Source organism: Monodelphis domestica, chromosome 2 (genome assembly GCF_027887165.1).
Source record: "Monodelphis domestica isolate mMonDom1 chromosome 2, mMonDom1.pri, whole genome shotgun sequence".
NCBI classification, from domain to species: Eukaryota; Metazoa; Chordata; class Mammalia; order Didelphimorphia; family Didelphidae; genus Monodelphis; species Monodelphis domestica.
Window position 1 is genome coordinate 159,914,218 of NC_077228.1, and position 144,179 is coordinate 160,058,396.

Genomic DNA, 144,179 nt, shown 5'->3' on the forward strand with positions numbered 1-144,179 from the left:
AGGGAGTTCTTTGATGACTTGTTTAATTTCTTTTTCTGATATGGGATTATTTAAATATACTATTTCTTCTTCTGCTAATCTAGGCAATTTATATTTTTGTAAATATTCATCCATGTCACCTAGATTGCCATATTTATTGCCATATAATTGGGCAAAATAGTTTTTAATGATTGCCTTAATTTCCTCTTCATTGGAGGTGAGGTCTCCCTTTACATCTATGATACTGTTAATTTGGTTTCCTTCTTTCCTTTTTTATTAGATTGACCAGTACTTTGTCTATTTTTTTGTTTTTTCAAAATACCAGCTTCTAGCCTTATTTATTAGTTCAATAGTTCTTTCACTTTCAATTTTATTAATTTATCCCTTAGTTTTTAGGATTTCTAATTTAGTTTTCATCTGTTTTTTTTTTAAATTTGTTTGCTTTCAAGTTTTTTGATTTGCATATCCAATTCATTGACCTCTGACCTTCTTAATTTGTTAATATATGAATTCAAGGATATAAATTTCCCCTGAGTACTGCTTTGGCTACATACCATAGATTTTGAAAGGATGTTTCATTATTGTCATTTTTGTCAATGAAATTATTAATTGTTTCTATGATTTGTTCTCTAATTGATTTTGGAGAATCATATTATTTGATTTCCAATTAATTTTTGATTTGCCTCTCCATGTACCATTACTGATTATTATTTTTATTGAATTATGATCTGAAAAGGTTGCATTTATTATTTCTGCTTTTCTGCATTTGTTTGCCATGTTTTTATGCCCTAGTACATGGTCAATCTTTGTGAATGCACCATGTGCTGCTGAAAAGAAGGTGTATTCCTTTTTATCCCTATTTATTTTTCTCCATATGTCTACTAACTCTAATTTTTCTAAGATTGCATTTGCTTCTCTCACCTCTTTCTTATTTATTTTTTGATTTGATTTATCTAGTTCGGATAGGGGAAGGTTCAGATCTCCCACTAGTATAGTTTTTCTATCTATTTCATCCTTGAGCTCCTCTAGTTTCTCCTTTAAAAATTTGGATGCTATGCCATTTGGTGCGTACATTTTGAGTACTGATATTTCCTGGTTGTTTATACTGTCTTTTATCAGGATGTAGTTGCCTTCCCTATCCCTTTTAATCAGATCTATTTTTACTTTGGCTTTGTCAGATATCATGATTGCAACTCCTGCCTTCTTTTTATCAGTTGAGGCCCAACAGGTTTTGCTCCAACCTTATTTCTAACCTTGTGAGTGTCTCCCCACCTCAAGTGTGTTTCTTGCAGACAACATATGGTAGGATTTTGATTTCTAATCCACTCTCCTATTTGTATTCATTTTATGGGTGAATTCATCCCATTCATGTTCAAAAGTTATGATTTCCACTTGTGTATTCCCCAGTATTTTGATATCCTCTCCTAGTTCTTTCCTTTCTTCTTTTGCTATATCCTTTTAAACCAGTGGTTTGCTTTTAATCAACCCCCCTAATCCTTGCCCTTAATATGCTTCCCTTTTTGTTCCCTTCTTATTTTTTTAGGGCCTGTTAAGTTCCCTCCCCCCTCTCATTCCTTCCATTTTTGGACTCCTTGCCCCCCTACCCCCTTAGTTTTCCCTTCTAATTTTCCCTGTAGGGTAAAATAGAATTCAATACTCCAATGGATCTAGATGCTCTTCCCTCTCAGAATTGATTTCACTGAGAGTAAGATTTAAGTATTATCTATTAGCGCTCTCTTCCTCTCCTTCTTATAAGTATTCTTCCCCTCCCCTTCCCTTGTGTATCTTTGTGTGATAAAGATTGTCCTATTTATTTTATTTCTTCAAGTATCTCTTGGTGCCATCTTCAATTTCCCACTCCCTTTTTCATTTTTTGCATATCATCTTATAGCACTTTTTACCTCAGTCCCTTCCTGTGAATGATTCCTCTGATTACTATAATAGTGAATATGAGTTTTGAGAGTTACAGATAGCATTTTCACCATATATTAATATAAATAATTTGATCTTATTGAAGCCCTTAAAGAAGAAAGTTTACATTAAAAAAATTTCCTCCTTCTCCCTCTCTTTCTTATTTACCTTTTCATGTTTCTCTTGATCTTTGTGTTTGGATATCAAACTTTACACTTAGTTCTGATCTTTTCTTTACAAATACTTGGAAATCTTCTATTTTGTGGAATGCCCATACTTCCCCCTGGAAAGATATAGTCAGTTTTGATGGTAGGTGATCCTTGATTGAAGACCCAATTCTCTTGCCTTTCTAAATATCATATTCCAAGCCTTGTTGTCCTTTAGTGTGGAAGCTGCCACATCTTCTGTAATCCTGATTGGTCCTCCTTGATATCGGAATTGTCTCTTTTTGAGTTCTTGAAAATTTTCCCTTAGCTTGGAAGCTTTTGAATTTGGAAATTACATTCCTGGGAGTTGTCTTTTGAGGATTTAAGGTAAAGAGTGTTCTATGAACTCTTTCAATGTCTATTTTGCCCCCTTGTTCTAGAACATCCGGGCAGTTTTCTTGGATAATTTCTTGTAGTATGATGTCAAGATTTCTGTTTATTTCTGGGTTTTCAGGTAGACCAAGGATTCTCAAATTGTCTCTTCATATTCTGTTTTCCTGATCTTTCATCTTTTCAGTGAGATATTCTATGTGTTCTTCTATTTTGTCAGTCTTTTGACTTTGCTTTGTTAATTCTTGCTGTTTTTCCAGATCATTAATTTCCAATTGCCCAATTCTGGTCCTTAAGGCCTGGTTTTCTGTTATAATCTTTTGATTTTTTGCTATAATATTTTGGTTTTCTACTTTAGTCTTTTGATTTTATGCTATAATCTTTTGAATTTCCTTTTTGGTTTGGTCTATCCTGTTTTTTGTGGTTTCCATCTGTTTATCCAATTGGGAGTTCTTGTCCTTTAAACTGTTATTTTCTTTTTGAACTATTTCCCACTTTTCTTGCCAGAAGGCTTCCATCTTTTTTATAAGCTCCAATTTAAATTCTTCAAAAGCTTGTTGACAATTTCCATTTTTTCCCAGAAGGTTTTGGTGAATTTATTTGGATTTCCTCTTCTATTTCCTCTGTAGCCTGGATTTTTCCTCTGTAAAACTTATCCAGGGTCAACCCCTTCTTTTTTTTTCTTGAAGTTGGGAAGTTGTTGTTCCTGGGCACTATTTGCCATCACTGTGGTGGTTTTTCCTTCCCTTTTCAGAAATCTGAGTGAGATTGGCAGGCTCTCTGTGTATTGAGCTTAGGAGCAAGGATTTTGGCTAAGGCCAGCTCTGGAGTCTCTGCAGCTTCTGCTGTTCGCTGCCCCTCTCTGTGCTATCTTCCTGTGCAGGTGCCCACGGTGTGCGCTCCTCAGCCTGCTGGGGCTTCAGGTCCAGCTGCTCTCAGGGGTAGGTCCTTGGTGGTCTCAGTCAGATGTCAAGGACCCAGAGTTGCCCCTCACTCACTCCAGAGGTGCCCCTTGTTCACTCACTGATTCTAGCATGTGCTGGCTCTGGCTCTGGCTCTGGCTCCAGCTCTATAGGTGGGGTGGGAGAGGGTGGATCAGCTCGTGTTTTGGTGAGAGCTTTTTCACCTCCTTATGGTGTGGAAATGCCCAAATCCCATGTACCTTTGGTGCTGCATCCTACTTTAGAGTCCCCTTATTCCTATTAATTTGGGGGTTTTTTTTGTCTTTTTGAGGTAGTCTGTATCAGTAGGTGGTGGGGAGAGGAAGAGTTCTGCATTTAGACTGTCACCATGTTTACCCGGAAGCCCTGTTTATCTCTCTCTTTTTTTACGATGATACAAAAATGATTCATTTACACCCATGCCCTCTATGAAGTCTCCTTCTAACTACCCTAGTTATGATAAAGTTCTTAGGAATTACATACTATCATCTTCCTATAGGAATGTAAACAATTTAACTTTATTAAGTCCCTTATAATTTCTCTTTCATGATTTCCTTTTCATGCTACTTTTGAGTTTTGTGACTGAATGTCAAGTTTTCTATTCAACTCTGATCTTTTCCTTAGGAATACTTGAAAGTCTTATATTTAACTAAGTATATATATATATATATATATATATATATATATATATATATATATATATATATATATATATATATATATATATATATATATATATATATATATATCCATTTCCCCCCTGTAGGATTATACTCAATTTTGCTAGGTAGCAAATTGGTTGTAATGAAGCAACTAAATCTTGTGTGATCTTGGCTGTGCTTTCATGGTATTTGAATGGTTTCTTTCTAGATGTTTGTAGTATTTTCTCCTTGAACTGGAAGCTCTGGAATTTGGGTATAATATTTTTGGGAGTTTTCATTTTGAGATCTTTTTCAGGAGGCAATTGGTGTATTCTTTAAATTTCTATTTTGCCCTCTGGTTCTAAAATATCTAGGCAGTTTTCTATATAATTTTTTGAAATATAGTTTCTTTTGTTGGTAATGCTTTTCAGGAAGTCCAATTATTCTTAAATTATCTGCCTTCAATCTTTTTTTACATCAGTTGTTTTTTCATTGAGATAATTCACATTTTCTTCTATTTTTTTCAGCATTTTCACTTTTTGATTGTTTCTTTTTTTTAAGCCGTATTTTCTGTCTTCGAATTGATACTAGTTCTAAGGCAGAAGAATGGTAAAGACTAGAGAACTGGAGTTACACGACTAGGGTCACACAACTAGGACTATCTGAGGCCAGATTTGAACCTAGATTCTCATGACATCAGACCTGGAACTCTCCTATTATGCTATCTTGTTGCCTGTATTTTAATGCTTCTTCTTCTTTTTTTTATTTTGAAAAATTTATTTAGTCAATTTAGAACATTATTCCTTGGTTACAAAAATCATATCTCTTTCCCTCCCTCCCCTCCCCTCACCCCTTCCCATAGCCAACATGCAATTCCACAGGGTTTTACATGTGTCCTTGATCAGAACCTATTTCCATGATGTTGATATTTGCACTATAATGATCATTTAGATTCTACATCTCCAATCATATACCCCTTGACCCATGTAATCAAGCAGTTCTTCTTCCGTGTTTCTGCTCCCACAGTTTTTCCTGAATGTGAATAGTGTTCTTTCTTGTATACCCCTCTGAGTTGTTTAGGATCATAGCAGTGTAATGGAGAAGTCCATTACATTCAATTGTACCACAGTGTATCAGTCTCTGTGTATAATGTTTTCTGGATTCTGCTCCTTTCACTCTGCATCAATTCCTGGAGGTCATTCCAGTTCACATGGCATTCTTCCAGTTTATTATTCCTTTGAGCACAATAGTATTCCATCACCAACATATGCCACAATTTGTTCAGCAATTCCCCAAATTGAAGGGCATCCCCTCATTTTCCAATTTTTTGCCACCACAAAGAGTGCAGCTATGAATATTCTTGTACAAGTCTTTTCCTTATTATCTCTTTGGGGTATAAACCCAGCAGTGCTATGCCTGGATCAAAGGGCAGACAGTCTTTTAGTGCCCTTTGGGCAAAGTTCCAAATTGCCCTCCAGAATGGTTGGATTAATTCACAACTCCACCAGCAGTGCATTATATTTTAATGCTTCTTGATGTCTCACAGAGTCCTTAGTTTCCATGTGTTCCATTTTAATTTTTAAGGAATTATTTCCTTCAGTTAGATTTGGTAACTCTTTTCTACTTGACCAATCCGAATTTCTAAGAGGTTGTTTTCTTCTGTGAAATTTTCTACCTATTTTTCCATTTGGCCAATCCTGTATTTTAAATAGATTTTGTCCTCAATATTTTTTGTGCTTCTTTTATGAAGCTGTTAATTTTTCCATCATCATTTATTCCTATTCCTTCATTTCTTTTCCCAATCTTTCCTGTACTGCTTTTATTTGATTTATAAAATAATTTTTGTGCTCTTTTAAAAATCTCTTTCTTGGCAGCTCAGTGGATTGAGAGCCAGGCCTAGAGACAGGATGTCCTAGGTTCAAATCTGGCCTCAGACACTTCCTAGCTGTGTGGCCCTGTGCAAGTCACTTGACCCCCATTGCCTAGCCCTTACCACTCAAAGATGGAAGGTATGGGTTTAAAAAAATCTCTTTCTTTAGTTCTTCTGGGGATTGTTCAGCTTGCATACAATCTTCATTTTTCTTTGAAGCTTTGCTTGTAGATGTTTACAGATTATCTTGTTTTGAGTTTTTCTCTTGAACTTCCTTATCAGTATAGTGCCTTTTTGTGCCTTTTCTCATTTTGTTGTTTGTTTATTTTTTCCATCCTATTTTTTGAATTTGAATTAATGTTGGAGTTGGGTACCTGTGGGATGTGGTGTCATTGTCCCAAGTTTCAGGCTTTTTCACCTACTGTTTTTGAAGTTAGTTCTGGAAATCTGTAATTTGGGGAGGCTTCTAAGGTGTTGTGATCCAGGGTGGTTTCTGCTTTACTAGTCTGCATTCTGGTCCTTATCTAGAAAAAATCCCTGATTCCTTGCATCCACAAGCATTAGTTCTCTAGTTCTCTTTTCTCAGCCCTGGACCTGATACAAGGAACTAGGGGCCATGCCTTCTTTCTGTTCTGTTCAGGGCTCCTATTCCCCTATGACTGTAAACACTCCTTTCTGCTCAAGAACTGTGCCTAGAACTGAGTATTGGGCAATGGAGCTACTGAATGGTGACCAGTCTTTCACCCAGTGTCCACACAGTGGATCCCTGTATTGTCTTTTTGAACTGTTCTCCAAACCCCTTTCCAGCTCTCGACAATGAGAGCTTATTGCTGCTGTTACTGCTGCAGTCTCCAATGTCTACAGTTGGTGTTGCTGCTGTGCTGTGCTCCTGACCAGTTTTCAGTCCCGAGTCAGAGATCTCTCCTTCCAACCTCCTAAGTTATCTTGGGTTTGAAAAATGTCTCAATTTAATGAGTTATTTTAAAATTGTTTGGAGGGGCATATTTTAAAAAATACTTTGGAATGCTCTCTCTACTCATCTATTTTGCCTATGCCCCCTCAAGAACAATATGCAGAAAAAACTCCTGGAGATTGAAATCTTTTCTCTTATAATTACTGAAATAACAAGGATCTTTTTCTTGATTTTATAATTAAACTGGCAACTTTGGGAGTATTAAAATTGCCAACATGTCTAGATATTTCTTCATACAACTCCCAAAGAATTACATTATTTAGGAAAAATCACATTCTAAGACAGAGATTCTTAACCTGAGGTCTATGGACTTAGTATATATGTAAATATTATATTAATAGTTGTATACAAATAAATTTGACTTTCTTTTTAGACCTATGTTTTATTTAATACACTTAAAAACTTCTTTTTAGAGAAAGAATCCATAGGTGTTACTGGGCTGCCAAAAGGGCCCATGAGTACAAAATATTAAGAACCTCTTCTCTGAGATGAAGAATTGGTGAGTTAGCTAGACTTTTTGTTGCTAGGATAAGTTGGTCCGTGTCATTCCCCTACTCAAGAAAATTCAGTGTTTCCCTCTTGTCTTCATCTAAGTATTTAAAGCTGTTCATGGTCATGCAATTGACTTATTGTTCATAGCTTCCCTTTACACAATTATACTACTCATTCAAACTGAACTGTTTGTTTTTCCCTCCACCTCCCATTTCCATGCCTTTATATGTGTGATTTTTCTATGACCAGAATATACATTCTTTTCACTTCTGCCTCTTAAAATTCCCAGCTTCCTTTAAGGTTCACTTTATATGCCATCTCTAATTGAAAGCCTTATTTCTCTCTCCCTCATCCTCAAGTAATCATATGTATACTTATACATGTTGGGGAGTATTGTTTTCCCCATTAGAATGTCAGCTTTTCTTTGTATTCATATCCCAACTGCTTGGGATTGGCCCTTAGTAGATGCTTGACAAATTATTTTTCATTCATTCATTCATTCATTCATTCAAGTTGCATCCTACTAGTAGAATATAAACTCTTTCAGGGTAAAAACTCGTTTTAATGCTGCTTTTGTACAATATCCCATAATCTAGTATAGTGCCTTACTTACTATAGGCACTTAATAAAGATTTATTGGATTGTTCTTTCAGTTACAAAAGGTAACTCCCAATTGAGAATGAGAAATGTTGGTTTGTCCTTGTTGTCAATGACCCCTGCCCTATAATTCCCATGTAGCTGAGTCTTTTTCTCTGAACTCCAGAAGGAATCTTTGGAGGCTTGTAGATTCTTGCCAGAGTATCCACTCAAGAGAAAGAGCTCTAATAACTAATTAGAAGCACAGCTGTTGATTCTGTTAAACTTCAGCACTGGACCCCCTGCCAGACCAGTGTAAAACTAGAGGTCAACAAACTGATACCCCAAGCCTGAGGTTTTTCTTTGTATTGATCTTTTTCTCTTTTTTTGTTCAGCCTGCAGTGGGGAGGCAAAGGAAGGAAAAGAAGAGAACTAAAAAGAAGAGACCTGTCATTGTCCCCTAGGGACCTGTTGGATGCCATTTACTTGGTCTTAAAACTAAAAAGAAATGGACAGCTGGATGGATAAAGGTCAAATAGAAACACCTTGTCATCCTCTAAAGAAACTGCTGGGTTTTGTTTATTGTCATTTGTTTGCTGATGGGACCACACTGGGAGTTGGTCAGTAGGAGCAGCGCAACATGTGTTCTTGTCATAAATTATATAGGCAATAGAACCAGTTAGGTGACAAGGATTCATGAGGTACCTATGTGTTGCCTTGTGGATTTACTATGTTTGCAATTAATATTGATCAGAACATAATAAATATGGACAGTCACAGATCTGGGAGAGATATTGATGGATCAGCCAGGTCAGGTTCTTCCAACCTTAAGTAGGACTTTATAGAATCTGCATGGTACATTGAAGTTGTGCTCAAATAATATGCTTTATACACTCAGAAGTATATTCTCACTTAGAAAGGAGATATTCATTTTTATGTTTGTTGTGGTGGAAAGAACACCAGATTTAGGGATCTTGGACATAAATCTAAAATCTTTTTAATCTATTTAATAATCTATTTAATAGATTGATGAACTTGGCTCAGTTTCCTCACCTGCAAAGCAAGGAAATGGAAATGGATGACCCTTGATCATGCTCAGCTCTAAATCTATGATTCAGCTAGATGGTACAGTGGATATAGTGCCAGATCTGAAATCAGGAAGACCTGAGTTCAAATCCAACCATAGGGATTTCAAACACCCAGCTGAGTGACCCTGGGCAAGTGACTTAACCTTTGTTTGCCTTATTTTCCTTGACTGTAAGGTAATAGTAGCACCAGTCTCACAGGTTATTATGAAGATTAAACAAGATTCTGTAAAATGTTTGCCATAATACCTATATATAGTAAGTACTATATAAATGCTTAATCCCCTGCCATGGTCTTTGAACAAGTTACTATTGCCTCCAAGCCTCTGATTGCTAAACTGTTAAATTAAGATTGTTCCCTATTGTTCTCTTCTAATTCTAGATCCTGTGATCCTCCTATAACCTTGGAATCCTATATTATCATATAAATCCTCATTCAATTAATCAGGATTGATAATTAAGCAATTATTAAGTGCCAGACACTGTGCATAGATGCTAAGAATATAAAGACAACAGTGAGTCACTGCCCTCAGGGAGTTTGCAGGTTATTGGGAAGACCTAGTTATATGCATGTGTCTGTGGATGTATATAGACATATATATATCAGCACATCTGTGATTTCAGACCTGCATAGGGAGCTCCTGGGGAGGAACTTCCTCCCCTTTATAGCACTACCTCCTCTGCATCTTAAAGTCTCAGAGGATTCCCAGAAGAGTTATGATTTGGCGAGTGAAGGACAGCTAATCTGTGTCAAAGAGAGAACTCCAACTCAGGTCTTCCCAGCTTTGAAGCCAATTCTTTTCCCATTAAGCCACACTGCATCTATACAAAATATATTCAAAATAAATGAGGTGATTTTGAAGAGGAAGGTATTAGCAGTCAAAGGGACCAAGAACAACTGTGCAGAAATGGAGCTTGATCTCTGTTTAGAAGGAAAATAGGGTGTGGTATAATATAACATATAGTTGTAAAATATATATATATAATATATGTAGTATACATAATATAATATGTATAATATACAGCCATAAAATTATATAATATGTAACAGAGTATAATGTTATTTAACACAATATGATACTATATATGGTATGATATGATACAATAAAATATAACAACATAAGATAAAATATATGAGATAAAATGGGTGAAGTGAGATGTGATGGTGGGAGGAACAGAAGAGAACAATTCCAATGGCCATGAAGGAGGCTAAAGGAGGCTCTATGGAGTGTTTAAAGCTTAGTCAGCCACTGAAGACACCAAGATAATCCACTCTATTCTGAGCCATCACCAGTCATCCTGACTAGGCACTGGACTGGGGTGATTCTGACAGAGAGAGGACAAGGACTTTGTGCAACTCTGCCTCACTTAAAACCAATTCATGCATGAGTCAAAAGGCATCGTCAGTGATGTTATTTTGGTCCTCTTTAAGTACAAAGGACAATAACCAACCAATATCGGGGTGTGTGGGGTGCCCCCTTATCTGAAATGGTTTCCTTCCTCACTTTAGCCCCTTGGGACCATTAGCTCCTTTCAGGGCTCATTTCAAGCCTTTCCTAATTCTTCCACTTGTGAGTGTCTCCACCCAAGTATCTTGAATTGAACTAGTTTATATTTTATATTTATTTTCCTGGGTTCATTTTGTTTGCACCATCACTCCTAGGAGGAGGTGAGCTCCTGGAAGGCAGAGATTATTTCATTTTTGACTTTGTATATCCCCAGTATGTAGACATGTACCTGGCACACAGTGAACATAATAAATGTGTTTTAAATTTAATTGAATTAGGGGCAGGTAGGTGGCTTAGTGATTAGAGAGACAGGCCTAAAGACAAGCGGTACTGGGTTCAAATCTGATATCAGACATTTCTTAGTTGTGTGGCACTAGGCAAGTCATTTAATTCCACTTGCCTAGCCTTTACCACTCTTCTGCCTTGAAACAGGTACTTAATATTGATTCTAAGACAGAAGGTAAGGGTTTAGAGATAAACAAAAAATTAAATTAAATTATTGAATTGGTGTGGCAGTAACATTGAACCTGGGGTCAGAAGGCCTAAGACAAATCCTAATGATTTATGGGTAGCCAAGTGGTGCAGTGGATAGTGCCAAACTCTGGAAGACATGAAGACATCTTTGGCAGTTCCAACTAGTCTCAAATACTAGCTGTAAAAACATGGGTAAGTCACTTAACCCTGTTTGTCTCAGTTTCCTCTTCTGTAAAATGAGCTGGAGGAGGAAATGGCAAATCATTCCAGTATCTTAGCCAAGAAAAGCCTAAATGGAGTCATGAAGAGTTGGACACAAGTGAACAACAATACTGATTTCTACCTCTGTGACCAGGTAATAAGTCATTTAGCTCCTCTGGAACTTGTTTCCTTATCTAGCAGGTGAAGGACTGGATTAGATGATCTTTAAGGTACCTTTTAGCTCTGAATCCTATCTCCTGTCCATACTGTCTCCCACCAATTGCAAAACCTAAAGTTAAAGGGAGACAGACCCAAAGGTAATAAATTTAGGGCAGGAAGAGACCTTAGAGGTCATCTAGTCCAGCCCTCTCATTTTATAGATGAGGAAACTGAGACTCATAGAAATAAAACAACTTGTCCAGAGTATGAACCAGGAACTCTTCCAACTCTATGGCTTATGAGCTTAAACTCTCTGTGGAATTGCATCCAACAACTCAGGTGAGGGAGGATAATCTCATATTTTTGGATCTGAGAAAACCTCAAAACACAACAGAGAGGTAGTCACCTCCTCGTGTGCATAAAACTGACCTTGTTCCTATTGCTGCTACAGTCTTTCTACATTATCTCTGCTTCTAAAAACAGAAAAATGGCACTGGGGTGAGCTAAAGCAAAGTCATCTGCTAATTATATACTATATAGCTTGTTTCCTCTAGGTCCAGGAGGGATAATGAAGGCCTTTGGGAGAAAATTAGCCTTTTCTTTTCCTCACAGCCAATGAGCTAGACTCTTTCCAACAATTAATGTAGTCTCTGAATCAAAAATAGACAACTAAACTCCCTCTGGGTGTCCCAAGCTCTCAGAGTCTCTGACACCAACAGCCTCAGATTTGAAAGATAGAAGCATTTGCCATTAGAGTAAGTGGAAGTGAGCCACTACCTCCACCAGGGTTTAAAGAAATTCATTGGCTAATGATGAGGCTGTCATAGGTCAGGGAGGAGAGTTTGTGGGAGGCAGAAGTGAACAAATTTCTTTCTTCCTCAAAGTGAGCTAGGATTATAAACATGCTGGGCCAATTGCCCCAATTTAGGGACACTCAGACCTCATTTGAAAATCTCTCCTTCCCCTGTCCCTCCTCCCTGTTATTGAAGTGGCAGGAACTGGGCTGTAGTTTGAAGATTCCCACTATGTGCATTGTTCCCTTGGGATTTATGGAGTAGCAGTGGATGCTTTCAATTCAATTTAATAAGCATTTATTAAACACCTACTATTTGCTAAGCACTGGTGGACACAAATAACAACAATAAAATATCCAACATTTACATAGTGCTTTAAGTTTTACAAGCACTATGTATATATATATATGTATATATGTGTGTGTGTGTATATATATATATATATATACACACATATATATATCCATTATACCTCATGGGTGGATTTGTTTTTATATGATCCCTAAATATTTCTAGTACCTAATAACACAAATTTCCTATATCTGGACTGTTCTTTCAGATGGGAAACAACCTTTTCTGCAAGCATTTTGCACATGAGATCTCTGCTATTATAGCAAGCATTCAGATTTCAGGAACTTGGGTAACTTGGGTGAGAAAAAGTAGGTACAGATGTCTTACTTACCAGGCTGAATCCTGAGTACTAGGGCTAACTCGATTTAGCAAATTTAGGCAGGAGCCTTTAGAATTGACTTCCAATGGCTTACTTTGATGACACAGTGAATAGAGTTCTGAACTTGGAATCAGGAAGATCTGAATTCCAATCTTGCCTCAGATACTTACTATGGACCCAGAACAAGTAATTTCTTGTCTCTGGATCTGTTTCTTCATCCATAAATTAAGAAATTTAGACTCCAATGTCCCTTCCAGCCCTATAATCTATGATCTTGAGAGAAGGAGCTTCTTTTCTCTGCTATTTTCTTCATAATTTTAGATGTTTACCAGTTACAATTCTGATTTTGGAAGGGTTTATCACAAGGCAAAAGATGGTGGAGGGCTGCTAGGTTTCACAGTGCGTCAGGCCTGGAATCAGGAAGACTCATCTTCCTGAACTCAAATCTGCCTTCAGATACTTCCTGGCTGTGTGATCCTAGATAAGTCACTTAATCCAGTTTGCCCCAATTTCCACATTTGTAAAATGAACTAGAGAAGGATCTGCCAAGAAAACCCCGAATGGGGTCATGAAGAGTTGGACATAACCAAAATGACTAAACAACAATAAAAATGGTAGATGAGGTGATTTTGAAAAGTCCTTTTTTTTTTAAAGGCCCCCACTGCTTTCCCATTTAACAAGCTGAAAAAACTAATAGCACCGAGTTTTATTGAGAGTTATTGACATTCTGAGCCTAAGTTTCAGCTCTTAGGACAATGGACTATATGACACAAAGAAGAAAAGGAAAGGTGAGATCCTCCTCTTCATAACCATTTCTGTTGTCCTCAGTGTTTGACCCCAGCTTAGAACCTCTGAACAGTTCCTGAATTCTAAAGGTTCTTTATCCCTTGCTCTACCCTAGCCCAAAAGTTTACCCAAATTTTCAGGTTATCTTTGCCAACATCCCAACCCAGTAGAGTGCTCCATCTTTCATAGACCTCATTGTCTCCCTGCCAAATATTAGCTTATCAGCAACACAATTGCACTGTAGTTCTCTGAGACCCCACTCCACAATGATTTGCAAAAAAAGGGAAAATCATGGTATTTTGAAACCTTTGCAAATGGATGAAAAGTCACTCGCCACTTCCAGAAAGCAGTGTAATAGAGCAGATGACCCAGTCAAAAACCCCAGTCAAAAGTAGCTGGTCAGGTAAATGTGTTCTTTTTATCTATATGTCTGAATTACACCAAAACTTTTAGTGGCAAAGGTAATCTGTTGGCATTAATTGGCATGAGGCATCAGGGAGAGGGCAATTCCCCAGGGTCACTGACAATCAAATTTCCAGAATTTTTCATACTGATCTCTTTAGCTATTCCACAGTAGATTGTGTCCTTGCAGCACCTCTAGTGCAGGGACAGAAGGAGGATTCAAGAAGCCAGCTCTCTTTGTCAGAAAGCTTGTTCTTGTATATTTGACAAGGGCTGAACTGTCTGTTCTCATTTCATTTTGCTATGGGTAAGGAAGGCAGAATATGAACTTATGCAGGAATCCCAACCCCTCCAATAGTGAAAAGTTTTGTTTTTTTTCCTTTTTTGATAACCAAAGGAAAAAAGGTTTCTAATGAGCTTCAGAAGAGGTGACAACAGCTGTTACCTTTGCAGTGATGCAAAAACAAGAGCATATGTCCAAATGCTCTGTTTCAGGTGGCCTGGGAGGGCAGGTGATTAGTGAAACTAGCCTTCCTGGAAGCCTGACCCCATGATCCCACTGTCTTTTCTCAGCTGCATCTTTCTTTTGGATCCAGTGCTATGTGAAACAGTTTGTATGGTTCTTGGTTTTTTTCCTGTACATTCCTTCTCTTCTCTTGGTATTTCTACCTCAACTTGCTGCCAGGATTGGCCCTATCTTTGCTTTGTCTTTGGTGTATCCATGGATGAACCCCTTTTTCTACAATACTAATGCAGGCAACTCTGCTCAGCATCAGAATGAGTGCCCAAATTCCCATTACCTGATTGATTTCAAAGAATACAATAAAAACATATTCAGTGTTGATTATGTGCTGACCACGTTATACTAGGTAATGGGTATGGAGAGCACAGTGAAACAAGTTAAGATGCAGTTTATACCTTTAAGAAACTTATAATTTAAGAAGGAGATAAAGTATCCACCTATGTAGCTCTATTAGAATAGAATAGGGAACCCCCCCCATTAATTAAGTGCTTACTTTCTCACCATTCTAAAAAACAGATGCTACCTTGCCAACAAAAGTTCATATAGTCAAAGCTATGTTTTTTTTCCAGTAGAAAGTTATGGCTGCAAGAGTTGGACTATAAGGAAAGCTGAGTGCCATAGAACTGACATGAATTGTGGTACTGGAGATGACTTTTGAGAGTCCCTTGGACAGCAAGGAGATCAAATTAGTCAATACTTAAAGAAATTAACTCAGACTATTCACTAGAAAGTCAAATACTGAAACTGAAATTCAATAATTTGGCCACATAATGAGAAGACAGGACTCGTTGGAAAAGACTCTGGTGTTGGGAAAAGGAGAAGGGAATGGCAGAGGTTGAGTTGGATAGATAGTGTCATGGAAACACTGAACATGAACTTAGACAGACTTTGAGAGTCAGTGGGGGATAGAAGGACCTGGCATGATGTGGGCCATGGGGTTAGGAAATATTAGACATGACTGAACAACAATAATTAGGAATTTGGCAAAGGAAGAAGGAGAAAATTCTAGACAGAAAACTCTGAGAGAAAAGACGGAATATTAGAACACTTTGAAAGAAGAAACTGGAGATATTTAAGCAGGAGGAAAAAAGTTCAGGGGTTAAGGTGATGGGAGCAGGGAGGAGAATGGTAACTATTTTCAAGCATTTTAAGGATTGTCTCAAAAAAGTGGCATTACGATTCATCTGTTTGGCCCTAGATAGCAGAATTGGGATCAATGAATTGAAGTTGCAAAGAGTTTATGTAATGTTCTTTAAGATTGTTTTGTCTCAGGGAATAGGGAGGCCAGAGGAGAGGGAGAGAGACAGGGAATGACTGGTTGTTGGAGCAGTTAGGGCACACATTTATTATTATATGTTTGTTATCTGATATAGGCATGGTTCAAGGCACCTCAAAACAATTACAAATGTAATATAAAAACACTTTTACAGATTGTCATAATAGATATAATTATGGTGGACAAGTTTTGAAGTATTGTGAGAATGACCAAAATGTGACACAGAAACACAATGTGAGCGTATGCTGTTGGGGAAAAGTGGTGTGGTAAACTTGCTTGATTCAGGATTGCCACAAACCTTCAATTTGTTTTAAAAAAATTAATGCAATATCTGTGAAGTACCATAAAACAAAGCACAATAAAGTGAGATATTCTTGAACTCTACACAAAAGAGATTCCTCTAATGTTGGCAGGATAATGACAATTAGGTTGGAATAGTGGTCAGACTCCAAGTATAATTCCTAAAACTGGTGCCAGAAACAGGTAGTTAGAGACAAGAAAGGATATGATAGCAAGACTGAATATGGACAGGAGACTTGGCTAGAGACTGGCCAAGACAGACCAGCAGGCTTTAGGCAATAGACCTGGATAGTTCGAAATATGGTTTGGATCAAGCAGATAGGAGGGGTTGGCATGAAGTTTTAGTAGTACCTGGGAGAGCTCCCAGTGGGCTTGATTAGTCAAGGAAAACTATTTACTTAATAAAACAAATACTTTGTCCTTTGGCAATTGAAATCTTTTATCCCAGTCAGCTTTCCCCTCAAGGTAAGTCATTCTAGACTCAGAGAGTCTATTCTCTCTGAGGCTATTAGAAAAAGGAGACTGAAGCATCACTTTCATAGATCTGCTGTCTTTGTCTAAACAGCCACAGAACAATTTCCTTTTAGATCTGTGGCTCACCAGGTTGTGGTTTGGGTCCTCTTTTAAAAAGCTTGCCTATCATAGCACTGCTGGGTTTATACCCCAAAAAGATAATAAGGCAAAAGACCTGTACAAGAATATTCATAGTTGCGTTCTTTGTGGTGGCAAAAAATTGGAAAACGAGGGGATGCCCATCAATTGGGGAATGGCTGAACAAATTGTGGTATCTGTTGGTGATGGAATACTATTGTGTTGAAAGGAATAATGAACTGGAGGAATTCCATATGAACTGGAATGACCTCCAGGAGTTGATGCAGAGTGAAAGGAGCAGAATCCGGAGAATATTATACACAGAGACTGCTACACTGTGGTACAATTGAATGCAATGAACTTCTCCATTAGTAGCAATGTCATGATCCAGAACAATTTGGAGGGATTTACATGAAAGAACATTATCCACATTCAGAGGAAAAACTGTAGGAGCAGAAACACAGAAGAAAAAATTGCTTGATCACACGGGTTGAGGGGGATATGATTGGGGATGTAGACTCTAAATGAGCACCCTATTGCAAACATCAACAACATGGAAATAGGTTTTGATCAAGGATACATGTAAAACCCAGTGGAATTGCTCATCTGCTATGGGAAGTGTGGGGGGAAGGGAGGGAAGGAAAAGAATATGATTCTTGTAACCAAGGGAAAATGTTCTAAATTGACTAATTAAATAAAATTTTTAAAAATAGAAATAAAAGGCTTGGCTACTCCTTTTTGCCTGGAGGAGGGGAGAGAGCCTCCAGTTTCTCATCAGTGTCCTCTAAGATCCAGGAGCAAAGTCAAAATTCCTGACAGCAGGACCTTTGTTGACAGTGTTCTGGTGCATCCTTTCCATCCTCCTGGCACTCTTTGCCCTTTCTTGGATATTCAGAGCCCTCATCCTGTTCAATATGCTGTACCAGTAAGGATTTTTTTTAACTCTTACCTTCTGTCTTAGAATCAACATTGTGTATTGGTTCCAAGGCAAAAGAGTGGTAAGGGCTAGGCAATGGGGGTTAAATGACTTGCCCAGAGTCATACAGCTATGAAGTGTCCAGTAAGGTGTTTCTTCCTGAAGAAATACCTACATTTTCCTTCCTCCCTTCTCCAAATGCCTATTCCCTCTGGCCATAGCTAGCATTTATTTCTTCAGGGAAGAAATAAATCACATCAATTCATTTCAAAATGTTACTAATTGATCTCATCTTAAGGTGTTCTGATTAAAAATCCATTTAATTTCATTTAATTTTTGAGATGGAGGAGGTCTTAGGGGGCATTGAGATCATCCACCCTCTCCTTTTGCAAATGGAGAAGCTAAGTCACAGAGAGATGAAGTCACTTGGCCAAGGCCAGATTCACACAGGAAACAAGTAGCAAAGTAAGAATTTAACTTTCTGTTATCTGACTCCAAATTGAGTGTTTTGGGGCTACTCATCTAGATAGTCTGCACTGCAACATAATAACAACCAAAGTTAAACTGCATTAAGAGGCATGTAGTCCAGAAGAACAAACAATTCAAATAAGGAAGGAAAAAAAAGCATTGGACAACAGACACACAGGAAACATATCCATCACAGATTCGAAAAAAAATAAACATAGAAAATCAAAACAGAAAGGAAATTTCAAAAGAATGGCATTGATCTATAAGAATTATAGCAGCAATGCTAAAGTATGGAATCAGCTGATTCCCAACAAAATTGGGTTTTTGAGGTTTGTTGGAGTCAAGAGGAAGATCAAAGAAGAGAGTGGACCTTTGCCCAGAGTGGATAGAATAAGGACTAAAAATTTCCTCAAAAATAATTTGTTTGTTTTCTTTGTCAAAGGGAATGATATTTGGATAAGGAAGATTAAAATGAATATATATGTATGCATACATATATACTATATATGTTCTTAGACTCCTTTTATATTATATGAAATTACATGGCATGACCTGATATGACATGGTATTAGCAGGGAATTAAACCTAAGATAAGATAGGAGGTGGTAAGAGAGCATCTCAATGAACTCAAGTCATCTGGCCCAGATAACGTATATTGAAAAAGTCACTAGAAGAAGTGCCAGAAGTGATTACTGCGTCACTGCATCTCAGAAATATCGGGGATAATGAGGTAACTGTCATAAGGTGGGATACAGGGAAATATACTTATTCCCCTCCCCCTCAATGGAAAAGTGTGAGGCTGCCCATTAGAGGCTAATATATTTCTGGCAGAATTTTAGAATACATTATTCGAAAGATGGTTTGGGGAACATTTAGAAAAGGACATGAAGATTCCTAAAAGTCAGCATGGTTTTTATCAATAGACTATACCATACTAATTTAATTTTATTTCTTTTTTTTTAAACCCTTACCTTCTGTCTTGGAGTCAATACTGTGTAATGGCTCCAAGGCAGAAGAAGAGTGGTAAGGGGTAGGCAATGGGAGTCAAGTGACTTGCCCAGGGCCACACAACTGGGAAGTGTCTGAGGTCAGATTTGAACCTAGGACCTCCCATCTCTAGGCCTGGCTCTCAATCAACTGAGCTACCCAGCTGCCCCCCATTTTATTTCTTGTCTAAGTTATTATCTTAGATTAGGATTATTAGATCTATTTATCGAGCTAATATAAGACATTTTATTCCTGGACTTCAGCAAAGCATTTGACTAAGTCTCACATTTTATCCCTGTGAACAAGATGGTGAAATATGGACCAGATGATAGTATAGTCAGGTAGATTTGGAACTGCTTGAATGATTATGTGCAAGGATCAATCACTAAAAAGATTATCAGCTTGATAGGATATCTCTATTGGGGTACTCCAGGGATATATTTCACCCTGGGTTTATCATTGTTTTCATAAAGGATATAAATGAAGTAATAGATTATTAGAATTGTAGATGACAAAAAGCTACGATTGGTAGCTCATACTTTGGATGATAAAGTCACCACTTCCCTCCTCCCTGTCCCCACAAATCTTGACTGGCTAGAATAATGGTCTAAATCTAGTAGGGTGGAATTTAAAATGTGAAGTCATATGCTTGTGTTAAAAAATGAACTGCTTAAGTATAGGATTAAGGAGTTGTGGTTATATAAAAATCTATGCAAAAAAAAGATTTGGGGATTTCAATGAATTACAAGGTCATTATGGGCTAATGGTGTGATATATGTAGAGGGGGAAAGCTAATAAAATCTTAGGCTACATTGATAGACTCAGTGTTAGAATGAAAGAGAGGAGAGTTCTAATATAATCTATACTGGTTAGATATTATCTGCTGAATTACATTCAGTTATAGGCAAAATATTTTAGCAAAGATGCTGACAAACTGGAATTTGTTTAAAAGGAGAATGACATGAATGTTGAAAGAACTGATACCACATAGGATATATTAAAGGAATAGAGAATGCTTAGCCTGAAGAAGAGAAGTAGAATAGAGTAGTGTCTCCTCCACAACAGTTGTATGCAGGAATCCTATATCACTTTGTCCCATGATCTTCCTCCAAGTAGATAGGAAGTTCTATTATCTATATATTATTTGGATAGTTTGCTTATTTTTTCTACCTCATTGTCTATCCCTAACCCAGCCTCTTTCCCACCCCCGTCCTCCTAAAAGTATTTTAAATATTTAAGTATATATTAAATAAAGAAAAATTAATATAGTTTAAATTTTTTTTAATGAACATACATTTAAAAACCAGAGAGAACAGATTTTTTAAAACGTGTCTAGTGCTAATAGATATATTACCCTTCTTTTTCAGCCCTTCTGTTTGCTTCTAGACATTAACATGCTATATTTAGATGTGGACTACTTTTATCTTCTTCTGTTTCTCCTTGGTACATTGATTCCTAGGGCAGTTATGGTGAACCATTAAGAGACCAAGTGCCCAAACTGCAACCTCATACAGCATGTGAGCTGCCCCCTTACACCAGACAGAGGAAGGAGGAAGCATTCACATTGGGCTGCTGGGTAGAGGGACAGGTGATGTGAAAAATGTCCTCAGGTTTGTGGAGAGGGGGAAGGAAGCAGCTCCCTCAAGCATGTGTTCCATAGGTTCACCAACATGGACCTAGGGGTTCCCCACACTGGTTTAGGGTCACCCCTGTATTTATTTATTCCAATAGCGCCACAAAACCTTCACAGTATCCTAGAATTTAGACATGTATTCAAATACCTACTTTATAGCTAAGTTAAATGAATCACAAAGACCTTTTTTTTAATGGTCTAAGGACTGTCACCAAATTACTTTGTGAACTCAAATCAGAAATCCTGAATCTTAGATTCTTCATTTGTTAAAGGGAAATGATAGCACTGCTTGTCCTTCCAGAGGATATGGAGAAGATGAATGAGTCAATGGTGGATCAGTGCTTAGATCCACTTAGAGAAAAAGGAATAAAAAATGATGAAAGCTTCACAGAATGGCATGTAGGGTTGAATCACAGAATCACAGAATTTCAAGTTTTGAAATAAATGAGCAACATTGTCATCCTCTCTATACCTGAATGAGAATCTCTTCTGTCACCTACTCAATAAATGTTCATTTGACCTTTCCTCAAAGAACTCTATTAAGGAGGCTCCCACTACTTCTTGAAGCAACCCATTCTGCTTTTAGATGCAATTATGAGGAAGTTTTGCCTAAATTTTCACACCTAAAATAGCCTCTTTGCAATTTCTACCTATTGTTTCTAGTTCTGTGCTCTGGGGTCAAAAAGAATGAGTAAATAAGATCTTTAGAGCTGAAAGAGACCTCAGAGATCATCTAGTACAAACTCTTCTTCTTACAGGTAAGGAAACTGAGCCTGAAACTGAAGTAAAATGATTTACCCAAGGTCATACAGGCTCTCACAAGGATGGAATTAGATACAGTTATATAGGATCAATAGTTTTGAACATTAATATATACTCATATGCCAGATATGAAAACAGGTAAATACATTATTAAATTAACAAACAAATGCATACATAAACAAATGAATGAATACTGATATTCAAAGAAATTAGCCAGCAGGTTAAAACCAAATTTCCTCAATTCTGTCTCCCCTTTTTGTTAGTTGATGATTTGGTTTCCAAGGGAATTTGGGTCTGGGGCTAAATCTGTTATGTGCTACAGTCAGTTACTTGAGTGCTTAGCTTGTGAGAGCATAAAAAGGTAGGTCATTCTAGAGAAAAGGAGAAATAAAACCTTAGAGTAAATGTAACTAGGAGTCAGAGTTATTTTGTTTTAGTGAATGGTGAAATTACTTCATTTAGATCACAAATTTGAAGATTTTTCTCAGAACTAATGATCAAGTCTCAGTAAAAACAGAAGACTGGTAGCATTTAGTGGAATGGGCTTAGATTTCAGTCCCTGAAGTGAAATTTTAGAAAGACTTCCCCTTCGCAGCCCATTACCCAGAGAATCACTTCTACCTTGTACCCAGGAAAAGCAGGGATCTTTTCCCCCTCCTTCCCATTGTCCTCCAACCTGTCTGAGTTTTTCAAGATACACACCAGCATATTGGATTTATCATCTTTGGAAATCCATGGTTCAGGAAGGAAGAGAATGAGTTGGCATGGGTAGGATAAAATCTGAAGTATTGTCAGAAACAGCCATAGCAACAAAATCCATTTAAATTAGATTTCATTTTATAATTATTTCTTGGTGATATGTAATACCAATATATATCAATATATTTAAGAGCTAGGATTCTGGTAATGTAGGGGCTTTTTTTTTAACTGTTAGGGAAAAAAAACATGTTAAAGATATGATTAAAATACTGCTTGGTTTTCAAAGCCTTTTCTACCCTGGCCTCTTCCTATCTTTCCCATCTTCTTATACCTCTTCCCTCAATGCTGTGATCTAGTGACACTGGCCCTCTTGTTTTCTTTATTTTGGGGAGGTGTGGGGATTGACTTCCTTGTTGTTCTTCAAACAGGACACTTCATTTCTCAATGCTGCCCCCCATGCTGGAGGGAGGGAACACTCATTTCCTCATCTTTACCTTTGAGCTTCCCTGGCTTCCTTCAAGTTTCAGTTTACATCTCACCTTTTACAAGAAGGATTTCTCAGCCTTCTTAATCTCGGTGACTTCCCTCTGAGATTACCCTCATTTCCTCCTGTATGATAGCTCATTTGTACATAGTTATTTGCTTGTTCACCTATTCTTCTATTAGAATGTGAGCTCCTTGAGAGCAGGGATTGCTTCTTATTCTTCATTGTATCCCCAGCACTGAGTACAGTGCCTGGCATAGAATAAATGCTTAATGAATGCCAGTGGACTCAAACTGAGTGCTTTAGAAATATAACATTTTGGTAGCCATGTGGTAGACGGGAGAGGGAAGAGATTTGAGGCAGGGAGAACAATTCAGAGACTATCTTAATGAAGGTGGTAGCAAGTTTGAGTGGACAGGGGTTGGATATGAGAGATATTGTGAAAGTAGAAACAAGATCTAACAACTTCTCAGACATGTGGAGTGACTTCAAGTGAGAAACTGAGGATGACACCAAGGTTATGAACCAGAAGAACTAGAAGGAAGGTGGTATCCTCAGCAAAAATAGAGAAATTTCATAAAAGGCATGGAAGGGGGGGAGGATATAATGAGCTAAGTTTTATACATATTGAGTTACATATGTCTAAAGAATGTTCAGTTTGAAAAAAAGGAATTACAAATATGGATAGGACATGGGGTCAGTATGTTGGTACAACTTGGGGTGAGCATTAACATTGACTCTTTCTCTCCTTTTTGGGGGAATGGGAAAATTCCTGTTAGTGGAATTGCCAATAATATTGCTTGATCTGGAGTTTGCTGGCACCCTAGGCATATCGAGCATACATGGCCCTTTCTCTATGCATGCCTCTAATTGAAATATTGAGGCATAAATGTGAATTATAGCGCGTGACCTTTGGATAAAAGAGTTTTGGTACCCAGGATTTAGGCAAAAGACAGACTAGTATAAGCTTCATTTGGGTCCAAAATTCAAGCTTACATTTGGTCTAGAAATTCCCATGTTTCTTTGATCTTTGAATTTTGTTTTCCAGGTCAGAAGATCAGCCAACTCTGCTGTATTCATTCTCAATTGGTGGCAAGAGAGCTTATAGTTAGCACTAATGAGCTATGAATTGGTGAAAATAAATAAACCCTCAGCTTTCTGTTAGTCTCATGCATATGCATTATGTTAATTGTATCTCCTGAAGGGTGCCTATTGTGAAGAGCTGAGCTGGGGTATCAATAATATCCAGTTTGGGGCTAATGAGGAAGATTCATACAATCTCTGATTAGCTTCAGTCCTGGTGTTGTAAACATCTCATAGAAAATGGAGGGATCATTGGATGGTATCAAAAGAGTCTTCTTTTGACCTGTGTTTACAGAGAATGGAATCAAAGCAGTTCTCCCACCATTACTTACCACATAAAACCCACTGACATGAGCATAGAAGGTGAATTTACAGTCTTCTGCATGGTGCTCAAAGGCAGAGGTAAGCCATGTTGATGGACGGTTACTTCTTCCTTTACAATTTTCAGGTTTGGGAATATCCTTAAAGCTGTATTTGATAAAAAGCTTGAAATGATGGAAGATCTTATTTCTACAAAAACTGTGAAAGTAGTGGATTTATTTTTGGTCAAATTCTAGGAAAACTGTGTACAAAGCTTCTAGGAAGAGTAACACAATACATAGTCCTGACAAAAGTGAAAACAAAAAAAGATAAGCAGATCCAGCCTTATGCCTCTGTGTCCTATTGTTCAGTGACGTAGGAAGCATTTTGTCCTTGTTTTTTACTAAATATGGAAACATTCATCTTATTATGTATTTCTTAAGTTCAGAATAAATACCATCACCACCCCCACCACCAAAACCATCCCCAAAACAAAATAATAAAATGTTAGAGCATTTATTATAAATTATTATAAACAGGAGAGCAGTTATTAAGAATCCTCTTGCCTGAGGTATATCTCATCAGCTCTTAGGGAGGCAGAACCTCACTAGGTCAAAAGGTAGTTTAGAGAACAGTCTGTTGTAATTAGACCAGGAGAGGGAGTGGGTTTTTCACATCCCAACTTCCCATGAGTTTAGCTCATGGCTGCATAGCTCACAGAGGACTAGAGAGCAAAAGCAATACCATGCAAGGACAAAATGTAAGAATTATGATCACCTTAGGATGGAAATGTCTCCTATCCCCAAGACTGGAACTTTGGAGCAAAATGTTAATCATTAAACCCTTATTATAAGAAACATTCAATATCACTACATGAGCTTCTAACATGCATTTTCATGCCTGGTTAGTAGTTTTAGCCAGTGCTTAAAAATCACTATTCACTGGGAAGGCACTACTTTATATGATAGTCTTGCCATTTCAGAAATATCTAATTTTTAAAACATTTTGCTAGTAAGCAATTTAATTCAACTTTTTCTAGGGAGTCCTCATTAAAGGATCAACTGTATACATAATTTTTAAAAACCCTTCTAATTGGCTAACATCCACCAACAAAAATGGCCAGTAGTGAGGAACATTATGACTGGGTTCAATTTCACTACTTTGGACTGTGGTCTCTGGAAGGTCATTAATTTCTCCCCATTAATGAAATGGAAACCTGGAGCATGCTCATTGTCTCTCTGCCCTACTTCAGCAAAACTTCTCATCTTTGTCATTAGCTCTCTCTCAAGATGGTTTTTGGTGAGAAAACTGAAGAACACAAAGCAATTATTAACAGGCTTTCAGGGATGCTTTTGGCAAGTGTGATGAAGAAAACCCCAGAAGGGGAGGTTAAAAAATTGGTTTGTACTATAATAATATTTACTAAATATTGGGAATTTAAAAGACCCGTGGATACATATTTGTGGAAACTCAGAATCCTTCATATGTATTAATGCCAAGGATTAGCAAACTTCTTTCTTTGCTGTTGGATATTTCCAGTTCTTATCTCCAATTTCTAGGAGACTCCCAGCATCCTGAAGAAGTTGGTGTTCTTTCTTTAATCTGAAAATGTAAATTTTTCATGATATCTTCAGTGACTCCAACTACCCATCCAGTTGTTAGCAACTGTCTTTGATGAAGCCTAGCCATTTGGCATTCCTCTGAAAAATATTTCTATCCCTTTCATTTTTACAAATCAGTATTTTGGTCCCTCTCTGCTTTCCTACTCCTATCCTCTCTCTCCCTATTTCCTCCCATCCTCCTCTTGTTTCCTGGTATTGAATTGAAAATTACAAGGACCATTCCACTCTTAACTCCCAAATCTCTTTTCCTGTTTATCTTAAGTAGGATTTAGACACTGTTGAGCTAAATCGACACACACACTAATAGGAAAGATCCAGGGGAAGAGAAAAGAAGGACTAGAAAGGAAGGAAGGAGCTTATTAGGAGGGTCAAAAAATAAAACTTCTTAGGAAAAAATAAATGTTTCTATTTACCTCTTTTCCACTGGAAACTGTCAGAGAAATACATGAAGGTCAGAGGATATCTCTGTAGGGTCAGCAGAGACTTTTTAACAGTAACTTTTTGGTCTCAAATTGTAATATTTTTATGAGACTATAAAGACTGTTAGCCCTGGCATTCTATTTCCTGACATGAGCCCAAGAAAATATATTCTTTAAAATAAAACTTTTCTTTTAAAGAAGGTGATCATTGATTGATAAGTTCTTATAAATTAATATGGTTTGCCTTATAAACACTACATGTGATCTAGAAAAATGGACATCTTGCTGCAGAAATTGTATATTTCTTTTTACCTCAATCATGCCATCTTTCTATCTGTGGAGTTGTTATCAAAGATTGGGAGTTTTACAAAAGAGGGGAGAGAGGGAGGATGGATATTAGAACTAACTCTTTCATGCAGTGATTTACAATGGAATGTTACTTGAAGATGGGGAAATCATGAATGACAGATTATGAGAACAATATACTTCTTTCCAGTAAAGGACATTTCTAGGCATCTTGAAAAACAGTAAGAATCTGAATACAGGATTTTCTTGTCCTGATGAAGAACAGGTTTAAAAGGAAGAAGGCACAGGGAGGAATTTCAGAATTCTTAAATATGGAAATGGAACACTTGTGAGTAATGAGGAGATCAAATGTATAACCATTTCTGGATATGGCTATGTGGAAGGAAGACTTAAGTCATTGCCATTGATAATAGTCATGAATGCAAAAGATAGACAGGTATGTTGCATAATCAAGGAGAAGCTAGATCTTTATTAACTTTAGAAAGTCCAAGAAGAAAGGAAGTTTACTAACAATAGACCAGAAGGATTCTAGAAGGTACAATGTATGAACAGACATCAAGAGGTATATTGAGTTCCTCAAGAAAAAGCACAAAAGTTGGGGTCTAGAGGAAGACTTAGGTGTTGAATTGGAGTCAAGAAGACTTATTTAGATGCTGAACTCCTTGAGAAAACAGGAAGAATGACCTGGGGACCAGTGGAAAAATGACACTTGAATGTCAATAGGATGATATAGTTGTATAAAGCAAATCTCAAAGGTGTGAGGAGATAGTGATGGAGGAAGAAGAAAGGCTAAGAAATGGCATTGGGGAGCAAGGAGGGTGCCTACTCCTCCTCCTGGTCTAGTGTGTTGGAGGGGTAGATAAAAAAACAGTACATTCTGCACTGGAGAATATTTCTAGGGATGCAATGTCTTTGAGGTAAGCCAGGTCTTTATGGGTACCAGAATAACAAGGCAAGCACTAGAGGGAGGGGAGTTATTGATGTAAAAGAGGGGTTCTAGAGAGTATGATTAAAAGTGAAGGAATAGAGGAATAGAGACCCATAAGTGATAGAACTGAGATTCTATGATTCTGTTAAACTGAGTCTAGCAGAAGCCAGGTGACTTGGGTAAAGTAAGGAGACCTTATGTTTGAGAAGTCAGGCTGATTGACAGATCCAGCTTAAAGAGTCAGCATTCTCTTCAGCCCTCCTCCTCTGCTCTTCAGGCTGGATCTGTCAATCAGCCTGACTTCTCAAATGTAGGGTCTCCTTACTTTATACTTGCCCAGAAAGAACTGATGATAAAACCAAAACCAGAACTGAGTCCTTATGACTCTAACTTTGAAGCTATTTGTTTCTCATCAATAAAATTTGATGATTGGATTAGATGATCTCTAAGATTTCTTCTATTTCCAACATCTTAATTCTACATACCCAATTGCCCAAAGCCTCAAAATCTTTATATTATGTTGTTTAGTCTTTTGGGTAATGTCCAGTTCTCTGTGACACATTTGGGGTTTCCTTGGCAAAGATACTGGAGTAGTTTGTAATTCCTTTTCCTGATCATTTTGAAGATGAGGAAACTGTAGCAAATAGGATTAAATGACTTGCCCAGGGTCACACAACTAGTAAGTGTCTTAGGCCAGATTTGAACTCATGAAGATGTGTTTTCCTGATCCAAGCCCAGTGCTCTACCCACTGTACAACCCAGCAATCAAAAATTACCTTTGTTCCACTTATCCAATCTGAATAAACTGAGGAAGTAACAGACTGGAATGCCCTCAGTAATTGAAGAGCAAACTTAGGTCTGATTATCCTTAAGTCTCCCTTTCTTCACAACCAAGGCTAACTTAGCTCTCCATCACTCACTCACCATGCAGCCAGGCTTCTGAAGGAACTTGTGACATTGTAGTCATTAGTCTTCCATGAAGGGTTTGATCTCTCAGATGCTTTCTGAAAGTCTTAGGACAGGAGATCCCTAAGCCATTCTTATCTGACATGGCACCAATGTCTCCAAAGCATCTAGCTGCTTAGTCCACACTCCTTAATCCCCACTGCCACCCTCCCCTTTACAACAAGATTTCCTTTCTTCAGTCAAATAGTCTGTGTTCCCTTCAACCAAACCTCTTAGAGCATATCTCAAATCTTACCTCCTTTTACTGGCTCTCCTTTTCTATGGATGCTCTAGCATGTTCATTCTAGAATATGGTGTCTAGACTAGGAGATGATAGTTCCATAGATTTACAAGCCATCTGGTTTAAACAGGTCAATTTACAGATGGAGAAACTGAGGCTCCATGAGGTTAAGTTGTTTGTCCAAGGTCTATGGCTATAAAGTGTCAGAGATGGAATTTGAACCAAGATATTTAGTTTTCTTTCCAATGAATCACAGTCTGACCAGATGAAATTAATGTCCTTTGTTCTGGACACTATACTTCTATTAATAGGAACTAAGATTGTCTCAGATTTTTTAATGTTGTCTTATACTACCAACTCCCTTTGAGTTTATAGTACACATACACACACACACACACACACAGAAAGAGAGAGAGAGACAGACAGACAGAGACAGAGACAGAGAGAGAGAGATGCTAGAAATATTCAGTGATCAGGATTCACATAGAAGACTATGGACCTTCATACAAAGAGCACTGGGTATGCCCCTACTGACTGCATCACTATCACCATGAGTACGAAGATGCTAATCCTGCTGATGGGAAGGTATCCATGGGGAAATGATCAACAAGAAATGTTATGGAATGGTTTCCCACTTTCCATGCTCTCAATACTGACCCTTCCTGTCCCCAAAGCTTCTGCACTATTTCCCTCATCTTGTTTTTTGGGCCATTCCCCCACTCCTTGTGGCTGCCTAAACTATACTTGGGGCAGGGCAAAGCTGGATAGACAGGCAAGACTCAACCCCAATACTTTTGAACCTTCTTTCTGTGTATAGTTGGAAAGGGTTTGTTTGTTTTTTTTAATTTGGTTTGGTTTGGTTTGGTTTAAAAGAATTTTTTTTCATGGAAACATATTGAGATATGAATAAAAGATTCTACTAATTAAAGAAATCCCAAAACACAGTCAGTCCCTCCCCTCCAATATGTTACATAGATCTTTAGAGTAGAAGGTGTCCGATGAACAACAAATGTGAACTTGGACAGACTTCGAGAGATAGTGGAGGATAGAAGGGTCTAGCATAGAAGGGTCCATGGGGTCATAAAGAGTCAGACATGACTGAATGATGACATCAACAAAAAACCTCAGCTTATTTCATTTTGAGTGATCCGGTTATTAGGGATAAATTCACATGGGTTTACTGTGTTGATCTAACAGAATCTTTAGAGAAGATTCTCTAGTAGTTAATAGTAGCTCCCACCCAGGCCCCCCAAAATATTTAGAAACAAACTGAAAATCTCCTAGTTGCTTTGAACTATGTTCAGAAAGATGTGTGATTTTAGTAAAGGCAAAAGAAAAGGAAAAATCTGACATGCCTAGAAATTCTCTGAGATTTTCTCTGGGCTGTTTATAGGTAGAATGTCTTATTTATTTGATCAGTTAGACAAATAGTTAAAAGAAAGCTTTAGAAAATGTTTTTGAGGAGCAGAGGGGGAGAGTACAAAATGTGTTGTTCTCATCAGCCTGAACACATCAAGAACTTTTCTCTCTGCAGAAGACTGAAGCTCATTCATTAAAAATGACCTAGTTCTAGCCCTAACACTGGCCATCTCAGAGAGAATGTAAGAGAATCCTATGCCTGATACTGAAAAAACTGGTTTCTGTCTTGTACCAAGGCCAAGTTCTGGCCTTAGGTATGCTTGAACAATTGCTGTTGATACCTGTGGGAATTTTGTGAGGGTATCTGAGGACGAGATCAGGCTACAAATAGAAGCATACTTTTCATGGCCGTGTGGTCTACTGGTTAGGAACAGGCTCTGTGTATTGGGACACCAGCTATTGGTTCCCATTTATATTCTAAGAAATAATAGAATGTATATTTGAAGATAGAACTCTTCCATGCATTCTAGGAGACTTCACCACACATACTGATGTCCTTTCACATTTCCTAACTCCCTATTTCCTTCCATGATACATAATCTCAGCTGAGGACTTTGACTCATACTTTACCAAAACACATTTTAGACCATTCCTAGAGAGCTCCATCTGCTCCCCTTCTCTCTTCTTCATTTCAATTCCCCTGGTATCACCCCCCCCCCCCACCGTCACCTCCTACACTCCAAATTCTGATGAAGAAGTAGTTCTACATGCCAAGTCAAACCCTTCTACATGCACTTATTAAAATATATATATTTTCCCCAATGACATGTAAAAACAACTTTAACATATATTTAAAAAATTTTTGAGTTCCAAATTCTCTCCCATTTCTCATCCTCTGTTCCTTCCATCTTCTTGAAATGGAAAGCAATGTTATGATTTTACATATACTTTTTTTTAACTTTGCCCCCTATCTTACTATCAACTTTAATGCAGGTAGGAAGGGCAGGGGGCAGTACGGGCTAAATGACTTGAACAGGCTCTCACAGCTGGGATGAGCCAGAGGCCAGATTTGAACACAAATCCCTGAGACTCCAGACCTAGAACCCTATCCATTGTGCTACCTAGCTACCCCTATACATGCATTTAAAAAAAACAAAAACACAACCTTACCTTGTTTTAGAATACTAAGTATCAGTTCCAAGGCAGAAGAGTGGTAAGCTCTAGACAAACTAGCCCAGGGTCATGTAGTTGGGAAGTGTGTTAAGGTCAGATTTGAATTCAGGACATCCCTTCTCCAAGCCTGGCTCTCAATCCACTGAGCCATCTAGTGCCCCATATGTACTCTTAATCTCATTTTCTTCCAACTTTTTTTTTAATATATAAAACCCTTAACTTCCATCTTGGAGTCAATACTGTGTATTGGCTCCAAGGCAGAAGAGTGGTAAGGGCTGGAGGACCTTGGAGGTCAAGTGACTTGCCCAGGGTCACACAGCTGGGAAGTGACTATGGCCAGATTTGAACCTAGGACCTCTTGTCTCTAGGACTGGCTCTCAATCCACTGAGCTACCCAGCTGCCCCCGTCTTCCAACTTTTCTAACCAATCATTCCCCAGATCTTGCCTACTCCTCTAATCTTCAATTTCTTCTATCTATTGGTTCCTTCCTTATTGTCTAAGAACATTCATATCTGTCCCTCATAATTAAAATAAAAGCTTTCCCAATAACCCTACTATCCCTGCTAGCTACTGTCTGATTTCTCTCTTCCCTTTATTATGTAAACTCAATGGTTTCCCCTTCCTCTCTTTTAAAACTTTAATTTGGCTTTTGTCTTCATTATTCCACTGAACAAGGAATAACTCACACAATCCGCTCTCTTTTAAATTGCCAGTGAGTTCTTAATCACCAAATCGAATGGTCTTTCCATAATCCTCATCCTTCAGGAGCTCTTTACAATATCAGACATATATCAATCACCTTCTCCTCCCAGAAACCTTCACAACTCTGAGTTTTCTTACCATTGCTCCTTCTTAGTTTTCCTACCTCTGACCACCCTTTCTCAGTCTACTTTATTGGATCTTCAATCCATGTCATGTTCACTGATTTCACATGTGTAAGTGATATCACATTTCTTATCTTCTAAATGGGTACTGGAGGGCTAGGAGGGAGAGAATTCAAAACTCAAAAAATAATTTTTTAAAAGAATTTTATTTAATTAGATGATTTGGGATATTTTTCCATGTTTACAAGACTTACATTCTTTCTCTCCCCTCCCCCCACTCCCTTCCCGTATCTGATGCACAATTCCACTGGGTTTAACATGTGTCATTGATCAAGACCCATTTTCATATTATTAATATTTTCACCAGGGTGATCGTTTAGAGTCTACATCCCCAGTCATATCCCCATCAACCAATGTAATCAAGCAGTTGTTTTTCTTCTGTGTTTCTACTCCCACAGTTTTTCCTCTGAATTTGGATAGTGTTATTTCTCATAAGTCCCTCAGAAATGTCCTGGATCATTGCATTGCTGCTAGTAGACAAGTCCATTGTATTTGATTATACCACAGTGTATACCTCTGTGTATAAGTTTTTCCTGGTTCTGCTCCTTTCACTCTGCATCAATTTCTGGAGGTCATTCCAGTTCCCGTGAAATTCCTCCACTTTATTTTTCCTTTTAGCACAATAGTATTCCATCACCAACAGATACCACAATTTGTTCAGCCATTCCCCAATTGAAGGGCATCCCCTCATTTTCCAATTTTTTTGCCACCACAAAGAGCACAGCTATAAATATTCTTGTATAAGTCTTTTTTTCTTATTATCTCTTTGGGGTATAAACCCAGCAGTGCTATGGCTGGATCAAAGAGCAGACAGTCTTTTATCACCCTTTGGGCATAGTTCCAAATTGCCCTCCAGAATGGTAGGATCAATTCACAACTCCACCAGCAATGCATTAGTGTCCTGACTTTGCCACATCCCCTCCAGCATTCATTACTTTCCTTTGCTGTCATGTTAGCCAATCTGTTAGGTGTGATGTGATACCTCAGAGTTGTCAAAAAAGAATTTTAAATGAATGTTAAAAATAAAAAAATGAATTTGAAAAAATTTTCTAAATGAGTCATGAACAACATAGTAGGAATTAGTTCATTTCCCTTTTCCCAGTCTGATAGTTTGTTAAAAATGAGAAGAATATGGTGTACAGTTACATGGACTGAAACAGAAAATAAAGTTACTTGTATTCTTGGAAAGCTGAAAGGTTCTTCTAAGGGATGGAATCCTGAAGACAAATGTTCCTCCTTTATAATTTTACTAGGACTGGTCCTGTCTTTAGTTCCTATTTGGCAGCCTTTATCCCACCACACCACACCACCCCCCCCAAGTGAAATCTTCACTGTTCACATCAAAGTTACAATCTCTCATGCTTAAATGTCTGTATGATCTTGGGTAAGTAATAATCTCTTTAGGCTACAGTTATTCATCTGTAGAAATTAGAGGGTTGGACTAGATTGCCTCTGAAGTCCCTCCAATCTCTAAATATATGATCTTGTGATCCTTTCTTTGCCCAGCACCTTCCTTTAGATTAGGTATTCCATCTCTAATTGCTTCTTAGCAGACTGGTCTATGCCCCAAGAATGATATCTTTATTTTCTTTTTTTACAGAGTGAATTAAGGATGTCCTTAAGACATACCTTCAGTCCACTAGAGTGATTATAAAACTCCACCTCCCCCTTTCTTTTTTTGCTGCAAGGGAATTTCTCCATTCTTTGAGATATTTATCATCTCAATTCATCAGTTTTTCTTTTTGAAAAAAAATTGTGAGGGAGTAGCTAGGTGGCTCAGTGGATGGAGAGTCAGGTCTGGAGATGGGAGATCTTGGATTCAAATTTGACTTCAAACATTTTCTATCTGTATGACTCTGGACAAGCCACTTAACTCCCATTGCCTAGCCTTTATTGCTCTTTTGCCTTAGAATCAATACATAGTATTAATCTAAGATGGAAGGTACAGGTTTAAAAAAAAAAAGTGGGAAGGAGTCTTCAATCTTAAGAGTTCCCAGGAGAAGGGTCTTTGTATGAATTCCCTTATTTCACTTCTGATCAGTTTCCTGAACATCAATATTAAAGTTGAATCCAAAACTCTTTTCTTTAAAACAACATTTAGCTAATAATGATAACTAACAATTACATAGTACTTACTATGTGCCAGGCAGTATGCTAAACAATTTATCATTGTTTTGCATTATATAATACAAATTGTTATATATTATACAAACATTTTCTATTAGGTTAATAATTCATAATTATTATCTCAGTTGATCCTCACAATAATCCTGGGAGATAGGTGCTACGATTATCCCCATTTCACTGACACTGAGGTCAATAGGGATTGTTACTTGCCCAGAGTCACATCACTAATAAGTGTTGGAGGTCAGATTTGAACTCAGGATAACCACAGGTCAGGCACTCTATCCACTGTGCAACCTCCTTGGTTAGGTTAGAGGAACATTCTTTTGAGAAGCTCTCTCATACCTACACTCTCATTTATTCTCTGTGTATCCCCAAAGGATTAGAAGAGATGGGAGAAGACAGTTGACTTGTCAAAGCCAGATCTTGGTCAAAGGCATCTGGGGAGCAATTTCCAAAAGCCTAGTAGGTGACCAACAGACTTTCTAACATTAAGTATGTTCTTTGTTTGGTGGTCTCAAATGGCTATTTTAATCAATATCTACCCAATTTTAAAAATTGTTATTGATGTATGTGAAGATGGGATTACCTCTCCCCTACCCATTTTTTAGACTTAATCACCAGAAGCATATATACCCCACTTATCCTTAAGTGGAGGACGTCTGTGATCTGTGACCCACGTGTGTGAAAGTGGGTGACAAATCTGAACCCACTGACTGCTCCCTGGGCAATCTTAAGCAAAACTATAGACTATAGTTGGTCTATGTAAAAGTAGAGGAAGTGACAGGAAGTGATGCAAAGAAGCATCATTAAAAGGAGTTACAACTTCCTGTGAGTTCAGTTCTTCATTCTTTGAAGTTTCAAGCTCAAGTTGGAGACTGATGGAAGAATCTGCTTACTGGACCAGAGATCTTGGACTTGGTGAGACAGTTCTTAAATCTCTCCCTTTCCTGAATTTTTCTGGAGGGACTAGCCTCAGGAGAGGCCTCCCCTCTTGAGAGAGGCTTTGTGGCTGAAGCTCTTGGCTCAAGACTGAGGCCCCTTAAGCTAAGGACTAATTAGCCCTGCCTGGGTTGAGCCCAGGGCTGGTGCAAAATACTTAGTGTGTTAGGTTAGATATCTTACCCTATCCTCTCCCTCATTACCCCTTACTTTCTCTCTTTCTCCTTTTGTAAATAAACTACCATAAAAAGTCATTCTGACTTGAGTAATATATTTCCTGGTGACCACACTCATATATTCAGTACAACCATAATTTTACCCTTTACGTGGGAAATAGGACAACAGTATAACAAGTCTATGTTAGTTAATTCATCAGTGTTTTTCTGTTAGCATTATTTCTAACACCTTTAGGTTACCTTGCTCCCATTTGTCTCCAATCTCCAAATACTGGCAAATACTTAAATGGCAAAATGGGCATTATTAGCATTTTCTCCATTTTATTGAGTCTATAATAAATAATAATAAAAATAATAATTTTAAATAATTTTAAAAATAAAAAATAATAAAGTCTATAATAAATAACAATAAATAACAATAAATATAAAAATAATAAAATAATAATAAAACAACAAGTCCTGATTTGCAACCTCTTTGCAACCTGATTTCTGAGGTACAAATGAAAATTTAACAATGGACTCTCAAGAGCCAGTTTGAGCTGGCTCCAGCACACCCCTGCCAACCTCCCACTCAGAAGATTGTAGATCTGGCCTCAGTTACTGAGTCTGGGAACAAAGGGGATAGGATAGGAAGCAGAAATTTACAGGTCATACCCAAATCCCATTTCAATTTGTACTTTCTACCTTTTTAAGAGATTAATTTTGTCTAATGACTCATCCCAAACATCCTTTATTTCACCTGCTCATTTTCTGGAGGATGTTCCAATGAGGAGTAGTAAAGTGTTAACCATCAGCAGTTACAGAGGCAGGAAAAAGTCAATAATAAGTAAAGGACTGAAAGGACACAAACCGGATAAGCAGTCCCCATTAGCCAGAACTGGTTATATATGTATTTATTTATTCATTCATTTATTTATTTATATATGATATATTTTTATATATTATATTTATTTATTTACTTAACTCTATATTTAACTATATTTATATATTTTATATATAAAATTTAAACTATACATATATAAACTAAACAGAAATTTAATGACATATAGTTAAATTAAATATAATTTATATATATATAACTATTATATATGCACATATATATATGACTATAGTTCTAAAATGTTCTTTGCAAAAGAACTGATTTTGAAAGCTAAATTTTTTCTTCTCCCTCTTTTTCCTGTTTCTGTTTTTGGGACAATCCAGTCTTACCAGGTGACACGGTGCCCTGTTTGAGACCATTTGGAAGCATCAACTCTTTAACCTATTGCCATGTATAGCTAACCATGCAAGCACTCTTAGCTAGGGGAGAAGGTAAACTATTTACTAGTGTTACTTCATAATTGACTAGGTTGTGATAGGAAGGAAGTGGCTATGTGGAATAATGGATAGAGTGCTGGACTTGACTTCAGAAAGACCTGAGATTAAATCGCACCTCTGACATTTACTGACCATGAGCAAGCAAATCACTGAAACTCCCTCAGGCCCCTAAGAACTTCCTGGGATTTATCTGCTGTCATAGATGGTTCCAACTGCCTTAATGGAAGTCTTTTCTACATCAACAAAATAGAAAATCTTTTATATAGTGGAAGATGAACCCCTGAAACAGGGAGTAGAATTTATTGCTATATAAAGTAAATGAATTTTCCATTAAAGTTATCATTATCTTGTTTTCATATCGTTTGTGTCAGAATCAAATTTTTTCAAGACAGAAAGGAGCCTAAAGATCATGGGGGAAAGGGTGGGGACAGCTAGGTGGCTTAATGGACTTAGAGCCAGACTCAAAGACCAGAGGTCTTAGGTTCAAATATGACCTCAGACACTTCCTAGCTGTGTGATTTTGAACAAGTCACTTAACCCAATTGCCCTAACCCGTACTGTTCCTCTGCCTTGAAACCAATACACACTATTGATTCTAAGATGGAAGGTATGGGTTTAAAAAAATAAATAAACAACCAACCAATGTTCAGAGAAATCTTGACTTGCCTGAGTCCACTATTGTTAGTGGTGGAGTTGGGACTAGAAATACATTCACATATTTAATTTTCACAAATTCCAGATTTTGCATGATTTTGCATGGTTTATTAGTAACCTCATTTAATTTTTTTTATTTTTTATTATTTTGCATGGCTTATTAGTATTTTTATAATTTTGCATTTATTATTATTTTATTATTATTTTGCATGGCTTATTAGTAACCTCAGTAACATCAACCTTTTAAGTTGACAGCTGCATACAATTGAATGTAATGGATGTCTCTACTAGCAGCAATGCAATGGTCTAGGACAATTCTGAGTTACTCATGAGAAAGAACACTATCCACATTTAGAGGAAGAACTGTGGGAGTAGAAACACAGAAGAAAAACAACCGCTTGATCATATGAGTTGATGGGGATATGATTGGGGATATAGACTCTAAATGATCACCCTAGTGTAGATATTAATAATATGGAAATAGGTCTTGATCACTTGATCAGTGACACACGTAAAACCCAGTGGAATTTTGTGTCAGATTCTGGAGTGGGTTTGGGGGAGGAAAAGGAAAGAACACGAATCTTGTAACCATGGGAAAATGTTCTAAATTAATTAATTAAATGAAATTTTCCAAAAAAATTAAAAAAAAAACATTCCAAAAAAAAAAAATAAGTTGATAGCCACACCCATCGGCAGCCATGCACAACAAAGACAGTGTTGGAGGTGATGTCAAGAACTCTCCAGTCTTTGGTCTTAGGATAGCAGCAACTAATGTTCTAGCAGCCTCTCTTTGTTTTCAGAGGGTGGCCAAGGCAGGGAGGTTTATAGCAGTATAATAAATAGAAAAATGCTTTCACACCACCATCTGACACAGAGGAAGGTAAGAGTCAGGTTAAAAATTGTTTTAATTTTAAAAATATTATTTGCTATGTAATATTTATGATACTATAGATTTCATGTGTTATGAAATTTGTATCATGGAATTCTAGGAAATAACTAGTCAGAAAAAATATTTTGCATGTTACCAATTTTATTTTGTATACTGCCTTTTATTGTTTATTTCATGGTTACTGAAAAGGTATTAGGAAAAGTATACATTATCAGAATTAATATTTTGTTATCAAGAATTATATGCAAAAAAGTATATTTTCAGAAATCTCTTGTGAACGACTATAGTTTTGGGGAGTCACTGGAACCTAACCCCTTATTTCCCATGTTCAATGTGTCAACATCCATATTTTTAACTTTCACTTCATTAAAAAAAAAAAACCCTTACCTTCCATTTTAGAATCAATACAGTATATTGGTTCCAAGGCAGAAGAGTAGTAAGTACTGGGCAATGGGGGTTAAATGACTAGCCCAGGGTCACACAACTAGGAAGTGTCTGAGGCCAGATTTGAACCCAGGACCTCCTGTTTCTATGCCTGGCTCTCACTCCACTGAGCTACCCACTGCCCTCTTTCCCTCTATTTTCTAGGAACACTACCCCTGTGAAAGTTGAGGATTGGCTGTCTCATGGTCCTCAGTAGAGTATTGATTCCACTACACATTTCCATGTCCCATAACATAGAAGCAATAACTAGGGTGGGGTGACATTCTTTGATCTAAGCCAGAAAAATGTAAAAGAACTGTGATGATACAGCACTGCCCTTCCTGCAACTAGAAATGACTGAATTTAGCACCTAGTTAGCAAGAATAACTAGTTTCAATAGAAATCTAGCATGTAACATGCTTTCTTTCTCTAGTAGTTATATTCTAGAAGACTTCCTCCCTAGGCTGACCCCACCAAATGCCCCCTTTTCCCCTAATTTCAGCAACCTGGTGTATTCCCAGGAGATGGGGTGTCCTTGGACTTCTGCCTTCTCCTGTAGCAGACAAGGTTCATCCAATCTCTTCTGACACATGCTCAACTCAATCTGCTTTGGTTGTTGATTTGAGAGTGCATTTCATGCTGATTGAAAGTTTTGAAAAGCTTGCTCTGGTGCCGGAGTTTCTGGTTCCAGCTTTGCATATTGCTACCTGTGCATTATCCACATTTCGGGGAATTGTTTGCCTAGCTTACTAATGCCTTGTTCATGTTGCTGCAGCCCTATGACAAAAAGTACTAGTTATGGACTCAAAAAAGCTAACTTTCAATGGGCATGCTGATGGGCTTGTCATCCTCCTTTGGGTCAATATGTGCAGGATTCTTTTCAGCCTCCCTCCCCGTGCTCATTTCCCAAAGCATCCTTTTGCCATTCTTCCTTTCTTATCAATATCTGCCAATGAGTCCTTTTTCTCTATCAGGTTGGGCTGGTCCCACCTTATAAAATTCTTAGTTGGGCAACTCTTGGGGCATGCCTAGCCTTGATTGTGACTGATGGTAATCCACCTATAATCCAAATACTCCACTCCTTATTTCAGCTGCCTAATTGAAACAGAACAAACTCTACTTTTACTTTTGAAGACACTTAAAATGAAATAGAATCCAGATACCTAAGGATTCACCTCAGTCCCTCTGTGCTTCATAGACAAATGCATACCTCCCATAGATTGTACGGAACTGGCATTCTACAGGTGATCATCTGAAGGGAAAGCCAAATACACCAGAGGATTAGGATGGAGAAATCTGTATCTATAAGAGGGACTCTGGAAAGGACCAATCTTGGAGACCTACAGGGATCACTGACTTAAGTGAGGACTTGGCTTACCTAGCCTCTTTTGCAGCCTAAGTTATAGCACAATTTGAAAATGAATTTTAAGAACGAGAATCTTTGTCATCGTTTGGGCTAAAAAAAAAATGCCAATTCACATAAGCAGGAAAGTATCCATCAAATAGCATACTTATTTTGCACTCAATATGAACAACAATTGGGGCTACATGATCTGTGAAAGCTATTTATTTTATTTATTCATCATTTATAAAGAAAAATAAATGTTTAAAAAAATCCTTACCTTTTATATTAAAGTTGACGCTAAATATCAGTTCCAAGACAAAAAGAGATGAAATTACACAAACAGAAATAATGAACTTAAAGGAAAGTATAGGTTTGGGATAGAAATGTGAGCTCAGTTTGGGACATGCTAACTTTGAATTACCAATGGATTATCCAATTGGAGACATCCAGAAGACAAGGCTAGAGGACTAAAGCTTAGGAGAGAGGTCGGTGCTGGAGATATGGAGATTGGACAATATGTTTATTGCTGCTTTGTCCCTGTTAGAAATGAAATATGATGTCAATGAAATACCAATTTGAATAGGACTACCATGGAATGAGTCATATTGGGTTGGGCCATGCCACAGATGGAACAGATGAGCACTAGATCAGTGAGTAGTCATTCTGAGGGTTAGCCTCCTGCTCCCCCAGTACCCTGAATGAATAGTGAGTTGGAAGCCAGCTGCCTTGGAATCTCTGACTATGGTGCTTTTGTGCTGAACATGGAAATCTAGACTCTGCAGATTAGGTCTGCATGGTAGGAGGTGGGTATCAGGGAAAAAAGGAAGGGTTGGAATGTCTTGAAACATGACTTGAGTTCATTCCGTTTTGATGAAATCTTTCCTCTCAACCTCCAAACGATTTGGTTTGCTGAGGCAGAACAAAAGGAACTCAACACCTTTGTCAAAGCAAGCAGAGAAAGGAAACCTGGAGGCAAAGTTAATCATTTTATTTTCTTCCTGGCTCTGGAGTCCAAAGATATCCAGTGACAGGGGAACAAGCACCCTTGTCATCGCCTGCTCAGTCTCAGAAGACTGCAGCAAAGATTGGAACATTTTTCCAGGCAAACAAGGGACATTAAAAAAAAAACCTTTAGAATGGAATGATGACAGTACATAAACTCTTGGTAAAAAGAGCCTGGACATTGAAAGCTTCTGCCAGAGGCCCACAAAGTGCTATTCTTTGGCGATCAAGAGAAGGTCTAATCTTATCCTGTTTCACTGACTTATCCAAACAGCAACTGTCTGCCATGTTATACTTTCCCTTAAAAAACTCTTCTTTGGGGGAAAGAAATACAGACTGGAAGAATTAATCACAAACATCATGGACTTTTCTTTGGAGAGCACAGCAGTTCCCTAGAGGAAGCAGACACTATAGGCAGGAAAACAAACAAACAAACAAACGTTGTAGCACAGCCAAGTGGTTCCTATGTTACCTTTCTGACAGCATCATCTAGTCCTTGCAGTCATATGAGAAGTGGGAAAAGACAGAGTGGCCATATCATTATTCAGTGGGTTGTTTGTTTGTTTGTTTTTTTTAATTTTTGATAGAGGCTTACATTATCTAGATGTTGTCATATTGACTTCTTTGGAGAATGAGGTTAAAGTACTGTTCCTGAGATACTGATGCTGAGTTCAACATGTGATTTAAAGAATTCTCTTTTTTACTTTTCTTAAGAGCAGTTCTAAAACATTCTTGCTATTGATCTCTGGATGTGGTCAAGAAAAAACTAAAGGAAGTTGTAAATTGGAGTAACTTTAGCGTTAGAGAGCCCAGAGAAAAGATCCCTAGCCCATAGCCAGGTTGTCACCTTTCCCATAATTAGGCCAGTAAGATCATACCAATAATTTCTCTCCTTAAACATGGGCTAATGTCATGGTTCCCCAACTGGGGCACTACAGTAAACTCATGAAGGTGCTAGAATATTTTAATTTCGAGGGAAAAACAGTCATAATAATATCTGTTTGGGCACCTTGTAAACTAACAGCTCAAGGTAACTCCGTTTCAACATTAGGTCATACTCCATTCTTTTTTATGCTGTTCTTGAATAGAGGAATGTTTATGTTTACTTGTGCTTTTGGCTACACCAGTAACTTTTCAGACTTTCTTATATGTGGCATCACAACTTTATTAAGCTGAGTATTCAGCAGTTACAGTGATAAAAAGCAAATACTCTGCAAAAACCATGGTGTTCATTCTGATTCCAAGGTTTGTTGTCTAGTGACCAACAACAGCAGACATCCCATTTTTATTTCAATTTGTGTATCTTTTTTTTTTTTTAAGTCACTAGGTCTTTAAGACATAAATTCTTGTTTGGACCTAAATACTTAATAAATGGAATCGTTAGGTATTTCTTTTGGCCTACAAGTGTTGTAAAGAAATTACTCAGAGACTAAGAGTGCTGTGACCTGAGAAGGCTTGGGAATCCTTGGTCTAATGTTTAAAATTAAGATTCCTGGCTCATGTTATCCATTCATCTACGAATTAGATGCAGGCCTTCAAGGAAGATAATACAATGTATAGGACCTAAAAGGCAAATAAATGTTTGATGAATAAGTGAATGAATGAATGAATGAAATAGCCTCTCTCTGGACTTTCCTTGCCTCCACGACAGGGGGCATATTGCCCACCCTTTTCCCCTCTCTTACCCAACCTTCTATCTAGGAGCAGTCATGATGAGAGGAATGCTTGAAGGGTTTATAAGAAATGGAAGTTGCATATGCCTAGACCTGCACACTTCTCTCCCCATACAGAATACAAGCCCTTTAAGGGCAGGGACTATTTCACTTTTGTCTCTATATTCGCAGGACCTGGCCCCATGCCTGGCATCTAGTAGACACCTAATAAATGATTGCTGGTTGATTGATTGAATTGAGGTTGCCCGTTGCTCCATTAGCCATAAAATTTCCCCACCACCCATCTCCACCTCCTAAAATCTTCAACATAATTGCAGATGGTTGTAAGAATATATTCCTATTTCCACATATCTCTGTAGCAAGACCAAAGAAAAACATATTGATGCTAGCCAACAGCCCACGCTTGCATAGAGATGGTTAGCAACAGCCCATAGGATGCTTCCCTGCAGGCAGAAAGCTGGCAAGAGATGAAACCATTCTTTCAAAACCAGAAAGCCCTAAGACAAACAGACCCAAACCCTGATGCTGAATAGGCATGGGGCCACACAAGGGCATGGTGATGGTGCCAATCTCTAAAGCTGGGACCCTACCATGACACAACAAAAACTTGTAAAAAGCAGATTCCTCATTTCCAAAGACCTTAAAGTTAAACCTCATTTAGAGGGATCTGACTTGCATCCATGCTTCAGTGGCGAGTTAACTATATAGGCAAGAGTGACTTTATAAAGCAATTAGTGCTTTCTGCCTAACCCACCCCACACTCCCTTAGGATAGGCTTAAGCACTGTGGATTTTAACCTAGCATGTAAGTCAAGCAAATAAGCCACAATCTGAATTATGACAAATATTGATTTCTTTTATAAGGCAAACAAGAAATTGTAGATTTTATTACCTTCTATTTCCCCACCCTTCCAACACATGCCCTTGTAGATTCAACTAGATGAGCATGGTAGAGGTCTTGGGAGTGGCTAGCCTTGTCCTAGGGCTCCAGGTTCAGAGGTCCCCCACAGTGCCGTCAGCCCTTCATTAGTAAAAAAAACAAAAATTGGCATTTAATAAGCAAAAATAGTGATAGGGATAAATTCATCATTTCATTTGGTGGGGAGGGGGGATCCCAGATAAGGAAATTCTCCCTCTGCCAATGCATCTGGGCACCTTCTCTACAAAGTATAGTTTTATAGTTTCTGAGGACATTAAGAGTGGGAGCAACTAGGTGCAGGGAATAGAGCTTTGGGCTTGGAAATAAGGAAGACCTAAGTTCAAATCCAGCCTTAGAAATTTTCTAGCTATATGACCTTGGGCAAGTCATTTAACTTCTATTTGCCATCAGAGAAGGAAATGGCAAACCACTTCAATATACGTAATAAGAAAACCCTGTGGACAGAGGTCCACAGAGTCACAAAAAGTCAGACATAACTGAGTCGACTGAACACCAAGACATGAAGTGATTTGCCCAATATATGAGAGAGACAAGCCTTTAAATCAAGTCTTCCTGAACTCAAGACCTTGTCTTGATTCACTGTCCCATGCTGCTTTTTTTGGCAAGAATAATTAATTAAAATAGGAAGTTATCAGATGGAAGAGTGGAGAGAATTACATCTCTGCTCCATCCCACTAGCAGCTTCCCTTACTGCCAATGAGTCTCTGTCTATCCATCTATAGGTCTATGTTTGTCTCCAACTCATTCAACTTAGGATGTAACTCCATTTATTCTATTCATTGGAAAGATCTGAATTACTTCCCCTTCTGAGCAAATATTCCCTCTTAATTAAAATCTCCAAGTTCTCCCTTCTTTCCTTCTCATATTGCATCATTCAGACATTTTCTCTGCCCTACCTCCATTTATACCTTCATTTCTTTCTCAAATGAAAATGTGGCCCTTCTGCCAATACAACCCCCTCTACCTGCATCCTTTATGCTATTCCATTCTGTCTTCTCCAACAAATTGGCCCTACTCTCTAATCTTCAATTGCTCTCTATCTCTCCATTTTTTTCTCAAAGTATCTACAAGTTTACCTATGTCTCTTATTCTCAGGATAAACACTCACTAGATTTTATCATCCTTGTCATCCTTATCATCCTTGGATCCTTGGATAAAACCCCTTGAAAAGGAAAATTCCACCTTAAGCTGAATGAGTTGGAGGTAGACAAACCCATTGACAGATAGGGAAGCTGCTAGTAGAGTGGAAAGGGAAGAGCAAAGGGGTTCTCTCCAGTCTGCCTTCTGATAACTTCCTATTTTTAATGTCTCTACTTCCTCTCTTCACTCTTTTCCTAGCTTCTGACTCCATCAATCAAATGATTTTTGATTACTCCAAATTCACAAATGATATCTTAATTACGAATTCTAATGTCTTTTTCCTCAGTCCCAGCTTGAACTTTCTGCAATAAGCCTTTAGATCAATATCTCCTTCTGGATATCTTTCCTCACTAAGTTTTCATGATGGAATTCTCTTCTAGTTACTGTATTTTTCTCAGGCTCTTTAAATGGATCTTCATGCATGCTTTTTTAACTGACTGTAGGTACCCCCAAGGCACATGGAATATTATTATATAATATATAATATAGTTAAGGTATGAATGAGGGCAACTGTCAGAAACATTTGAAGACTAATGAATAATAGTAACGTGTCCTTTCTAAGCTACCTTCCAAAATGTGCATTCACAGGTAGCTGGTTGGGGACCCAGGAAACAACCGAGTATGTTGAGCTTACATTCCTAAAGCTATATAACTCATGAGCCCCCACTAATATGCTTATATTTAGCAGAAAGTTAGGAGATATAATTAGTTCAAAGCAAAGATATTTATTAAATTGATATAGTAAGAAATGTAGGTACCAATGTTCTCCTGACTCCATTCCCATATATCTGGGACATGATCTCCCACCAATATACATAGCATTAGTGGGAAGAGTGGGCATGAATTTAGAGTATATTGGTTTTGAGGTACATGGGTGGGGAAAACATGTGGCTAACACAACTTATTCCTTCAGCATTGTAAAATAATAATGCCTTTTCTCTTCTTGTTGCATGCTTTTCTCCCTCTCCCCTGGACACAATGTCTCTGCTTGGTAAATTGTTTATCTGAGTCTGTTCTCTCTGTAGCTCAACTCCTAAGTTCCATGGCTAATTCTCTCTCAAATATATAGTTGGGGGGTGGGCAGGTGGGTAGCTGGGTAGCTCAGTGGATTGAGAGCCAGGCCTAGAGATGGAAGGTCCTAGGTTCAAATCTGGCCTCAGACACTTCCCAGCTGTGTGACCCTGGGCAAGTCACTTGATCCCCATTGTCTAACCCTTAGCACTCTTCTGCCTTGACAGAAGGTAAGGGTTTAAAATATATATAGTTGGCTTTCTTTTCTGCTGCCAAGCATTATTCTTCTACTAGGTGATTCCATTAACTTCCTATTGGGTAGGATGACTCCTACTGGTCAAGAAACTCCAATGTGAAATGCCATCCCTGATAGCAGGGTGTAGAAGAGAGAAATTTCCTCACTCCTGTCACCCTTTGATAGAGGCACAAAGGGTAAGACAAAGAATGATGCTCTCTCAAGAGCTATGTTCTTCTTCCATAGCTGGCTTGGACTTCTCTCACAAAACTCTCTTGCATTGACTGTGTCTCTAGAGTTGATAAGCTAGCTATGAAAGACCATTAGTGGTATGGACTTAGTCAATTCCAAGCTGTCATTCTAATCCACCAAACTAGATTTCAAAAACAGAGAACAAAAAGTTCAAACCTGACTTCAGACACTTCCTAGTTATGTGATCCTGGACAAGTCATTTACCCCTAGTTGCCTAACCCTTACCCATCTTCTTTATTTGAACCAATATTTGGTATTGGCTCCAAGAGAGAAGGGAAGAGTTTTAAAAAATAAAAGAAGTTATATGGTTTAAATCCCAAGGTAGTAGTCTAGGCTTCAATTCTTACCCCAGTTCTCAAATATATTAATAAAGAAATGATTTATGAGCACTTAGGGAAAGAAGAATTATTGTGTTGGCACAAATTCATGAAGAAAGTTCATGCCATACTAATCTAATTAGATTGGGTTACTAGATTAGGAGATCAGGATAATGCCAGATGTAAACTATATGTGTATTTCTGCAAGGCTTTTGAAAAAAAATCTCTTATGATTGCCTTATGGGAAAGATGTAGAGAATTAAGCTAGATAATACTGTTTGATTCAGAACAGTATGAGTAACTAGTTTCAACTGGTGGTATTTAATGGATCAATTTCCACCCAAGAGGAGATCTTTAATGAAGTATTAACAGAATATGCCCTTCATCCTGTGCTGTTCCACATATTTTAACAATGTTTTGGCTAAAGGCAGATATTACAAAATCACAGAAACTAGAAAAAAACTCAGAGACCCTCAAGTCCAGTTGTTTCTGGCTTTTATCCTGGTTTCAGGGTAAAAGAGGCAACCGACATACAGCTCTTATTTTCTAGTGATTTTAGCTTTTTCTGTTGGAACAACTCTATAAGAGATTTCTTCTAACTTCTACCATATTCCTAACAAGTAAGCATTACCTCCTCCATTTTGGATGTTGAGACTCTCTTAATATGTTCCAAAATAATAATTTTTGTGGTTTCCATGTCATACTGTTGTTATTTCTGACATGCTCTTTTCTCTGGCCCTATCTCCATTAGTCTATAATTATAACTGTTTTTTTGAATCCCAACGTGGATGCTTATATTCATCTCTTTTGTCGTATTTGGTTTACCCAAGTATTCCATATCATCAAGAAATGAGCCATTACCTAACATTTTAGTCAAGGTTCACATAATCAGTAAACATGCATTTATGCTTCTATCCCCATAATAGATGAAACCACAATATAGAACAGGAACAAAATTATGAACAATATTTTTAATATATAAATAAATAAATATCTTTATTTAGAATAGAACCAGTGACATCATGGAGTGATAACTTGACTTGTGGTTAAATGGATTTAAGTGAGGCAAAGTTGCACAAAGTCATCAGCCTTCCTTTCTTTTCCAGAGTCATTGAAGTCCAGTGGCAAGATAAAAGTTAGGACAATTAGTGATGGCCTGGGAAGTATTGGATGACCTTGGCTTCTTCTACATCTAACCAAGTTCTAAGATCACTATGGAGCCTATTTCTACAGTCTTGATGGCAGTTGGAACAAACTATTCTCATCTACTCATTCTTCCAGAGGAAGTCTACATGTTTGGAGTAGACACTTTCCAATTCACCAACAGGTTTGAGAACTGTTAGGCACTGTCAACCTCGTTAGTCCACCTGCCAAGATGATTTTACTGGGATGTGACTGCTGTACATGTTATAGCTTCTTTTTTAAAAATTTTAATCAGGCATAAGGCAGGTGTTTATTTCCTATGCCCCAAAACTATGTTAAATACAAAAGGCTTTCATAAGCACTCATTGTCAGAAAAATCAAAAGTATAGAAGTGTCATTAATAAATATCACTGAGATTTAAAACTAGCTGAATATAAGCATTTACTCAATAGGTATTTTGTATTTCAGGATTTGCACGATTCCCTTTAAGAAAAATGTTTTCTGGCAAACCAAGCCAAAGGTCGCACTCATCCTCTGGTTGGTATGCCCTCTCTTAAAACAAAAATGTTTTAAGTTAGCAAAGTCACTAACACTAACCAACACATCAAACATGTCTGGGAGTATATTCTATATTCTCCACCCATAGTTTTTCACCTTTTAGAAGAAGGGAGGAAGGTGCATTTTCTCAATCCTTCTTCAGGCCTCAGCTTGGTCATCCTGATTTCAATGAAACAAAACTGGTGGACTCATAGAGAAATGGATATATATTCATTGCTGTTAGAATTGCAAACCTGTAAATTTTGGACAGGGATCTGACAGGAAGCAGCGAAAATTATTAAGATAATCATATCCTTCAATTGAATGTTACCAAGAGAAATGGGAAAATAAATAAAATGGGGTAATTTTATATTTCATAAAGAAGTGTATGGGAGGAGAGAGGAGAAGGCCAGTACAATATAAGGGTGAAAGAGGTTGGAGACAGTCTCCAAGAAAATTTTAATCATTACAGTAGGAAGGGTCAGAAAGGTTCAAATGGAAAGAAAGCCTCCAACTCAAAATTCAATTATCACCATCATCATTATAATCACCATCATCAACATCAACTCATCAATAATCAATAATAACATCATCATCAACATCAATATCTCACTATCCAACTTTTCCTGACCCAGGAAAGATTTTTGCTAGATGGCCTAACCTAATAGCATACTATGCAGAGTACTGAATGAGTTTCTTGGGTGTTGTCAATTGGTGATCTGTGGATTCTTTCATTCTCTACTTTTCCCTCTTGTTCAAGAATGGTGGGGCAGTTTAATGGATAATTTCCTGTAGAATGATGTCCAGGTTTTTTCTTTTGTAATGATTTTCCAATAGTCCAATAATTCTTAAATTTTATCAATGAGGTGTTTCATATTTTCCTCAATTTTTTCATTCTTTTGATTTTGTTTTACAGACTCTTTCTGCCTTGTGAGTCATTTGCTTCTAGTTGTTGGATTCTAATTCTTAAAAACTGAATTTCACCCTGTCTTTTTGGTCATCCTTCTCCTTCTGGTCTGCTTTTCTTTGTAGGTCATCTTTCACTTTCTTTGCCTCATTTTCAAGTTGGTCAATTCTGGATCTCAAGATACTATTTTCTTATTTTAAATCATGTGCCTCTGTTTCCAGATGGTTTATTTTGCTTTTTAAGTGTTTTTCCCAAATGTTTTAGCCTCTCTAAATTGTTTTTTGAATTGTGTTTTGAGTTTTTCCAAATCCTGAATCCAATTCACTCAAGTTTCTGTGTTTTTGCTTGGTGTTCCATGATCCTCCTGTGTTTCATTTGTTCTTTGTTCATTACCTGGATAGAAGCTGTCGATTGTAATTTCTTTTCTCTTTTTCTGATGTTTACTCACATTTTTTTCCTTCTTTCCCCCCCCTGTCATTGACTGTAATCTTTCTCCTCTGATTATTTGCTGAATTTATGGGTTTGGGTTATTTTGTCCTGAAGGGGCTTCTTCTCTGCTCTGCTGATTAACTAGATTAGGCTGATTGAGTATTAATGAGCCCTAAGATCATATCTTCCCCAGCTAGCAGCAGAAGCTGAAGGTGTAAGTGAAGGTGTGAGGCTGAAGGGAATTGTGCTTCCTGCCCTGTTATCAAGATATTCTGTCACGATTCCATGTTAGTTGGGTGAAAGCTAGACACCAACGGTGGATGAGCAGCCCTGAAAAAGACTGGGTAAGTCCTTATACCAAAGATGCTAGCCCACCATGAACACCCCTATTCACCCTCCATTTATGAGGACAAAGACAGAGACTTTAAAGACTTTACTAGGTAATTCCCTCCAAGATGACTTTGATTCTTTACTGGATCTTTCCATCTCATTCTACTATTGAGAACTGCTTTTCAGGGGACTTCTTCCAGATCTCCCCACATTTACTAGATCACAATGCTGTAAGTATACTAGTTATCTATCATTCTTGCTGTATAGCTGGCTCACATCATTTTCCAATCAAACAACTATTTAGTGATTTTCTATGCAGTTTTCTTCATAGTTCTTCACATGATAATAAAGTTTTCTAATTGGTTAATGAACTAATTACTCAGGAGATCTAGCCTGAAAATGAGAGTAAATTAAAAAAGTATAACTTGCTCATCTGTCATCCTCTTTCTTTGTTGACTTTGTGAGGGGTGGGCTACTTTAAACTGGTGGGTTAGGAATAGCAACTGGTCACATTTCCTCATCCAGCTCCAACTGTTTCTTTTGTGTTTGTTTTTTTTTTCCCATTAATCTTAAGTGAATGAATATTCCAAGAGGGAATGCCCAGGTTATCAAGTAAATTAAGGAGATCCTGAAGTCCCTCCAATAATTAAAGTGAATGGCAGAATCCACCAGAGGCAGTGTTGGTAACCATAGGATTTAAGAAATCATTGTGTTCAATTTGGACATGGAAGTGTCAAGCAATTCCTTGTGGGAATTGCACAGTCAGGAGGTTCCTTACGGTGATCACTGAGCCTGATAAGGAGTCAGTATAGTGTCTAGAAGACAAATAGCATTTTTCCTTTCTCGCATAGAGAGAAGAGTAGCAATAATAGAACTCCTTGACTCAGATAAGAAGTGGGCACAGTACAAATACTAATAATAAGGAAATGGGTCTTGATCAATGGCCCATGTTAAACCCAGTGGAGTTGTGTGTCATATATGGGAGGGGGGAGGGGAGGAAAGGAACATGAGTCTTGTAACCATGGGAAATTATTCTAAATCATCTAATTAAATAAAATAAAATAAAAAGAAGTGGGCACAGTACCCCAGCACAGCAAACCTATGAGGGTTCTACAAAGGAGAAAAGAACTTTCTGGGTCAGGAATTAGGAGGTACCCCTTAGCTTCATATATCCTTTATATTTATTCCTCATTCCTTTTTTACTTAAAGCCTGAGTCTGAGGGATGTTTTCTACCAATTATTCTTACTATTACTTTTACTTTTTTATTTACTATTACTTTTCAGTAAATCCCTTTCTCAAAACTAGTGGATGTTGATTGAAAATGGGAAACCCACCAGCAGAGGCCCAGAAGCAACTATGTTAGAATCCCACAACCCTTTAGAATTAACCCTAGAATCTGAATGGGGAGAAGGATGTGGACATATTTTCTCAGGACTGCTATCACAAGTACAAGTGGGAGTTAGGTTGATGACCTAGTCCTGGAGTGGTGATTTGACAAGTGAGGGCTTTATTCTTATGAGATCAGAGAAAGGGGAACCAGGAAACATCATTTGTTGGGTGCATACCATGTACACAGATACTATGCTAAGTACTAAGTGCTTTACATATTATCCCAAATACACACACAGGAACAAATTAAAATCAATATGAAAGAAGAGGAAGATATTATAACTTTAGAAAAATAAGTTGGAATCACGTTTTGAAGAACTTTAAATGGCAAACTGAGGGGTCTAAATGTTGAAAGGAAAATAGGGAACGCCTAGTATTTACTGAGGAGATTAATGTCATGATAAGCCTTTCCTTTAAGAAACAATGATCTGGCAACACACAGAAGGTGGAGAAAATAGATGTAAGGCAGGGAGAGATATATAGAGCCTATTGCATTATTTCAGGTGAATGGTGAAGAAGGTCTGAACTAGAGTGGTGGCCATGTGAAGGAGAGAAAGGTATCAAGAGATTTTATAGAGTTATAATCTATAGAACATGGAAACCACTTGAAAAAGGTTAGGGAAGGCAAAGAGTGAAGAATGACTATGACAATATGAATGACTGAAAGAGCAATGATGCCTTTGATAGAAATAGGGAAGTTTGGAATAGGCAGAAGGTGATGAGTGAATGAAGCTCAGGATACTAAGCTTAGATAACTAGATCTTGGAGTAATCTGCAGAGACATGATGATTAAAACCATAGCAGCTCATGAGGAGATGGGGTAGGGAGTGAGGGGGGAAGAAGGCCCAGTGGACCAGATTGTACTCATAGATACAAACATGGATCTCTAGTCAGCATTGGAAGAATTGAAGATATGGAAGTAAGAGGAGACTCTGACTCACTTGTTTTGAGGTTTGGCATCTGGAGCCATGATGAAATCTATCCCTTTTAGGTCGGCGGCCTTTGGAGCTCTCCAGGACACTTTTTTCCACAAGAAGGCAAAATGAAAAAAATAAAACTCTATACCAGTAAGTATATTAGAATACTGAAGCACTGAGTGATTTCATGGCCATGACCTGAAGATCCCTCACTAGGACAGCACACAACTGTAGGGCCATTTCGGTGAATCAGAGTCTTTAGAAATCTCATAGTGCCTAGGATTTATCCCAACAAATCCCACAAATATGATTTTCCTAAAAGAAGACTCTAGAGTGTGGCTCATTGATATTTTTGCACTGAACTTCCCTCCCTTTATTTATTTCACAGAATATTTAGTTTTTAAAAGTGTATTTTTTATAAAACTTCTCTAGGCACCATGATGTGCTGGGGTCATCTTGAACTGGCTCCTGAAAGCCTATTTAATTATTTAATGTGAGGATTTACATGTCAGAAATGAAGCAAATACTACAAATCAGGGCTTCATTTATTGTTTTGTTGATCATTTAGACTTAAGAATGTATTGGAGAAAATGTTAATAATGCAGATTAAACTTAAAAGTGTGCTGTTTCCCCCCAGAGTACTAATTATTAACATTTATCAGCATATCCCTGCTGATACACAAACCTAAAGCTCTGCTATCCAAATTCATGATACCAACTCATATAGTAATAGTTATGATAAAGCATCATTGTATAATTTTAAAACTGGTCATTCTAATACTGTTCCCTCAGAGTGGAGCTATAACTATTTGGGGCAAATGGGACTTTTTTCCTCCAGGTTCCATAATCTGAGAACATATTTTTATTGGAGAGAGAGGAAGAACTTCTTTATCATGCAACCACCACAGGCTGTCACCATCAATGCTCTTTGGTCATCGGCTCCTTTTCCAGGAGCTCACCTATCTCACTTTCCACAGGGGTACAGGCCAAAATATGGACCATGCCCTCTCTTGGTGAAACAGAACCTATAGTTAGAGTATCCTTTGTATTACTAAAGTATTCTCTCTATTCTATTCTTCCCTATCCATTGAATTTTTCTGAAGTTCAAGAATTCCCGGTTATAACATCTCAGAATTTTAATTCATCACATTAGTAAACATCAGCTAAGTTGATAAATAATGCATGGTATTGATAATTGTTGTTCAGATTTTTTTTTTCATATCCAACTCTTACTGACCATATTTGGAATTTTCTTGGCAAAGATACTAGAGTGGTTTGCCATTCCTTCTCCAGTTCATATTTGCAGATGAGAAAATTGAGGCAAGCAGGGTTAAGTGACTTGCCCAGAGTCACACAGCTAGTAAGTGTCTCAGACCAGATTTGATCTCAGGATTTCCTGACTCCAGATCTAGTACTTTATCCACTGCAGCACTTGGTAATTTAATAATTACTCCAATTCAAATTAAGTAATAATAGAGGTAATCCATGTATAACAGATAGTAAATATAAAGAGACAATATTTCATCACACCATGGTCTGTGCTAACATATGAAGGTTTATATTGCATAGAGATGTCTTATACATAAAGAAATGGCTCATGGGTGGGATGGACAGATCCTACCTCTAAGGAGAAAAGGGACTATCCAAGGGCCATGTCTGTACCACCAGTACAATAGCTCAAAGGGGTAGGCAAGCTATAGAAAATAAAAAAAGGCAAGAGGAAATATTTTCACCATTCTCCAAGAGGTATGGTGGGCTAGAATTTTATTTCTCTTCGACTTTTAAAAACATTTCTGGCTTACCAGATGACAGGTTCAAAATAAAATCTATGTTCTTAGCCACTTCCAAGGAGAATGATTGTCCTTAGTTTACACTCACTATCTTATCCCCTTTCTATTGAATCCTGGTCACACAAAAAAATCATCACAAGTGATAAATAAGCCCATTTGATCAAGGAAAACAACAAATGAAAACTGGAGAAATCATACAATTTAGAACAGAGGTATCAAACTCACAACCTCTAAAAAACTTTGAGTGCAGTAACTAGATTTAAATGTAATTGGGAAATTCTAAAAAAATAATAAAAATACAAGACAACATAGATAATATTAATTTGTTATTTTCTAAGTAAATCTAGGTTTCAGTTTGATACCAGAATGAATGAACTCTCTCTGGAAGTGAAATAAACTGTTAGCTCAGCCTAGAAGAGAAGGCATGAACTTACCACTGGTGATAATTCCTCAAAGTCTCTAGGATTTCTGCAAGTCTGGGAACATTAGGGGTCCAACTCTTCACGCTTGTCCACTATGTCTTTCCTCTACCTCCCTGCAATCTGGAACTAATTCAGAAAGTTTCTCATTTATGTATATAGTGCCATGCTCGGTGTCCTCCCCGATGATGAGTCAGGTCTCCTTCCAAGTGCATAACAGCATATGGGCAGCACCTGGCTGCCTTTTTGGCATGTAACCATCAAAAAATATTCTAAATTAATTAATTAAATAAAAATTTTCAAATCACACACACACATAAAAAATCCAGCTTCAGATATTTCCTTGCTCTGTGATCTTGAGCTATTCACATAAACTCTGTTTGCCTCAGTTTCATTGTCTTTAAAATGAGAATAATAATAGCACCTACTTTTTGGAATTGTGAGTATCAAATAAGATAATAGTGTAAAGCACTTAGTACAAGGCCTGGCACATAGTAAGCAATATATAAATTTTTAGTGGTTGTTTGTTATTATTACCTCCACAGGCAGCCTGTTTCATTTTTTGAATTCATTTTGAAATGTCAGGAATTTTTTTCCTGACCTCAAAGCTTTATTTCTCTCTTTGCAACTTTCTGCTCTCTTATATAAGTAGAAAAAATATTGTCTCTCTTTCACGGGCTGGCCCTTTGAAAAGTTATAGGTAGCTTTCACATGTTCCCACTAAGTTTTCTGTTTCTCTGACCAAACATTTTTTCATTTCTTCAAGCAATCTTCCAATGGAATGAACTCTGGGGCCTTCACCATGGATAGTTTTCCTACTTTAGGAACATTCCAGCTTCCCAATGTCCCAAGTAAAATATGGTACCCAGAAATGAACAAAATAACTTCAATTGTGTTCTGGCTAGGGAAGAGTGTAATAGGACTATAACTGTCCTCATTTCCAAAAATCTCTTTTAATACCTCTCTTGAGATAACCTAAGATAGCAATGGGACAGCTAGGTGGCACTGTGGATAGAGTGCCAGGCCTGGAGTCTGAAAGAATCATCTTCTGAGTTCAAATCTGGCCTCAGACATTTATTAGCTGTGTGCTCTGGGCAAATCATTTACCCTTTCTTGTCTCATTTTCCTCATCTGTAAAATAAGCTGGAGCAGGAAATGGAAAACCATTCTAGCATCTTTGCCAAGAAAACTCCAAATGGGGTTGTGATGACTTTGAACATGACCGAAACAACCAAACAACCACAAAAAGAGAGTAATAGCTTTCTTGGCTGCCATATCACTCAGTGAGCTTTCAGGCCATTAAAACTTCCAGATATTTATCAGCTAAATTATCATCTAGCCATACCTCCTAGTCTAATGCTGAGTGGTGGTCTTTTTTTAAACTCAAGTATGAATTTTCTACATTTCTGCTTCCAAAGAGGAAAATTGTATGGCAAGAGGAAATGGGGGTGGAGGACTCAAGTTGAATAACTGGAAGGACTTTGTGAGACAACTGGGATGGATTTGGGTTTGTGAAGAAGGCACGATATTAAATTGGGAGAGAAGAAATACTTTGAACTTCAGTTCTGGAAGAAAAATGTTTTGGTTGAAGAAGGAAAAAAACCTAAGGAGAAAGGAGCTGAAGAAAAGGAAAAAGGTAGTTGATAAGGCAATATAAGTAATAAAAAGTAAGTAAAACAAATGGCTAAAACAAAATAAGAGATTAGTAAGAGAAGGGGAAGGAAGTTGGGTGTGACTGTCAGGTTGTTAAGAGGTGATAAAAGAATATAAATGTGATAAAAGAGGTAAAAATGTTAACTAAATGAGTCATAAACAGTTTGAAGAAAAAGCTGAGAATTTATCTGTCTGAAGAGCAGAAACCGTATCTATGCTCAAAATGCATGCTAGTCTTTTCAGAGGGAAAGAGTTAGGAAGCTGACAACAGCCTCTCAGGAGAAGATGATCATCCAGGTTATCAGCAACAATGAAGTATGCCTTAATGAAAAAGCAACCCGAAACGGGCTTTCAATCAAAGGAAGAAAGGTAGAAAATGGATCTCACATGTAGAGGTGAAACAGGACATATGTCAGGAAGTTTAAGAGTGGAAAAATGCCACCCAAATGGAATGTAGAATGAAAAGAATAGAGACTTGGCACATCTGGAACTTAAAGACAAGTCTGAATCTTCCCCAAGAGAAAGAAACAAGCTTGTCCTCCAAGGAATTTTAGACAGTTGTGGTGTTGTCCTAGAAGAGATTAACTAAGAGAATTACTGAGAAAGTAGCCTGAAAAGAAAAGACTCACTCAGATAGCTAATATGTCAATATTTTCCCAAACATCCTACTTACCTGGGATTAAAAGAGGATTTTAAGGTTGATAGCTGGGGAGGTGTCATCCAGAGTAAGTGAACTCAAGTCTTTTGACTCCAAGAACAAAAAGTGTTTCCCTACTACCATCTTGCTTACCTGTGATGATAGCTTACATTAATATAACGTGATCTTTACAAGGTTTGCAAAATGCTTTCCTTCCCTAAACACATGGAATGGGCACTCTGAGCATTGTTCTGGATTTTACAGGTGACAAAATAGACTTATAGACTGTTAAATGACTTTCCCAGAATCACAACAGAAAGGACACAGACTCAAAAACTCCAAGACCTATGTTTTTTTCTGCTATACCCCCTTAATAGTTAAGGTTATCAATATCACATTAAGGTACAGACAGTGACCTCAGGAACTTAGGGCTCAATGAAGAAAGTATCATGGAAGTTGTTTTGGGGGTTCAGTTGTTCCCATCTTTTCATGACTCGGGTTAGGATTTTCTTGGCAAAGATACTGCCATTGATATTTGCCATTTCCTTCTCCAGTTCAGTTTACAGAGGAAGAAATGGGAGCAAATAAGGTTAAATGACTTACTTAGGATCACACAACTAGTAAGTGTCTGAGACTGGATTTGAACTCCATGCTTAGCACTCTGTTTCCTGGTCCATCTGGCTGCCCTGAAACTATACTAATTGATTCCTGAGAGACCACAACCATTTTATCACAGCCACTTGCACATTGCAGTAGCCTGTGACTTCCTGCTATTAAGACTCTGAATGATAAAACTTTGGAGTTTTCCCATCTTGTGAACTATCAATGGCACCCAATGACCCTATTCTTTTCGATGGAATTTGAATGACCTACTCAAGGAAGATTTTCTTCTTGAAGTAGCTGCACTCAATATTTGAATCCCAAAGAAGGATAATTGTGAACGTATCCAGTCTCATCTGAGTCTAAAGTGATATTGGATATCATGAAAATCATTCTTCCTCTGTTCTGATGACCCTATGAACAAGAGGAGAATAAGACAACTAGGGCTTTGCCATAGGGAATTAAAATTTAGAATGTTATTGCATCAATCTGTTTTTTTAAAACCTTACCTTCCATTTTGGAAGTCAATGCTGCGTATTGGCTCCAAGGCAGAAGAGTGGTAAGGGCTTTTTTTTGCCTAATGGGGGTCAAGTGACTTGCCCAGGGTCACACAGCTGGGAAGTATCTGAGGCCGGATTTGAACCCAGGACCTCCCATCTCTAGGCCTGACTCTCAATCCACTGAGCTACCCAACTGCCCCCTATTGCATCAGTTTTAATCCTTTAGCAACATGGAAACAACTAAGCTTAATTCTAAATTAGCAAGAATGATTGAATAGTTAAAATAGGAAGTTATTATATTGTCCACTACCCTCACTCCTCCTATATTCTATCAGCCATATTTCAGGTAAGTTCCTCTCCACTTGGCCCTAGGGTTTCTCTCAGGTTTAAATTTGTCTTCAAAAGTTGATTCAAGGGGGCAGCTGGGTGGCTCAATGGATGGAGAACCAGGTCTAGAGACAGGTCTTGGTTCAAATTCCCAACTGGGTCACCCTGGGCAAGTCACTTAACCCCTCTGTTCTCTAGCCCTTACCACTCTTCTGCCTTAGAACCAATAAAAAAAATGTTGATTCCAGAACACTGCCAATATGGGGATTTGTTACAATTGACTATATAGATTTCTTTTAAGAGCTTCATTTTTCTTTCTTTTTCAACAAGGGGAGGGGAACACGACGGAGAGAAATTGGATTTTGGAAAATTAGGGAAAAATTAATTTTAAAACACATACTTTTGTGCTACTTTCCCTGGATACAAAAATTATTGTGTTTGCCTGTTGAAAAGTCAGCCTATATATATGGTAGATAAAATTACTACTGAAAAAAATCCTTTAATTTTCATAGCATACAACAATGGGGCTTCAATGAAGGTGGGTAGGTTTTTTTAGGCTGTTAAAATTCCCAAATTGAGTTCATGCAAGAGGATCCTATAAAGTGCCTTCTAAGAAACCCCCAAATTGGATCTGCCATACAGGCAGAGAAGTCCTCACCAGGTTGTGTAATACTTGTAATAGTCTAATTTCTGAACAATAACTAATGGTCCTGGTGAGAATTATGCCTGCAAGGATGCAACTGAGTGACATAATGGATAGAGGGCTAGACTTGGTGAGAGTAAGACAAGAATTTAAATCCATCTTCAAGACAGTTAGTAGTTGTGTGATGCTGAGCAAGTTACTGAGCCTCCAGTTTCCTCATCTGTAAAATGGGGATGTTATTTACCTCAAATGAAATAACCTTCAATGTGCTGAAGCACTTTGCTTAAAGTGCTCTATAAGTGCCAGCTATTATAATGCCTAGGGGTAGGTAGGTGGCATTGTAGATAGAATGCTGGACCTGCAGATGAATCTTCCTGGATTCAAATCCTTCCTCATACACTTTCTATCTGTATGACCCTGGACAAATCACTTAACCTTGTTTACCTTAGTTTTGTCATCTGTAAAAACATTATTTTTGCCAAGAAACCCCCAAGTGGAATCACACAGAGTCGAACATGAGTCCAAATGACTGAACAACAAATTACAGTGCCCCAAACCCATCAGATGTTTTTATTTTAGGGGAATCAGGAATAATGGTGGCTCTTATGGTATACTTTAGGTCCCCACAGACTGTCAGGAGGGTAGCACACTTCTCTTCAGGGTTCTGTATCTCCTGTGCTTCATCATAACAGGAGAATCTATTTATCACAAATTTCTTCAGTCATTCCCCTCTTTCCCTCCAGCCCTCCTCCCTGTTCCTGTTCAACAATGAGTAAAAACAGGAAATGAAGTAAGCAAAGTCAAATGATCTCCTTTCAACCTGCAGCCTAAGAAGGACAATGGCTACAGGATCCACTTAGAAGTCAGGTCAGAAATCTTGAACCCCTGAAGTATGAGTTTTTCTCTTGTTGGGTTGAAGGCTTTAATGGATTGCAGACCCTATTTTGCATCTTACTTATTACTGGAAATTTCCCTTTTCATTCCTTTCCCAAAGCACCAAGTAAAAAGTTTGGCTTTGCTATTTGAAGCAGAGAAGCTTTAAGGTAAAATGTTTCGAGTTAACCTTTTTTTTGCTTTGATACTTGAGCTTATTTTTTTTCTAAGACAGCAACACAGTCAGTCCAAACTCCCCACTTTAGATAACACATCCACTCTGTGATCTCAAACCCAGTGAGCTCATGGGTTATGTTTATTTTGGCACTGACCTACTCAACGTAATGATCCACCAGTTGGCAAAAGCCATAAAAACAAACAGATCTATAGACTCTTACTTAAAAAGAAATATTAGCTAACAATGGCTAAGCTTTAGCATTCATTCCAGAGGGAATTGAAGGTGGGGGTGGAAAGCAGCAATGTGTCCATATTGGAAAATAAAAAAGGTTTATCAAAAATTGTGCTTCTCCCTTCAAGAGAGATTATATAGTCTTTGCCTTCTACCAATCTAACCACTACTTCTCTATGGAACTAATGGCCACTACTTAGTAACAGCTGGGGATCTGTTGGTATAGTTAACAATGGGCTCACCAGGAAAAAAAAAAGAATGCAGAACACACTTTAAAGATTAATCTGCTTTTTTAACATTTTCTCTATCCCTTTCTTACATCTGGACAACTAACAAAACAATAAGTCAAGTGCTGGTTTGTAGTGTTTGTGGATTTTTAAAGTCTAAGTAAATGTTCACTGAAAATGTACCCAAATATCCTGATTGAGCGAGTTTCCTCTGTACCTAATACACATCAGCCCCAAGCTTCATGGAGTTAAGATATAGCATGCAAGATATAGAAACAGGAAAAGAAATCAAAAGTATATGAGAATGGGATTAGATAGATGATATTCCCATCAATCAGTCTGAAAACATTTGTTTTTAAGAATTACTTGGGGATAAAGAGAAATTAAGCAATTTGGTGGAGGTTCTACAACCAGATAAATTTGAATTTGAGTCTTCCTTACTCTCAAGACTACCCCAGGCAATTGAAGGAAGGGGCAGATGAGAACAATTTGTTCCAATAGCCATGAAGGAGGTAGAAGTAGGCATTGTGGAGGGCTTACCTCCTGGTTAGACATCAAAGATGCCAAGCCCATCATTGTATTCTAGGCCCTTACCAGCTGTCTTGCTTTTCTTGTTACTGGGCTTTGATGACTCTGGAGGAGAGAATTAAGGTCCACAACTTGTGCATCTCTATCTCACTTAAATCCAATTTATGAATGAGCTTTACTCTCTCTTCCAGAGTCATCAAAGCCCAATGGCAAGAAAAAAGTCAAGATGACTGGTGATGACTTGAACTATATTATAAAGTAGTAATTGTCAAAATTATTTGGCATAGGCTAAGAAATAGAAAAAGTAGATCAGTGGAACCCAGAATGGGTGTACAGCAAACTGTAGTAAAAGACTGACAAAAGTAAAGATTCAAATTTTTGGAATAAGAATAATCTACTTGAGGGGACTTCCGGTCAAGATGGCGGCTTAGAGAAAGCTAAAGTTCAGATCTCCAGAAACCCTTCCCTACCGAACTCAAAGTATATGCTCCTACAGCACCGAAATTCGAAACGATCAACAGCATAGACCCCGGGAATTCTCCTCCTGGACCTGGATCTAAAGGTACGCCCCCCCCCCAAAAGCCAGAACCCGAGATCACTGGGACCTAAGGGGTAGGCAGAAGGAAGGTCCCAGGACCCATCCCCCCCAACCCAGAGCGCCTAGTCCAAGGCAGCAGAGGGAACCTCAGAGCCTCAGGGCCGGCTATCTGAAGGCCCCTTCCTGAAAACAACCTGACTCAGACGAGGGGGCACCCAGACAGCAGGGAAACATAGAGAGACGGGGGAGCTTGTAACCCCCTGGCTGGATCCTTCCATCCGAGTCTCACGGAAGGTCCCTGCCTCAGGGCATACTCAATTCAACCCATATATATAGTAGTCTCTTGGTGATTGAGAATGACTATTGTCTTTGTGCAGTTTCATCTACGGTGTACCCTCATGTGGCTTTGGAGTCCAAAGGCTGAGATGCAGTTTGTGGCACATGGGGCATGGGACTCCAGTTGTTATGGGAGGTGCGGTTGTGGCCTGGTGACGGCATTCACGTGCAGCGGCAAGACATCGACGTCGCTCATCTTCAAAGGTGGTGGCGGCATGGTTAATGTGGGTTCGCCAGCTGCTTCTGTCAGAGGCAGCAAGTTCTAGATGCTTTGGTGTAATGCCAGCCTAGTTCAAGTTTGACTTTAGCTGATCCTTGAATCTTTTCTTTGGTTGGCCTTGTTTCCTGAGTCCAGCTGACAGTTCACCATAGAATACCTGTCTTGGTATTCGCTGTGGGTCCATGCGGATGACGTATCCAGACCATCGTAGCTGGGTTTTGAGGACCATGACTTTGATGCTGGTGGAGTTGGCTCTGTCAAGGACTTCCTGGTTGGTGATTCGGTCCTGCCATTGGATCCTCATGATTGACCAGAGGGAGCATTGGTGGAATTGCTCCAGCTGTTTCATGTGCTTCCGGGACAGTGTCCTTGTCTCACAGCCGTACAGGAGCGAGCTAAGGACCACTGCGTTATACACTTTGAGCTTCGTCGCAGTGCTTACACTGCTGTGTTGGAGGACTTTGGAGCGCAGCCGCCCAAGTGCCTGGCTGGCTTTTTGGATCCTGGCATTAATCTCGTGGTCTAGGGACTCATCGTTGGCGATGGTGCTGCCCAGGTACTTGAAGGTGTTGACGTTAGAAAGCTGTGTGCCATCGATTCTAATGCACGGCTGGTTAGTTGGCCTCCCGGGACAGTGTCCATGTCTCACAGCCGTACAGGAGCGAGCTAAGGACCACTGCGTTATACACTTTGAGCTTCGTCGCAGTGCTTACACTGCTGTGTTGGAGGACTTTGGAGCACAGCCGCCCAAGTGCCTGGCTGGCTTTTTGGATCCTGGCATTAATCTCGTGGTCTAGGGACCCATCGTTGGCGATGGTGCTGCCCAGGTACTTGAAGGTGTTGACGTTAGAAAGCTGTGTGCCATCGATTCTAATGCACGGCTGGTTAGTTGGCCTCCCTGGAGCAGGTTGGAACAGCACCTCTGTTTTGCTGAGGCTGATAGTCAGGCCAAACAGTTTTGTTGCGGTGGAGAACCTGTCCACAATGGTTTGGAGATCATTTTCTTGGTGGACCATGAGAGCACAGTCATCTGCAAACAGAGCTTCCAGGATGAGCCTCTCTGTTGTCTTTGTTTTTGCAGTCAGGCAGCGAAGGTCAAATAGTGAGCCATCCAGTCGGTATTTGATGTAGATGCCAAAGTCTAGATCCATCACAGCATGTCGTAATACCTGGGTGAAAAATAGGTTGAATAGTACCGGAGCGAGGACACAGCCTTGTTTCATACCATTGGAGATGTTGAAGCGATTGGAAGTCTCTCCACCAGATAGGACTTCCCCTGTCATGTCGACATGAAAGAGCTGGATCAGTTTGACGAATTTTGCTGGGCAACCGAGCTTGCTGAGGATCACCCACAATGCATCCCTGTTCACTGTGTAGAATGCCTTTGTCAGGTCTATGAAGACAATGTAGAGACTCAGGTTCTGCTCAAGGCATTTTTCCTGCATTTGCCTCACCGTGAAGACCATGTCGATGGTGCTGCAATCTGGTCGGAAGCCACATTGTGATTCAGGCAGGTTCTGCTCTGAAACAGATGACAGGAGTCTATTGAGTATAACACGGGCAAGGATCTTTCCAGCAGTGGAGAGTAGTGAGATGCCTCTGTAGTTGTCACAGGCTGCTCGTGAGCCTTTGTTCTTGTACAGGGCTACGATGGAGGCATCTCTGAGTTCTGGGGGAATGTCTTCCTCTTCCCATATACTGGTCAGCATGGAGTGTATGGGGTGCTCAGGGAGGGGTAGTATCTCTGGTATGGAGGTCTTGTTGTGCCCTCCTAGGGCAGCTCACCAGCCTCTGACCCCCACCTCTGACACCCAGCTCTCACCTGTGGCTCCCTGTAGCTGCTAGCATGTGGCAGCAGCCACACCCCGGGCAATGGCTTCAACAGGACGGCCAAAACTTGTGAGGGTAGCCATCGGGTTGTCAACCCATGGTGAACCAGGGCTTTGCTCACCCAGAATGTGAAGACTGCTTCAGCTGAACAGATGGAAGAAAACAATAAGAAGATTCAATGGCTGAGAGGGCGACACAGCAAAGCACTGTGGAGTGCTTAGGGCGTGTTGGAGCACAAAGGACAACACGGCCATGCAATGCAGCTGAGGAAGTCTCCAGGCGTAATTTTTTTCAGTTCAAACCAGGGAAAGCTAATCCTATCAGGAGCCCTCAGAGTTCCGGGAAGCCGCGGCCCCTCCCCCCTGAGAGTGCTGGCTCTCCTGGCCGGATAAGGCACAGAAACAAACACCCCGAGGAAAGGGTCGAGCCAGGCTCAGAGTGTGGAAGTAAGGCAATGGAGAAGCATCAGGAGGAACCGAGGAGGACAGTAACACGGAAACACCAGCAATTCCTGTCTTCCCTGGGAAGACAGAACAACAACTGCATAGAATGGACAATCTGCCTAGGGCTAAAACCTCTGAACACCAGACAGAGATAAGAAAAGCTAATCCTCCCCACTCAGATAGATATAGCAAACTCCACAGAAGCACAAAAGCCCCCAAATTCCAAAAAAAAAAAAACAAGAAGAAGGGGGTGACTTTGGACACATTTTATGGAGCAAAAATACAAAATACAGAGGAGATAGAAGAGGAAACACAAGCAAATGCTCCAAAACCTTCCAAAGGAAATGGAAAGTCTCTACAAACCCATGAAGAATTTGAATCGGAAAGGATCAAAAAGATGGAAGCCCTCTGGGAGGAAAAGTGGGAAATAATGCAAAAGGAATTCACGCATCTACAAAACCAGTTTGACCAAAGTGAAAAGGAAAACCAGGCTTTAAAAGTCAGAATCAGGCAACTCAAAGACAACGGGCAAGAATTAATAAAGCAAAGCCAAAAGACCAAGAAATTAGAAGAGAACATAAAATATCCCACTGACAAGGTGACAGACTTGGAAAATAGAGGAAGAAGAGATAATTTAAGAATAATTGGACTTCCAGAAAAGCCAGAAATAAACAGCAAACTCGACATCATAATACAAGATATAATCAAAGAAAATTACCCAGAGATTCTAGAACAAGGGTGCAATACAGCCACTGACAGAGCTCACAGAACATCCTCTACACTAAATCCCCAAAAGACAATTCCCAGGAATGTAATTGCCAAATTCCAAAACTTTCAAACAAAAGAAAAAATCCTACAAGAAGCCAGAAAAAGACAATTTAGATATAAAGGAAGGCCAATCAGGGTCACACAAGACCTTGCAAGTTCCACTCTGAATGATCGTAAGGCATGGAACATGATTTTCAGAAAGGCAAGAGAGCTTGGTCTTCAACCAAGAATCAGCTATCCAGCAAAACTGACTATATACTTCCAAGGAAAAGTATGGGCATTCAAAAAAATAGAAGATTTCCAAGTTTTTGCAAAGAAAAGACCAGAGCACTAGGGAAAGTTTGATATCGAAAAACAAAGAGCATGGAATACCTGAAAAGGTAAGTATGAAGGAAAGGGAAAAGGAGAAAAATGTTATCTTTTTCTTTTACTCAAACTCTCTTCTATAAAGACTACATTTATATCAATCTATGTATACTAACATGTGGGGGAAATGTAATGTCTAAATAGGAGGAAAAGAAAGACCAAATAGAATAATCTTAAGCACACAAAGTTTCACACGGAAAGGGGAGGGGAAGAAAACTCCTATAAGAAGGAGAGGAAGAGAGTTTTTACTTAAACCTTAGTCTCAGGGAAATCAACTCTGAGAGGGAAAAACATCCAGATCCATTGGGATCTTGAATTCTATCTTACCCAACAAGGGAAGGGAGAAGGGAAAACCAAGGGGGGTAAGGGGGAGGGAACAGAAAAAAGGGAGAGAAGAATAGGGGGAGGGGGAGGGAAAAAAAGGGAGGGACTAGAAAGGGAAACATATCAAGGGAGGGGACAAGGGGGACTGATTTAAAGTAAATCACTGGACTAAAAGGTAGAGCTGAAGAAGAAAGGTTAGAATTAGGGAAGGATATCAAAATGCCAGGGAGTCCACCAGTGACAGTCATAACTTTGAACGTGAATGGGATGAACTCACCCATAAAACATAGACGAATCACAGAATGGGTTAGAATCCAAAATCCTACCATATGTTGTCTTCAAGAAACACACATGAGGAGGGTAGACACCCACAAGGTCAGAATTAAAGGATGGAGTAAGACCTTCTGGGCCTCAACTGACAGAAAGAAGGCAGGAGTAGTAATCATGATATCTGATAAAGCCAAAGCAAAAATAGACCTGATTAAAAGGGATAGGGAAGGTAATTATATTTTGTGAAAAGGGACTTTAGATAATGAGGAAATATCACTAATCAACATGTATGCACCAAATAATATAGCACCCAAATTTCTAATGGAGAAACGAGGAGAATTGAAGAAAGAAATAGTAAAACCATATTAGTGGGAGACTTAAACCAACCATTATCAAATTTAGATAAATCAAATAAAAAATAAATAAGAAAGAGGTAAAAGAAGTGAATGAAATCTTGGAAAAATTAGAATTAATAGACATATGGAGAAAAATAAATAGGGATAAAAAGGAATACACCTTCTTCTCAGCACCACATGGCACATTCACAAAGATTGACCATACATTAGGTCACAGAAACATGGCACACAAATGCAGAAAAGCAGAAATAATAAATGCAGCCGTTTCAGATCACAAGGCAATGAAAATAATGATCAGTAATGGTACATGGAAAACCAAATCAAAAACTAATTGGAAATTAAACAATATGGTATTCCAAAATCGTTTAGTTAGAGAAGAAATCATAGAAACAATTAATAATTTTATCGAGGAAAATGACAATGGCGAGACATCCTTTCAAACCTTTTGGGATGCAGCCAAAGCGGTAATCAGAGGTAAATTCATATCCCTGATTGCATATATTAACAAACTAGGGAGAGCAGAGATCAATCAATTAGAAATGCAAATAAAAAAACTTGAAAGCAATCAAATTAAAAAACCCCAGCAGAAAACCAAACTATACATCCTAAAAATTAAGGGAGAAATTAATAAAATTGAAAGTGATAGAACTATTGATTTAATAAATAAGGCAAGAAGCTGGTACTTTGAAAAAACAAAATAGACAAAGTACTGGTCAATCTAATTTAAAAAAGGAAGGAAGAAAAGCAAATTAACAGCATCAAAGATGTAAAGGGGGACAGCACCTCTGATGAAGAGGAAATTAAGCCTATCATTAAAAATTACTTTGCCCAAATATACGGCAATAAATACACCAATGTAGGTGATATGGATGAATATATACAAAAATACAAACTACCTGGACTAACAAAAGAAGAAATAGAATTCTTATATAATCCCATATCAGAAAATGAAATCCAACAAGCCATCAAAGAACTTCCTAAGAAAAAATCCCCAGTGCCTGATGGATTCACCAGTGAATTCTATCAAACATTCAGAGAACAGTTAATCCCAATACTATACAAACTATTTGACATAATAAGCAAAGAGGGAGTTCTACCAAACTCCTTTTATGACACAAACATGGTACTGATTCCAAAACCAGACAGGTCAAAAACAGAGAAAGAAAACTATAGACCAATCTCCCTAATGAATATAGATGCAAAAATCTTAAATAGGATACTAGCAAAAAGACTCCAGCAAGTGATCAGAAGGGTCATCCACCATGATCAAGTAGCACTTATACCAGGGATGCAGGGCTGGTTCAATATTAGGAAAACCATCCACATAATTGACCACATCAACAAGCAAACCAACAAGAACCACATGATTATATCAATAGACGCAGAAAAAGCCTTTGATAAAATACAACACCCATTCCCATTAAAAACACTAGAAAGCATAGGAATAGAAGGGTCGTTCCTAAAAATAATAAACAGTATATATCTAAAACCATCAGTTAATATCATCTACAATGGGGATAAACTAGATGCATTCCCAATAAGATCAGGAGTGAAACAAGGATGCTCATTATCACCTCTATTATTTGACACTGCACTAGAAACACTAGCAGTAGCAATTAGAGAAGAAAAAGAAATTGAAGGCATCAAAATAGGCAAGGAGGAGACCAAGTTATCACTCTTTGCAGATGACATGATGGTCTACTTAAAGAATCCTAGAGATTCAATGAAAAAGCTAATTGAAATAATCAACAACTTTAGCAAAGTTGCAGGATACAAAATAAACCCACATAAGTCATCAGCATTTCTATATATCTCCAACACAGCTCAGCAGCAAAAACTAGAAAGAGAAATCCCATTCAAAATCACCTTAGACAAAATAAAATACCTAGGAATCTACCTCCCAAGACAAACACAGGAACTATATGAACACAACTACAAAACACTCTCCACACAACTAAAACTAGACTTGAGCAATTGGAAAAACATTAACTGCTCATGGATAGGACGAGCCAATAAAATAAAAATGACCATCCTACCCAAACTTATTTATCTATTTAGTGCCATACCCATTGAACTCCCAAAAAATGTCTTTAATGATTTAGAAAAAAACATAACAAAGTTCATTTGGAAGAACAAAAGATCAAGGATATCCAGGGAAATAATGAAAAAAAAAAAACACAAATGATGGGGGCCTTGCAGTCCCAGACCTTAAACTATATTACAAAGCAGCAGTCATCAAAACAATTTGGTACTGGCTAAGAAACAGAAAGGAAGATCAGTGGAATAGACTGGGGGCAAGCGACCTCAGCAAGACAGTATACAATAAACCCAAAGATCCCAGGTTTTGGGACAAAAATCCACTATTCGATAAAAACTGCTGGGAAAATTGGAAGACAGTGTGGGAGAGATTAGGAATTGATCAACACCTCACACCCTACAGCAAGATAAATTCAAAATGGGTGAGTGACTTAAATATAAAGAAGGAAACCATAAGTAAATTGGGTAAACACAGAATAGTATACATGTCAGAACTTTGGGAGGGGAAAGACTTTAAAACCAAGCAAGACATAGAAAGAATCACAAAATGTAAAATAAATAATTTTGACTACATCAAATTAAAAAGCTTTTGTACAAACAAAACCAATATAACTAGAATCAGAAGGGAAACAACAAATTGGGAAAAAAATCTTCATAGAAACCTCTAACAAAGGTTTACTTACTCAAATTATAAAGAGCTAAACCAATTGTACAAAAAATCAAGCCATTCTCTAATTGATAAATGGGCAAGGGACATGGATAGGCAGTTCTCAGATAAAGAAATCAAAACTATTAATAAGCACATGAAGAAGTGTTCTAAATATCTTATAATCAGAGAGATGCAAATTAAAACAACTCTGGGGTATCACATCACACCTAGCAGATTGGCTAACATGATAGCAAAGGAAAGTAATGAATGCTGGATGTGATGTGGCAAAGTTGGGACATTAATGCATTGCTGCTGGAGTTGTGAATTGATCCAACCATTCTGGAGGGCAATTTGGAACAATGCTCAAAGGGCGACAAAAGAATGTCTACCCTTTGATCCAGCCATAGCACTGCTTGGTCTGTACCCCAAAAAGATAATGGACAAAAAGACTTGTACAAAAATATTCATAGCTGTGCTCTTTGTGGTGGCCAAAAACTGGAAAATGAGGGGATACCCTTCAATTGAAGAATGGCTGAACAAATTGTGGTATATGTTGGTGATGGAATACTATTGTGCTAAAAGGAATAATAAAGTGGATGAATTCCATGGAAACTGGAATGACCTCTAGGAAGTGATGCAGAGCGAGAGGAGCAGAACCAGGAGAACATTGTACACAGAGACTAATACACTGTGGTATAATCGAAGGTAATGGACTTCTCCATTAGTGGTGGTGTAATGTCCCTGAACAATCTGCAGGGATCTAGGAGAAAAAACACTATTCACAAGCAGAGGATAAACTGTGGGAGTAAAAACACCGAGCAAAAGCAACTGCCTGACTACAGCGGTTGAGGGGACATGACAGAGGAGAGACTCTAAACGAACATTCTAATGCAAATATCAGCAACATGGCAATGGGATAGAATCAAGAACACATGTGATACCCAGTGGAATCACGCGTCGGCTATGGGGGGAGGAAAAGAAAATGATCTTTGTTTTTAATGAATAATCCTTGGAAATTATCAAATAAAATATTATAAATTTTAAAAAAAGAATAATCTACTTGATAAAAATTATTGGGAAAACTGGAAATCAGTGTGGCATAAACTAGATGTTGACAGATAATCTTAACACCATTTATCAAGATAAAGTTAAAATACATATAGAACCTAGGCAAAAAGGGAGATATCTTAAGCAAATTAGAAGAACAGGGAACATACTACCTACCAGATTTATGGATAGGAGAAGAATTAATGAAAAAAACAGAGGTAGAAAACACTGAGATTTAAAATAGATAATGATGAATACATTAAATTTAAAAGAGTTTAAACAAATAAAACTAATGTAGCTACCATTAGAAGGAAAATGGTAAGTTTGTGAAAACATTTACAATTTCTTGGAGGTCACATATCTAAAATATATAGATTATTTTGTCAAATATATAAGAATATGAGTCATTCTCCAATTGATAAATGGTCAAAAGATACAAACAGATAATTTTTGATGCTATATATAACCATGAAAAATGTTCTAAATCATTATTAGAGAAATACAAATCAAAACAACTCTGAGATATTATTTCACACCTATCAAATTGACTAAAAGGGGGAAAAATAACACATGTCGGAGGTCATGTGGAAAAATGGGGATACTAACACTGATGGTGGAGCTGAGAACTGATTCAACCATTTTGGAGAACCATCCAGAATTACTAAAAGAATTATAAAACTGTGTACACTTTTTGTCCAAGCAATACCACTTAGGTTTCTTTCTAGGATGATTGGGGGGGGGGGGGAGAAAAGAACCTATATGTTCTAAAATACATATAGCAGCTCTCTTTTTGATGGAAAAGAATTGGAAATTGAAAAGATGCCCATCAATTGGGGAATGGCTAAACAAGTTATGGCATCTGATTATGATGGAATACCACATAAAAATGACAAGCAGGTTAACTTTGGAAAAACATGGAAAGACCTATCTGAAATTACAAAGAATAAAACAAGTAGATACAAGAAAATAAATAATAATAATTTATATAAATAAAATAAAATATTATCTATGGCAACAGAGATATTGTTTGATGAATGATTTGTGTAGACCCACCTACAAGAACTAATAAATAGTAATAAATAATAAACATAATTTTATCTTTTTGGCTAATGGGAAGGAGAGATGGGTTTTTAATGTAATGAACAAATATGTTAATTTAAATTTAAAAACCCCATCAACAGTCATGCCATTTTGGTCCTCTTTGAGTACAAAGGACAAGAACCAATCAACCAGTCATAAACTCCTAGGACCGGTTTTCTAACCACTGATGGAAATGAAAAGATGATGTCTCAGTAATAATAGTAGGAGAAGTCATGGGTAATTTGAAATTTTGTGACAACCTGAATTGGGAGCAACTGTTGGGATTGCAGTTTTACTTCTTTTTTTTTTAACATTATTTTATTTGGTCATTTCCAAACATTATTCATTGGAAACAAAAATCATTTCCTTTTCCTCCCCCTACCCCCCTTCCACCACCTGTCCCATAGACGGCGCATGATTCCACTGGGTATCTCATGTTTTCTTGACTGAAACCCATTTCGGTATTGTTTGTATTTTCTCTAGAGTGTTCATTTAGAGTCTCTCCTCAGTCATATCCCCTCCACCCCTGTGGTCAAGCAGTAACTTTTCTTTGATGTTTTTACTCTCACAGTTTATCCTCTGCTTGTGGATAGTGTTTTTTAGATCCCTGCAAGTTGTTCAGGGACATTGTATTGTCCCTAATGGAGAAGTCCATTACCTTCAATTGTACCACAGTGTATCAGTCTCTGTGTATAATGATTTCCTGGTTCTGCTCCTTTTGCTCTGCCTCACTTCCTGGAGGTCATTCCAGTCTCCATGGAATTCCTCCACTTTATTATTCCTTTTAGCACAATAGTATTCCATCATCAACAGATACCACAATTTGTTCAGCCATTCCCCAATTGAAGGGCATCCCCTCATTTTCCAATTTTTGGCCACCACAAAGAGTGCAGCTATGAATATTTTTGTACAAGTCTTTTTCCTTATTATCTCTTTGGGGGTACAAACCCAGCAGTGCTATAGCTGGATCAAAGGGCAGACAGTCTTTTATCACCCTTTGGGCATAGTTCCAAATTGCCCTCCAGAATGGCTGGATCAATTCACAACTCCACCAGCAATGAATTAGTGTCCCTACTTTGCTGCATCCCCTCCAGCCAATCTGCTAGGTGTGAGGTCATACCTCAGAGTTGTTTTGATTTGCATCTCTCTGATTATAAGAGATGTAGAGCACTTTTTCATGTGCTTATTAATAGTTTTGATTTTGCAGTTTTACTTCTAAAGGAGCATTTCACTAAAGGACCACCAATAAGAGGCTGAAGTCAGAGAAGGAGTTACATTCAGATCTGTGGTTAGAACTTGACAACTGGTTGAAAGATAAGGGAGATCTGGGAAGCAGAGGGAGAAGGAGAAACAAGGAGGGCCTGGACCAGGGTCATGGCCATGTGAGTAAACAAAAGGGGAAAGGTTGGAGAGATGTAGAGGTAGAATTGACAGAGATAAGTCACCTGTCAGTTCACGAAAGGTAGCAAACTTCTGATGGATAATAGTGGTCACTGGTAATAATCTTTTCTGGGATTCAATAGATTTAATTTTTTGTAATGTGTAGAAATGTGTTGCACATTTTCTATCATTCCCTTGTAGCATCTGCATCAATTATTGTCTGGACTCTTTGGGGATGACCCTTTTACAATTTCTGACAGCATTAAGCTGACCCTAAATTACCAACATAAACTTTTCATTTTCACAAACAAATATGAGTAACTCTGTCATTTGTACTATATTCTAGTAAGTTTGGAGTGGCTTCTGCTTTTACCAAGAACAGCTCAATTATTTCCCTTAATGACTCTTCACTAGACCCTTTCAAAGGAAGTATAATTTACTTATTCTCCAACTTATGGAGAAAAGAGAGATTGGTTTGTTAAAAAAAAAATGGAACAGATTTGTGACAGAATCAAGACTAGAACTCACCAACAGCTATTTATTAAATAATTTGTCCCAAATCACCATTTATCAAAAGTCAAGTTTACACTACCCAATAGTACCACTTTGTTGGTGCAAATCGACTTTGATTTACCACATGGCTTATACAGAAGAGGCAGAAGACTTTTGCCTAAGTTGTTTATCTCATGGAAGAGTTGTAGAAGCACCAGAATTTAGCTGAATGCAATAAGTTGTTCCAGGCCTTTCTGAATAGAGCTTTGTATGAAAGGTAGGAACTCTATTACTTGCAGAAGCTTTCTCATAGACACCCTTAGCCATAGAATATAGTCCTAGACTCAATCCTATCACAGATTTTTCACAAGATACAGTCCTGAACGGCCATTCATGCTTCTATAGTGCTGTCTCAACTCTTAGTACCCATCCCAACTCTTAGCAATACCTCCCTCCTCCATGATCTATGGTTGTGACTTTCCAATTGCTTGGGTAGCTTCACCTAGAACTCAGGCCATCACCAAAGACTCAGCCTGTCCAAAATTGAGCTCATCTTCTATCCTTCTATCCTCAGCTTCCCTGTTTCTGTTTCTGGTACTACCACCCTCCTGACCTCTCAGACTTCACAAACTCTCTTGCATCTAGATTTCAAATCCTAGAATTTTATCTCCACTTATCTCATATCTGTCTCCTTTTCTTCACTCATTTGGCCACCGTTCTGGTAGAGGTCCTCATTACTCCTGCTACCCTACTGGATTTGTGCAGTCTCTTAGTTGGTACCCTTCTGACTTAGCTAGTTCTAATCACGAATCTGAATATAATTCTTTTCCTTGGATTCCCAACATATGATCTTGCACATAGGAGGCTCCTAGTGTAATGCATACAGTAAATAAAGTATATCAAAGACAAGGAAGCCCTCAGCAATGGTGCCCCACATATCAAAAACAAAATGTAGTTAAAACTATAACATTGACATCACCTTCATCTCCTCTCCCTCCACTTAATCCCAGTTATTGTTACCTTTGTTGTCATGACACACTTTTCTAAACTTTAAAAAATAAAACTTTTTAAACTTTAGAAAATAAGGATTTAAAAGTATTTACTGGGGGGGGGGGGAGCTAAGTGACTCAGTGGATTGAAGGCCAGACCTGGAGATGAGAGGTCCTGGGTTCAAATCTCAGACATTTCCTGGCTGTGTGTCACTTAATCTCCATCCCCTAGCCCTTACTACTCTTCTGCCTTAGAACCAATACATAGTATTAATTCTAAGATGGAAAGTAAGTGCCTAAAAACAAACAAAAATCCAGGCATTTACTAAGCCCCTACTACGGACCAGGTACTATACAAGGCACTAGGAACAGATAAAGACAAGCAGTCTCTGTGATTCCAGGGGAATATCAACATGCCAAAGTGTTCCTTCCTTTTGTGTCTGACATCCTCTGATAATTCCTACTTGAGATGATGTCCCATATGTGTACCTTTGGCACACTCATAACAGATGTCATGATTTTCTCACCAACCCTAGGGATTTAATCCAGTAGAGATCTCAGCCAGCTATTTCTATAAGGAGGGGCATACTTCCCAATGGCTTCTAGGCCTCAAGAAACATTAGGAGTGCTCTGGGGTAACCTGTGGGCTCCACTCCATCTTCATTCTTCAGATATCTCAGGGATATTCCAGGAAACATAATTGAAGATAAATGCCAGGGCATTTTTTTTTGTCTCCACAGCTTGCTTCAGACCTCCTGAGAGCAGTCTTCATTGAGTGTGTTCTTTAATGAGAGTTTTACATTAACAAAGTGATACTTAGTAAGACACGGTCTCTGAGGGGACTGGCAGGGAAGAGACAAAAGAGAAATGCCCCACAAGAATATAGTTCAAAGAAAATTGAATGAGTCATTTCCTTTCATTGGTGAGGTTTGAGGTAATCAGCTTTTATGAGGATTTTCAGAGACAGGCACCTCTAAAAAGTCAAGCTACAACTGCAAGGGAAGGCAACTGGGGCCCCCAGGACCAGAGAATTACAGAGAATGAGGATTGGCAAAAAAAGGGGAGGTTAAGGAACAGGTCTGCAAAGAACTGGGAGGGTTGGGGGGGCAGGAGAAGAGAGAAAGAATGATAATATTGTTTGGTAAAGAGGAGAAAAATGTATATTATTTCCCATTTGCATACTCTACATTTCAGTCAAACTGGTCTGTTTACTGTTCTCCATAAATGAGATTCCATCTCCCTTCTCTGTACCTTTGTATTAGGCTGTCCTCCATGCCTGGAATGCATTCCCATATCATGCTTGTCTATTGAAATCATCTCATCAACTCCCGTGAGTTCAACAATTATTTCTTTGAAGATGATTCAAAGATCTATTTATTCATCCCTAATCTCTCTCTTGATCAAATGCATATTAGACAGCTCAAATTGTGTCCTATAGGTTTTTCCAACTTGACATGTCCAAAACAGAATTCCCACCTCTCCCATGCTCCTTTATTTCTTTTTCTTCCTTCCTTCCTTCCTTCCTTCCTTCCTTCCTTCCTTCCTTCCTTCCTTCCTTCCTTCCTTCCTTATCCCAAGGCAGAAGAGCAGTGAGGGCTAGGCAATGGGGATTAAGTGACTTGCCCAAGGTCACACAGATAGAAAGTGTCTAAGGCCATATTTGGAGGGGGCGGAGTCAAGATGGTGGCCTAGAAGAAGCAGAAGTTCAGACCTTTGAATACCCTTCCTTACCGATCACAAACTGAATGCTCCTAAGGGACTGGAAATCAAACCTAACAACAAGACAAAGGCAAGGAACCCTCCTGCTGGACTCAATTCAAAAGGTATGCCCCCCTCCCCCAAAGCCAGAATCCCAGAACACTTGGGTTTAAGGGGAAGGCAGAAGGAAGGTCCCAGTACCCCTCCCCCTGCCTACCTAGAGCAAGCAGCAGTGGGAACCTCTGGGTGGGCAAAGGTCTGGAGGGTGTACCTTATGGGCAGGGCTGTGCCAAGCTCAGAGTGTCGAACACAGATAGCGGGGAAGAAGTTGGAGAGGGAACATAGAGTTGGCAGCCTGGCCAGAGTTGTGGAGATCCTCCATATTTGCTCCAGCCTTCCAGGAGGTTTTGGCCTCAGAGAACCCCCACCCAATTCAGCTGAACTTAATCCCATCAAAAGTCTCCAGAACTCAGGGAAGCACAGGCTTCACACCCATTGCTCCTTGACTGCGGGACTTTAATACAATCAAAAGCCTCCAGAGGACAGGGAAGCTCAAACCCCAACAACCTTTCCCCACAGACTGCACCGAGAGATCTTCTGTCAAACTCCAAGAGGGGAGACTGACAGAAGGTCCCAAAACCAAAAAAATGAAAGGAGCAAGAGCACAGACAAATATGAGGAACAAAAAAGTGGTGAATATGAGCAAACAACAGAAAAGGAAGAAAGAAATTACAATAGACAGCTTCTATACAGCAAATGGAACAGAGGGGAAGGGATCAGCAAATGATAAATCAGAAATCCCAGCAAATTGGATATAGGCTTTGGAAGAACTCAAAACGCAATTCAAAACACAATTAAGAGAGGCTGAAGACAATTGGGAAAAGAACTTAAAAACTAAGATAAGTCATCTGGAAACAGAGGCACTTGATCTAAAATGAGAAAATAGTGTCTTGAAAGCCAAAATCAACCATCTGGAAAATGAGGCAAAGGAGATGAAAGATGAGGCAAAGAAGATGAAAGATGTGGCAAAAGAGATGAAAGATGAGGAAAAGAGGATGAAAGATGACCTCCATAGAAAATCAGACCAGAAAGAGAAGGATGACCAAAAAAGCAAGGAATGAAATCCAGTCTTTAAGAACCAATATACAACAACTAGAATCAAGTGACCTCACAAGGCAGCAGGACACTATAAAACAAAACCAAAAGAATGAAAAAATTAAGGCCATATTTGAACTCAGAACTTCCCACTATCGCTATCCAGTGAGCCACCTTACCTTTCTCCCTTTTTTCTAACTTCCTTACTCCTATGGAGGGTACTGTGGTACTATACTTCCAGTCACCCAGACACTCTTAGTGTCATCCTCAATTCCTCATTCATACTCCCAAAGCAAATCTAATATGTAGCTAAACCTTGTCAGTTCTATATATCTCTCATCTCTTCATTCACAAAGTTTCCCCTTTATCATATAATTCAAGCCTCTTACAGTAACCTTTTTTTAACCCTTGCCTTCTGTCTTACAATCAATACTGAATATCAGTACCAAGGCAGTAGACTAGTAAAGAGCTAGGCAATGGGGTTAAGTGAATTGTCCAAATTCATGCAGCTAAAAAGTGCCTGAGGACAGATTTTAACCTAGAACCTCCTGTCCCTCTGGCTATCTATCCACTCAACCACTCAACTGCCCCTCTGGTTGAATATTAAAGCCCTCCAAAATCTTCTCTCTCACTCCTCTCTCACTTTCTAATCTTCCCATATATTACTTCCCTCCCCAAACTAAATGTCCTAACTATGGTCTTTTTCTGTTGGTTCATTTTGTTTTTGTTGTTCCTCAAAAAACTTTCTATTCTGCTACTCTTTCCTTTTACTTGCTGTTCCCCATATCTGGAATGTTGTGCTCATCCCTCCTCATCTCTACCTCCTGACTTTATTCAAGATTCAACTCAAATTCTACCTCCTGCCAAAGGCCTTTCCTGGTGTCGCCCACTACTTGTGCATTCTCTCTGTCAGAGTTAAAAAGGGTCACCAAAATGTAATAATTAAAAGGTTGCAAATTGTCATATAATTAAAGTTAAATTATAAGTCTGATAGTAGCTTTAACTATTTAGTTTACTCAAAGTAGAGATAATAAAGAGAGGGAAATGTAGGAAGGAGGTAGAGCGTTGTCTAGCCTACCACCCTAAGTGCCGTTCTGATGAACTCAAAGCTCACCCCAACAGGGTTCCAATTTCCAGTCAGAAGTTCACAAAGGTCTCTTCAGCAAGAGTCACCAGCACAGTAGTGTCTCTTCAGATTGAGTCACCAAAGCCAGAGAATCCCTTCAGCAAGAGTCACCAGTACCTGAGTTTGAATCTGAGGCTCCACCAGAATCCAAATGGGAATATGAATTACCCTTCAGACCTCTGGTCATACCTTAATAAGCCCTTTTCTTCTCCATCCACCAGCTCTCCCACATCACATCTCAGGAACCAATCATAATTCCTTAATTTACCCAGGTGAGGCAGTGCCTGTGGGATCAATTTCCAGGCTTGTTGGGTTCAACTTCCTTTCACTGTGGGCTGGTCTGTCCCTGCACATCTCAATGGTAAAGGACTCAGGTCCCTGATTAATTAAATTAAAACAAAGGGAGGGGAAGTCCAAGTCACTGATTGATTAAATTAAAAACAAATAGAGAGAGATGAATTCCTTTTTCACATCTCTTAGATTACATCTCTTGCTTGGATATAGAGAATTCTCCCTAATTATAATGTGAGTTCCTTAATGAAGAGGACAATAATTTTGCCTATCTTTGTATCTCCAACACTCAGCAGAGTGACTGGTGTGTATTTTAGATTTACTCCACCCTGCTTAGTCTTTAGAATTTTAGCAACCAAGGAATGTATACACCCCCACTTAAGGATCAACTGTAGGAAAGGATGGCTATGACTGGCATGTGCTAGCAAGTGACAAATCAGAAACAACTGACTAACTCCCTGGGCTGTCCTAAGCCAAGCTTTAGCCACCATTGGTACATGAGAGACACAGGAAGTGATGTAAAGAACTGCCTATATATTTCATGTCACTTCCTGTGATAGGGCTCTTGGTGGCATTGGAAGTTTTTGGCAGCATTTGGTGTGCTTGAGCCTTGGCAGACTTGGCCCAGAAACCCGACCCTGGAGGAGCTCATTGTGAGACCTCAGACTGCTTTCCTTTTAGATGGTCATGTGGTGAGTGATAAGGCTGATTCCCCTTTCCTTTGGTTTCTGGAGAGGCCCCTTGGCTGAGGCCTCTGAACTCCTACCTGGATCAGCCTGGTCTGAGAAATGCAATTCCCTTTTCCCTCTCTCTTTCTCATTCTTAATTTCTTCCTTCTATTGTAATTAGACCACCACAAAATCCCAAACTGACTTGAGTATTTCATTGGGATTGAATTTTAATCCCTGGTGACCACTAATATGAAATATTCAATCAACAACCCTAAATTTTAAGCTTAACAGTGGTACATATTAAGTACTAAATGAATTGTTTACTGACTGACAAACTGATTCTCTCTGCTGGTCTAACTCTACCTACAGCTAAGCAAAAATAGTCATGGCCCCAGAGCTCACAAGACTTCCTCCTATATTGCCTTGTCCTTATTTCCTTGTACTATTCTTGCCTCCTTGCCTTCTTTCCTACCATTGATATACATCTGGCATTATTACCCTAGAAATCACAATTTCATCAGCTCTCATGGGTTCAATGATTGTTTCTTTTCAGATGATTCTCTGATCTATTTATCCAGCCCTAACCTCTCTCCTGATCTCTATACTCATATTGCCAGATATCTACTGGATGTTTCAAACGATATACTCTAGACATATAAAAAAAAAAGAATTATATTGCCTATCATCTTTTGTCTTACCATTCTTAACAAACTGTTTGCAACTTTGATCCTAACTCATTCCTCCTTTCTTATCCCTTATTCCTCTTTCTTCAAAATTACACTGTCCTCTCCACTCTTTTCAAATAGCCAGAGGCTGATTTCAAAACCAGCACCTTTGTTAACCCAGGAAACCATATCCTGACTCTTCTTAAAATAGACTGGACTTCTGGGTAAACATGGAGACAGTCTAGATGCAGGACTCTTCCTCTTCTCAACACCTACCGATATAGACTACCTCAAAAGGCCAAAAAAGCCCAATTCATATGAAAGAAGGGACTCTACAGTAGGGTGCATCATTGAAGGTCCCTGGGATTTGGGCATTTCCACACCATAAGGGGGTTAAAAATCTTCCACCAAAATGCGAGCTTATCCACCCTCCCCCACCCCACCTACAGACATAGAGTCAGAGCCAGAACCAGCACGCACTAGAATCAGTGAGTAAGCAAGGGGGACCTCTAGAGTAAGGGAGGGGCAGCTGACTAAGACCACCAAAGACCTACCCCTGAGAGCAGCTAAACCTGAAACCCCAGCAGACTGAAGAGTGCAGACCATGGGTGGCCATGGGGAGATAGCACAGAGAAGCAAATAGCAGAAGCTGCAGAGACTCGAGAGCTGGCCTCAGGAAAAATCCTCCCTCCTTAGCTTCACACACAGAAAGCCTACATTCCTCACTCAGATTTCTGACTGGAAAGGGAAGGAAAAACCACCATAATGATGGCAAACAGTGCCCAGGAACAATTTCCCAATGCCAAGAAAAACAAGAAGAAGGGGTTGACCCTGGATAATGTTTATGGAGGAAAATAGAGACTACAGAGGAAAAACAAAACAAACAAATGTGCCAAAACTTTCCACAAAAAAAAAAAAGGAAATTAGCCACAAGCTCTTGAAAAATTTAAGTTGGAGCTTACCAAAAAGATGGAAGCCTTCTGGCAAGAAAAGTGGGAAATAGTTGAAAAGAAAATAACAGTTTAAAGGACAAGAATTCCCAATTGGAGAAACATTTGGAAGCCATGAAAAGCGGGATAAACCAAACCAAAAAGGAAAATTAAAAGATTATAGCAGAAAATCAAAAGACTAAAGAGAAAACCAAAAGATTATAGCAGAAAAACCAGGCCTTAAAGACCAGAATTGGGCAATTGGAAATCAATGATCTTGCAAAAGAGCAAGAATTAATAAAGCAAATTCAAAAGACTGACAAAATAGAAGAAAACATAAACTACCTCACTGACAAGATGACAGATCAGGAAAACCAATCAAGAAGAGACAATTTGAGAATCATTGGTCTAACTGAAAACCCAGGAATAAACAGAAATTTTGACATCATACTACAAGAAATTATCCAAGAAAACTGCCCTGATATTCTTGAACATGGGGGGGGGCGGAATTGACATTGAAAGAGTTCATAGAACCCCTTTTACACTAAATCCTCAAAAGACAACTCCCAGGAATGTAATTGCCAAATTCAAGAGCTTCCAAGCTAAGGAGAAAATTTTACAAGAAGCCAAAAAGAGACAATACAGATATCAAGGAGTTCCAGTCAGTATTACACAAGATCTGGCAGCTTCCACATTAAAGGACTACAAGGCTTGGAATATGATATTCATAAAGGCAAGAGAATTGGGTCTTCAACCAAGGATCACCTATCCATCAAAGTTGACTATATCCTTCCTACTACATAACTACAAAACACTTTCCACACAATTAAAACTAGATCTAAACAATTGGAAAAACATTAACTGCTCATGGGTAGGATGACCTAACATAATAAAAACGACCATCCTACCCAAACTTATTTATTTATTTAGTGTCATACCCATTGAACTTCCAAAAAACTTTTTTTCTGAATTAGAAAAAACCATAATAAAGTTCATTTGGAAGAACAAAAGACCAAGGATATCTAAGGAAATTATGAAAAAAAAAATGCAAAGGAATGTGGCCTTGCTATCCCAGATCTCAAACTATACTATAAAGCAGTGGTCATCAAAACAATATGGTACTGGCTAAGAGACAGAAAGGAGGATCAGTGGAATACACTTGGGGTAAGTGACCTCAGCAAGCCATTCTATGATAAGCCCAAAGATCCCAGCTTTGGGGATAAAAATTCACTATTTGATAAAAACTGCTGGGAAAATTGGAAGGAAGTATGGGAGATTTTGGAGTTGGATCAATGTCTCATACCCTATACCAAGATAAACTCAGAATGGGTGAATGACCTGAATATAAAGAAGGAAACTATAAAAAATTAGGTGAACCCAGAATAGTATACATGTCAGATCTTTGGGAAAGGAAAGATTTTAAGACCAAACAAGAGTTAGAAAAAAATCACAAAATGTAAAATCAATACTTTTGATTACATTAAATTAAAAAGATTTTGTACAAACAAAACCAATGCAACCAAAATTAGAAGGGAAGCAACAAATTGGGAAAAAATCTTCATACCAAAAACCTCTGACAAAGGTCTAATTACTCAAATTTATAAAGAGCTAAATCAATTATACAAAAAATTAAGCCATTCGCTAATTGATAAATGGGCAAGGGACATAAATAGATAATTTTCAGTTAAAGAAATCAAAACTATTAATAAGCACATGAAAAAGTGTTCTAAATCTCTTATAATCAGAGAGATGCAAATCAAAACAACTCTGAGGTATCACCTCACACCTAGCAGATTGGCTAACATGACAGCTATGGAAAGTAATGAATGCTTGAGGGGATGTGGCAAAGTAGGGACACGAATTCATTGCTGGTGGAGTTGTGAATTGATCCAACCATTCTGGAGGGCAATTTGGAACTATGCCCAAAGGGTGCTAAAAGATCATCTGCCCTTTGACCCAGCCATAGCACTGCTGGGTTTGTACCCCAAAGATAATAAGGAAAAAGGCATGTACAAAAATATTCATAACTGCATTCTTTGTGATGGCAAAAATTGGAAAATGAGGGGATGACCTTTAGCTGAACAAATTGTGGTATATGTTGGTGATGGAATAGTATTATGCTCAAAGGAATAATAAACTGGAAGAATTCCATGGGAACTGGAATGACCTCCAGGAATTGATGCAGAGTGAAAGGAGCAGAACCAGGAGAACATTGTACAGAGACTGATACACCATGGTACAATCGAATGTAATGGATTTCTCCATTAGTGGTAATGCAGTGATCCTGAACAATTCTGAAGGATCTATGAAAAAGAACACTACCCACATTCAGAGGAAAAAAATTTAGGAGTAGAAACACAGAAGAAAAAACAACTGCTTGATTACATGGTTCAAGTGGGATATGACTGGGGATGTAGACTCTAAATGAACATCCTGATGCAAACATCAATAACATGGAAATAGGTTCTGAACAAGGACACGTAATACCCAGTGGAATTGCTTGTCGGCTATGGGAAGGATGGGAGAGGTGAGGGAGGGAAAGAATATGATTCTTATAACCAAGGAATAATGTTCTAAATTGATGAAATAAAATTTTAAAATAAATAGATTGGGATTGAGTCAGAGCCAGTCCTAGAAATAGTAGGTCCTGGGTCCAAATCTGGCCTCAGACATTTCCTAGTTGTGTGACCCTGGGCATGTCACTTAACTTACCCCATTGTCCAGCCCTTTCTACTCTTCTGCTTTGGAATCCAAGACAGAAGGTCAGAGTTTAAAAAAAAAAAGATGGATTGTGATTTAAGAGTACCCTGAAGGACCAGACTGTGTCAACTGATGCGATGCATTTTTTAAAATGTTTAATTAAGATAAAGAAAATTTAGATGGAAGGATGAAAAACTTTTACCTAAAGTAAAATCATTTTCTTCTTATAATTATTTGTATGTAATGTAGATTTGCACAGATTATTTCTAAAAATTCTTATACCAGTTGACACACCTGGTCTCTCTAATGGTAAAGAGTCTCAGGAGTTCACTTGGCAATAAGCAGCTGTAGATCCCTCCAGACTAGGACCACAGATGTTCTCCGTTTACCAGCATTCCCAGACTATCAGAGGTAAAATTTTTACCACATGTTTGACTAGGTAAATTGTTACTAGTCTGCACAATTTATACTGCCAAAGGTCCTTACTTTAAAAAAACCCAAACACTTCCTCACCACTATATTTAATCCTTCACAATCTGACTTCTGTCTTCATAGCTTTGCTGAAACCAATCTTTCACCAATGGGTTTCTAATTGCCCAGTCCAATAGCCCCCTTTGGAGTCCTCATCCTCCTTGATCTCACCATAAAATCTGGCACTGTTTTCCAGCCCACTCCTGGATACTCTCTTTCTTGACTTCAGAGATGCTACACTTTTCTTGTCCAACGGTGTTATAATTAGCCACCCCTCTGTCTCCTTGGCTAGATTCTCATCCTTTCCCCAAACCCCTAGCTTGTGTTTGTCTCCAAGGTGACATCCTTCTTTTTTTTAATGTTTATTATTTTTTCAAACCCATTTTTATTTTTATTTTATTTTTTAAATTTTATTTAATTAATTAATTTAGAATATTTTTCCATGGTTACAAGATTCATGTTCTTTCACTTCCCTCCCTCCACCCCCACCAGTAGCTGATGCACAATTCCATTGGGTTTTACATGTGACATCCTTCTCTTGTATTTCCTTGAAGGGATAGAGATGCCTCTCAGTGTGGGACAGCAGCAAGAGACCTGGCTTTGGAGTCAAAGGACTTGGGTTCAAATCCTATCTGTCATTTACTATGCCGTGTGAACCTGGACGAGTAATTTATTCTTCTTATATCTGTTACTTCATCTGTAAAACGAGTACACCAGGCTTGCCAGCTTCTGAACTCCTAATTCTACTTATACAATCCTATGGTCCAAATTGCTTACTGTGTCTGGGAGGGGGGGATGGAAGGGAGAGAGAGAGAGAGAATTTTATAACTTCAGGAAAATACATGGAAATTGTTATCACATGGAGTTGGGAAAACAAAATATCTTTTTAAAAAACAATCCTGTGTTCCTTTGGAAATCTCCTCCTAGGTTGAAGGCAAATAACACTTGTTACTCTTTTGGTGGAATATTCAGAGTGTAATATTGTATTAAGTTTATTTGTAAATGTGTCATACGTCCCCATCCCCTATTCCCAGAGGGGTGAGGTATTGTCACTTACTATCAGGAGGTCTGACACAACTGGGGATTCAAAACCATCAGAGACCAGGAAGACATATCCCAAACCTCTGGAAATAGCTTCTGGGTAGATCTCATTTCCCTACCCTCATGGAATTAGGGTACAGAACTGGTTGGAGCATGATTTTTGTCTGACTTTAGGGATCTGATAATCAGATATCTACTGGTCCGTATCCATCAGAACTCTCCATCATCTCCATCCTCACCTTTCCCAGGTTTGGAAGGATGCTGTAAAAGCAGATGACTGCCCCAACAAGGCTGTTCCACTCAGTCATCAAAGGATTCTAGGTATAGGGCACTCTGATCAGTTGATTCTTTCTTTTTCCTAGACTGGCAAACTCCCATGGCCTGTCCCTGGAAACTATAAGGCAGATTTCTGAATGAAAGTTCATTAATAGTAAAAGCTCAGCCTCCATCAAAATCCACTTATGCTAAGGAACAGGTTGAGTGACCCAGAAGAAGAGTTGTTAGTTCCAATTTAGTCATTAGCTAAATGACTCCTAAGGCACATTGATGGCACAGTGGATAGAGAGCTGGGCTTGAAGATGGGAAGACTTACTTTTCTAAATTCAAATCTGGCCTTAGACACATACTAGCTCTTTGACTCTGGGGAAATCACTGAACCCTGTATGTCTCAGTTTTCTCATCAGTAAAATGAGCTGAAGAAGGAAATGGCAGGCCCCTCTAGTATCTTTGCTAAGAAAACACCATAACGGGTCACAAAGAGTCAGCCACAACTAAAACAACTGAACAACAACAAAATGCCTCCCATATTTGTGGGAACTGGTAATCTGTTTAATCCAGTCCAGATACTCTGCTTTTTGCCTAGAAATTGCCTTAAAAGAAATCCCCTGGCTTTCTAGATCTAGCCTTTAATTCTTCTTGCTCTTTGAGATCAAACTACAACTGAGATAGCAGAATCTTTCTAAGTATGCCCCATTTCTGGATGTAAAAGGCTTAATAATCCTGGCCTGAAACATAACATCCAAAGTTTGGTTTCTTCCTGACACATGAGGACTTCTGGCATGAATGCCAATATGCAGATAAAAGTTTATGAGGGACAGCTAGGTGGTTCAGTGAAAAGGGAGTCAAGCCTAGGGATGGGGGGGGGCGGTCCTCAGTTCAAAAAAGATGGAAGGAAGGGATGGGGGGGTCCTCAATTCAAAAAAGATGGAAGGAAGGAAGGAAGGAAGGAAGGAAGGAAGGAAGGAAGGAAGGAAGGAAGGAAGGAAGGAAGGAAGGAAGGAAGGAAGGAAGGAAGGAAGGAAGAAAGAAAGAAAGAAAGAAAGAAAGAAAGAAAGAAAGAAAGAAAGAAAGAAAGAAAGAAAGAAAGAAAGAAAGAAAGAAAGAAAGAAAGAAAGAAAGAAAGAAAGAAAGAAAGAAAGAAAGAAAGAAAGAAAGAAAGAAAGAAAGAAAGAAAGAAAGAAAGAAAGGAAGGAAGGAAGGAAGGAAGGAAGGAAGGAAGAGAAAGAAAGAAAGTAAAGGAAGGAAGGAAGGAAGGAAGGAAGGAAGGAAGGAAGGAAGGAAGGAAGGAAGGAAGGAAGGAAGGAAGGAAGGAAGGAAGGAAGGAAGGAAGGAAGGAAAGAAGGAAGGAAGGAAGGAAGGAAGGAAGGAAGAGAATATGAAAAGTCAATGTCCCTTTTATTCTATTGTAAGTTTGTAGCTATATCAGTGCTTCTGTCATTACACATTATCAAATATCTGACAATTTATTAGAACAACTTTCAAAGCAATAGATGATGAGGGTGATTACCACTGTCATTATTAATTAAATATAATTGTGTCCTTTCTTATCCTTTGATATTCTAATAGAATTATGATGTTCCATTGTGGATGCTCTTTAAAAAAAAAAACAACCTTTTCCTTCTGTCTTAGAATCAAAACTAAATATCAGTTCCAAGGCAGAAGAGCAATAAGAGTTAGACAATTAGGGTTAAGTGACTTGCCCAGGGTCACAACTTGGAAGTGTCTGAAGCCAAATTTGAACTCAAGTTCTCCCACCTCCAGGTTTGTTGCTCTGTCTACTGTGCTACCTAATGGGAACTCTCTTAACCAGAGAAGATGACTCTATCATACCTTGTCATTCTGTATAATTCTTATCCCTGTCTTTCTGTAAATCTTCCAAGGAATTTCAATGATAAACATTAGATACTGATACTATAGAAGCAGCTAGGTTGCACAGTGGATAGAAAACCTTTCTTCCTGAGTCTAAATCTGGCCTTAGATATTTTACTAGCTATGTGACCCTGGACCTTGTTTGCCTCAGTTTCCTCATCTGTAAAATGACCTGGAGAATCAAGTGGCAAATCATTCTAGTATCTTTGCCAAGAAAACTCTAAATGGGATCATGACTGAAGTGACTGAAAAATAATGAGAGTACCACTCAGGCTGTCCATCTATAATCTCTGACTTTTACTACATGACTGCCTTATTTCCTTTTCCAATAATATATAAGCCTTGAGGATGACTTTATTTTAACTCCCCAGGAGTGAGTCATTGTTGAAGATGTGTCATAGTTTACTTATGCCACCAGATATTTTATATTTTGCTTTGTGTTTTGTACAATTATTTTGTTCTTTTGAGATCATAATATTCTGTAATTCACAACTATATAACATAACTGATAGAATATTTATGTAAAAATATTATACCTTTGTAGCAGAAAGTCACTTGGTAGGAGCAGCTGGGTAGCTCAGTAGATTAAAAGCCAGGCCTAGAGACAGGAGGTCCTAAATTCAAATCTGACCTCAGATACTTCCCAGCTGTGTGACCCTGAGCAAGTCACTTGATCCGCATTGCCTAACCCTTACCACTCTCCTGCCTTGGAACCAATACACAGTATTGACTCCAAGAAGGAAGGTAAAGGTTTAAAAAAGAGAGAGAGAGAGAGAAAGTCACTTGGTATTAAAGAACCGCACAGTTTCAATAATCAAGTGTCCTCCTGTTTCAGTTCTAAGCCCAATTTATTATTCCTCTGTCATGCTTGTTTAAGATGCTAAAGGTACCCAAATTACAGAATGCCAAAATATGAGCAATTTGCATTTTCCATCCACTTTATTTTTCAGATGTGGATGACCAAGACAATTCCTTTTTTGAATGTTATGGAGCTCAGCAGGCTCTGTATAGTTTCAGGATTCAGGGCAATCAGCAGAATACCATTCCTGAACAGATATATTCTGAAGATTTTACTATCTATGGGGAATCCCACTTTTATTGGTCTCTGTAAGGGCACCATCTCACCCTAACCTAAGAAGTACCTTTAAGTATAATTTTATGCTCTACTCACTGTTGCTACTCACCAGATTGTTGAACAGTCATCTGTATAATTACAAGTATAATAGACTCTTGTATGACTTTAATATTTGTTTGGTAAGTTTGCAAAATATTTTATATATGTTATCTCGGTTGATCCTCACAAAAAAAAAAAAAAAACCCTGAGAAGTAGGCGATATTTTTATCCCTACTTTACCATTAAAGAAAGGAAGGCAGGCAGAGGCTAAATCACTTGCCCAGGGTCACATAGTTAGTGTCTGAGGCAGAATTTAACCTCAGGATTTCCCGATTCCAATAGGAAGAGAACTTTCTATTCTCTTTATAATTTCTTGTCTTGCCATTTGACTTTGGATGACTCTAGAAGAGAGAGTGAGGCTGATAGCTGTGCAACAATGCCTCACTTAAATCCAATCCATAGGTAAGTCAAGACCACCCTGTGATGTTAGGAGAGGAGAGGAGAGGAGAGGAGAGGAGAGGAGAGGAGAGGAGAGGAGAGGAGAGGAGAGAAAAAAGAATCAGTGACTAGTCTCTGACTATTAAGAGGTACCATGAAGAAAAAAAAAGTTCTCAAAAGGTACCTTCCAGAGTGCATCTTTCCTTGACCTTGTAAAACAGATTACAAGAAAAATCTCTTGGTGTTCTTGACACCCAAAGCATGAACAACACAACCCAATATGAAAAGATCCACTTCTCCCAAATGTAATTGGGAAGACTGGAAATACCTCAAGTTACAAAGAGAACAATGTCCAGAAACACCTGACCCAGGCAGTGATTTTGCTTTTTTTTTTTCTCAGTGTCACTGCGTGTCTCCTTGTCTTTTCTCCAAGCTCCCTGAAGGCTTAAAGTTCATTGTGACGGGGCTACTTTCCAAGAGCAGGGATGGAATTCCTGCTTGTCCTTGCTCATCCTGAGAATGAAAAAGAAGAGGCTGATGGATACAGTTGCTGCCTTTCCACCTACACTGCTGAGTTGCACTTCCTTTCTTGCTGTGCTACCTAACTGTTAGGCTGTGAGGCTGACTCAGTTTTTCTTCCCTTCCTCTTACTGTCACAAAAACCCGCAACAGTTAAATGATTTGGCTAACATTACATTAAAATTTTGTAGCAGATCTGGAATTAGGAATTTTATCCTGTCATTCAAGGCTGCTAAAATCTCTGATTTGGTTGTTTTAATAATCTGCATGAGTCAAAAAAAGAACCTAACTCCAGGTAATATGCAAGATGAGGGATGATTGTGCTTCTATTGCTTTTCTGTTTCCAAGCTAAAAATCCCCACCCCCACCCCTACACTTGGTATTTCTGTCTTTATTAGTTTTTTTTTTGGGGGGGGGGTCCTGGGTCCTGTTTTCCTTTCAAAGTAATATCCTTATTTAGCATTCTTGCATTTCACACTAGGAAGTTGGGTTTGGCAAATAAGCTTGTGTTGAGGTCTAGGATCCAGGCTGAAGCCCTTATTTAAACAAACAAACAATGAACTTTGGTAACAAAATATAGTGCTCAAATTTATTCATTGTTCTTTCCTTATCTTGAGCATTAACAGGAGTTCTATTGGAATAGCCCTTGAATGGTAACTATGGCTTCCTCTATTAGTCTTTCTTTAAAAGGGGTCATTATACTTCCAAAGCAAAGACTTTTTTTTAAGCCCTTCATTTATATGTAAATATACATCAAAGCCAACTGTGATTCAACCAAGATGCTTTCTCCTTTGCGCTCTGGCTTAGTACCCTCCCCCTCCCTCCCCCACCCACCCACAAGGAAGTCAGGACGCAGTATTTTTTGACCTCACAGCTGATTCATTTGACACTGAGCAGGCAAGAGTGGGGGTGGGGAGATTGACTGAAGGATTAGATAAAGGAAACCAGCTGTGACCTGGCACAGGCTTTATTCAAAGCACAACCAGGGGCTCGGAATCACCAGGCTGCAATGGAATAAACACTGATGTGAAAATCAGGCTTGGATTCTGGTTCCAGCTCTGCCATTTGCTCTGTGACCTGGGAAAATCAAATAAACTCTCTGAGCCCCAGTTTTCTCTTCTGTAAAATGGTAACAATAGCATTTATATCTTAGCATGTTACGGTTTGCAAAGCCTTTACACATTTCGATTTATTTGATTGATTCCCACAGCAACCCTGTGAGCTAGCTGTGATCATTAACCCTATTTTATAGACAAGGAAATTGAATCAGAAGGTGGTTAAGAATCTTATCTAGGATCATATAACAAGTATCTTGGGTAAGATTTGAATTTAGGTCTTCTTGAAATCAGAGGCAGCTAATTGGCTCACTGGATGGTGTCAGAAAGACTAGAGTTCAAATCTAGCCTCAGAGACCTACTAGCTCTGTGATCCTGAGTAAGTCACTTAAGCTATTTGCCTCATCTGTAAAATGAATTGGAATAGGAAATGGCAAAGCACTCCAGAATCTTTGCCAAGAAGAGGGGCTACCGAGCTGCACTGCAATGAGGGGATCCTATTAAATTATTCTTAAGGCACTTTTGAGTTCTAATAATCCTTATCTCATGAATCACCGTGCTTTGAGAAATTGTCAAAAGCACCAGTAAGGCACCATGTAACCCGAATGAATTTTTATCTTCACTATTATAGGAAGCATTAGCACACAGGTTCTTAACCTGAAGTTAAGAACTTGTTTAGATAGATGGATCGAGAGATAGACAGAGAGAGATGATGGATGGATAGATGGTAGAGAGATAGAGAGATAGAGAGAGATGATGGATGGATAGATGGATAATAGAGAGAGAGAGATGATGGATGGATAGATGGTAGAGAGATAGATAGATGATAGATGATTACATGTATTGGGATAACTGAATTTCTATATAATTGGTTTCCTTTGTAATCATTTTGTGCATTTTGTCTTTTAAAAATTTTTTTATTTTGTTAAATATTTCTCAATTACACTAAAATGTCAACATCCATTCCTTAAAAATTTGAGTTGCAAATTCCCTCCCTTCCTCGTGCCTGTCCTTCCTTTGAGAAGGCAAACAAAGTAATATCAATTATACATATGAAATCATTTATGCATTTTATCCTATGCTCTTAAAAATCACTATTTTGAGAAGAGGTCCATAGGCATCACCAGCCTCTCCCAGGGGGCCATGACAGAAAAATAGTTAGGGAGCATCTTTCTCTTTCATTTAAAGACTATTTAAAATTCACCAGGCTGGGCCCTGGGGAAGAAACAAAATTAAATAAAGAAAAATTAAGTAAGAAAGTGGCCCAGTAGGTAGAATACTGGGACTAAAGTTATGTAAGTTCGAATCTCATCTCAGACCCTTATGTGTGACCTTAGACAAGATACTTAGCCTCTGTCTGCCTCAGTTTCCTTAATTATAAAATTGAGATGATAATAATACCACCTGCCTCATAGAATGATGAGGATCAGATAGGATAATACTTAATAAATGATCGTTTCCTTAGTATCTCCCATCAGGAAACTTCTTGAATCATCCACAGTAGAGAACAAATGAAAGGAGAAATGGCTTCCAATTTAACTACTTAACCTTATTCCAATCAGTTCTCTCTGCCATGTTGTGGTTGTTCAGTGATATCTGCCTCTTCAAACCCCCTGGACCACAACTGTCTTTGGGGTTTCTTGGCAAGGAGTGGTTTGCTATTTCGTTCTCCAGCAGATCCAGTGGATCCTTTTGTCAGGCAACCAGAGGATAAGTGATTGGCCCAGGGTCACACAGTTAGGAAGTGTCTAAAGCTGGATTTGAATTTAGGTTTTCCTGACTTCAGACCCAGTGCTCTTAACCAAGAGTCACTCCTGTTTCTGCCATATAAGGGGATCAGATTGAATTTAAGGCTGGATGTGACTTATCCTCTCAGTATTTTACCTCTCAAAATGTTACCATTGAGGGAACAACTGGGTAGACCAGTAGATTGAGAGCCAGGACTAGAGCCAGGTGGTCCTAGGTTCAAATCTGACCTCAGACACTTCCTAGTTGTGTGACCCTGAGCAAGTCACTTAACTTGCCTTAGCCCTTACCACTCTTCAGTCTTGGAAGCAATAGATAGTATTGATCCTAAGGCAGAAGGTAAGGGTTTAAAAAAAATTTACCTTTGAGAAAATTGAGACTAAGAAAGGTAAATGACTCTACCAAAGTCACAAGAAAATAATTGTCAAGGCTAATTTTCAAACATAGGGTCATCAGACTCTAAATACAATGCCATGCTATCTCTGTGGCCTTGGTCAGAGTGCGAAGCAGTCTACAGGGTTCTTACAAGGGTAACAGCTAAGGATTCCTGCCAATATCAAGGTTCTCAGGGAAATAAGCATTTTAGGCTTTTTGTACACAATGGTTTAATTAGTCTTTAGGAAATTTATTCCTACAGCTAACATTTATATAGGACTTTGAGGTTTGCAAAGTACTTTGCACTTATTACCTCATTTAACTTCTGGGTTTTGTTTAACTTAATTTCTCTGATGTCTTCCATGATTCCTCCAATTATTAGTACTCTTCTTTCTCAATTTTCCTTGGTCTATCCTACCCCAATAAAATGTAAGCTCCTTGAGGCCAGGGGATATTTTCCTTTTATTCTTTGTTTTCCCAACACCTAGCACAGTACAAGGCACAAAGACATATGATACAAATTTGTTCAACTAAATTGAATAGAGACAAAGTCAGCTTCTTGTGTAATCCTAGCGGGAATGAGGGAGGAGAGACAGTTCTCCTACCTCAGGGCCTCTTGGCAGAGTTAGATTGCCCCAAAGGAGAAGGGAATATTTATCCTGTGGAATCTCTTTCTGGCCACCTGGGAATGAAGGGAGGATTTTTTTTTTTACCCTAGCCTGAAGGTTCTTTTGGGGTGTAGAAACAAAAGAATTACACCCTTGAGAACCAGTAATTCCATGATTGGGTACATTTATGCTGGCTTCTTTTGGCCTCTCAGTGAAAATGGTAGGTCCTGGTAGCCTGGAGCACATCCTGTTGGGCACAAAGAACAGAATTCACACTGGCCTCTAGAGAAATCTTATTCCCACAATCAAACTGCTCCACCTACCCAAGAGAGATGCCCTCTTGGAGTTTCTGCCCTGGGTGATGGGATAAATGAAAAGTTCCCCACTGTACCAGCTCCCTGTTTCCAAAGGATTTTAGAGCCCTTTCAGCTTCTTTTTCATCAGGATTAAGCAGTAGATGTTGGAGAATGAAGATCCTTAGTGACAGACTCCCTCCTAGTGAGCCCTCCTGCCTAGATGGTGAGCAGTGGAGGAGAAAATGGGGGTCTTAGGGAAGGCTATTTCATTCATTGCCTGACATGTGGGCCCACAGGGCTCTTTCTGCTAAGCAGAGCCCTCTTTCTCTGAAAATTTGTATTTGTTTTGTTTTTAACACAGTGTCTGTTTCAGCCCATGTTTGCCTGCCCCTCATTAGAATGATAAATTTGCTGCTAAAGACAAAGTATAATTTCAATTATGAATGTAGCCTGTGACTAGAACTGCCCTCCTGCTTCCCTCTAACTCCCCTCATCTCTTAAACTCTATCTCACCCCTAATCTTTCCTTTGAACTTTGGTCTCTGTGACTGGCACTCATTACCATTATGTGATACCATGCTGGCACTACCCAGAGAATTTCAAGTCAGCTTTGAACAATGGAAAAATCTTGAAGTTGGAGTACAGAGGTTTGGGTTCTAGTTTCAGTTTTAAAATTAACTGTGTGTGTGTGACTTTGGGGAGAGGCAGCTAGGGGATGCAACAGATAGCGCACTGGGCTTGGGATCAGGAAGATTTATCTTCATGAGTTCAAATCCAGATTCAGATATTTCATTGCTATTTAACCCTAAGCAAGTCACTCCAGCCTCACTTTCCTCATCTAGAAAAATAAGCTGGAATGGACATGACAAACCATTCTATTATCTCTGCCAAGAAAACCCCAAAGTGGGGTCACAAAGAGTCCGACATTACTGAAATGACTGAACAACAATTGTCCTTGAGGAAGTCAGTTAACTTTTTTGAGCTTCAGTTTTCATAACTATAAAATGAAGGAGTTGGACTGGATTATTTTGAGGATCCTTTTGGGCCTCAAAGTCCTGTGAATTCATCCTTCCTGATTTGAAGAATAGCAATGATCTTGTAGTAGGGGAACTTGAGGTGAACCCCAGGTTTGGGACAGGTTACCCTTTGCAAGAATGCAAGACTCGAAAATTTAGCTCAGAAATAATAAGAGAAATTTATTTATTACTAATAATTAAAATTATTAATATCATGTTAAATTGTCAGAGAGGACAGTGCAGGGGTACACTGTCTCCTAGATGAAATTATAAATCCTTTTTGACAACAAGGGCTATGCAGTCAGGGATAGGGGATGTTTGTTATCTGACTGGGGCTAGAATGGTGTTTTGTGTCCTGAAGACACAGGAGGTGACTGGGAATAGTTTAGGGGACAAGTAGATGTCCTGGATACAGCCCAATGGTATCAGAGCATAATTGGTTGATGTATATCTGGGTCCATCTCAAAATCTAGGGGAGAATCCAAGGGGAAATATTTCTCCTGGGGTCTTCCCTTATTGTGAGTCTCTGATGCCCAGAGTCACTTTTTCCTCAACAATACAAGAATGCAAGGAAGGAAAGATATTTTACTGCTTTCTGTTGGACTGGAAACACTTCTGGAGTTTGGGGTGTCCAAAGGGAAACCCAGGGTCCCATGCCAATCTCAAAAATGAAAAAAACAACGAAGCTACCTCCCTAAAGATCTTTTATTGCTGTTGATCAGTTGTGTCTGACTCGGGGTAATCTCATTTGGAGTTTTCTTGGCCAAGATACTGGAGTGGTTTGCCATTTCCTTCTCCAGCTCAGTGAACAGATAAGGAAACTGAGGCAAACAGGTTAAGTGACTTGCCAGTGTCACACAGCTAGCAAGTATCTAAGGCCAGATCTGAACTCAGAAAGATGAGTTTTCCAGACTCCAGAAGTATTCTATCCACCTCGCTACCCCAAAGATCTTTAATGGTTTCATTCGTATTTGTAAGAACCTGGAAAATAGTGAAGACATCTGACAATAGGGGAATGGTTAATAAATTACAGTTCATTAATGTAATGTAATATTGTAAAGTCATTAAAAGTTGCAAGAAAAAAGAATTTGGAAAGACTTTTATGAAACAATGCCAAACATTGAAAGCAAAACCAGAAGAATGGAATCAATACTAACTACAACCCCATAAGAGGGAGAATGAATGGGCAAACATGTATGCTGAAGCATACTAGGAAGATGTGACTAAAAAGTTATGATCCTTTATTTGAATTAGTTAATTTAAATGTAAATAATTACGAAGCAAGTTTATGGTGTTGCATTGAATGAATGGAGAAAACAAAAACAAAACAAAAAATTATGTTTACTTGTGTCAATTCCAATACTAGGTGCTGGGTATACATATAGAAAAAAGAAGATAATTCTTACTCTCAGAAAACTCATACTCTAATAAGGAGAGATACACTAGAAGCTCCTGCTGTTGCTGTACTGCTGCCACCACTGCCCCATTTGGCCTCCACCTCCTCAGAGTAGTCATGGAGAACCACAAAAAAAAAGGAGAAAATTGGAAAAGGTGCCAATGGGGTTGTATATAATTGTTGATGTAAAACTATTATTCGAGTGGTCACCATAAAGAAAATCAGAGATTGAGGAGGAAGAAGGAGTTCCAAGTATTATAATTCGAGAAATTTCTCTGTTCAAAGAACTTCATCATTCTTACATTGTCAGCCTTCAAGATGTACTCATGCCAGATACTAGACTATAACTAAATTTTAAATTCCTTCCCATGGATCTTTAGGAAATACTTGGATTCGGGGCAGCTATGTGGTTTAGTGGCTAGAAAGCCAGGTCTGAAGACGGGAGATCTTGGGTTCAAATGTGATGTCAGACACTTCCTAGCTGTGTGACCCTGGTCAAATCACCTAATTCCAGTTGCTTAGCAATTATCTTTATCCTTCTTCTGCCTTGGAACAGATACTGAGTATTGATTTTAAATCAGAAGTTAAGCGATTAAAAAGAAAAACACAACTTGGATTCTATCCCTCTTAGCCAATATGCGTTTTTTTCATTTGTTAAAAGTTACTTATACACAGAGATGGATACACTGTGGCACAATTGAATATAATGGACTTCTCTACTAGCATCAATGCAATGACCCAGGACAATTCTGAGGGACTTATGAGAAAGAACACTATCCACATCCAGAGGAAGAACTGTGGGAGTAGAAACACAGAAGAAAAACAACTACTTGATCACATGGTTCAATGGGAATATGACTGGGGATGTAGACTCTAAACAATCATCCTAATGCAAATACTAATAATATGGAAATAGGTCTTGATCAATGACACATGTAAAACCCAGTGGAATTGTGCATTGGCTATGGGAGGGGGAGGAGAAGAAGGGGAGAGAAAGAACATGAATCATGTTACCATGGAAAAATATTCTAAATTAATTAATTTGTATCAAATTTGTATCAAATTTGTATCAAATCTAACAAGGCTTTCTTTACCTTTTGTCACCCATGAAGAGTTCTTCACAGAGATTTGAATCCTCAAAATCTACTAATAGATGATAAAGGTATAATTAAACTAGCTGATTTTGTTCTTGTATTGGAATATCTTTGAGGGTATACACATATCAGGTGGAAATAGTATAGTATCAATCTCCAAAAGTATTGCTAGAAAAGGCCAGACATTCTATTCCAGTAGACATTTGGTACATAGGCACAGTGTTTGCTGAATTAGCAACCAAGAAGCCACTTTTCGACAGAGATTCTGAAACTGACTAGCTTTTCCAAATCTTCAGGGCTTTGGGGACTCTTAATAATAAAGTGTGGCCAGAAGCTGAGTCATTTCAGGATTCCAAGAATATATTCCCCAAGTGGAAATCAGGAAGTCTGATGTCACATGTCAAGAACCCCAATGAAAACAACATCAATTTCCTCTCTAAAAAGGTTAGTCTATGATTCTGCCAAGCAAATTTCTGGCAAAATGGCATGGAACCATCCACGTTTTAATGACCTGGACAGTCAGATTAAGAAGCTCTATTTGTCCAGTCAAGAGATTCCAGGGTTTTTGTATCAAGAAAGGATAACCCTCTTGTAACATTTGTCTTTATATGTTTCCTTTCTTTGATGTAAAATTGAAGCTGTCCTCTGTTTTTCCAAGGTGTTGCTTAAAAGCATAAATATCATTAAAATGAATAATGCTCTATGTAGATCTCATTGATAAAGCTATTTTGTTTTCTATAAATAAAAATGCAAATCCAAATAATAATTATTATTATAACGAGAGATAACACCTAAGGGAGGACATAGATGAAAAGTACAATAACATGTTTTTAACAAAATGTTCAGCTTTTTAAAAATGTTCATGTCCATAGTGCTCCGGGGAAAAGAGTATAATCCAAGAGAATTTTGCTTATGGGAAAAGCCTGAAAAGCACGTTCTTTTCCATGAAAGAGAAGGTGGTCTTTAAAAAAAAAAATCTCTGTTACTTGAGGAGATTTCATTTGCCTCCCATTCACTCTAATTTCTGATTTTTCTCTGTGGTGCTGTGTCCTAAAAAGAGCTCCTACTTTGCCAAGCATTCACCGAGGCCAGCCGGGTAAGGATGGAGACAGAAAAAGTCTCGTCTCAGGCCCCTTTTGGAGCTGCTTTCCGGGCTGTCTCAGATTTCCTTTCATTTTTTTTAATGGTTTACATACCTCCCTCCATGTCTGTCTCTGATTTTTAGGCCACGACCTCAAGTTTGACATCAAACATTTCCCCCGGCTTTCTTCCAAGGTTGAGGTGAGAGAGATATCTACTAAAAAGGTCCTTTCTTTTACTTCTTTGGTCCTTCTTTCCTTTATATCCTCCTTTCTTAAATCTAAAATTCATTTAAACAAGTTGCCCAAAGATCCCTGAGTGGCTTTCTCAGCTCCTGAAGAAGGAATAACTCAGGGAGCATTTAGCTAGGTAGCATCTTTGTCTCTGCCTCCTGGAATCCCTAATATTCCTTCAAGGTTCAGTTCTAAATGAGGCCTGCCATTATTCAGACCCATTCTCCTAGCCCAATCCCACTCTTGTGAAAATTTTATTTTGCTTTAATATTCATTTTGTATTTATATACACATGTACATACCTATATATTTTGTATATATAAACTTTTACCATAATAAAATATAAGCTCTTTGAGGGCAGAGACCATTTCATTATCTTCTTTGCTTCACCAGAACTTAACATAGTTCCTGGCACATTTTGTTGTTGTTATTCAATCATTGCAACTGTCATACTCTTCATGACGCCCTTGGGGTTTTCTTAGGAAAGACACTGTAATGGGTTTGCCATTTCCTTTTCCAGCTCCTTTTACAGACAAAGAAACTGAGGCAGATTTTAGTGACTTGCTCAGGGTCACACAGCTAGGAAGTGCCTGAGGCCAGATTTGAACTCATGAAGATGAAGACTCCAGGCCTGATGCACTATCCACTGAGCTATCTAGCTACCCTGATCTAGTAGGAACTTAATAAATGTTCCTTGAATCAATAAATGAATGACCGTGTTCTGTCTCACTTCTCTTTTAGTCCTTCTATTATTTTAGATTGCTCTCAATTTCTTGAGTATAAATGCTTTGACCTCCATTTGGGGGTTGCAAAATTAGGTAAAATGAAAATAAACTTGGTGATCAGGGCAGTAAATTAGTAACTGGGTACCTTGGGTTCTACTTACTGGCTAAATAAATTTGAGTCAATCCCTTTGCTCTTTGTGCCTCCATGTTCCTTCCCCAAGTAATATGCAGGAAATACTGGATTTGTTACATGAGGGTGGCATGAGGAGTTTATAGAAGGGTAATTTGCCTTGATTCTTTGGAAGACAAATGAATCTCATTTGTCTGTGAAGCTCATTGGATAAAGAGAGCAGGATAGTGTAGGGGAGAAATGAAAAGGAGGGAAAATGCGTGAAACATTTTGTGAGTTATTTCTTTGGATTTTTTTTTTAGTTAATAGAGAAGGTGAGGGGGCAGCTGGGTAGCTCAGTGGATTGAGAGCCAGGCCTAGAGATGGGAGGTCCTAGGTTCAAATCTGGCTTCAGACACTTCTCAGCTGTGTGACCCTGGGCAAGTCACTTAACCCCTATTGCTTAGCCCTTACCACTCTTCTGCCTTGGAACCAACACATAGTATTGATTCTAAGACAGAAGGTAAGAGGTTAAAAAAAGGCATAGAGAAGTTGAGATCTGCATTGGTGTAAGGAGAATCTATATTTATGAAATTTCAGACCTCAAAGCACACTTTATTCCTGCCATTTTAAACAGCAAATTGAAATACTCTGGATCCAACCATATTGATTTTCCAACATGGATGTAATGATACGGGTTATAGCTCTTAGGCTGGCTGGTCTCTTGGTTATCCCCCCTCCACTTATGGATAAGTAAGTCTTGTGTGTCCTTACCAACATGTCTTTCACTCATGCAAAGCTATTTGACCTTAGACAAGTCCCCAACAATCTATTTACATTTTATCCATATTAAAGAATCAAACTCCAGTTATGCTCTTTCCATGAAACCTTCCATAACTGTTATAGCTCATATTGATTATTTCTTCTTCTGAACTTCTCCGGTACATGATCCATACCATATTACTCAGTAATTAGTTAATTATATAGATTCTTATTACTTATTATTAAAAATTCATTCTAAATGTCAAAACTACAGGCGTAAGCTCCCAAAGAGCAAGGACCATGTCTAATATAGCCAATAATACCAAACAGCCCTGAGGAAGTCTATATTTTTTTTTCACCCATTTTTCTCACAAAAACATAGCCTATATATTTCCTTATCCTTTGTTCTCTGTGTCGTAATGGATTTCTGCTCTATTATTACCCTCATTATTGATTTTTTGTGTGGATTTGCTTTGACTCAGCACCCAAATAAACTAGTTAATTGAATTGGTTGTAACTGCTGAGTGTGTACAAAGGTACACATGCCTGGAAATCATGGGAACTCGGCTTCTTTTCAAATGTCTCTGGATTTTCCACTCTCTTTTAGGAAATGTGATGAGCTTCCTGACAAATTAGAGCTCTCTACAAATGGAATGAGCTGCCTCAGGAAGTCGTAGAATACAGAATTTCAGAGTAGGAAGGACTATAATGGTGAGCTCTTCCAATCTATACCCCAAAAGAGTCCCACTCTGTAACATCTCTAACAAGTAGTCAATCATTCATCTTCTGTTCAAAGGTCTGCAAGTAGAGGAGTCCCCAACTTTCTGAAATAGTCCATCCTACCTTTAGATAGCTGTGATTGACTGGAAGTCTTCAGGCAGAGGTTTTTTGACTAGTTGTTAGGAATGTAATAAAAGGAGCCTGTTTAAAAAACAGAAAAGCAAAACAACCACCCTTCCCAAAATAAAATAAAAATAAATAAAAAAGGGGGCAGTTGGTTTGGCCCAATGGTCTCTCTGTGATGCCTGCTAGCACTGTGATTTTGTGAGCCTTTCCCCTAATGTTCTTATGTGCAGAATCAGGTGGAAAGTAGACAAGCAAGCCTTAACCAAAATGGGGATGAGAATGTGGCCAAAAGAATAGAACTGGAATAAAATAGCAAATGTTGACCAAAACTCCCAAGAAATATTCAATTTAATTTTTTCTATTACAATTTATATAACAGAGAGGTCATGTGGTATAGTGGAAAGAGTATTAGAACTTCAGTCAGTAGGTAGAAGTTCTAGATCTGTTTCAGTCACTTATTGATGATATGGGTAAATTGCTTCATCTTTCTGGGCTTCAGCTTCCTCAGGAACTTTGTAATTGAACCGTATCATAAAGTCATAGAATCATTATTGTGAACATGATAGCCCCTTCCCTGGCACAAAGTAAGCACTTGTTGACTGATTGATAGAATACTTTTGTCTCTATACCCCAAAAAAGAACCCTCAGATTAGAAAAAAGTGTCTTTCTACAGTGAAGTGCTTGTGGGTCCTACAGTATGAATATTTCTTCTTTTCTGAGGTAAATTGACTTCAACAAGCATTGTGGTTAAAGTCCCTAGCCTTACCTTTCACACAGGGAGTCACTGCCTCAACAATAATAAACAATTATGGATAAGAATGGTGCTAGGTACTAAGGGGTACAGGGACAAAAACAGAAAAGTTAATTTAACAGATCAATTAACCCCTGCCTGTATAAGACAAAAGAAGGAAATGGCCAAGAAAACCCAATAGACGGTTATGAAGAGTCAGACACAACTGAGTGACCATAATACATTTTACTAGGACAAAGCTTCTTAAAGTGGAGTTGGTGGGCAGATCCCAGGGCTTCTGTCAACTCATTTTGTCTTAACATTTTGATAACTTTATTTCAACATAATTGACTTCCTTTGTAATTCTACATACTTGAGTTAATACATTTAAAAACATTATTCTGAGACAGCATCCATGGGTTTCAATAAACTACCAAAGAAGTCCATCACACACACACACACACACACACACACACACACACACACACTCAGAACCTGCTATTTAGAGTATCCAAGTAAATAATAAATGGGCAATTACATCACGAGAGGTAAACCTATATGATAGAGCAATGATCACCAGAGTTATTTGGTACAATTTTAAAAATAAAAACTAGATCAAAATGCACTAGATAAGGAATTATTAAAAATAACTGAACTTGATAACCCAGTGTTTACTAACGCTCACAACAGAAATTATTTAGAAAACCATTTTCTATTTGATAAGAATTTCTGGGGAAATTGGAAAGCAGTCAGGCAGAAACTGGTTTCGACCAGCATCTTATACCATATAACATGTAAATTCCAAATGGATATATATATATCCATATATATATATATCCTGAATTTAAAGAATCCTACAGATCACATATTCTTCACAGTTATGACTAGGGGATGAATTCTTAAAGACAGTGTCAATTGCAAAAGAAAAAATAGATAGTTTCAATTATAGGAAATTGAAAAGTATGAACAAAATCAAATCAATCTGAACAAGAAGAAAGGAATTGATTGGGGAAAATGTTTGCATCAAATATCTCTTATATGGATCTGGAGACTGAAGTTCAAGATATATAGGCAACTAATAGAAATGTGTAAGACCAAATATATAAGAAAAATAGAAATATATGCAAGTAACAAGTTAAAGTTGAAGAACAAATGGCTCTCCAAAGAAGAATTACAAATATTAAAAGCCATATGAAAGTGTTTTCTAGATCACTAATAATAATAGAAACATGTCAAAAAGTCATGATTTCGTCATATGGCTGGGAAATTGTCAAAGATAACAAAAGCTGAGAATAGTCAGTGTTAGAGGATTTGTGGGAAAACATGCATACCAATGCATAGTTGGTAGAGTTATGATTTGTTCCAAACGTTCTGGAAATCTATTTAGAACTAAGTTAAGAGAATGACTAAAATGTTTATACCCTTCATCGAGAATCTAATATTAACCATATATCCCGATAAAGTCAGCAATTAAAAAGAAAAACTCCATATAGAACAAAGCATTTATTGCAGCCCTTTTAATGTAGTTGTGAACAGTAAATAAAGTAAATACCCCATTGGCTGGAGAAAGCTAAACAAAAGTGATTTGTGAATGTAATAGAATGTTATTGTCTAGTAAGATAATATCATTAAGATAAACACAAAAAGATATGAGAAGGGGCAACTAGGTAATACAGTGACTAGAGTATCAGGTCTGGAGTTGGGAGGACCTGGGTTCAGATTTGACCCCAGACATTTCCTCACTGCATGACCCTGGGAAAGTCTCTTAACCCCAATTGCCTAGCCATTTCCACTCTTCTGTCTTTGAATTGATAGTAAGGATTTTAAAATTTTTTAAATGGAAGTTATATGTGTACTGATGCAAAGTGATAGACATGGAATCAGGCAAACAATATGCACAATGACTACAACAATGTAAACAGAAAGAATAACAAATGAAAATATGACTAAACTTGGCCCCAAAGAAAAGAAGTGAGAAAACATCTGTCTGCTTCTTTATAGGGATAAAGGACCCTGGGTGTGAAATGCTGCTTATGTAGCACTTTCTAATACATAGATTAGTTTTGCGCAGCTGGGTGGCACAGTTGGAATCAGGAAGATTCAGCTTTCTGAGTTCAAATACAGCCTCAGAAATCTCCTAGCTGTATTACCTTAGGCAAGCCACTCTACCCTTTTGGCCTCAGTTTCCTTATCTGTAAAATAAACCAGAGAATAACAAAACCACTCTGGTATCTTTGTAAAAAAACTTCAAACAGGGTCATGAAGAGTTGGCCCTGGAAAAACAACGACATTAATTTTGCTAAATATTTTCTTTGTCCTCTTTTTTACTCTCTATTAAAAGGGATGACTTTCTGGAATGGTTGAGCGAAGTGGTACAGAAGGAAATATAGATAATGTAAAAATAAAGGATATTGAATGACCAATTAAAAAGAGAGAAAAGAATAATGTAAGATTCTTAAAGGCTAAGTGTTTATTTATTTTTGCATTACTGACACATAGCACAATCTCAGGCATAATAGGTGTTTAATAAATGTTTTGTCAATAAATTAATAGTTATCTTGCTTCTAGAGCAGTATGGGGTGTTCTCAAAGCATGAAGCCTGGGTCGATTTCCCCAATTTCCTGTAACCCAGAAGCAGCTCTAGGGAAATGAATGTATAAAGTAATTTCCCTACCATACCATGGTGAAGCCTTTCCTTCAACCCCATCATGAGGTAAGTGAACTTGAGGAGGGACAATATTCCTTTCCCTTTCCTTCTGGCTGCATGTGTTGGCTCTACTGTTGCTCTTCCTTGCTCTGTCTAATTAGATACATCTGGTCTACAAGCATTTGTTAGTCAACTGAGGATGTATTTCAAGTCACATACTTGGTTCCTTACTGAACTTACTGAGTGAAAGTTTAGCCATCTGGGAGGCTAGGACCTGAAGCTGAAATATTGGAGCCAGATTCCTGTTTCAATGTTTCCCTGTTTGAAATATTCAAATATTTGAATATATTCAAAATTTTCTGCTTGATCTTTCTCTTTGTGACCAATGAACAATAATGAAAGGGAAGCTACTTGCTTCCCTGCTGTTGCATTTATGTCTCATGTTGGGGTATGCCCCTGGGAGAGTGCCAAAACCAGAGGATCAGACTCTGTTTCTAAATCTGGTTCTCAGAAATGTTTTCCCTGTGGCCCTTGGACACTTAAGACTAGGAGGGATGAGAGTAAGGTGCCAATTTCTCATTTCAAATGCCTTCAGGCTTCAGGGCAGGGAAAGGAATGGGAATGAAGGTAGTGGTTGTGAGGGAAGGGGTAACAGAGTTATTAAACATTTTACAACCTGGATCATGGAATCATAAAATTAGATCTGAAAGGGATCTTAGAAATGAACCTAGTTCAATCCCATTAGAGATGAAGAAACTTACACCAAAAGACATTAAGTGACTTGGCCAAGGAGAAGGGACTCCTGAGAATAAGTTAAGTCCTTGAGTTAGTTCACATTTACCATTTTGTTCTTCCATGGATTTAAGGTCTAATTTCAGATAAAGATCTTAAACCCTCCATATGTTAATGCTAATAGAGACATCAGCACTAAATTCTATCTCCATCTGATCCCATATAGACATTGAAATTCTGAGGAATTGGGGCCAGTTAAGTGGCTCAGTGGATTGAGAGATAGTCCTAGAGAGAGAAGTAGTTACCTTAAGCAGTGTGTAGGAAACAGCAGCTGAAATGTTGAAGTGAAATTGATGGGCAGCAAAGGCAGTTGGGGGGGTGGGGGGGGAGAGTGATAGTTGTTCCGAGGTCTCTCTTTCCTGGGCCTCAGACTAGAAGGAGTGCTCTCTCCCTGTGTCTGGATAGAAGTGCCTCTATTACTGGATTTTTCCCAACTGCATGTTCTACCTTCCATTCCTGTGATCATGTCATCAAACAAAAGGATTTAAGGGGAGCAGTTTGAATGTAAGGCCAGTCTCTAGGGCTTTAGCCCAAAGAGATAGGCTGAAGGTCAGATTCTCTTTTCCCTCTTGCTGTCTACTGCTAAAGACTTTGAACTTATTAAAAGCCAGCACAGATATAGCATAGACAGGAATTAAAAAAAAAAAAAAAAACCTCCACAAGCCTGGGAGGCCTGGCCTCAGCTCAAAAGCTGAGAGAGACTCAAACCCAATCTGGGGAAAAGTATAGGGAAATCCCTCTTCCCTCTACCCTGATACCTTCAAAATCCAAACTTGTTATTAAATTCATCTTGAGTTAAATAACCTGCAATCAGATAAGAGGAGGACTATCAATTCAAGGTGACATAGAGGGAGCAGAACCTAAGGACAGCCATTCAACCATAAACAGTCGTTATTAGACTCCCGCCCAGTGACCTTGGTCTGGGTGGAGGCTTGTCTCTCAGGAGGGTCCATGCTTACCTGCCCTGGGTATCTTCAAGATCAATCTTAGAAAAGACATCTCCTCAGGCTATCATAGTTGGCCCATTTCTTTGGAACCCCATTTTTCACAGACAGTCTCTCAGCAGGGGGTATCTCACTCCTTTTACCTCACCAGCATCCATAGTCCCTCTATCCCTTCAACTCCTCCATTCTCTGTTACAAAATCTTTCTTATCCCCTGTACCTCTTCAATCCTCTACAATTCCTTTAACTATTACAGCAGTTAGAGTTTGTTCTCAGGCTATTCTTTGTTTATTTATTTGCTTTTTAAGTTTATTTATTTAATTAGTTTAGAATATTTTCCCATGGTTACATGAATCATGTTCTTTCCCTCCCCTCCTCCCACCCCCTTCCTGTAGTCAACAAGGAATTCCACTGGGTTTTATACATGGCATTAATCAAGACCTATTTTCATATTATTAATATTTGCACTAGGGTGATTGTTTAGAGTCTGCATCCCCAATCATATCCCCATTGACCCATGTGATCAAACAGTTGTTTTTCTTTTGTGTTTCTGCTCCCACAGTTCTTTCTCTGAATGTGGATAATCTTCCTTCTCACAAGTCCCAGAATTGTCCTGGATCATTGAATTGCTGCTAGTAGAGAAGTCAATTACATTCGATTGTACCACAGTGTACCAGTCTCTATGTACAATGTTCTCCTGGTTCTGTTCCTTTCACTCTGCATCAGTTCCTGGAGGTCATTCCAATTCACATGGAATTCCTCCAGTTCATTATTCTTTTGAGCATAATAATATTCCATCACCAACAGATACCATCTGGTATGGGCATCCCCCCATTTTCCACTTTTTTGCCACCACAAAGAGCACAGCTATAAATATTTTTGTACAAGTATTTTTCCTTATTATCTCTTTGGGGGTATAAACCCAGCAGTGCTATGGCTGGATCAAAGGGCAGGCAGTCTTTTAATGCCCTTTGGATCTTAGGCCATTCTTGAGGATGCCAGTAAGTGTGTAGTTTCAGGGATTCTTTTTTTCCTTCAATTTGCTGCAAATCCTTGCCCTGTTTTCAAAGGAGAAGAATATTTTATTCCAAATCTGCTGAAGGAAGCCAGAATTTTACAAGATCAAACATTAACAGTGTCTAAACAGTCATTTGTCACTGTGGCAAAGCAAAAGATCATACCTGACAATAGGTGAAATCACACAATAAAATCAACTCTAGTCAGTGGCCTTGGGGTTCATGTCATCAGCTAGCAAGTGAGGAAAAAAGAGACAAAAGTATATGGATGCTCCTTGGTACAGAATTTGCCAGCACTCTGATTTTGAATTTCCAAAGCCAAGAGAATAGAGTTGTAGGAGAAAATGAAGCAAAATCATGATAAAGCAGACCTGATCAGCAATTTGAAATGACAGAAGCCAGTCCTGTCCCCTACTGAGACCAAATCATCTCTTTTCAAATGGAAGTAAGAACGGATTTCTTCCTCTCTTTCAAATCAACAAAAATTAAATGAACATCTGCTATATGCAACTCATCAGGAATAGAAAGAGTTGGAAAACTTAGTCCCAGATCTCTTAGCTGTAGGACCTGGGTATGAAATGAAAAGGAGTTTGTTTGGATTTCTGAATACTTCTATTTTGAATTTTAATGTTAGATAAAATAGTCCTTGGCCATGCATTGTTCTCTTGATGAATTAATTTATCACAATGCTATTAGATCAGAGAGGATAACAAAAATCTCCATATTTTCTAATGGCTTCCTATTTATAAATTCTCCCTATTCAAAGTGATTTCCTGGGTATCTACTAATTTTACCTATGAGGTAGGCATAATAGGAATTACTAAGATCATTTTCCAGATGAATAAAGCGAAGACTAGGAAAATGGTCCGGTTATCCAATAAAGAGCTATATAAGACTATAACTTGGTCCCAGAATACTGAATTTAGAGTGCCAAGTTAAAATTGTGCTGAAAACAATTGTGGTCCTTTAGCAAAGTAGAAATAATAGATTTTAACAACTAGTTGGCAATTATAATTAATTAAAACCATTTTGTCATTCAGTCATTTTAGGTATGTCCAACTCTCCTTGACCCCATTTGGGGTTTTATTGGCAAAGATACTGGAGTGGTTTGCCATTTCCTTCTCTAGCTCATTTTACAGAGAAAGAACTGAGTCAAACAAGGTGAAATGACATGCCCAGGGTCACATAGCTGTATCTGAAGCTAGATTTAAACTACTAACATTGGAAACTACCAAATGGTGGGTTGGAGTGAGCTGCTGTCCCCAGTCTCTGGCAATAACCTCCCTCATGACACCATTATCCTTGCATCTTTGCCTTATGAAGGTCTGATTTATGCTATTTGTCCAGACGCATACATTTCTTTTGCTTGAAATGCAATAATTTTGAATTGTGTCACTTCTGCAAAATCATGGCCCCATCATATTGTTGTTGTTCAGGCATTTCCATCAAAACTGACTCTTTATGATCTAATTCAGGATTCTCTTGGCAAAGATACTGGAGTGGTTTGCCATTTCCTTCTCCAACTCATTTTATAAATAAGGAAACTGAGGCAGTTAAGTGATTTGAACAGTGCCACAGCTAATAAGTGTCTGGGGGCAGATTTTAACACAGGAAGATGAATCTTCCTGACTTCAATCCTGACATCCTATCCACTGTGCCACATAATAGCCCTCTACTCATATTGACCTACCTGCCATTATGCTTCATACATGGCAGTCTATCTTCCACTTCCATGCTTCTACACTGGCTTTCTCCCATGACTGGAAGAAGTCTCCTTCTGCACTTCGACCTCCTGGATTCTCTGGTCTCCCTCTAGACTTAGCTTGAAACTGCTTTCTAGTCTTGCACCTGTTTGTGCCGTTCCTTCTCAGGTTACTTACACATATTCCCATGTGTTCATGTTATCTCCTTCTTTAGAATGGGAGCCCCTTTCATGGGAGGACAGCCAGTTTTGCCTTTGCCTGTGGGTCCCTAGCATTTAGCATCACACTTACCACTATTCCTTGTTATGGTAAAGTGCTTAATAAATACTTGCTGACTGATTGCTTAAATGATTAGATGGATAGCCAAGTTGCATGAGAAGTCATGTTCTCTGCCTTCCTGCACTTCCTCCATTAGCCCTTACCAATGTCTTGCATCATACCCAGTAACAAAGCTTTAAAAATTAAAAACCGATCCAAACTGACAAATTCATTTTGCTCCTTCCTCTTCTCCCAGCCATCATCTGATGAGAGAGAAAAACTCGGTAGGCAGGAGAAACAAAAACCAGGGACAGTCTTACAATAAAGGGTTGGTGTGTTCGAGGGACATCCTGGCACCATGCTTGAGATCTGTCAATTAGGGCCATGTCTGTGATTTAAGCAACAGAATGTTGAGGCAGGTGTTGAAAAGATGGTGGTAGCATTAGCATATTGCTCAGAGAAGACAGACTGATGAATGCCAAGGGAAAAATTCATTGAATCCAAATTCCACCATTGTAACTGAGAGCTGATGAAAGGTGATACAACTATAATGGTACTTCTAGAACCAACTGTTAAGTGATGAAAAGGAATTTGCTTAAATCCTAAAGGTTCATTAAAAAAAATTTAAGCCTAAGTTTTCCTTCTAAAAAGGACAGAGGCTAAGAAATATCACATAACATGGGGGTGGGAGGGGAGGGAAGTACAGATGAAGAGAGATTCCTGTGCTGAGAGTTGAAAGAACTCTTTGACCCTCAGTTTTTTTCATCTGTCAAGTGGGAACAAGAATATTTGTAATACAATCCTTATGGAATTATTGGGAGGAAAGCAATATAAACTGTTAACCTTTGTTCAATAATTGTATATATTTTGAGGGAAGATGGTAGAATGGACTTTGATTCATTAGACTCTTGTTAGTAATTATTATTATTATTTTTTTATTTAAACCCTTACCTTCCATCTTGGAATCAATACTGTGTATTGAAGATAGAAGAGTGGTAAGGAGGTTAAGTGACTTGCCCAAGGTCACATAGATGGTAAGTGTCTGAGGCCAGATTTGACCTCCCCATCTCTGGACCAGGCTCACAATCCAGTGAGCCACCCAGCTGCCTCCTCTTGTTAGTAATTATAATAGTTACCAACTGTGTGACCATGGACAAATCCCTTAGCCTCTCAAGCTATTCTAAACCATCTTTTTAAGGTTCTTCTTTGTTTTTAAAACTCTTACTTTCTGTCTTAGTGTCAATTCTAATACAGAAGGGTGACAAGGGCAAGACAATTAGGGTTAAGTGACTTGCCCAATGTCACACAGCCAGATTGAACCCAGATCCTCCCAGCTCCAGGCTTGGCACTCTATCCATTGGGCATGTTTTTAAGCCTCTAGAATTCCACATTTTCTCATTTCTCTTTGGGTAAACAACTCACTATTCTACTGAATTGTAGCTTCCTTGAGGACAGACACGTTATCCTTTTTTCGTTTTTGACTCCCCCTGCCCCCTAATATTTAGCACAGCATTTAACATGTTGTAGGTGCTTGAAGAATGTTAGTTGTATTGAAGTAAGAGAGGCTGTGTGTCAACAGTAGTCATGGTCATAATTTATAGAAGAAAAGAGAGTCCAAAGTGAGTCCCACAATCCTCACAAGAAATATGAATGAGTAACAAAGTGAGAAGAATTGATTTGTTTGTTTGTGGGTCATTGTGATATGGTGGAAAGACCCCTATATTTAGGTTGAATGGATCTAGGTTGGCATGTTGGCCCTAAACTTGTGGCCTTGGGAGTCACTTTATTTTTCAGAGTCAGTGTGAGGTAGTGGGTGGAATGTTGGACTTGGAGTCGGTAAGACTAGGGTTTGAATCTTGCCTCAGGCAGTTACCAACTACATGACCTTCAGCAAGGGACAGCTTCTATGTATTGCCATCTTCATCTATAGAATGAAAGAGTTACACTCAATGGTCCTAAGGTCCCTTCCAAATTTAGATTTATGATCTTGTTGTTTAACATGGTACCCACAAGTTATACAAATATAACTTCTTTATTCCATTGGGCTCCAGAACATACAAGGGAGTCTAGAATTTTTTTTTTAACCCTTACCTTCTTAGTGTCAATTCTAAGATAGAAGAATTGCAAGGGCTAGACAATAGAGGTTAGGTGACTTTCCCAGGGTCACACAGCTAGGAGTGCCTAAAGCCAGATTTGAACCCAATTTCTCCCAACTCCAGGACTGGCACTCTACCGACTGCTACCTAGCTGCCCCTATGTGCCTCCAATCTAAAGAATAAAGCTCTAGTCTTAGAAGTCAGAATCTTGTTTCTGAGACTCTGGGTTCTTGAGGGAAAAATATCTCTGAATATATCACGTAGACCACAGCCTACTTTGTCTATCTATTAGGTCAAGGGCTTTCTCTTTACTTTTGACTGCAAGATGCTCACTTAGCTTTTGCTATCCAGATTCTTTCAGTCCTGGAGATTGACAGAGATCAACACTGATGAAGGTAATTAGTGTCTCTGATTATTAAAATAGGTTTTCATTTTTTGCTTTTCTGGTTATATTCCAAAGGACCATATTGATTTTATGGTTATTGATGCCAATTAAAAGAAAGAAAGAAAAAGTTAATTTGGCCCTTGGAGAAATACTTAATAGCAAGCATGTCCAAATTGGAAAACTTTGTTTTACTGAAAACTTACTGATTCTTTGAAGAGTTCAGACATCCTAAATACTCTAAATAGAGAATGGAGAGAAAGAAATTACAGTAGTATGTAACTGGGGAAGGCATGGGGGTACAATGATAGAGAATAAGATATATAATGAGAGCTGGGTTTGCATCCTGGCACTGCCAATTACTAGCTGTGCAATCCTGGGCAAGTCCTTTAAATTCTCTGAGCCTCAGTTTCCTTATCTATAAAATAGACACAATATTCATGCTATCTAATATACAGAGTTGTAAGGGAAATATTTCACACATTTTAAATTGATTTATAAATGTATAATATTAAGATTAGTAGAAAAGGCTGGGTAGGAAGAGATAACTGAGTGTGAAGTTGTGATTCTCCAACTGATGCATGTGGAATATTGACCTAAATTGTCACAGGAGATAGTAGAATGGATAGAGGACCAGCCTCGGAATCAGGAAGAACTAGGGTTTGAGTGCTGCATCTCACACATACTGACTCTATGACTATAGGTGAGGCATTTGACTTCAAAGTCCTGGGTAACTCACTAAGACTACATAAATGACCAAGTAGTGCTGAATTACGGGGGAGAGGAAATTTCTATTCCTCATGCTAATAAAATCACATTGAGTTGAGTAGCATATTTAGATCTCTGTTTGGGAATATTGATTTGGCCACTATATATATATGGGAGAAAGTGGGAACTAATTAGAAATTTCTTGCAATATCCTAGGTCAGAGGCAATAGAATCCTGAACTAAGATGGCAGTTCTGTGAATGGAGAGAAGGATCTGGATTTCAGAGATGCTGTGGAGGTACTACTGCCAAGACTTGATCACTAACTGGACATGGGCATAGGGGAAAGATGAGGGAAGGAATAGAATTGTAACTAAGTTTTTGAACCTGAGTGACTAGAAGGCTGGTGGTTTACTTGATAGAAACTGGGCAGTTGGGAAGAAAGATGAGATATAAGAGGAAGTTACTGAATTCTATTTTGGACATCCTGAATTTGGGAGGGTTCTGGGTCATCTAAGTGGAGATCTCCAGCAAGCAGTTGATGAAATAGGAATGGGGCTCTTTATAGAGATGAGGGCTAGCTATATAGATCTAGGATTCTCATCCATAGTGTTGATATTTTAATCCATAGGAGCTGATGGCATCACCCAGAGAGAAGAGGAAGAAATAACAAGGGCCCATAGAGAGTCTTATATAATTCTGAATTTACATACATAGGAGCACCTTATTAGAGAATGTTTTTGAGGTGGAATTCTCTTCTCCTGATTCAAATCCTTTTAAGAAATTCTATAAGCAATAAGGATTGTGGAATCATGTATCATCTCCTTTTCTTCTGAATCATATAACTATAAAGATGTGGTCTACAATAAAATAATCATCAAGTTGGATTTTTAAATGTTTTAAAGGAAATGAAAGAGAATCTAGTGTCAATGAAGAAAAATCTGCCATCTGTACTAAGAGCTGTCATTGGTAAAAAATGACAACAACAAAAACCCAAGACCAATAGATAAATAAAAATGTACAAAATAAAGAACATGGCAGAAAAAATATACAATATAGAGAATGTGGAATCCATGAGGAATAAAATTCAAGATAAAAATTCTATTCTGCATAATGAAACCCAAATATATACCTTACATGTAGCAAGATGGCATATGCACATATTACAATAATACATTCCACAGAAACAAATATGAACAGTACATAACAAATGCTGTATATCAATATAAATATCGACATTACCTTTAACAAGCTCCTCCCCCTCAAAAAACCCCTCATTTATTTTAAATAGCAACAATTTGTGGTAAAGATAAACACATTAAATGTATTATAGTGACATTCAAAGATACAAAGCACATATTATAGATACTTTATCAAAACTTATATTGGGGGGTAGCAGCTAGAAGCAAGTCTAGAGTCAGGAGGATCTGGGTTCAAACCTATTCTCATATACTTCCTAGCTATGTGACCCTGGGCAAGTCACTTAGTCCTTACCACTCTTTTGCCTTGAAACCAATACACAGTATTAATTCTAAGATGGGATCTAAGGATTTTTTTTAAAATTGTGTCTGGCTATATAAGAAACAACCTAACTATTTGGGAGGATTACCAAGAAGATATCTGGCCTAATTAATGGTCACTTCTACCTTGACCTCAGCATCCTGATGATTAATTACTAATATCTTTTAGCCCTAAATCTGAGGTCGTTGACAGTTTGCTCAGGCTTGAATGACATTCTCCTATGAGGAACTTCTGTGACTGAGATATATTTGGTTGAGTTCTCTGATTTTTTAAAGAGTACCAGTAGATAATTGTATCCTTATCAGAATCATAATTTTCTGAGCTATTACCTAATTCTGTTAGTCTCTTTGAAGTAGGCAGTAAAGCTCTCTATTGTTTTTTTTAACTCAATTAGCCAAGTGGTCATTATAACTCTCCAATGACTTTGTAGGGTCCCTACCATTTTTGGGAATTTTGGTAAATTGACAAGTTTTCCCGTCTCTCTCTGACATGGCAGGGCTTTCTATTAATTTACTATTCTGTTTGTGCCATGTACACCAAGGATCCTCATTGGACCTTTGTCACCTATATGAAGATCTTGACAATTGACTTGATTATTGTACAACTATTTGCTTCTATTAGAGATTTTTTTTTTTTTTGAGCTGAGGCCTCAGCTTGATGTTGCCTATTTCAGCCTTCCTTTTGACAGAAACACATACTGGTCATACATTCTTCCATTTTCTTCAACTCCAAAGCAGAAGTCAAGGCGAATGTGCCTCTCTTCCAAACATTAGCAAGTATAAAATAAAACCTGTGACATCATCACTGGGAGCATTGTATGTATGTGTTAGACGCGCCATATGTAAACTCCATTGAGATTTCTGCTTGGATTTTTAAGGTCTCTAGCCTATTTTACAAAATTCCACAAAATGTTAAGGCTATAGGTCTCTATGAAGATGGTAAAGTGTAGGTCTAGATTTCTTAATTGCTGCAAAGGCCAATTTAGCAATTTGCTTTCAGAGTTTCTATCTTGATCAGACTGAGTTTTAGCTAGGAAGTCATATGCTGAAAAATATTTTTTTCCCATAACACCTCAACAGTAGTTCCTTGTTAGATATGCCAATGCATACCTGATGAAATTTATGATCAGTCACTACTGGCTTGTGTTTTTATTGTCTTCCTCCAGAAAGCAAAAAATCAAGCTAGACTAGTTCCAACTATGTGCTGATACTTATATATACACTAAGCATGAAGAATAAGTTGGCAAAACTTTTCTTTGCTACATTGAGCACAAACAACATGTTCCTTATACACATTGCCCTTTAGGGCTAGCTAATTGTATTTCTCAATAATTCAAAGGCCCTTTCTTGCTCCAAATGATATCATGCAATGTCTTTGTGACCATAGAACAAAATTTATGGGGCATCAACTACTTCTCACCTTCTCCTCCTCCTCCTGCTTCTTCAACAATTCAAAAAGAGAAGAGTAGTAAGGGTTAGGCAATTGGGGTTAAGTGGCTTGCCTATGTCCATATAGCTAGGAAGTGTCAGAAGGCAATTTTGAACCCAAGATCTTCCAACTGCAGCCTTAGAATTCTATCCACTGTGTCACCTAGCTGTCCCATCCAATTGTTTTTTCTTATATGGGAAGTTAAATTCCAGTATTGCACTCCATTGCAAAGCTCCAACCAAAACTGAAAATGTTAATGATGTTTATATAAAACATTAGAATCCTCTATTAAGATAATAGTTAAACCAATATAATAAAGGACATTAGTGAATAGCTACTTTAAAAAATAACCAGAGTGAGGGATGACTCCATGGATAAGGAACCAGGCTTGGAGACAGACCATCCTGGATTAAAATTTGGCCTCAGACACTTCCTAGCTGTGTGATCCTGGGCAAGTCACCTAACTCCAATTACCTAGCCTCTTACTGCTTTTCTGTTTTGGAACTGATACTAACAACAATTCTAAGACAGAAGGTAAGAGTAAAAAAATAAAAAATAAAACAGACCACATTGGATTCTTTAGTGATTTTTATCAAAGATGTAAAACAAAAACAAATTATCCCAATGTTGTAGAGCAGTTTTCAAAAATAAAAAAGAGAATTTCCTCTCTAATTCTTTCTATAAAATTAAAATGACCCTGAAGCTAAAACTAGGGAAAGGAAGGCAGAGAAAAAGAATTATAGACTCATTATCAATGAATATGCAATAGATGAATAATTTTGTCCATGACTGAGAAAGAGGGTGAGGGTGAGTTATGTCCATTGACATAGATGGTAGCTTGTCTAGGATTTAATGGGAGAGACTAGTCAGTTACCTGAGGCATGTGGTGACTATGGATGCAACAACAGAGAATGAAATATTGGCAAGTATGATATTTCAGGTATCATCTAGGAAAGTTATAGGCTTAGGCTAGATATAAGGAAATGGGACCCAGATATAGGTTATAAGTTACATACCATTGGTGAAGATACCTCAGTACCTGAAAGGAAGAGGCTATGTACTATGTGAAGGGCCAGGAACCAGAAGGTGGGCAATCAATCTGAGATAGGAGCCAGAGGCATTCCAAGGAACAATATGCCAATAATGTCCATTTTGAGTGAGTAAAACAAAAGCTAAGGGAAATAAAATTCTCAAGATTTTATGAGAAAGGGGCATAATGTTCTTGGTATTCTGCAAGATCCCAATGTTGAAAAGTTCCCAAAGTAAAATTGTTGTTGAAACAGATAATACCAAGGATCAAAATAAGCTGGAAATGGGAGATGTAGCTCTGTGTCTCCATTCTTTTTGATGAGCTGTTGTTGTTCCTTTATCCTTTCAAGTTGGTGGCAGCTTTATTGAGGTAGGCATTGGATTGAGCGTGTTCAGATGGCAGAAAGGATTCCAGTTTGATTCAAGTATCAATGTGTGTAGGGGAATAATGAGATTGAGATAAAGCTAGACAGGAAAGGTTGTTGGCTGAATTGTGAAAAGGAAACCATGAAATTCCCCAATTCATACTTGCATTGGTTGGCCAAATACCCAAAGGCAGATTGATTATGATTTCTCAAAGTTCTAGGAATAGTTCTAAGGAGAACAAAATTTCTAGTACTAATTCTAGGTTTTTCCACTTTGCACCTGCTGTTTAGCTTGGACTCCATGAAATAAGATTCCCCTGTACTGAGTGCTCCCTGATTTCTTTCTCCTGTTTCCCGTCTCTTATTGGGTGTTTTCTCCTTCTTTTAGTTTGTAAGCTTCATGGGGGAAGGCATTATCTTCCTTTTTATTTATTGTATTCCCAGTGCTTAGTACAGTGCCCAGCAATAATAGACACTTAATAAATGTTTATTGGAATTGACTAGTACTGTTGTTCATGAGCTTCCACCATTGGACTGTCTCTTAATAATCAGCTGCCTCAATTAACATTTGGCAAAAAGGTATTTGCTAAGAGGTAAGAATAGGTACCTAGATGACACAGTGGATAGAGTGGTCAGCCTGAAGTCAGGAAGACCTGGGGTCATATTCAACCTCAGATACTTAATAGCTATGTGATTCTTTAACTTCCATTTTCCTTAATCCACTGGAAAAGGAAATGGCTAATCATGATCGTATCTTTGACAACAAAGCCCCATGAACAGTATGGTCCATGGAGCCACAAAGAGTCAGACATGACTGAATTGACTGAACAAGAATAATTGGTATAAATTATTCTCTCAAAAAAAAAAACCAACCTGGGGTACAAATCAATACACATAGGTCTATGGGAAAGGTGGGCTCATATTTAACAGTACAGTGGTATTGAGGCACACCTGTAGGATACATGTGTACCAAGGATGTAAAGCATGAAAGTCCTTTCTTGTGTAAGATTTAAATTAATATCAATAACTTCAAGTATTATATTTTATAAGATTATTAGTAATCATTGAAGTAGAAGAAAAAAATAGAAGTATAAAACTTAAGTATGGCCATGTGAGCAAACTTTCCTGCCAAGCTCTCCCCCCAGCCTCCACAGCCACATTCTGGGAAGAAGAGAGAGAGGGGTGGAGTAACACCAAAACTTTATACTACATATGCTCGCAATGTTCACATTCAATGTGAGCTCGCAAATGGGATGCTGAGTAAGAGAGTCCTGGGGAACAAATTCTATCTACACACTTGAGTCCATAGCAAGAATTCTCTTGATATAAGAATTCTTGCTCCTTGAAGCTAGTTCTCTTCTTGGATGATTGTCTTTCCACATCTATTTGTCTGCATTGTGTTGCTGCCCCTAGTTAGATAGTTGTCTCCTCTTTAAGGTGAGAAACAAGCTCTCTTCTACTCTCAAGTGTAAATCTCTCTCAAGGGTTTGGCTGTACCTCTTGAATTGGAACCCTCAGTTTCTTAATTTGGAAGCCTCCACCATTAGAATGCACCACCACTCTGTTGGTTCACTGCTGAAATTCCTTCATCCCAGCATCTTAACTCAGTAAAAGAGATTTAAACTTCATAAAAAATCACAGGGTTTAGATAACCTTTAAAAAATACATTTAAAACATGATCATGTCCTTATACTGAGCCACCTTGCTGCCGATTCTTTTAAATAGGACTTTGTGAGAAAGCTCTAGGTTCCAGACTCCCAGGTGTTGTCCCTTCTTAGAGGCACAACTAAGGATACCTAACTCCACACTCACCCATCCCTCACAATTTCAATTCACGTACTTCTTTTTCCAGTAATGAATTCTCCCCACTCCTCAGTTACTCTCTTCAGTGTTTCTAGGACCCAATCTTAGCAATTCATGAAATCAGCTTTTATGTTCTCTACCCATTCTCTTTCCTTCCATCACCACATTCATGCTAGTTTCCAAACTCCAGCATGACCAACACAAGAACTGAGACTACTCACTACCTCATTATAGTATCTTTGACACTAAAATCCCATGAACAGTATGGTCCATGGGGTCACAAAAAGTCAGACATGATTAAATTGACTGAACAACAAGAAAAGTTGGTACAAAATATTCTCGAAACCCCCCTCCCTCAAAACAACCTGGCGTACAAACAAACACACACAGATCTATGGAAATTGGAAAGGCTTAAAGAGGCTCAGAGAATTGGAGAAAATTTCATGTTACCACATCCTTGTGCATGTAGCTCTTGCTTCTTTCCTGACAACCTTAACCTTTGTTATTATCTATTCTCTCATCTTCTTGTTCTCCCTGGGGCCGAATGGGGATCATATCTCTCTCACTGACCTCAGAGAAAGAGCCATAACTAAGCATCATCATACCAGAAGTAAAGGTGAGGACAGACTCCTGGAGGGCTTTTTGGTCCAGCACCATCCCCAGCCTCTTTCTACTGGGTTTCTTTCATATTATCTTTCCCCCAGGAGCCTGAAAGCTAGGGAGATTCAGTCCAGCTCTCCCCATATCTTTTTTCCTAGGTCTCATCAGAATTCCTTCCTCACTTTCACATTTCAAGCCTCCCCCAATAACCTTCTTCCTAAATAAGGAATGATTTGCTTTTTCTCACACCACACCTGTCTTCTGTTGCAGTTGCAACAGTTCTGCAGTTGCAGTTTTAGAAGAATCAAAGGGGCTGTCTCAGTCCCATCCCTTTAACCCTAGTTTGGAGTATGGGTTATTGCTCTCACCTCTTTTTAAAGTGGAGTTAATACAACTTCCAACAATGGACCAAGTGAGTCTGGTAGGCACCAGGCTTGGAGTTGGGATGACCTGGGTTTAAATCCAACCTCATACAGTTCCTAGCTATGTGACCCTGGGCAAGTCCCTTAACCTCATTTGCCTGGCCCTGGCCCTTCTGTCTTGTTGTTACTAAGACAGAAAAAAAAAAGAATTTAAACAAACCAAAAAAAAAACAACAGACCAAGTGTTCTGGACCCCCATGTCAAAAGCATGACCCTACTCTAGAGACTTAAGGTCTCTATCTGATCTATTGTAACTATTTCTATTGCTTCCTCTCTACCAGTTTTTTCCCTTCTGGAGCCAGTCTTTGCAACGCTGGCAGACCAGCGGACCTGGACTTCCACACCACAAGTACAGGCTGTGGCTTGCTTTACGCTGCCTGCTAGAATGTCTGGCCATGCCAATTGGATCTCAGCTGTAGGCACTTTGGGCTTGGTTGCCCATTCCTGAACTCATGCCAAACCTTTGGATCATGTGCTAACTCTCTCTATTATTGCAGTCTTTCATCCAGCTGGACAAACATAGCGACTAGATTATTGGAGGCAGGTCACCCTAGGACTCAATGCCATCAGTGAAGAATCTCACTCAAGACTATGTTCTCCAAGTTCACATGGCACTCCTCTATCGGAAATCATTCACTTAATCTCCAAGGGCATTTCCCCCAGCTTCATGCTTAGCATCACACTACTCTGTGTCCTATGGGGATCCCCAGACATCTCTTCAAACATTATTTCAAATCACTTCTTCAGGAATAGGTCATCCTACTCTATTAGGGCTATGACACAGTCCAAGCCCCTTACCAGTTTACCTATAATTTAGGCAATGAGAGCCTCTTAAAAATTTTTTTTAAACCCTTACCTTCCATCTTAGACTCAATACAGAGGATTAGGCAATGGGAGTTAAGTGACTTGCCCAAGTAGCACAGTTAGGTGTCTGAGTCTGGATTTGAACCCAGGACCTCTCATCTCTAGGCCTGGCTTTCAATCTGCTGAGCCACCTACTTGCCCCAAATGAAAAATGCTTAAAATGAACATGTGGTATGCCTGGTCAATCTGCTAAGCTTCTTGGGTTCTGAGCATGCCCTACCCCTCTGAGAGTGGTCAGTGATGAGTTTGAGCCTCACAATCAGGAAAGACCTGGAGAAGCATTAAAGATCTGATGTCCCTGCTTTGTACCCAGCAACAGACACCCAGAGTTGTTGGGAGGAAAGTGCTTCATAGGCCAAAAAGTGATATATCTTTATGTAGGTAGATATGTAAATATATATATACACATATATGATGCATGTGTTATCAGGTTATCATTATTCTTACTCTTTATTTCTTGAGCTCACTTCTCTCCCATCCTTATTCTTCACAGGAAATGATGGAGAGCCTTAGAAGACTGATAGATGGGTGATAAGATAAAGTAATCTGACACCCTACTCTCTAGTTAACAAAGCAAAAAAAGAAAAAAATGTCCATGACAGTAGCCTAAGGATGTAAAGTAACACTATTCTGGAAATTCCTGAATGCCTCAACAATGAAGGAAACAAAATTACCACATATTTGTTTCATTCATATTTTGTCAAAGCCTTCATTTATATATATATATGTCTCCTGTGGAAAAAACTGCAAACTCCTTGAGGGCAGGCTTTTTTTTTATTTTAAATTTATTTGTTATGGTAAAGTTTCCAGGTAATTCCCTCTCCCCCCCCCCCCCACTCCCTCAGAAGGCATCATTTGGCAAAAAGATATCTGTATACATAAAACTGTATCTATTTCTATTTATCAGTTCTTTCTCTGGAGGTGGACATACACAAGTCATTCTTCAATCAATATTTCTGTTGCTTTACATAATATGCTCTTGGTTCTGCCTATTGCACTCTTCATAATTTCATGTAAATCTTTCCATGGTAAAAATTAACCTGTTCTACCTTATTGTTTTGTCTTTGTATTTCTGGCATCTAGAACAGTGTCTGACGCATAAGAAATCATTGCTGACTACTTGTTTGACATTAGATCTTTAATGTTTCTCTCACTACCTTGTAAGTTATCAGTTAAATGAGGAAAGGAGGAATCTGGAAATCTGAATTACAGAATTTAAGAGTTGGCTGGATTTCAGCTCCCATCTAGTACCTCCCATTGTTGAAAGAAATTCTTACTATAACATACCCAACAAATGGTAGTCGAGACTTTGCTCAAAGATCTCCAATGAAGGCAAACCTATCACATACTCAAACCAATTATTCTATCTTTGAGTAATCTAATGCTTAGGGAGCTTTCTCTGGCATTGTCTTACCTCCTTGCAACTTCTTCCTATCACTTCCTGTCCTGCCTTCTCGGGCCAGATAGAACCATTTAGTCTTGCTGCCACATGATGACCCTTTGAATACTTGAAGATAATCTTCTCCATGCCCCACCTGTACCTCATTTTTTCATGGTGTAAATGGAGATCTGTTCTTTCAGCTTTACTCTCCTATGACTTATTTGGACCTAAGATCTTTGCTATTCTAGTTGTCTCCCTCCATACTTTCTCCAAGAAGACAATGCTTCCAGTATGGGATGAAATATAAGAGAAGGCTTAGATTTGGACCTGAACCAAGCAATGAAAAAGGATATAAGTAGGAATGCTAGCTACTGGTGGGGAAGACATGTTAAGGATGTCCAATTTGAGGCAATCTTCTGAAGGACCTTAGAATTGAGGCTGATCTCTTTACATCTGATAGCTTGGACAATGAAAGGGATACAGAAACAGTATCACCCTTGTAGAGATGAGGCACTGATGGGGACAGTCAGTGGATGGAGAGGTAGCATTGGGCAGTATAGTTAAGATCAAAGGAAATGAAATAGTTTTAGGGATTGGTAAGGAGTAGCAAGGAGCAAATTCCTTTAAATGCAATTTGCTCTCCTCGCTGCTTTATCTTAATTCTCCCTTCTTTCTCAGAAAGAAAAGAGTCAGGGAGGGAAGATGTTAGGCATCTAGAAACAGCAGCTGAAACTCCCCTCTTAGCAAGGGGGTCACAGAGAAGGAAAGAAAGGGAGTAAGGTTACGTTGGTAAGTTGGACATTAAGTTCAAGAGGAGGCAGGATACCTGAGAATAGGTCTGGGAAGGAGTATGATAAATTAAATGTTTTGAGGGGAATAAAGGGAGGAAGCTCAGCCCTCTCCCTATGATATCACTTTGTACATAGCATATGGAAGGAGGTTCATTTCTTCTCAAAGGTTTCTGCTAATTTGAAAAATGCCTACTCCAATAAGATTAAAATATATAATAGGAGCACATGGACTACTACCCAATTGATGGCTTTCAAAAGAAAAGGCCCATATGTTATGTGTTATGATTTTCCAAACACTAGTAGTGAGATGCTGACATGTCTGCTTTTCACCATTGCTCACTCACACTTTGCATGTACATAAGGTAATGGCTTCTACCCTAGTATTTTAAAGCACTTTGGGGCTGTTTATTCTGCCAACCCTGGTGAGGTAAAGTGCCAGTACAGGTAAGAAAAAGTAAAATTTACACTTCTTACTTCACAGGATTGCAGTGAGGAAAGAGGAAATGGGGGAATCCCTAGAGATGGATTTAGAGATTAAGAGTGAACAGAGAATTGATCAAGGATGCTAAAGTTAAGTATTGCCTATTATTTCCCTCCTTACCCCTTCCCTATCCAATTCTGAAATAAAATTATGGTTTAGAGAGACTTTCCCAAAGATGCATAAATAAGGACCTATGCCAGTCCACTAACTCCACTTAATCAAGTCATTTAATTCATTCAACATTTAGTTATTCAACATCTACTATGTTCATAATAATTTTCTAGTGTCAGAAGAAAACTGCAGGTAAGAAGGGATTCATTAGTCGATAAATCATTTATTAAGTACTTGCTATGTGCCAGGTCCTGGTTAGGAACTGGGCATACAAACATTGAAATGGAAAAGTCCTTGCCCTAACAGAGTTTATTTGGGGAGCGAATATGTACCTAAAAAATAAATGCAAGGTAACTTGGGTTTAGAGCAGACTGTAGCATTCAGGAGATGGTTCTTGTCTGAGTTTTGAAGGAAAATAGGGATACTTAGAAGCTAGATTGAGAATCAAATTTATTCTAGGCATGGAGGACAGCTTGACAGAATGTCATATATGAAAATCAGTAAGTCATTTTGGCTAGACCCCAGAATACATGAAGAGGAATGATGCATAATCAGTCCGGAATGTATGCTTATAGTCAGTTTTTGATGGACTTTATGTGTCAACTAGAAAAGTTTTCTTTTATCATAAGGCAGTAGGGAACCATTAAAACTTTCAGGCTTGTGTTTTAGGGATATCATTGTGCCAGCTGCATGGATTAGAGAAAAAAGAGACTTCAGGGAGGGAGAAAACTTAGAAGGTTTTTGGTCCTGAACAAATGCAATGACCATGTGATTGGAGAGGAGTGGGACAAGTGGGAAGAGATATTGTGGAGGAAGAATTGACAAGACTTGGCAATTGATTGACTATGTAGAGTGAGGGAAAGTAAAGAACTGAAGATTATTCTGAGGGTGTGAACTTGGGTTACTGAAAAAATGTTTTATGCTTTATTTCTTTTTATATCTTCATTTGCTATTTATCAGTTCTTTCTCTGAAAGGAGTCCTACAAGTTATTCTTCAAATATTAATTCTGTCTGTATATAGTGTCCTCTTAGTTCTACTCCTTTTACTTTTCATAATTTCATATAGGTCCTTCCATGCTTGTTTGGGGGGGGGCTGTTTCATTTTTAAAATTTCAAATTAAATTGAATTAAATTTTTTAAGTTAAAAAATTAAATACCTGTTCATCATTTATTATGGTGCAGTATTATCCCATCACAATCATATGCCACAACTTGTTCAGCCGTTCCCCAATTGATGGGCATCCCCTCAATTTCTAGTTCCTTGCCACCATAAAGAGAGCTGCTATAAACATTTTAGAATATATAAATTCTTTTCCTTTCCCCCTGATCATATTGGGAAATAGATCCAACAGTGGTATTGCTGGGTCTACAGGTATACACAGCTTTATAACTCCCTGAGTATAATTCCAGATTTCAAATGGTTATGTTTTAAATCAGAACTGTTCCCTAATTTCTTTACCCTGAATTTTCACTTCTCTAACCATCTTAGCTCTACTTGTTTCATTCATGCCTCCACCTACCCCAAATTGGTCTCTTGTGACCTTCAGAATTCCCTTTCTTTCCAAGGGTAGTTGGAAATAAATCCCTACCCCACCCCCACTTGGGATCACATAGTCAGAAAGTTTTAAAGGGACTTTAAAGATCATCTAGTCCAACTCTGCCAGATGGAGGAATCTGATCTATGGCATTCCATAATCATTTATAAAAGACCACTTTCAACTTAAGAGTCAGAGGACAGGATTCAAGTCCTAATTCAGATAGTTATAGGCTGTGTGATCTTGGGGGAAGACCCTTGACTTCTCTGAAACTCAGTTTCTTCAACTATAAAATAAGGATAAAATTTACACTTCTTACTTCACAGGATAGCAGTGAGGAAAGAGCTTTGTAACTTATAAAGCATTTTATTGAAAAGATTAATTATTATAAGATGAAATTTGCATTTTTCAAAGGAATTTTACTAGAAAACAAAGGAAAAGGAAAATTCAAAAACATGAAAATGAGTTTAGAAAAGATACTGATAAGTCAAAGAGTATACAGAGGAGAACAAGCAGAATCCTAGAAAACCTTCAGTTCATACCAGATGAGGACTGGTTAAAGGAACAAAGAATGTTTAAAAAATATCCTATACATCATTTGTTTTTTATAGCTACCCTGAGGAGTCAGAAGACTATTGTTGTTTCTAGTTAATAAGGAAGAAACTAAGGTTCAGAGAAGTCAAATGACTTTTCCAAGGTCACAAAGCTTGGGAGCAGGAGAGCCAAGATATAACCCCATGTTCTCTGAATCTGAATTCAATGCTTTTCTAAAGATCCTACACTGATATGGGTTAACATCTGTACCAAACCCTTTAGAGATCATGTCTATCCCTGTGTACCATCAATATCTGAAACAGCAGTCAGCATCAAACTATTATTTCTTTCTGTTTCAAAGTTTGAAATCGTTCTCATTAAATTTCTGTTTCTTACTCTGAGAAACATCTCTAATTCTTGGCTCATCTGAGGAGTTTTGGTGACTGACATACTCTCAGTTCAGAGATTGATCAAGTAAACCAACCCTGTTCACTCTCCTAGGTTCTCTCTGATAATTGATTCAGGTGACTTCTCTCCAAGGGGAGGAACTTTTCTTGAATTATATTACTCTAGGTTTCCAATTATAAAATACTTAATAATACAGAAACAATAACCGTTTCCAAAGGGACACTACTTCATATGAGTTTGTAATCTAACTGGAAAGATGAAACCTAGGATTATAGGTTCAGCTCTAGAATTGAAAGAGACTTTAGAAGTGATTTAATCTAACCTCACGATTTTAAATTTGAGGAAACTAAGACCCAGGGAGGTTTAATAACTTACCCAAAGTTACATTAGTAGGAGACACATAATCATTAATTTAGATCTAGAAGGGACTTCAACATCATTTTACAGAAAAGGAAACAGAGAGCAAAAGAGATTTAGTGAACTGCCCAATGTTACATAGCTGGTTATCTAGCATGAATCAGATCCTCTGACTTCAAAATCAGATATCTTAAAATATGTGAAATTCTGGATGAGGAATTGTATCCTGGATTTAGAGCTGAAAAACTATCTAGTCTAATCTGTTTATTTTATAATTGAGGAAACTGAGGCCGGAAGTTTTAAGTGACTTGCTCAGGGCCACCCATGTAATAAGAGGCAGAAGCTAGATTTGAACCCCAGTCCTCAGAATCCAAATCCAGGGTTCTTCTCATCTTACCCCATTGTTGGGTATTTTTTACTTCTGAATTTTGTCCTATAATTTACCAAACAATTAGATTCTCTTATTCAGATTTTGTGTTCTACTTGAAAGTAGTCTTAATCTACAACAGAAATCATAGTTAACCCAATTAAAGGTCAAAGAAACCACCCTTTCTTTAATCTCCATCAATACTTACAGGAATAAAGTCTACATTCTATCTCTCATGTTCACAGGTCACCTCTTGGTCACATCTCTGTCTCTTTTATACTTAATTTAATAAACTGAGTAGAATAAATTTAGGGAAATTACTATGAAACTGATACCTCCTTTGGCCAGAAACTCTAACCTCACTGTAAATTGCATCCAAATCTTTCTCCACCAGAACAAGTTTTCTTCTCCAGTTACAGTTATCCATCGTTTGGAGTAAGAAAACACCAGAGGCAACCACCACCCTCATCATTTCCTCCAATCTGCCCATAATCATGTCAGAGAATGAGCCAAGGTTTACACAAGATCTGATGAATCCTGTTCAAATCAGTAATGCCACTCACTACCCTAACATTTCTGGATCTCAAAACACGACCATGGAATGTCTATAAGGACTCCTCTCTGGCTGCCAACTCTTGAGTCCCTACATTCCTCTTCAAGACAAAATTGCCCTACTGATTCTCCCTCCAGCCCAAGTGGTGACGGCTCTCAATCACATATACTATATTTTTTTGTGGTCCTTCCTTTCTCAACTTGGGCACCTGTTCAAAGGCATGTGGCTGCTTAGCTCCAGTAATTCTTGGCAAGACAGAGGAATCTTGGAAAAGTAGCACTTCCAAAGGACAAATTCCACTACAGAAAACGAGGAAGTCTAATTTCCGAAGTCTGTCTCAAAGGAGCCCTCCCTCCCCACCTACCATCCTGGGTCTCAGTGGCCATTTCTGTCTTATTCAGACCACATTAGGTTGGGATTAGGCCAAGGTAAGCTTGAGGGGTCGACTGCAGACCACAGCTCCAACTCCAGTTCCCTTTTGGTCTAGACGATTCCTACTAACTCTGAATTTTTTCCTCCACTGAATTTTTTTTCAGGGACAAGCTTAATTCTTTCATATTTATGATTCTTGACATAGCTACTATGAACCAAATTAAACTAAACTGCTTTTGCCTTCAAATATCTTTATAAAAAGTGCACTTTATCAATGAAGTTGAAGCTATTCTGTAGGATTTCTATCCTTGTTTGAGAGGAATTAATTAGAATTTGGACAGATGCAGACAAAAGTATGTTTAAGAGCTGAAGTCTTTAAAATGTCCATACTCTTTGATCTGGAAATACCACTATTAGCTGTATGCACAAAGAAAGACAATTCTTTTTTTTAAAAAGCCTTTAGATAGAGGGCAGATAAGTGGCACAGTAGATAAAGAGACAAAAGATCCTGGGTTCAAATCCAGCCTCAAACATATCCTACTTATGTAACCTTGGGCAAGCCACTTAAATTCCATTGCCTAGCCATTACCTCTCTTTTGCTTTCGAATCAAAAGGCAGTATTGATTCTACAGACAGAAGGTAAAAGTTAAGGAAAAAAAGATTTTATATATACCAAAATATTGTAGTAGTACTTTTTGTAGTAGCAAAGAATTGTAATCAAGTAGACGTCTATTAACTGGAGAATGGCTAAAAATCATGGTTGGTGAATATAGTGAAATATTACCATGCCATAGGAAATTATGATTTAAGAATACCGACAAGCTTGGGAAGGTAAATGAAGTGATGCAAAACAAAGTGAGTGTAATGAGAAAAACAATGTACATCATCAAGATAGCAACATACATAGAAAGACCAAGAGAACAATGAAACCTGAATGCTGTGACATTATAATGGCCATACTAGTCTCCAAAAAGGAATTAAGAGTAGACACTTTTCTTGCTTTGCAATAATGGCTATTGGATGTGGACCATTGCATAGAATGTTAGATTTGATGGTTTGCTTTGCTGACCTGTTTTTTTAAAGATAATTTCTTATAAGAGATGTAACTATAAGAGTGGGTTAAGAGAGGGATATGTTTGGAAATGAGGTAGATGTAAGAATAAAAGATAGCAATATCAAATTTCAAATGAAATTTTCCCCTTAAAAAGCTAATGTCCTCTAATGGCCAAGATTGGCTAAGTCATTCTGTCTCTTGCCCTAGCTTTCCTAGAAGATCCCTTGGGTATGTAATGCTGAAAGAAAGCTCTATCCTTTTGATTTCAACAAAACTTTATTTTAAAGAAAAGACACTGGAATTCCCCTACCCTGAAATTGACTATTCCCCCGCCCCCAACCCTGAATCTAGTCAGATTCAAAGGTCCCTCCTTGGCAAGGGATTGGTCCTTATATAGACAAATCCAGTGCCTGGAAGTAGGAGGCATGGCCCCTCCCTAGCACGAGATTGGTCCATTCAAGACCAATCACACACCAGGAGGTAGGGAGGAAGGAATCCCTGGGGCATCCTGGGCGATGCATTCCCACCCTCACCACAATATTTTTAAAATCCACAGGTACTAGACTCTAGGCTATATAATTGACCTGAAATCAGCATCCTCTGCTCATGGCTTTTCATCAGTCAGTCATGGGTGAGTCTATCTAAATATTCATACTTTTCTTGACCTCCTGATTTATGTATTTGACCTCTATTGAGTGACTAGGATTTTGTCTTAATAACAGGATTTTTGAGTTTGAGTTGAAATGTACTTCAAACTCCTCATTTTCATGATGAGAAAATGATGGTTCCACAAGATTGGTTACTTGTCCAAGGCTGCACAAGGAACAGAGCCAGAATTTGAACCCTCTTTTTCTGACTCAAAATTTAATGTCCTTTTTGCTCTACCATGGCATAATTCCAGCAGAAATTAGTACTTTCTCATGAACTAGTAGAGGTAGTTCAAAAGTGTGTATTCAGTCACAGAATTCGAGAGTTGAAAGAGACCCATGTAGCCTTCTAGTCTAACCCATACACAAAAGGAATCCCCACTATTTTATACCTGAGAAGTAGTCTGCCATGGGCCGGGGTCCAGCCCCACTTGTGGCTCCAGGGGTTCTCGGCAAGTGGAACAGGTCGGTGAAAATAAAAAATAGAAGACAGCTGTGCATATAAATCAGCCAGGGGCAAGCTTTGCATCTGGTGACTGCTTTGCCATGCCCAGGCTTGGTGTTTATTTTTATACCCATTTTCTTGGCACACAGACACAATTTTCAGCACACATGTTCAAGTAAAGATAATTGGGAAAATGATACATTAACTTTTGACAGATCATTCAGACTTTTCTTGAAAATCCCAAAAGAAGAAAAAAATCATCATTGGGAGCATTGTATGTATGTTAGTCATGCCATATGTAGTGATTGCATTATACATGCCATATATAGTGGACATATGCACTATATATGGCAGCATATTCCACTGTTGGAGAGCTCTAAATGATAGCAAGTTTTTTGTGTCTTCAAGACTAAATTTACCTCAATGTAATTTCCACTAGGGTCAACTAAATGGCATAGCAGATAAAGAGCCTGACCTGGAGTCAGGAAGACTCAACTTTGTGAGTTCAAATCTGTCCTCAAACCCTTACTAGCCTCTTTGTAAAAATTAATTGCTGTCAGTTGGTTAAATGATATTGGAGTGCTAATCAGTGATATGAGAGGACCTAAATGTAATTGGCCATTGATATTGGCACAGTTGATAGAGGGCCAGGCCTCATCTACCTGAGTTCAAATCTGACCTTGGGCACCTACTAGCTATGTGACGCTGGGCAAGTCACTTAATTCTGTTTGCCTCAGTTTCTAATCTGTAAAATGAGCTGGAGAAGGAAATGGAATCCACTCCAGGATCTTTGCCAAGAAAATCCCAAATGGAGTTACAAAGAGTTAGACAAGACTGAGCAACAACAATAAGGATTATAGCTATAATGAGACAAAGAGAAGACAACACTGATCAACTCTTATTTGGGGCAGCTAGGTGGAAGAGTGTATAGAGTTCTGGGCTATGTGACCCCTGAGCAAGTAACTTAACCCATTGTCTGCCTCAGTTTCTTCAACTATATTAGTACCAGAGTTTAATAATCTTCATAGAATTTCTGTGAAAAATCAAATAAGATCATATTTGTAGGTGCCTAGTCATGTTAGTAACTTAAATGCTTTTTTTTTTTAATTGGGAGAACAATGCAAGAGGTCACATTTGAAGCTGGGTCTTCAAGGAAGCCAGGCAAAGGCAAGGTTTAGAGCATGCAAGGCATAGAAGACAATCAGTGCCCTATATCATCTTATAATTTTGGGGGGGGGTACCCAAGTATAAGACTACATTTAACCCCAATAGAATTCAACTTATTATCTTCAACCCAAAGCTCTATCCTGCCAAAATTCTTCTGGACCCTAATTCTTTTATCAGATGAGCTAGCTGTTCCTCCCAGATTTGCACCACCTTGAAATCAGATGGGTGTGCTATCTAGGCCTTTTTCCATGTAACTGATAAAAATGTCAGATAGCATAGGGCCAAACAGAGATGCCTGAGTTCTCAAATGGAAACCTGCCACCTGACATTGAACCATTAGCAACTACTAACATGAATTCTGAATCCACATTCAGCTGGGTCAGCTAGGAGGGCACAGTGGATAGAACACTAGTCCTGGAGTCAGGAAGACAAATTCAAATCTCGCCTCAGACATTTATTAATTCTGGGAACCTCAACAAAAACCAACATGGAAGTATGTTTTGCATGATAATATTTGTATGACCCAGATCATATTGCTTACCATTTCCAAGAGGGAGGAGGGAAAGAAGGGAAGGAAACAATTTGAAACTTATAATTTTAAAAATATATGTTGACAATTGTTATTACATGTAATTGGGAAAATAAAATATCTTTAAATAAAGGGGGAAAATTCTGTGACCCCGAACAAGCCATTTAATTTCTATTTGCCTCAGTTTCTTCATTTGTAAAATGCAGATCTACTTCCCCGGGTTGTTATAAGGATCAAATGAGATAATTATAATGCATTTACCCTGGTGCCTGGCATATATAAATATTTTTGTTCAGTTCTGTCCTACTCTTTGTGATTCCCATAGACTAAAGCACACCAGTGTTCATGGAGTTTTCTTGGCAAAGATACTAGAATGGTTTGTCAATTCCTTCTCCATTGGATTAAGGCAAATAGAAGTTAAGTGATTTGTCTAATGTTGCCCAGTTACTAAGAGTCTAAGACTGGATTTGAACTAGGTCTTCTTGACTCCAGGTTCAGCACTCTATCCACTAAGCCACTAATTGCCCTAATATAAATACTAACTATTATTATGATATAATGTTATTATATATCATCTATATCTCTTCATTTTATCAATAAGTACAGCATGATATACTTTATCAAAAGTCTTGCTAAAAATCTGGGTAAACTATATCTATTGTATTCCCATTATCTACAAGTCTAATCCTGTCAGAAAAGAAAATGAGGTTAGTTTGGCATGACCTATTATTAATGAAAGCATGCTGACTCTTTGTAAGTGCCCATTCCCTTTCTACATATTTGCCAGCCATCATTTTAATTATCTGTTCCAGAATTTTTTTACGAACTGAAATCAAGTTCATTGGTCTAGATTGTAGTTTCTTTTATCTTCCATTTTTTAAAAAATTGGGATATTTATCCATCTTCATTCTTGTGGCACTTCTATTTTCTATTATTTTTCAACATTACTGACAGTGGTTCAGTAATTAAAATGTCAGTTCTTCAAGTACTCAAGGTTGCAATTTACATGGGCCAGGTAACTTGAAATCATCAGGGGAAACTGAGTTCTCTTTACTTATCTCACATTATAGAGTCTCTGATGGACATTTCTTATCCTGCCATTTCAGTGTTAGTGTGATTTCTTCTTGGCTCAAAAAAAAAAATCAAATAGAATTGAGCAATTCTGCCTTTTCTCTGTTGTACATTATAACCGTCTCATCTATCCCCATGCAAAGTGCCTATCCCTTCTTTGACCCCCTCTTTTCTCCCAATATTCCTTTAAAAAAATACTTACCTTCTGATTTAGAATCAATACTAATATCCAATACTAGTATCCATTCAAAGGCAGAAGAAAGTAGTAAGGGCAAGGCAATTGGGGTTTAGTGACTTGCCCAGTTACATAGCAAGGGAAATGTCTGAAGCCAAATTTGAACCCAGGACCTCCATCTCTAGGCCTGGCTCTTCATCTACCAAGTCACCTAGCTACCCCCCCAATATCTCTTTTAACAAACACACACAACACACCTCTCCTAAATCCTTTTTGTTCTTATCTTCCACTGATGGCTTCATTCATTCTAATCTTTAGCACCCTTGACCTTGTTTTAATTTTCCATATATTTCTTTTAAAAATCTAAGGTGATGATTGAATTCCCTATAGTTCCACACTGGTTTCTTCAGACAAATTTCATTTTTCCCCTTCTTGTTGGAATTGTCTCCTTTATGTCTTCAGAATTTCATCCTTGAGTCTCTTCCATCCCACAGGGTTTGTTTTTTGCAGTAGCACTTTGGCCATGAAAAAGCACCTACTAAGTTCCTACTATGTGCCATTCACCAGAGATTCAAAGACAAAAGAAAAACAAAACAAAATCAGCCCCACCCTCAAAGCAATTGACAGACAGTCAGGAGGACATAACATACAAGTAGTTGTGTATATATATGATATATACAGAAAAGGGACTGGCAAAAGCTTTTCCTAGAATATAGGACTTTAACTAAGGTTTGACAGAAGCCAGAAGGTAGAGACAAGGAGGGAGGGAATTCCCAGGATAAGGCATAGACATTGAAAATGTACAGATTCAGGAGATGGAGTGTTCTTAGGCAGAGAACAACAAAAAAGCCACTCTCACTGAATATGAGTGCAGGGAATAGATTGTAAGACTGGAAAGGCAGGAAACAGCTAGATTGGGAGGGGTTTTAAAAGACAAACAGGATTTTATATTTGATCCTAGTGATAATAGGGAACCACTAAAGTTTATTGTATAGAGAGGTGATATGATCAGAGCTATACTTCAAGAAAATCCCTTCAGCAAATGAGTGCAGGATGGACTAGAGTGGGGAGAGACTTGAAGCAGAGAAACCGATTCGAAGGCTATTGCAATAATCCAAGAGGGAAGTAGCTTACACTAGTGTGAGGAGAGAAGGGGGGTGGGGATATATGAGAGGTATTAAAAAGGCAAAAACAACAGAACTTAGTAACTGCAGAGAGAATAAGGAGTTAAGGATGACTCCTAGGTTGTGTCTGGATGAGTGGGAGGAAGGTGGCACCCTCAATAATAAAAGGGAAGTGAGGAAAGATGAGATTTGGGAAGGGGTAGATAATGAGTTCAATTTGGAACATTTCTTTAAATTGAAAATTTTTATTTAATTAACTAATTTAGAATATTTTTCCAGGGTTACATGATTCCCTACATTCTTTCCTTCCCCTTCCTCCCCCCTCCCCCAGCCAATGCACAAATCTACCGGGTTTTTTTATGTGTCATTGATCAAGACCTATTTCCATATTATTGATAATTGAGCTAGAGTGATCATTTAGAGTCTACATCCCCAACCATATCCCCATCGACCCATGTGATCAAACAGTTGTTTTTCTTCTGTGTTTCTACTCCCACAGTTCTTTCTCTGGAAGTGGATAGCGTTCTTTCTCATCAGTCCCTCAGAATTGTCCTGGAGTTGCTGCTAGTAGAGAAGTCCATTACCTTCAATTGTACCACAGTGTATCAATCTCTGTGTACAATGTTCTCCTGGTTCTGCTCCTTTCGTTCTGCATCACTTCCTGGAGGTTGTTCCAGTCTCCATGGAATTCCTCCAGTTCATTATTCCTTTGAGCACAATAGTATTCCATCACCAACAGATACCACAATTTGTTCAGCCATTCCCCAATTGAAGGGCATCCCCTCATTTTTCAATTTTTTGCCACCACAAAGACTATAACTATAAATATTTTTGTACAAGTCTTTTTCCCTATGATCTCTTTGGGGTATAACCCCAGCAGCAGTATGGCTGGATCAAAGGGCAAACAGTCTTTTAAAGCCCTTTGGGCATACATTTTGGAACATAGTTTGAGATGTTTGTAAGACATCTAATCTAAGTTGTCCAGTAGGCAGTTGGTAATATGAGACTGAAGTTCAAGAGAGAGGTTAGGACCAGGTAAATCAAGCTGAGAATTATCTGTATAAAAATGATCATTGAATCCATAGGAGCCAATGAGATCACCAAATGAAATAGTATAGAAGGTAAAGAGAACAGAGTCCAGGAAAGAGCCCTGTGGAACACCCAAACTGTGGAAATTTAATAGTAGTTTGTACCTCTTTTTTTTTTTTGGCACCTCAAGAAAACCTTTGGATTTTAAAGGAAAATAAAGGTTTAATTTTAGGATTGAAGTTACAATTTGCTTCTTTCTCCAACCCCCTGTTAAATAAGGGAGGATCCAATGCTTTTTGTTTATCTGTAAATAAGCCTCTTAAGATAGTGAACATGGGTATTGTGCAGACATTCTAAAGGTTTCCTGACTTCTGGCATCTGGAAGACCCTAGTCTCTTGCCCTGAATATCTCCTGGCATCTATAAGACTTACTTCTTGTCCAGAGTAAGGTTGGAGTGCTCTAATCAGAGGAGCTTGGGAAAGAGACTTCACAAAGAGGATAAAATTGAGTCCAGGGAGGAAATAGGGGCCCTTTTCCTGAGAATTCAGGGTGAGGAGGTATGCAATTCTGGCTCTTAGGAGGGAACAGCCAGACACATGTGGCTGGTGCCTTTCTTTTCTCTGACTTGCTTTTTATTATTTAAGAAATAATTATAAATTTAAGATACAATCTCCAGAAAATTTTAATCATAACAACAGTTAGTAGATCTAACCTGGATGAAAATATAGCAAAAGATTCAAAAGGAATAGTCTTATAAGTAAGTAGAAGGGCAAGCACATGAGAGAACAGTGTTCAAGAAAACTGAGAGAAAAAAGAACATCAAAGAGAAACAGAGTGATTACCAGTGTCAAAGGCTGCAGAAGGGGTCAAGAAGGATAAAGATTAAGGAAAGGCCATTAGATTTGGAAAATAAGAGATCATTAGCAACTTTGAAGAGAGCAATTTTCAGTTGAATCATAAGGTCAGCAGCCAGGTTATGGAGAGTTACCAAAAAATTGAAAAGGGGAAAGGAAGTGGAGGCACAAATAGTAAATAGCCTTCTCAAGGAGTTTAGCCACAAAAGTGAGGAGAGATGCCGGATAATAAGTAGCAGGAATGGACAGATCAAATGAGTATCTTTGAGGATGAGGGAGGCATAAGTGTGATCATAGGCAGCAGGAAAGCAGCCAATAGATAGGGAGAGATCCAAGATAAGTAAGCGAGTGAGGATAATAGAGGCAACAATCTGTTTGATGAGATGGGATAGAAGGGGATCATAATTATCTTTCCTTTGAAGCTTTGAAATCTCATTTCTCAGAATCACAATCAGACTGTTCCTGGATTTTCCCTTCTTCTCTATCCTCTTACTCCATCAGGCTTGACCTTTGGCTGCTCCCTATACAGTTGAAATAGCTTCTGGCCCAAATATTATTCTTCAGCCCTTTAGCTGCAAGAACATCCTTTTAAGCAAGTAGATGGTTGGTCCTCTTCCTTCAAAAACTGTAATTTTAAGAAAACCACCCTCTTAATAAAAGGTCTAATGCCAACATTCTCAATTCTTGTGAATCTCTGGGCTTCTTAGGAATTCTCAAACTTGGGACTTACCTAACCAAGAAAGTCTTTGTTCAAAATCTCTAGACTTTGACCTGGGCTTAGAAAAAGAAATGGAAAGGCAGAAGAAGGTAGTCAGGAACTCTCCTGGTTTAGGCATTCTAGCAATAATCTTATCACATTTATTTCCTTCAAGTCACCATTTTCTGCTCTTGAGGAGAAAGAAGGAATAGAGAAATATCCCCTTCCCTTCCTCAGTCCTTTCATTTGAAAGCCTAAGGATAAGAAAGCCTCTCCCCACCAAAAAAAAAAAAAAAAAAGGAATGCTGAGCCAAGTCATTTCATAGCTAACTTTTATAGGGAAAGGGGAAGCTATTCTATTTAATTTATCCATGGGAGTCTCAGTAACCAATCATCTTGAAAGCAGTCTCAAATTCTGGGAACCAATCAGCCTTTGTTGATCCCCTAAGCAATCCCTTTTATGCAAATAAGTAATAATATACATCTTGTTCTGAGAACATTGAGCAGAAGTCTTTTCCTACACTGAAGTAACAGAAGATTAATTGGGAAAGATGAGAAAACAATAAAAAGAGTGGAAAGAAGGCCAGACATTTGGATTTAACCTGAGAGGCAATAGGGCACCACCATTTACTGTCACACAGGGAGGTAATAGGAAGAAAACAGTGTTAAAGAAAGATAATTCAAGTAATTGCATATAAGAGGTGGAAAGACTGAAAAGAGGTAGTCCAACAAAGTAAGAGTTGTAATCTTCCTACCAGGCTATCTTCTCATTATCCCCTCTGCTGTACTCTCAAGACCATCAAATCTCCAGAGACAATGCCCTGAAAGATGTGATCCAGTCATCTTTGAAACTCCTGTTCTAGGACAGAGCTGTCCTAACTGGGGAGTCAATGAGCACATCCTTGAATTGTCCATCATATCTAACCTACTCCTCAGACTACTAGACCATGCTTCTACCATATATCTTCACCATCTTCTTGTCATTTGCCCTGTGGACGCACTGGTGGCATTCATTTCCTGACTCCACTTCCTGCTCTGGGAACTATATATACTTTGTTGGACTATGTCTTTTCAGTCTTTCCACTTCTTACATGCAATTACTTTATCTTCCCTTAATACTTTTCTTCCTGATACCTCCCTGTGTGACAGTAAATGGTGGTGCCCTATTGCTTCTCAGGTTAAATCCAAATGTCTGGCCTTCTTTCCACTCTTTTTATTGTCTTCTTAATCAATATGATCATGGAATCATTGGAAAGGGTCCATCAATTGAGTACCTACCCTCTGGTTTCACCTACCATCCATTGAGGTAGGTAGGTAATACAGGAAATAATATTTGTAAAATGTTTAGCACAGTGCCTGCACATAGTAAATGTTTAACAAATGCTTGTTTCCTCCCTCTCCCTACTTCCCTCCCTCCTCCCTCCCTCCCTCCCTCCCTCCCTCCCTCCCTTCCTCCCTTCCTTCCTTCCTTCCTTCCTTCCTTCCTTCCTTCCTTCCTTCCTTCCTTCCTTCCTTCCTTCCTTCCTTCCATTTCTGTGACTCTGCAGACCATAATGCCCTTCCCTGGTCCCTTGTTTATCCCCATTCCCTTTTATATGTTGTTGGCTTTCACTATTAGAATGTAAGCTTCCTGGGGCAGCTAGGGGGATCAATGGATTGCGAGCCAGACCTAAAGATGGGAGATCCACTTCCTAACTGCATGACCCTGGGCAAGTCACTTAATCCTCAGTGCCTAGCTCTTACTGCTCTTCTGCCTTGGAATCAATTCATAATATTGATTCTAAGATGGAAGGTAAGGGTTGAAAAAAAAAAGAATTTGTTACCTGAAGCTAGTGATTCTCTTACTTTTGTGTTTATATCCCCAATGCTTACAGTATTTCTCACATAGTATGTGCTAAATAGATGTTTTCTCATTCCATTCAATAATCCAGGTATGGGCTCATGACTGAAATATTAGCCAAAACAAATGCTTTCTTATGGTAGGAGTAGAAGGGACACCATTCCAACTTTCCAACTTCCTTTTTCTACTCCTCCCAACAGCTCAGCTCCATTTGGATAGTTGACAAATCCCATTACTCCTTGAATATGATATTCAATTTTAAGAAAAAGAAGACAGTCTTGTACCTCTTTGCCTGCTATGAGAAAGTAGGCCATCATTGCCATCATCCTGCATTCTAAAACAAATACATTTCACATGGTAACTCTATTTTTATCCATACAAGTAGTGTGTTGGATGCAGAGGTTCATGAATGTTATCTTTGTCATCAAAGTCAAAATCTCTCATTCTCAGTCTTTGTCCAAGACAGAACTATAAGTGTTTAATTTATAGGATGCCTGAGCCAGCTAAAAGAGCAAGATGACAGCAGATCTAGGCAATAGGGAAGTGGAGAATTATAGCTCTGGTTCAAAATTACCTAATGCTGCAACGTTTATGAGAGTTGTCCACATGTTCCCTCTGCCTATGGGCAGGTTATAAAGGAAGATCTCAGGTTGGACCTCCTCCCCAATTCCCTTTTGAGTCCTTTCAGGTTTTTTTTTTTTTGCTATCTCCTAGAAATTAGCAGCAATAATAGTGGCAGTCATGAAAGTCAGGGTGCCATATCTACCCCATAAATGGTTTATGATCTGGGTGGTAGCAAAGGGTGGCTACCCATTAGGAAATCCCCAGCCTGGTACTCTATAACCTTGATTCAAGGGAAATGTTTGAAAGAAGAAGGAAGGGATCAAGCAGTTGTTTTGATTGTCTTGGTTTGCTTTGGTCTCCGGAAATATCACACTTTGGTCTCTTATTGTGTATTCCAACCATTTTCACTCCATTCTGAAATAGGATCACTTTTGGCCATGACCCAGCATTATTTATTCCTATTAGCAGATCAGCAACCATTTGGAGTCAGCTTAATCCTCTTGCTGTCTGTTAGCTTGCCAAGGTCAGGACCCCTGGGCCACTACCAAGTGGCCAGTGACGCACAGTTCTAGTGTCAAAAGAGTTTCTCTCATTGAAGTGGCATCATTCTTCAACCAGCACAGAGATATGAGGGCAACAACCCTTTCACAGGCTCCAGGCACCTAGTAAGTATACACGAACACAAAGGTAGCCTGTGTCCCAGAATCCACGTATTCTGCTTCAGGACCACTTTATAATTGAGTAAACCTACCTTGGAAAATCAATTTTGTTATCTATAGACAACAGAGAGGAAAGACACTGGTCTACCATGATACCTGTAAGTTCTGGGATCCCAATGAGCATGTCATTATTAGGGACAGGGTGCTTTTCTTTTGGTATCAACCATGGCAAAGCAGGTCCTGTTTGGGAATAGTTAAGATGGCACAACAACTTTTGCTGAGCTAGCCAATATTTATTTCAGCAATGACATGCTACAAATAAAGGAAACAAGCAGAGGTCTGGACTGAAGGAAAGTAATAAGATTTGACTGAAGTTTTGATTCTTCAAGGCTGGTACAGTTGTGCAGTGAATAAGATTCCTCAGAGAGGTAGCGATATGGTAGATAAACTGAGCTGAATAAGCATTGTACTTGTCTTCTAATTCATAAGAGACAATCTCTGGCAATAATACTGGTGATCTCTGATGTCTATACATAAATGCAGAAGATATGAAAAACAAACAAAAAACTACAGCTTAAACAGGAAGGAAGTAAAAATGGTTTCGAAGGTATTGAGATTTGGTGAGATGTAACTCAGAGTGTTCTGGGAAATGTTTAGCTATCTGCTCTTGATTTAAAAACCCTTTTAAGCAAAATTTACATCATTAAGAACCTTTCTATTGCTTTCTTAAATCTAGATACTCAACAAACCAATAAATCATGTCTGATTTGTAGCCTTTCCTGATTTCCAAGGCATAAATAATCACAATAAAAATTTAACAATCTACCTTGTAATTATATTCATGAACTGTGTAGGGGTGGTGATGGTCAAAGAAAACATCCCTACAATTTTTACTAGATATGTCTAATTTCAAGACCCGTTATTTCTACATAAGATCATAGAATCATATGTTTAGAGTTGGAAGGGACTTCAGAAGCTAATCACATTCCTTAATTTTATAGCCCTAGCCACAAACAGAAATCCTATTCTCAAAAATTTTGTTTTTTAAAATTTGTTACAAATATGTAATGAATTATAATAAATAAGCTTAGCCAAGAGAAACAAATTCTCACATTAGCTACATCCAAAAATCTATGTCTCATCCTTTTTTCCCTCCTCTCTTTCCCACCCCTCTACCCTCCCCAAGAAGGCAGGTAATATGATATAGGCTACATATATATTTTCAGGTAACATATATTTCCCTCTTTGCATTTTGTGAAAGAAGATACATATTGCTTACATTAGAGAAAAATGCATGGACGAAATAAAATGAAGAATAGTATGCTTCAATCTGCATTCAGATTCTTTCTGTTCCTTCTATGACAATGGATATCCTTTTTTTTCATCCTCTGATCCTTGGAATTGTACTGGATCCTTGCCTTGTTGATAATATCTAAGTCATTTGCAGTTGATCATCAAACATTATTGAAGTTACTGTGCACAACATTCTCCTGGTTCTGCTTATTTCACTTTGCATCACTTAATATAATTTTTTCCAGAGGTTTTCTTGTGTGATCATCTTGTTTGTCATCACTTTTGCCACAATAGTATTCCATTACAATCATATACTGCAACTTGTTCAGCCATTCCCCAATTGATGCACATCCCTTCAATTTCCAGCTCTTTGCCACCATAGAAAGAGCTGCTATAAATATTTTAGAGCATATAGTTTCTTTTTCTTTTTCCTTGATCACCTTAGGAAATAAATCTAACAATGGTATTACTGGGTTAAAGAGCACACATAGTTTTATAATTCTTTGAGTGTAATTCCAGATTGTTCTCTAAAATGGTTGGATCAATTCACAGTTCTACCAACATTGTTTTTAATCAGTTGCTGATTTCCCAGACCTGCCTATCTCTTTTGAAGAATTTGATAGTCAATCAGCAATAATGATAAAAATATTTTATATGTGTCCCCAAGGTCTTTAATTTCTTATGGAGGACTAGTGATCCCCAGCAATATTTTCTAGGGTCTTACAGGAGCTATCATTTGTCCTCACATGAATCATGTAGATAATGAAAATGTAGATAAAGAGACGCAAAGTACTGCCTGGCTACAAACCCTAAGTTTAATCCTAATGTCTCCAGACCACAATTATAAAATTGAGATTTGAACTCTGAACTTCAATCCCCACAAGCCCTTGCTCCACTTCCCCAAAATGCTTTGTAATCTCACAGAATTCTGAGGTGGGCGAGATCGAGTAGATACTTAAGGTGATTACAAAGGCTTTTGAAGGGCTCTTTTTTGGACTTCTGTTTTGGAGCAGACATGGCTCTTTCCATAATGTAGGTGAGGTCTTGTCTAGGCCTCTGGCCTAGGCATGTGTTTCTTATCCTGTATTTTCTTTAATTCTTAACCTTTAATAAACCTCATAAAATATAATACTCCTTGCAGAAACTAATTTCTACCTGCCTCAGTCTCCCCATATTCCTAAATTTTAATCTTTACACAATGCGAATCAAAAAGTGAATCTCACCAGAAACCAAAGTCCTTATTAGGAAGCCGAAATCCAAAGAGCCAGGAGACACTGCAGAATCTGCCAAGAACATTCAATGCACATGACTGCCAAGAATATCACCAGAACTCATGCTGACGGGAGTGTTCCACTAAAGTGCCAACAAGCAGAGAGGGTCTCCTCATTGAAGAACCAAGGAAGCAATCACTCCACTCATCACCACAAGCTGATGCAGGATCCAGGGAAAAAAGTCTCCTCCTTCTGTCCAGCTCACCAACACAGAGTGAGTGACTAAGTCCTCGAGCTGGCCTTTTTAAAGCAGTTTTCTCAATATCACTTCCTGTCGCTCCCCCACTTTACAGGGACAAATCACAGTCTTTCAATGTGCCTAGCACTGCCCTACATGTATTACCTACTTCACATGTTTGTTATGAGGATAGTGCTCCATAAATCATAAAATATTATATGTATAATTATTATTCTGTTGGTTTGAGTACCAAGGAGATAGCTCTTTAGCCAAATCACAATAACCCTATAGGCCAAATTCATCTGTATTTCCCTCAGCTTAAATTCATCATCTCTGACAAGTAAGACATGAGGATTTCCATGAGGAACATAAAGAGAGAATCTTTATAACTCCTTACCTTCTACCTCATCTTTTTGGCCATATCCATACTAAAAGCTTATAACCTCCCTAGAATATTCACAAAGTACTCCCTAGAGTTCACATAACAGAAGGATAGGGTTTGTACCTGACAGAAATAAGGCACTGGCGTCCTTCTTTAAGATCAACCATAAATTGTGATGGTCCTCTGAGCCACACTCAGAGGTTCATAAGGACTACTCTTTCACTACCTAGAATTATTCTTCTAAATAGAATGCAAGTTAGCCAACCCTACCATTTACTTTCAATGTGACCTAAGACAAACCAATTAACCTCTCTGGGCCTTGGTTTCCTCACTGGGAAAATAAGGGGGTTGGGTTAGAGCATCTTTAAGTTTCTTTATAGCTCTAAATCTATAATTTCATAACACCATGACCCATGCTTGTGAATTAGGAAGGCAAGGAGTTAATAATGTGAGCCCATCCCTTTGAACATCTTGGCAGAGAGGTAGTATGTAAATAAAAAATGGATATGAATCTAAATCCTCTGTATAAAAACCAAACCTAGGCAAATATAAAGTATAGCAAGAGATTTGGGTGGTCCAAGAAGAGCCAGCATTTTAGAATTGCTCTTAGGTTTTTTTTAAAGTGCAGAAAGCATGGTGTAGTGGAAAGCATGTTGGATTGGGAAGTCTTGGGTCTGTCATTAATTATTCATATAACCATGGGTAAATCACTTTAGATCTTAGGTCTTTCGTTCCTCATTTAGGTTATCCACAATGGATACAGTGCTAGGCTGTAATAGGAAAGACGAGTTCAAGTCTGGCTTCAGACACTTATTAGCTAAGTGATCCTGGACCCCTCATTTATCTTCTGTCTACTTGTTTCCTTACCTGCAAAATGGTGTTAATAATATAAACCTACCTTCCAAGGGTAATGTGAGGATCAGATGAGATGTAAAGCACTTAACAAACACAGTTCCCAGCACATAGTATGGTTTCATACATGCTTATTCTCTTCCCTCCATTCCCTCCTCTTCTTTAGGTTCATCTATAAAATAAGGGCATTACAATGATCCAGGACAATTCTGAGGGACTCATGAGAAAGAACACTATCCACATTCAGAGGAAGAACTGGGAGCAGAAACACAGAAGAAAAACAACTGCTTGATCACATGGGATGATGGGGATATGATTGGGGATATAGACTCCAAAGCATCACTCTAGTGCAAATATCAACAATATGGAAATAGGTCTTGATCAATGACACACATAAAACCCAGAGAAATTACTTGTCAGCTATGGGAGGGGGTTGGGGGCTGGGAGGGGTTGGGGGATGGGAGGGAAAGAACATGAATCTTGTAACCATGGGAAAAAATTCCAAATTAAATAATTAAATAAAATTTTCCAAAATAAAAATAAAATAAGGCCATTAGACTAGATCTCTAAATACCTCTCAGCTCCAGTGTTCTATAGAAATATGTGACTTAGGAGACATAAATATTGGTAAAATTTCTTCTGACATCTTTGCATATTGGCTTTACTGAGGATTTAGGTTAAAGGGTCTGGATGCTCTATGGCCCTAATATTTTGTCACTGAGCCCAGAGGCTGTTGTTAGAGGTCCAAGATATTTGGCTGGATGGTTTCCTCCTTGTTCCTCTCCAACCATGGCAGTGACTGATTAATGGTATTCTTTCTTTGCATTGCACAATGAGATAGGAGACAGAGTTTCAAGATCCTTGGGAACCAACCTTCAATTTGCCTCCCTATAACTTAATACATTTGTTATGCCTGTCACTCAAAAAGAATGGAGAGCTCACATGACAAGGGGAATACAGTTTAAACTTCATTAACTCAGATTCCACTGGTTCAGCGTTCCTGGTTCTGTGGACTGGGGATAGGCTGAAGTTTATTTTTGCTGTTCAATCGAATTTAGTTCAGCAAACCTTTTTAAGTTCCTAGTATGTGCAAGACATTAAAAAGAAAGACAGTAGTGAAATAGTACAGAATGAAATTTAACCTATTTTGGACAAGAATATGGATTATTAACTAATTGGATATAGTCGATTTGGTCATTACAAATGTTCCTATCTATTCCGTAAAGCAGGTCCCACTAGGCACCACTTTGTAATGGTCATTTTCAAAAGTAATCAAAATGCATTTCTTTTACCTGTTTTAGTCCGTGCCTTGCCCTAGGAATTTATAAATGGTTGTGGTGAATGTTGGGGGTAGGGTTGGGAGAAAGATGAAAGGGCTGGATGAAAACTACCCAGAAACTTTCCTGGTTTTTGAGATTTTCAGAGACCCCAGAGATGTGAGGCTCAGCTTAACGTCGTCATCCCTGCCTCATTTTGTCATCTGGTATGAATTCCTGAAGTTTTGCTTTATTTCCCATTTCAAAAATACTTTTCCCCTCAGGATCTTCAGAAACAAAGAGAAGCCCGTGGGGGTAGTCTGAGCCAGGCAAGACAACTTTTGGGTCTCTAGTTTCCTTCTCAATCCAAGGGTGCTAATTGTATTAACCTGTATTAACCTTGACAAGATTGATTGGCAGCTGCAATGTTCCTGGAACAGAGGAAGTCAACATGAAAGCATTCTGCATGCATACCTTTGTCTTGTGCCCTGGTGGTCCTTAAAACACTCCCACTGGCTAACCTCCACTATAGTGTGTATGTCTCTTTTCTCTCCCACACAGGGAGAGCCTGGGGTAGACTGTTCTTCTTCTTCTTTTTTTAAATGCTCACAGAAAAAGCAAGGCCCACAGGCAGGTCCCCTATCACCAACAAAAAGAAAACCACCAAAACCAGGTCACCCCAGGAAATCATCCTTCATCATCTTTCTTCCTTTCTACTCCCCTGAATCCAATGTCATGACATCAATATTCTTCTTCATTAAACTCGTTTCATTTTTGTTTCTGTGTGGGGTTTGTTTTTGTTTTTCTTTGTTCCCAGAGTGCTCTCCATCAAGCAGGTATGCGTTTGGTGTTATTGCAAATGATTCTTGGATTTATTTATGCCACAGGCATAAATAACTCTTCCTTTCTAAAGGATACGTCATGGTTCT

The 144,179-nt window shown here is 38.4% G+C and overlaps 1 long non-coding RNA gene and 1 pseudogene across 3 annotated transcripts in view; one reads left to right on the top strand and one right to left on the bottom strand.

Moving 5' to 3' along the window:
• The first annotated feature begins 11,637 nt into the window (after positions 1–11,637).
• On the top strand, positions 11,638–96,807 carry LOC107651096 (cyclin-dependent kinase 1-like; annotated as a pseudogene).
• A 45,233-nt stretch (positions 96,808–142,040) lies between these two features.
• The window catches only part of LOC103093933 (uncharacterized), a 314,761-nt gene continuing 312,622 nt past the window's right edge, over positions 142,041–144,179 (bottom strand). For all 3 annotated transcript variants that reach the window (XR_008916263.1, XR_008916264.1, XR_008916265.1), the window contains one exon: positions 142,041–142,166. This is a non-coding gene — a long non-coding RNA (uncharacterized LOC103093933). The remainder of the gene's footprint in view (positions 142,167–144,179) is intronic.